The 144179-nt window shown below is 37.0% G+C and overlaps 2 protein-coding genes and 1 long non-coding RNA gene across 9 annotated transcripts; 2 read left to right on the top strand and 1 right to left on the bottom strand.

The window, feature by feature from the left end:
• Positions 1-43372: 43372 nt before the first annotated feature.
• ATP5MC3 (ATP synthase membrane subunit c locus 3) lies at positions 43373-46732 on the top strand. Of its 2 annotated transcripts, XM_002920239.3 has the most exons (5): positions 43373-43494; positions 43686-43797; positions 44958-45035; positions 45587-45780; positions 46472-46732. In XM_002920239.3, exons 2-5 carry the CDS (start codon positions 43759-43761, stop codon positions 46584-46586), a joined length of 426 nt encoding a protein of 141 aa, XP_002920285.1. In that variant the 5' UTR covers positions 43373-43494; positions 43686-43758; the 3' UTR covers positions 46587-46732. The 2 variants fall into 2 exon arrangements, with proteins under 2 accessions (XP_002920285.1, XP_034510658.1); XM_034654767.1 differs by lacking the exon at positions 43373-43494 and having other exon boundaries at positions 43669-43797.
• A 9465-nt stretch (positions 46733-56197) lies between these two features.
• On the bottom strand, positions 56198-57420 carry LOC117796449. The gene is made up of 2 exons (XR_004620977.1): positions 57221-57420; positions 56198-56473 (listed from the first exon to the last, which is right to left on the bottom strand). It is a non-coding gene; the product is annotated as an uncharacterized LOC117796449 (long non-coding RNA).
• A 149-nt stretch (positions 57421-57569) lies between these two features.
• Positions 57570-136548, top strand: ATF2 (activating transcription factor 2). 6 transcript variants are annotated; one of them, XM_011226217.3, is made up of 14 exons: positions 57570-57726; positions 70866-70965; positions 83057-83131; positions 85463-85532; positions 91862-91958; positions 95001-95119; positions 95260-95388; positions 99089-99267; positions 100158-100272; positions 102257-102343; positions 116445-116594; positions 119679-119885; positions 129134-129239; positions 133996-136548. In XM_011226217.3, exons 3-14 carry the CDS (start codon positions 83100-83102, stop codon positions 134220-134222), a joined length of 1518 nt encoding a protein of 505 aa, XP_011224519.1. In that variant the 5' UTR covers positions 57570-57726; positions 70866-70965; positions 83057-83099; the 3' UTR covers positions 134223-136548. The 6 variants fall into 6 exon arrangements, with proteins under 6 accessions (XP_011224519.1, XP_034510653.1, XP_034510655.1 ...); XM_034654762.1 differs by having other exon boundaries at positions 83057-83149; XM_034654764.1 differs by lacking the exon at positions 91862-91958.
• The last annotated feature ends 7631 nt before the right edge of the window (positions 136549-144179 follow it).

Here is a 144179-nt window from a genome sequence, read left to right as displayed (position 1 = left end):
AAGTAGATACTACTATCGTCATCATCCCCACTTTACAGAGGAGGAAATGAGACTTGGAGAGGCTGAGTAACTTGCCGAGTCCCCAGTGTCACAATGGACAGAGCCTGCACTTGTCATCATGATGCCACACTGTCTCAGGCCACTGACGCCCATGGAAGTCAGCGCATTGTCACAGGAGCATTGTAACATGCGGGCATGGCTAACACTGGGACGGGATAGGAAGAGTGCGGACTGAAATCTCGTACGAAGCTATTTATAAACAAGTGGTAAAGATCATACAGACTGCCGCCAAGTGAGAGATCCAGGGAGTGTCTTCGCGTGAGTCACTGAGCATCCACACACTGGCAAACATTTGTACGCGTGAATGTTGAGGTCCTGTTTGTGATGGTTTTTCTGTCGAAGAAAAGGAGTTAACAGTCTTCTGGTGGCAGAAATTTACATAGATGCTAATGATTTATGCTCGGACTTAAAAAAAAAAAGTGTTCTGCTGCTTCATGATGCCTAAAGTAAAGTAAAATATGACTTTTTTCACTTGTTAGTGATTTATAGACTACCTCACACCGTGCCCTCACAGGGCATGTACAAAGGGAAGACTGAAATCATTAGTAATGTAAATGACGCCCACATCTGGTTGATCCTCCCAGGTGAATGAAGCGAAAGCCTGATTTAACAGATGGACACTGCACTGTTTCCTGATGGTAAAATCACCAGATGTTTAGAGATTCCAGAAGTACAAAGGCAGAAGGAAGTGCGTTAATGATGAGGTTTCTGGCACACCTTTGAATTTTCTGACTTGTAACACTGCGTTTTCTTGCACATAGGGTATAGGTGCATGAGTTGTGCCATTATTTGAATTTTAATTAAAATGGAATTTTACTCTAGAATATTTTATTCTAAAAATAAGGAACAAAGGAAATGTTCTTATAAAGCGCCGCCAGACTATATCAAACGCTATTCAAAGCTTGAAAAAAACATTCGGGCATTTTATTTCTCATTGATTCTCTTTTGCAAAAGCCCTGGAAGGGGCCAAATATACCAGCCCGTGTGGCGATGATGTGCCCAGTCCTCCCTGGTTCGGTCTCCCTCGCTGTGCAGGCGAGCCTCTGGCTCCTGCTGCAGGGGGATCATAGCTGCTTTGCCCCAATACTTTACTAGGCTCTCTCCCTTATTTTTAAGCCTCTGACCCTAACAGGAAGTTGAGCCCAACATCATTCAAGAAAGGGAAAGTGTGGAGGTCATAATACTGAGGATTTGGGTGCCAGCAGAGGCACAGGAGGGAGATTTTTTTCATGGTGGGTAAGAGCATAAGAGCAAAAACTGTGCAGAGAGCAAGAGCTGGGTTTAAGTGCTGACACCAACGTTTCCTAACCACATGTCCTTACCTTTGGACCAGTTACTTAATCTCTCTCTGACCTGGTTCTCAGTTTTCTCCTCTGCACAACGGGATTATATGCATACCTCATAAAATTGTATTGGCAATCAATGAAGTAAAAGATGGAAACCCACTTTGCACACTACCTGGTACAGTCAAGACCTTAAATAAGAAGAAACCAGAGAGGGGAAAACTGCAGGGTGAATTTCCATATACATCCCTCCTCCCTTTAGCCTCAGGATATTTACATTGCAATGCCTGAGGCAAACTCCTTCAGCTCATTTGTTCCAAACCTGTGTTGATCACTCCAATAATCCAAGCTCTGGGCCCTCCAAACAGTAGAGTGAATGTGGACAACAATGTTCTATTATCCTCATCAAGCTTGCTAATTATTCCCACCATTAAAAAGAAATGATGGTTATGTAACTATCACTTCAATAGCAATCATATTACAATGTATAAATGTATCAGATCAACACCTTAAGTTTGTGTAATGTTATGTGTCAACTGTGTTTCAAGAAAGAAAGGGAAGGAAAGAAGAGAAAGAAGGAAAGAAAAAGACAAGAAAGAAAGTTAGCTAGTTAGTTCATTCGTTCAGGGCTCTGGACTTGCCCCACATGGAGCTTCCTCAGAATGGAGAACAGGCTGAGGGACTCACCCGGCATAGCTCGCCCATCTTGATGCCTCTTTCAGATGTTCAGAAGTTTGGCCTTCTGAGTCCATCTGAATACAGAGACAAAGTACAAAAGAAAACAAAACAAGTAGCTTTCTCTCTGAAGCTTTTATGTGCGCTCTCAATGGGGTGAACTGCCGTGGGGTTAAGTACTGATGAAAGACAGAAGTACGCCCTGAAAAAGGAAGGCCGAACCTCCCTTTTTCCTGTTCTCTCTCAAAGTACCTGCTGGGTGACTGTTTAATTAGTGGGAAAACAGTGATTCCGAGAAATTATGGAGTCTTTCGTGTTCACAAGGATATAGTTCCTTACATTTTTTCCCAGCGGTACATACAACCGTTTCCTACTGTTAAGTACTAGGTTAATCTGAATATTAACTATCTGCCAATTTCAACACACCTCTCCTATAAACATTTCCTTCCTGGGAAGGGAGGAAGCCCAAATGATGTGGTCCTGTGTCGTTCTTTAACTTTCTTTTTTTATGATTGGAGCAGAGCATCTGATTATTTCCAGGTGTTTCGGATTTTCTCATGGTCTCCTTGTTATTTCTCCCCTCTTTGAGCTCTTTTGGCAATGAATGTGACCATGAGGTCTAAAGCTATAAAGGATGTGTTCACCACTTCCCTCTTATGTCTGTCTCTTTATTTAACCACAAGTTCACTGTCTTCATCCATGTTAATTCCCTGAGGTATTCACACAGCATTTGTGTTGACTGCCTTAATTTTGATCTTCTCTAATCATTCCCTTCCAGATGGTAGTTAAAGTTTAATGGTCCCTATAAAAATAGTTCCCTTTCTTCTTTCATCAGTCATGTGTGTTTACTTAGCTAACTGCTGGATGTTCAGAGTGAACACAAAGTGACCACCAACAAAATGAATTCAACAAACACATTGGCTTAATACTTTTCATGGTAGCTAAAGATGTTGCCTGCCATTACCCACTCAGCCATTATCCTTACATTTTATTGTCTTTCCTTTTCTGTTTTTGTTAGTTTTCTTTCCTTTTTATCTCCCTTCTCAGGTTGTTTGATGGAAAGCCACAAGTCTGTGAGGCCTGGCAGTCATCAGTATGCAACAATTAAAGTGTGTGGACATGTCCAGCTCCCATAGCATGTAAGTGCTAGATAAATGACATCTGGCACATCTGGAGAGCTTCCCTTGCCACACCCGTAAGATGTGAGTGAGCATCATTCCTTATGATTCAGATAAAGAAACTGAGGTAACTCACAGAAGGCCATGCAAGAGGCTAGGATAGAAACTTAGCATTCTTTTTTTTTTTTTATGATTTTATTTTTAAGTAATCTCTACACCCAACTTGAGGCTTGAGCTCACAACCCCAAGACTAAGAGTCGTGCATTCCTCCACCTGAGCCAGCTGGGTGCCCTGCACTTGGCGTTCTTAAGGAACGAAACAAAAAACCATATAGATAAAACAAATTCATCTCTAAATAAGTAGTATGCCCTTTGTGTTTTTTGTGCATCCTACTAACATTCCTGAGCCGGCCGGCTCAGAAATAAGCAACTAAATAAGGATGGATGATATGCCATTTTTTAGACGAGGTAACTGAAATCAGGCATAGGACATGACTCTTGCCAGGCCACACACACATGTCTAGAAGGAGCCTGTCACTTAGAGTTACATTAGATCTATTAAAATATGGAGGAGCTATTTAAAAAATAAATAAAACTAACCAAACAAAAGATTAACAGCATTTTTAGAGCAAGCGTTCTGGGTGACTTTATATATACACTCCACTTAAAGCCTATAAAATTTAGGACTCCAGGGCAGGGGTCTGCAAACTCCAGCCTGAAGGCCAAATTCAGCACGCTGCCTGTTTTTGTAAATAATGTTTTATGGGAACATAGTCACGCTCACTTTTTTGCATATTGTTTATGACTGCTTTCACACTACAATGGCATTGTGAGTGGTTTTAACAGAGACTGTATGAACTGCAAAGCCTAAAATATTTACTATGTGGCCTTTACTGAAACACTTTGCCAACCCCTGCTCTAGTTCTTTGAATTATGGCATTGCCTGTTATTTCGACTTGAATAATTAGTTTCTTCTGATGATTCAGAAATGCTATGTGGTGTTATCTTCAAATGATGCTGATTTTAAACAGCATTTCAAATGCAAAAGGATTCTCAAATCATCTACCAAAATGTATGTTAACTGACTATCTTGAAGAGCTATAAAGTGACAAATGTTCAACAACTTCTTGGTGATCTGAGAAGCAGTTAATAGTCACTGTGCATTCTATCAGTGGTAGCAAACCAGCATATGAGCAAAACATATCCCAACTATGAATCAAGGAAAAAAAATAAGTGTTAGTATTTGTCCAGTTCTGTAATCTGGAGCAAGGACCATAATCTAGCTGGACTTTTTTTCTCTATCTATGAATCAATGCCATGTATTACGTAATCTCTAGCATCCCTGTTAGCACTAATGTTCTCTTGCCCATATTCTACCCAAAGGTGTAATGTATGCTACAAAGTGTGAGTGACCCTCTCCTCCCACTCCTGCCCCCTCCAAAAGGAAAAAAAAAAGTTTCCAGACTCTCATAGGAGTATAGTTAGTCCCAATGTGTTTTTTTTTTTTATTTTAATTCCAAGATAGTTAACATATAGTGTTATATTTGTTTCAGGTGTACAATATAGTGGTTCAACAACTCAATACATTACTCAGGGCTCATCATGATAAGTGCACTCCTTAATCCCCATCACCTGTTTCACCCGTCACTCCCCACCTCCCTGCTGGGAACCATCTGTTTGTTCTCTATAGTTAAGAGTCTATTTCTTGGTTTGTCTCTTTTTTCCTTTTTTCATTTGTTTCTTAAATTCCACATATGAGTAAAATCATGCAGTATTTGTCTTTCTCTGACTGACTTTTTTTTGCTTAGCATTATACTCTCTTAGGTCCGCCTGTGTTGTTACAAATGGCAAGATTTCATTCTTTTTTATGGCTGAGTAATACTTCGTTGTATATATGACTATTGTAAATAATGCTGTGATAAATATAGGGGTGCATATAACTTTTTGAATTCGTGCTTTCTAATTCTTTGGGTAAATACCCAGTTGTAAAATTACAGGGTCATATAGTGATTCTATTCTTAGTTTTTGAGGAACCTCCATACTGTTTTCCAGAGTGGCTACACCCGTTTGCATTCCCACTAACAGTGCATGAGGGTTCCTTTTTCTCCATATCTTTGTCAACACTTACTTCTTGTGTTTTTGATTTTAGCTTTTCTGATAGGTGTGAGGTGGTAGTGTGCTTTTGATGTGCATTTCCCTGATGATGAATGATGTTGAACATCTTTTCATGTGTCTGTTGGCCATCTGTATGTCTTCTTTGGAGAAATGTCTGTCATGTCTTCTGACCATTTTTTAATTGGATTGTTATTTTGGTGATGAGTTATATAAGTTCTTTATGTATTTTGGATACTAAGCCTGTATTGGATGTGTCATTTGCAAATATCTTCTCCCATTCAGTATGATTGTTTTCTTTGCTGTGCAGAAGCTTTTTATTTTTATGTAGTCCCAATAATTTATTTTGCTTGTGTTTCCCTTACCTCAGGAGACGTATCTTGAAAGATGTTGCTACTGCCGATGTCAAAGATATTACTGCCTGTGCTCTCTTCTAGGACGTTTATGGTTTCAGATCTCACATTTAGGTCTTTTTCCATTTTGAGTTTATTCTTGTGTATGGTGTAAGAAAATTGTTCAGTTTCATTCCTTCGCAGGTAACTCTCCAGTTTTCCCAACACCATTTCTTTTTTTTTTTTTTTTTAAAGATTTTTATTTATTTATTTGACAGAGATAGAGACAGCCAGCGAGAGAGGGAACACAAGCAGGGGGAGTGGGAGAGGAAGCAGCAGGCTCATAGCAGAGGAGCCTGATGGGGCTCGATCCCATAACGCTGGGATCACGCCCTGAGCCGAAGGCAGACGCTTAACCGCTATGCCACCCAGGCGCCCCCCAACACCATTTCTTGAAGAGACTTTTTCCCATTTATATTCTTGTCTTTCTCAGAGATTAATTGACAATTTAATCTGGTTTTACTTCTGGGCTATCCAGTCTTTCCATTGATCTATATGTCTGTTTCTGTGCCAATACCATATTGTTTTGATTAGTACAGTTTTGTAGTATATCTTGCTATAGGGATTGTAATACCTCCAGTTTTGTTCTTCAAGATTGTTTTGGCTATTCAGGGTCTTTCATGGTTCCATACACATTTTAGGATAGTTTGTTCTAGCTCTGTGAAAAATGCTGTTGGTATTTTGATATATTCTGCATTGAATCTGTAGATTGCTTTGGGTAGTATGGACATTTTAACAATATTTGTTCTTCCAATCCATGAGCATGGAATATCTTTCCATTTGTCTGTGTCATCTGCAATTGCTTTCATCAGGGTTTTATAGTTTTCAAAGCATAGGTCTTTCATCACTTTGGTTAAGTTTATTCCTAGGTATTTCATTATTTTGGTGAAATTGTAAATGGGATTGTTTTCTCAATTTTTCTTCCTGCTGATTCATGACTAGTGTATAGAAATGCAATGGATTTCTGTATATTGATTTTATATACTGCAACCTTACTGAATTCATTCATCAGTTTTGTTGTTTTTTGGTGGAGCATTTAGGGTTTTCTATATATGGTATCATGTCATCTGCAAATAGTGAAAGTTTTACTTCTTCCTTACCAATTTGAATGCTTTCATTCTTTCTTCTTGGTTTGAATGTTGTGGCTAGGACTTCCAGTATAAAGTTGAATAAAAGTGGTGAGAGTAGACATCCATCTTGTTCCTGATCTTAGGAGAAAAACTCTGAGTGAGTGTCATTGAGTATAATATTTGCTCTGGGTGTTTCATATATGGCTTTATTATGTTGAGTATGTTACCTCTAAATCTACCTTGTTGAGGGTTTTTATCATGAATGGATGTTGTACTTTGCCAAATGCTTTTTCTGCATCTATTGAAATGTTCTAATGGTTTTTATCCTTTCCCTTGTTGATGTGATGTATCACATGATTAATTTACAAATACTAAACCACCCTTGTATCCCTGGAATAAATCTCACTTGATTGTAATTAATGATTTTTAAATGTATTGTTGGATTCAGTTTGCTAATATTTTATTGAGGATTTTTTCACATATGTTCATCAGAGATATTGGCCTGTAGTTCTCTTTTTTTGTAGTGTCTTCATCTGGTTTTGATACCAGGGTAACACTGGCCTCATAGAATGAATTTGGAAGCCTTCCTTCCTCTTCTATTTTTTAGAATAGTTCAAAAAGAATAGGTATTAACTCTTCTTTAAATGTTTGGTACAGTTCATCTGTGAAACCATCTGGTCCTATACTCTTGTTTCTTGAGAGTTTTTTTGGTTACTGATTCAATTTACTGCTGGTAACCTGTTTGTTCAAATTTTCTATTTCTTTCTGATTCAAGTTTTAGGAGGTAATATGTTTCTGGGAATTTATCCATTTCTTCTAGGTTGTCCAATTTGTTCACATATAATTTTTCATAATATACTTTTACAACCCTTTGTATTTCTGTGGTGTTGGTTATTATTTCTCCCTTTCATTTCTGGTTTTGTTTATTTGAGTCCTCTCTCTCTCTTTTTTATGAGTCTGGGTAAAGGTTTATAAATTTTGTTGATTTTTTCGAAGAACCAGCTTTGGTTCTTTTCAAAGAACCAGTTTTTGGTTTTATTTATCTATTCTATTGTGTTTTTTAGTTTCTATTTCCTTTATTTCTACTCTGATCTTATCATTTCCTTCCTTTTACTGATTTGGGGTTTTGTTTCTTCTTTTTCTGGCTCTTTCGGGTACAGGTAGGTTAAGTTGTTTATTTGAGAGTTGTCTTGCTTCTTGAGGTCGGTCTGTATTGCTATAAACCTCCCTCTTAGAACAGCTCTTGCTACATCCCAAAGATTTGGGGCCATTGTATTTTCATTTTCATGTGTCTCCATGTATTTTTTGATTTCCTCTTTGATTTGTGGGTTGACCCATTCATTGTTTAGTAGTATGTTATTTAAGCTCCATGTATTTGTGCCCTTTTCAGATTTTTTCTTGTGCTTGATTTCTGGTTTCATTATACTGTGGTCAGAAAAGATACATGGTATAACTTTGATCTTTTTTAATTTGTTGAGACTTATTTTGTGGCCTAATACGTGATCTATTCGAGAGCATGTTCCATGTTCCACTTGGAAAGAGTATGTGTTCTGTTTTAGGATGGAGTGTTCTGAATATATCTGCTAGGTCCATCTGATCCCGTGTGTCATTCAAAGCCACTGTTTTCTTGTTGATTTTCTGTTTGGATGATCTGTTCACTGAGGTAATTGGGTGTTAAAATCCCCTACTATTATTGTATTACTATGGATTACTTCCTTTATGTTTATTATTAACTGCTTTATGTATTTTGGTGCTCCCATGTTGGGTGCACAAATATTTATAATCGTTATATCTTCTTGTTGGATTGTCTCCTTTATGACTATATAGTGTCCTTCTTCGATCTTAATAAAGTCTTTGTTATAAAATCTATTTTGTCCAATATAAGTATTGCTGTTACAGCTTTCTTTTCACTTTCACATCCATTTGCATGATAAATGCTTCTCTATCCCTTCACTTTCAATCTGTATGTGTCTTTCTTTTTTTAAGATTTTATTTTTTTGAGACAGTGTACAAGAGAGAGCATGAGCGGGGGAAGGGGCAGAGGAAAAGGGAGAAACAGACTCCCCTCTGAGCCTGGAGACTGATGTGGGGCTTGACCCTAGGACCCTAAGACCATGACCTGAGCCGAAGTCAGCCACTTAACTGACTGATCCACCCAGGTGTCCCTCAATCTGCATGTGTCTTTGAGTCCAAAATGAATCTCTGTAGGCAACATGCAAATGGGTCTTGCTTTTTTATCTATTCTAGCATCATTTGTCTTTTGATTGGAGAGTTTAGTCCATTTACATTCAAAGAAATTATTGATAGGTATGTACTTATAACCATTTTGTTACTTGTTTTATGGTTGTTTTATAGTTCTTCTCTGTTCCTTTCTTCTCTTGCTCTTTTCTCTCACAAGGAATTGGCTTTCTTTAGTGATATATTTGGATTCTTTTTCTTTATTTTTTTACATATTTATTACTGTTTTTGGATTTGTGGCTACCATTCAGTTTGTATATAACATCATCTGCATACAGTAGTCGATATTAAGGTGATGGTCACTTAAGTTTGAACCCATTTGTTACTCCTCTCCCTCCCACATTTTAAGTGTATGGTGTCATACTGTACATCCTTTTCTTTTGTGAGTCCCTCGGCTGATTTTTAGTTAGTGCAATATTTAACATTAGGGTACATGTGCCCCTTCAGATCACTACCTTTGTGTCTTTGGGGTAAATACCCAGTAGTGCAATTGCTGGGTCATAGGGTGGCTCTATTTTCAACTTTTTGCGGACCCTCCATACTGTTTTCCAGAGTGGCTGCAGCAGCTTGCATTCCCGCCAACACTGTAGGAGGGCTCTACGTGGCATCTTCTTTTGCTAGAGTTGTGTTGTTTGATAATGCAACCACTAGCCACATCTGGTTACTTACATTTAAATTAATTTAAATTAATCAAATAAAATTAAATTTTTAACTTCTCAACACACTAGCCACGTTTCAAATGGTCAGTAGCCACATGTGGCCAGTGGCTAGCATATTGGATGGCATAGCTATCATCATAGAAATTTCTTTTTTTTTTTCTTCATTTTATCTTTTTTTTTTTTAAGATTTTATTTATTTATTCGACAGAGATAGAGACAGCCAGCGGGAGAGGGAACACAAGCAGGGGGAGTGGGAGAGGAAGAAGCAGGCTCACAGTGGAGGAGCCTGATGTGGGGCTCGATCCCACAACGCCGAGATCACGCCCTGAGCCGAAGGCAGTCACTTAACCGCTGTGCCACCCAGGCGCCCCCATCATAGAAATTTCTAATGGACAATGCTGCTCTACAGGATATATGCAGTAGAGGAATTGCTTAGTTGTAAGGTATGCGTATCCTCTGTTTTAATAGATTTTGCCAAAGTGCTTTCCAAGATTCTTAGTTGTAAGCAACAGAAAGCCATTATGGGTATTTAAACAAGGCAAGTATTTTTTAAAGGATGTTAGATAGCTTTCAGAATTTCATGAAGGGCTTAAAAACCAATGTGAAAATAAACTAATATCACACCGTGGAATTGACCTAATGAAGACAATGGTACTCTGCTTAAAGGCACAGGTACTGCCCCCTTTTATTTCCAAAATGACCCATGCCAGATGTTGATGCTGTTTCTTGATCTATAGTCATTGCTGCCTCCAAAAATCATACATAGGTACCATCACTGCTGCCACCTTAATTTCAGAGGTTCCACTCAGTCCCTACTTTCTAACACCATCTTCAAAGTGTGGGGTTGATGCATCTCTTTGGCAGACTAGCTCAAACACCTGCATCCCATCTTTACAGAATGCTAAGAAAGCCAGTGTCTTGAAATTTTCCACCTCTGGGAGACGTGCAAATTTTCAGACTTACTAGTACCCAATTGTTCTCCAAAGTGGATATAAAATGTTTAAGCCCTACCATAACAAAGGACAAGTTTCCATTTCTCCATGTAGTTTTCAACGTGTGGCATCGTCTAGCATTTTAATGTTTGCCAGTCTAATGGTTGTGCAAAGATATCTCAATGTGGCTTTAATTTGCACTCTCTTAATTAATAGTAAAGTTGCAAATTAAAAAGAAGATGAGGGAGGAAGAAGATGAAGAGGAAAGGAGATATACTCTAAGTATAGAGTTTGCCTATTGCCCCATTCTTAAATAATTTGTTTCTAATTCACAAATGAGAATCTTAACCAAAGGTTCCGAACCAAAAACACTTGAACCTGAGCGATGATAGACTCCGGTTCGCAAGTCAACCTGCAGATGCTAATTTTTTTTAAAAGATTTTTTTTTAATTTGTTAGAGAGAGAGAGAAAACAAGCAGGCGGAGTGGCAGGCCGAGGGGGAGGCAGGCTCCCTGCTGACCAAGTGGCCTGATGTGAGACTCCATCCCAGGACCCTGGAATCTTGACCAACTGAGCCACCCAGGTGTCTCAGATGCCCAGCTTTAAATGAGTCTGCCCAACTATCTCTTATGGAACCTATTATAACACTTGTGTTCAAATGGGGACTATTCCTGTTGGGTATTACAAGATACAAAAAGGTTACACAATTGCATGATTTTGTCTAACTTTATGATGACATTTATGTGATTGCTTCTTGGCAGTGACCAAGGCCAGCGTCCCTCTGATAAATTAATTTCACTTTATACCCCCCTTAATCATTCTCTTCAGAGGCTCATGTACTTTGGAATTTACTTGTATTAACTCACCTCAATAAAAAAAAATCTTTCCTTTTCTTTAGTTTCACATTTATTGTGCTTCTTAAAGTTAATTTTATCATCAGAACTTCTGAAATTACCAAAGTACAACGATGAATGTCAGCGTGTCAAGGGTTTTTAAATGAATTCTGACAAGATAGAAAAGGTCAAAGCAGATTTCTTCAACATGTTCAAATGTGGTCCTGATTATAAAGATTTTTACAAAGAGTATTTAGGTTATACCTTAAAATGACTGCAGTATTCTGCTATACTTGATGGATTAAATTTTGTCTGGAACACTCCTCTCTCTCTCAGGCCCCCAACTTCTGCCTTGTTCACTTGGTTTAGATGTCATCATTGGCAAGAAGTATTTCCAGGTCCCCCAACATATAGCCAGTTGCCCCTTCTAACATCCTGTCCATACTCAGTGGTTACCTCCATTATTGAATTTTTACACTGTATTGTAATTGGTTGTTAATTTGTACATCTCTACTCCTCTTCCCTAAAAGACCAGCTTCCTGGGGGCAAAGACTGAAGCTAAAGTGTTCCAGAGACTAGCACAGTACCTACCAAAAAGTATCTGCTATGCATTTATTAAATTAAGGGGCATTCTTCAAAACCATTGCCCAAAAAGCATCATGGTCATGAAAGACTGAGACACTGTCCCAGAGTAGAAGAGATTAAGAAGGCATGACTCTGATCCTATATTGGTTCCTAGAGCAGAAAAGTAACATTATTGGGACAAATGGTAAAATTTGAGTAAGGTTGGTAGGTTACGGGCGCCTGGGTGGCTCAGTCGGTTAAGTGTCCCACTCTTGATTTCAGTTCAGGTCATGACCGCAAGGTCATGGGATTGAGCCCCATGTCAAGCTGTGTGTCTGGCTCCATTCTCTTCTTCTCCCTCTCCCCCTGCCTTTCTACCCCACCCCTGCTCCCACATGTGCACGCGCGCTCTCTCTCAAAACTAAATAAATAAATCTTTAAAAAAAAAACAAAGAAGGTTGGTAGGTTAGTTAATAGTATCATATAAACATTAATTTCTTGGTTTTGACCATTGTATTGTGGCTTCGTAAGATGTTAATATTTGGGAAGCTGGGTGAAGGGCATACGAGAATTCTTTGAATGATTTTTGTGATCTTTTTTGTAAGCTGAAATTATCTCAAAGAGGAAAGTTGAATTTTTAATAGGAAAAACATGAATATGTTGACTCACAGATAAAAAGAGAGAGAGGGACTGGGGAGAGGAGGAGGAAAAGGGAATGAAAGCTAAAAGTTAGCTGGCTTTTGGACGTATAGCTAGGGTAATAAAAGAATATATTTGAGAGCTTTTATAACCATAGGTGCCTCGAATGCCATGTTATTCTACATTCTTAGCAGTCTAATTAGTAGATGTTGTTCATGACCACAACCTATGTGATCCTTTCTTTACTGTTTATTCTGAGCTTTGTTCCATATGCTTTCAAATTATTCAATCGGATTTAGCAAGCACTGAGTGTCTGCTATGTGCCAGGCACAATGACAAGCACTGAGGATAGATACACTGTGGTAAGATGCCCATGTTTCTCATCCTCAGAGAAAAACACAATCTACAGGGGAAATAGAAGCAAAAAGAAAACGAAGTGGCAACACAGTGAGAAATGTACAACTGTTCCCACAAGGACCAAATCAAGAGGCAACGCCATGAGGGCATTGTGCTAAGCAAAATAAGTCAGACAACTCCTGTATGATCTCACTTACATGTGGAATCTAAAACAAACAATCTCATACATACAGAGAACAGATTGGTGGTTGCCAGACGCAGAGCGTAGGGAGGTGGGCAAAATGGGGGAAGGCAGTCAAAAGGTACAAACTCCAGTTATAAAATAAATAACTCCTGGGGGTGTAATATACAGCATGGTTACTATAGTTAATAAAACCGTACTGTATATTTGAAAGTTACTAAGAGGGGCGCCTGGGTGGCTCAGTCAGTTGATTTTGTCTTGATTTTGGCTCCGGTCATGAAGTCAGGGTCATGGGATTGAGCCCCAAGTCGAGCTGCGTTTCTGGCTCCATGCTCAGCAGGGAGTCTGCTTGAGATTCTCTCTCTCCCTCTCCCCCTCCCTCTACTCATGTGTGCACACATGCGCTCTCTCTCCCTCTCTAAAATAAACAAACCTTTTTTAAAAAGTTACTAACAGAGTATAGAGTATATCTTCTTTATTCTTTATGTTTTTACTTAAATTACAATTAGTTAACATGCAGTGTAATGGTAGTTTTGGGTGTACAATATAGTGATTGATCATTTCCATCTAACACCCGGCGCTCATCACAAGAGTGTTCCTTAATCCCCATCACCTTTTTCATTCCCCTATCCCCTCCCCTCTGGTAACCATCCATTTGTTCTCTATAGTTAAGAATCTGTTTCTTGGATTACCTCTCTCTCTCTCTTTCTCTTTCCCTTTGCTCATTTGTTTCGTTTCTTAAATTCCACATATGAGTGAAATCATATGGTATTGGTCTTTCTCTGACTTATTTCACTTAGCAAGATATTAAGAGAGTAGATCTTAAAATTTGTCAGCATAAGAAAAAAAATATGTAACCATAGATGGTGATGGATGTTAACTAGACTTTGTGATCATTTCATAACATATACAAATACTGAATCATTATGTTGTACCCCTGAAGCTAATATAATGTGATATGCTGATCATATATTAATTAAAAACAAGAAGAGGCAATACAGAGAAGTGCTTGCTTTCCTGGGAGGACAGATGCTTCACAGAAGAGGGGATGCACAAGCTGGGTTTTGAAAAATATACAGGGATTTGCCAGTAGATAAAATTGGAAAGAACATTCCAGGCACAGCATGCAGACTCAGCAAAGTGAGTTCAGCACAGCTAAAATGAAAAGCACCCATAGAACAGATTCTTTTTTAGTAGCTTTATTAGGATATATTCACATATCATAAAATTCACCCATTAAAGGGTACACTTGAGTGGGTTTTAGTGTAGTCACAAAGTTGTACAATCATCATCACTATCTAATTTTAGAACATTTCATCAGCCTTTAATGAAACACCATATCCCTTAGCAGTCACTCCCCATTCCCCACCCCCAGACCTAAGCAACCATTAATCTACTTTCTGCCTCCACGGATTTGCCTCTTCTGGCCATTTCATATTAAAGGAATCATACGGTCTTTCATGATTCTTTCATCTGGCCTAATGTTTTCAGGGTTCACCTATTTTGTAGCATGGCTCAGTACTTCATTCCTTTTCATTGCCAAATAACATTCCAGTATATGGATACATCGTATTTTGTTAATCCAATCCACAGTTGATGGACATTTGGATTATTCCCACTTTTTGGCTATTATTAAGGATGCTGCTAATAGACATTCGTGTCCAAGTTTCTATGTGGACATAGGTTTTCATACATACTTAGAAGCGGAATCACTGTGTTAAATGGTAACTCTATATGGTTACTTTTTGAAGAACTGTAAACTGTCTGCTACAGTGTTTGCTCCATTTTACATTTCCACTAGCGATATCCCAGGGTTCCAATTTCTTCACAACTGCACAACACTTGTTACTGTCCATCTTTTTTATCGTAGCCATCCTAGTGGGAGCGAGGTAGTATGTTCACTTTCTAGGGCTGCTGCAACAAATTACCACAAACCGAGTGATCGAAAATAACATATACTCATTCTTTCACAGTTTTGGGAGGCAGAAGTCTGAAATCAAAATGTCAGCAAGGTCATGCTTTCTCTAAAAGCTTTAAGGGAAAGCTATTCCATACCTTTCTCTTGGTTTCTTGTGTTATCAGCCATCCTTAGCATTACTTGACTTATAGATGCATCACTTCAATCTCTGACTCTGTCATCACATGAAATTTTCCACTGTATCTCTGTGTTTCCCCTCCAGTCTTATTGGGACCTACCGTAATCCAGTATGACCTCATTCTGACTTGACTACATCTGCAAAGACTCTATTTCCAAATAAAGTCATATTTCCAGGTACCAGGGTTAAGACTTCAACACATCTTTTTGGGGGACACAATTCAACCCACAACAAGTGGTATCTCATTGTGGTATGGATTCACATTGCCCTAATGGCTAATGATGTTTTGTATCTTTCCATGTGCTTATTGGCCATTTGTATATCTTCTTTGGAGAAATGTCTGTTCAAATCCTTTGCCAGTTCTTAACTGAACTATTTGTCTTTTTATTCTTGAGTTGTGAAACTTCTATATATATTCTGGACCCTTATCAGATATATAATTTGCAAATATGTTCTTCCACTCTGTGGGCTCTTTTCACTTTTTGATAGTGCCCTTTGAAACACGAAAGTTTTTAACTTTGTTGAAGTCCAATTTATCTATTTTTTCTTTTGTTCCTTGGGCCCTGGTGTAATAGCTGAGAAACTGTTGACTAATTCAAAGTCATGAAGATTTACGACCATGTTTTCTTCTAAGAGTTTTATAATTTTATTGCTTACATTTAGGGTTTTTATCTAATTAGAGTTAAATTGTGTGTATGGCATGAGATATGCTTCCAAATTCGTTCTTTTGCATGTGAATATCCAGTTGTCCCAGCACCATGTGTTGAAAATAATATTCTTCTCCACTGAATTGTCAGGACACCCTTGCCAAAACCTGAATTGACCATAAATATACAAATTTGTTTCTGGATTCTCAGTTCTACTCCATTGATCTATGTATTTATCCTTATGTTGGCAATACACTGGCTTGATGGCTATAGCTTTGAAATCAGGAAGTGTGAATTGCCCAATTTTATTCCTGTTTTTAAAAATTACTTTGGTTATTCTGAGTCTCTTTCATTTTCATATATATCTTAGGATCAGATTGTCAGTTACTGCAAAAAGTTGGCTGGAATTTTATAGGGATTGTGTTGAAACTGGAGATTAATTTGGCAAGTATTGTCATCTTAACAATACTAAGTCTTCCAATCCATGTGCATGGATGTCTTCCTATCTATTGAAATATTTTTTCATTTCTTTCAACAATATTTTGTGGTTTTCAATGTGCAAATTTGACATTTATTTTGTTAAACTTATTTTAAGTATTTTATTTTTTGATGCCATTAAAAATGAAAATGTTTTCTTAATTTCATGTTTAGATTGTTCATTGCTAGTATATGAAATAAAATTGATTTGTATATTAATCTCGTGTCTTGCAACTTGCTGAATTCATTTGTTGGGTCTATTAGCCTTTTAGTGAACCCCATAGGATTTTCTATATACGAGATCATACCGCCTGCAAGATATTTTTACCTCTTCCTTTCCAGACTGGATGTCTTTTATTTCTTAATAAAATAATCTAATTGCCTTAGGTAGAGTTTCTATTGCAATGTTAAGTAGAAGTGGAGAGAGTAGATATCTTCGTCTTGTTTCTGCTCTTAGGGGGAGAGCACTCAGTCTTTCACCAAGTATGACATAATTGTGGATTTTTCGTAGATTCCATTTAACAGGTTGAGGAAGTTTTCTTCTAGTCTTAGTTGGTTGATTGTTTTTGTCATGAAAGGTTGTCAAATTTTGTCAACTGCTTTTTTATGACTATTGAGGTAGTCTTCTGGGTTTTGTCCTTTATTCTATTAAAGAAGTATATTATGTTCATTGATTTTTTTTAATATGTTAAGCCAACCTTGCATCCTTGGGGTGAAACCATCAAACACGGTGACCCCACCCCCTAATCAGATGGGCCTATCAGGGTCCTGCCTCCTGGAATTCAAAGCAGTGAGGGCTGACCTGCACTTATGCCATGTCCCAAAGAAACTGTCCTCTTACCCAAAACCCAGAGCTGCCCCAGTTTTTATCCAACCAGAACCAGCACAGGACTAGAGAGAAAGAAGTGAGGCACTCCCCTGGAGTATAAAATTTAAGACTAAATTTTAAGTCTAAAAGACTCAGTGATCTATTTTTAACTTTTTGAGGAACCTCTACACTGTTTTCCAGAGGGCTGCACCAGCTTGCATTCTCACCAACAGTGCATGAAGGTTCCCTTTTCTCAACATCCTCACCAACACCTGTTGTTTCTTATGTTGTTGATTTTAGACATTCTGACAGGTGTGAGGTGATATCTCATTGTGGTTTTGATTGCCATTGCCCTGATGATCAGTGATGCTGAGCATCTTTTCATGCATCTGTTGGCCATCTGTATGTCTTCTTTGGAAAAATGTTTATTTATGTCTTCTGACCATTTTTTAATTGGATTGTTTGTCTTTTGGGTGTTGAGTTGTATAAGTTCTTTATATATTTTGAATACTAACCATTTATCAGATATGTCATTTGTAAAATCTTCTCCCATTCAGTAGGTTGCCTTTTGGTTTTGTTGATTATTTCCTTCATTGTGCAGAAGCTTTTTATTTTGATGTAGTCCCAATAGTTTATTTTTGCTTTTGTTTCTGTTGCCTCAGGAGACATATCTGGAAAGATGTTGCTACAGCTAGTGTCAAAGAAATTACTGTGTTTTCTCCTCTAGGATTTCTATGGTTTCCTGTCTCATATTTAGGTCTTTAATCTTTTTGAATTTATTTTTGTGTGTGATATAAGAAAGTGGTCCAGTTTCGTTCTTTTGCACGTGGCTATCCAGTTTTCCAGCACCATTTGTTTAACAGACTGTCTTTTTCCCACTGGATATTCTTTCCTGCTTTGTCAAAGATTGGTTGACCATCTAGTTGTGGGTTCATTTCTGGGGTTTCTATTCTGTTCTCTATGTGTTTAGTTTTGTGCCAGTACCATACTGTTTTGATCACTATAGCTTTGTAATATAACATCAAGTCTGAAAATGTGATGCCTCCAGCTTTGCTTTGCTTTTTCAAGATTGCTTTGGCTATTCGAGGTCTTTTGTGGTTCCATACAAATTTTAGGATTGTTTGTTCTAGCTCTGAAAAATGCTGCTGGCATTTTTATAAGGATTGCATTAAATGTGTAGATTGCTTTGGGTAGTATAGACATTTTAACCATATCTGTTCTTCCAATCCATGGGCCTGGAATATCTTTCCATTTCTTGACATCATCTTCAATTTCTTTCATCAGTATTTTGCTGTTATTGTTGTTTGTGTGTTTATTTTTTAAGTAGGCTCCATGCCCAGCATTGGGCCCAAGGTGGGGCTTGAACTCACAACCCTGAAATCAAAGACCTGAACTGAGACCAAGAGTCAGACGCTTAACTGACTTAGCCGCCCAGGTGCTCCTCATCAGTGTTTTACAGTTTTCAGAGTACACGTTTTTCACCCCTTTAGTTAAGTTTATTCCTAGGTATCTTATTGGTTTTCATGCAATTATAAATGGGATTTATTCCTTAATTTTCCTTCTGCTGCTCCTTGTTAGTGTATAGAAATGCAACAGATTTCTATACGTTGATTTTGTATCGGGGGACTTCACTGAATTCGTTTATCAGTTCTAGCAGTGTTTTGACGGAATTTTTTGATCTTTCTACATAGAGTATCATGTGGTATTTACATACAATGGAGTATTATTCAGCCATAAAAAAGAATGAAATCTTGCCATTTGCAATGACATGGATGGAGCTAGAGAGTGTCATGCTAAGTGAAATAAGTCAGAGAAAGACATATGGAAAACCATAAACCATACCATATGAGCTCACCCATATGTGGAATTTACAAAACAAAGCAAATGAGCAAAGGGAGGGAGAGAGAAAGAGAGAGAGAGAGAGGCAATCCAAGAAACAGACTCTTAACTATGGACTTTTTGTATACAAGGTGGATTTATTCAGATAATTAGAGATTGTTCCAAGGGAATGTTTCTTCAAGGTTGTGGGGGATAGTAGTTTAGTCTATGAACTGCATACTACCCTAACTGAGAAGAGTATGAAAAGTATACCTAGCACGCTGATTTCCTACTCAAAACTCATGTGCAAATGATTCACAAGTTTTGAATAGATTGTCTTCCCAAGCTCTTTGCCCATTTCTGAGCTGTGTGCTCGACTCTTGGATCATATTTTCTCAAAGTAATGATGTTGTACATGTTAGATGAGTCCATAGGCTCATTCCCCAAATCCTATTTGAATATGGCCACAAATCCAACCTTGAAGATAAAAAGGAATAAAAAATGTCTTGAAAACTAATTATTACTAATAAAGTAACAATTATAAAAATTTTTCTTTAATTTAATTAAAAAAAAACTTGCCTCCAAGAGAAAGTACTTGTATACAGAAGTTGGAGAAATGGTCGATGTGAAATTTCTGTGGAAATTGTGAAGGAGACTTCTAGACACTTTCAAGGGCTTTGGAGGCTAATGAGGCATGTTAGCTGATTCTCTCTCATTTCTGAATTCACTTTTACCTGTGACTTTCCTCATCCAACTAAGTGGGGATAACTGATAAAAATGGTTTTCCACAGTCACAATTCATTATCTAGCTTTGCTTTATATCTTACAGCCAGACGTTCTTTTCCCTGGAATGTGGGGTACATAACGCTTCATACCCTGACTCCCCTTTCAAGCCCGCTTAACCCGATATAAAATCCAACCATAGTAAAGAGAGAGGGCTGTCTCTTCTCATGTTTCCTTGCCCATTCATTCTCCCAGCCGTAAGCTCCCATGTCCAATCCCAGCATAATCAGTATGCTTTCTTAAAAGAAAATAATGTTTTTGCAGGTCTTGTAAATCAATGAGTTTTTTTCTCATGAGTCAATGGATTTCTTTCTTAGTGTTTTACTTTTTATTTATTTATTTTAAAAAGCTCAAACAAGGCCTGTCTGGATGCCTCAGTTGGTTAAGCGTCTGCCTTCGGCTCAGGTCATGATCGCGGAGTCCCGGGATGAAGCCCCGCATCCGTCTCCCTGCTGAGAAGACAGCCTGCTTCTCCCTCTGCCCCTCGCTCCACTCATGCTCTCTCTCTCTCACTCTCTCTGTCTCAAATAAGAAAATAAAATCTTTAAAAAAAAAGCTCAAACAATTTTTAAACTAAAAACCAATGTTCTAATCTGAAAGTGCTCAAAGATCTCATAGCCCAGGTTTTATGATGGGACAAATAAAATAACATATACACTTAGATTTATAATCAATGAAATTGATTTACAATGTAATTAGAATTCTGTAGCAGAAACTTCCCCAGTACCAATCTAACTTTGTAATAGGGCTTGTCTATATTTTAAAAATCAAATCAGATACTTCAGAAAACTGGTGATAAAGCCGGGGGGGGGGGGGGGCCGGGGGGGGGGGTGGAGGGAACCAAGCTCAGAAATAGAGTGAAAACCTAAAGAAAAATAAAGAAAAAAAAAACCTAAAAATAAATAAATTTAAAAATCTAAATAAAGAAAAACTTAAAAAAATAAATATAAAGACAGCCAAAAAAAGATCATGACATCTACCAACAAGTAAATGCAGCTGATCCACGTCTTCCCGTTGTAAAGCACTGCACACGTAGAGTCCTTAGGAATGGCTTCCAGCTCACCGAAGAGAGAGTGCCTCGCTACAAGCCAAATTACAGCGCTAAGGCAGATTGAGGGAGAAATATAATCAACCATTTGTTGATTATTTATTTTTTAATCATGTCCTCAAGCATCTACAGATGTAGGGAAGCATGTGGCCTCAGGCTGGAGCTGTTTGCAAACAGCAGGATTGCCTGGCCCAAGAAATGGCACTTGCTGTGTGATGAAAGCTGCCCCCTCCACAACGGTGTTTGGTTAGCACCTATGCCCTGCGGAAACTGGCATAGCACACTCTCCGCGGGCATGCTGCCAGCCTAACAGATGGGCACGAATGTAACCCTGCCAAAGCCCCAGTGTGTGCAGTGAGCTCACAACTGTGGTTAGATTCCTTTCCAAGGATGTTGCATCTACTTAAGCTGCCCAGCCAAAAATTTACGACTTACAGGTCTTCAAATGGCATTAATGAATATGTAAATTAATTTTCCAAACTAGCAGTTCTCCAAGTGTGGTTCCCTGCACCAGCAGCACTGGCCCCCTTCTGGCCGACTCCTGGAAATTCAAGTTCTCAGGCCCCACCCCAGGCTTGTTGAATCAGAAACTCTGGGGCAGAGCCCAGCAATTTGGGGTTTAACAAGTGCTCCAGCGGATTCTAATGCCCAACTCAGGTTTGAGAACCACTGCTCTAAACCATGTTCTCAGCGTTTGAATTACATGAGATATTTTTAAAAATACTGATGCTTATGCCTTAGGCCCAGAGATGCTGATTTAATTAGGATAGGGTGCAGCCTGGGCCTCAAGAGTTTTTAAATCTCCCCCAGGTGATTCTAATGTGCAGCATAGTTTGAGAAGAGCTGTTCTAACTACTCAGAATACTTCACACAAGCTTTGAGGAGAAGTACTTAAGGCCTTCACAAACACAGGTAAGTCTTTATTGAAAGAACATTCATATAGATCTTTGCTGAAATAATTCTTTGATTGGTCCATCACTTTATTTGAAGCCCCTAGATAAGATGAAGTTTATGTAACCTGTGGTTTTAGGCAAAGCCCTATGTGCTGTGAATCACTTTCAAGATGCCCCGCTCTCACAGCGCCATATTTAAGTTTGCTCCGGATTTCAGATTTCAGTGCGCTCTTTCAATCTCGTTGACCTTGACATCTTCTAATGAATGTCATATCTCAAAACTCTCTTCTACTGGTACCTCACACCTCTGTGTCTCTCAAATACTGAAACCTCACCTTCTTCCCATCTGGGAAGAGATGTGATATCCAAAAATGTAAGCTGCAGTCTAACTTGAGCAAAAAAAAAAAAAAAAAAAAAAAAAAAAAAAAAAGCTCCTTTAAGCTTCAAACCTACCCAGCACATTTGTCGTAGTATAGGTATTTGACTTAGAAGGCAAGAGTAGAAAAACTTGAACTACCCACCAATTGTCGTGCTTTCACTCCCTGTTTCACATGAAGGCACACCCAGACGTGATCATATTTGCACATCTCAGCAGAGCGAATGGGAGAGGCTGCTGACCACCTGTCCACTCCGAGGGCGAGAGATCAGGATGTCACACACACCAAATTCACTGTTGGGGAGCTCTGAATTGATGACAATTCAGGGTCATGGACAAAATCTTAATATAATTTGTGGAAAATGAGACAAATATTTGGTTTCCCTTCAATTTTTCAGCAACTCATCTATTGTAAGATGATGATGATGGCCCTTTAGACTACTATTGACTTTGCTGAGGTCCAGCTTAACACTGAAAAGAAACAAAGGGAGGTGATTCGTTGAGAGCGCTCAGCTTCCTGTGGTGGCATCTCGGTTCTGCCCCCTACCAGCTGTGGGACCTGGGCCAGTTACTCAATCATGTACTTCAATTTCCCTACCCATCAAATGGAGAAATGATAGTTCCTATCTCCTAGGGTGGTTGTGAAAATTAAATGGGCTAATGTATGAAAGCCCAGTTTAAGCTGTGGTTAAATGGTCACTATTCTTATTAACAGTGGTTACATGTAATAATAATGTTGTGTGGACCTATTACTAGCCCTCAACCTCATCTTCCTTGCCTCAGTCTCTCCTGGCTCCAACAGATGAGATGAACCTAGTGAAGGAGTGGCCATTCAACCATTCTAGCAGATGAACACAACAGGGCACACAAATCTAAGGACATGGTGAGGCATGCTTTGCCCTCAGAGAACAAGGTTCCAGGCTGAGTTCAGCACAAAGCCCGTGGGTCCTGGGCTGGTATTCTGACTTGGTGTTTCTTAATTCGGGTGTCTCAATAAGCTACGAGATGTTTGGAAATGTTTGGAAACACTTCTGGCTATACACAGCTCAAGAATGCTACTAGCATTTAGCCAGTGTTGGTACATTTCCTCAAAAAATGGAAATCAAAACGGCAATAGCACCCACATTGAGAACAAAGTCAGAACAGGACCAGGTAGGCCCCAGTGTGATGACTGGGGCATAAGGCAGGTCACCAGAAGAGAGACATAAGAACAAGAACTAAGAATGAGCACCAAAGTAAAACTGAAGCCCATGGCAAGGTTGTTTATAAAGGAATACCCTTCAGATGAACATCTCTGGAGGGAAGGGGACTATCTCAGTCTGTTTGGGCTATTATGACAAAACACCACCAACTGGGTGGCTTATAAACAAAAGAAATTATTTCTCACAGTCCTGGGGTCTCGCAGTCCAAGATCAAGGCACCAGCATGGTCACCTTTTCTGGTGAGGAACATCTTCCTGTTTCATAGCTGGCACCTTGTTGCTATGTCCTTACATGCTGGAAGGGCCGAGGGAGCTCTGTGGGATCTCTTTTATAAGGCCACTGTTCCCATTCATGATGCCTTTACCCTCATGACCTAGTCACCTCCCAAATACCCCCTTACCAATACCATCGCCTTTGGGGGTTAGGATTTCAATATATGAATTTGGGGGAGACATAAACATTCAGAACATACCTGAGACAGAAGCAAAACTGGGCAGAAATGAAGATACCTCAGCTGACTCTTTGAAAGTGCTGGAGCTAGAATGGTCCTTCAGAGTTGACTCAAGTTGAGCTGAGATGTCAGTGTCTTTATATTCCCCATTAATCAATCACTGGACATGGCTGCCCTGAAAAGGGTATAACCTTGGGCAAGGCCATCTCCTTGTTATGTAATTGCTGAAGGGGCTGACAGTTGAAGGCTGTTTTCTGACAACACTTCTAATGGCTGGACTAATAAGTTCCATTAAAGGCTCTGAACGGTTCCATTAAAAGAGGATCTGAAGGGATACACAAAGTATGTAGAATAACATAGAATCCCAGTGGTAAGTGCCACAGCACTCTCTTCCGGGACACCTTTCAGCATGAGTTCCCTGACCAAACATACTAGGCTCACATTCAGAGTTCAGCTGATGGTCTCTGAAATAGGGAAGTTGCATTTTTTTTCAGGACAATGCCCACTTAGCCTTACTTGAAATGAACCGAAAGAGGGGATTGGTCAATAAAGCCATGGAACTTTTCCAGACTCTGCAGCAAAACACTGGTTATCACATTCTCTGTTGCATGCTCAAGCCCAGAGTTGGGAAGTTAATAAGTTAATATGTTCAACCTTCGGGCTTAGTTCCGCCCCGTTGGTACGCTAAAGAGAACCTAACATGGCTACATTTAGGTGCTGCCTCTCCTCTCATCAATCTTGCCTAAAAGGGACAAACAGCAGCCTCCACATAAATCTCTGTCATAGAAATTCAGTTGGAATGGGCTTTGGACACCAGCTCTGGTTTATTCAGTGGTCCAGACCTGCCTTGAATGCATTTGTTTGGCCTGGAATCTCTCAATCCACCCAGTCTTGGTCAATCTATTTTTTGCAGGGTCTGGATGATGTCCCTCATCCCCACATGCTCTCTGGGATCCTGTTTTCACCTGAACCAAAATGATATCACCCACTGAGTTTCACCAGCATAGCTACTGCTCAGAGACTCTTGCTGCAGGATCCCAGCTCACCCTATTGAATGCCTTAATTTGTGATTTGGACTTCTGGTCCAGCTTCCTTGGAAACTGGTCAGGTCAGTCCCCCAAACCCTTAAAAGCTTAAGCTTATTCTCATCTCCTCATAGACCCACTGTTAAGGGTCCAGGATGACCACTGGCAAGTTATATATTCTATGACACTTTGAAGCCTCTTAGAAGGATGTTTCTAAAGTTTAAGTTTCAAGAGTCCTATTGCTACAATAATTCTATTTTAGCCATATACAAATGACAGACCTTAACCCACAATTTCCTTGGCTTCCCTTCTTTCCAGATCTTAGTCTTTCCCCCCACAGATATGGTCATTTTACTTCATACATGAAGGACGTATTCCTTTAAACCCCTTTGCTAGAACATGGCAAAAGACCATAGCTCAACATCTCAGACTCCCTTGGGAGCCTTCCATTCAAGTTTGGTTTCCTGTCTGGTTTGTGTTCCTTCTGCAGTTGACTGACTACACACAATAAATAGTTTACACTTTCCAGGCTTTTTGGGGTAACTCCAGCTCTCCCAAAACTCTGGGCAGTGGTTTTGTCACTTACAGGTTTGTGGTGTAAATAGTATCCTAATCATCTGATACGAACACTGTTCATTCAAGAAAGACTCCGCACACATTCGTGGAGACAGAAGGTAGAATAGTGGCCACCAGGGGCTGCAAAGAGGGGATGGTGGGCAGTTATTTTTTAATGATATTGGAGCACCTGGCTGGCTCAGTCAGTAGAGCACGCGACTCTTGATCTTGGGGTCGTGAGTTCAAGCCCCATGTTGGCCATAGAGCTTACTTTTTAAAAAAATGTGTATAGAATTTGGAAAGATGATAAATGGAGATGGATAGTGCTGATAGTTGCACAACAATGCAAATGGTCTTAATGCCCCTTAGTCTACACTCAAAAATGCTTAAAGTTTTACTTAACAAATTTTATGTTATGTATATTTTACCACAATTTTTTTAGGACTCAAAACAGCACTATTATTCTCTCATAACTACTCACGTTCTAGTTAGTTTGGTTGCAGGGGGACAAATATTCACTCAAGTTTCCACAAGTAATGGCTGTTTATTTTAAGAGTCAGGATGGAGCCAGGATCACATGGCAATCAATGAACAGGAACCTGACAGGAACAGAAACCCAAGGGCCCTCAGGGGCAAGAGCTAGGACTCTTCTCTCAAGTGCTCCATCACAAACATGCCTCAGCCTCCCCCTTCCCTGCTTCTCCTCACATGTCTTGCTACTCCTCGCGCTAAAAACTGGATCCTTCTTCTCTTTTCTCCTTCTCATAACTTCTGCTTTATTATTGTCTCACTTTGTTCACAGTGTGGCTTCCTTATAACCCAGATTTGATCTTGGCCTCTATTCTACATTATACCCCTCAATACATCCTTTCTTATCAGTTCCTTTTGATACCCACCTCATATTTTGTTTCTCCAATCAGGTTCCCGTGAGTAAGCCTGTGATTAGTCTGGTTGTCCCTCATCGAATAGAGATTTTTGAGCCAGGCCACCCCACAAGTTGTCCCCAGTTTATATTGCGGCTCTCTCCTCATATATATGAGAAACAGACTTATATGGTACAAAACACAGCCACTTTTGGCCGAGGTGGTGGGCATAAAGGACTCTGTGACAGCGATGTCCAATACAACCTCATTTTCTATACCTTCTTTCCTTCTGCTCTAGAATAATAGCCACTTCCAGACAGAGTCTCAGCAACTGCATCTGGGTCAGTGACATCTCTGGCATATATTTCAGGGGCATCTCTGCTATGTGACGCAGCTAAAGGCCACAAGACTGACCTAGAGGTTATATCAGAAGCTGCCTTGCCCTGGAGATCACCAGTCATCCACGTATCAGAGAGCACGCCCTAGGTGAGTACGCAGGCAAGATCGATTTAAAATACTCAGCTTTATTTTAGCTTTATTTTATGGCACATGTTTACCCCTGCTAGTTAATTATTATGTTCCTAATTTTGTCATAGCAATAATCCAAATCTGTCCAAAAACTTCTTTGGACAAATGTATCATTTTTAATCAGCAAATTATTTTTAGTTCTTGGTTCTTAAATCTTACTAACATATCTAGCACATTTGGCCTATAGTAAGTACACTAATTATTAATGTTTTAAATAGCACAAAATAGTTTATTGTGCGGGCAACATGGTAAGTAAGATATTCTCCAAACTTGGAGATAAAGAAGGCTATTTCTTGAGACATCAGATCTGGCTGGCTGAGTCCTGGAGAGCAGACTAAATTCATCAGCTGGCTCAACTCCAACTCTGCATGGCTTGAAGCTTCTGGGCAGGAAAACAGGCAGAAAAGCTGCATTGTGGGTGCCCCCAAGTGGGTACATTTTGATGTGCACGCTGAGGATTTTCTGGTCAGCTCCTCTCCCGTTAGGCTGTGTCTGTGAAGTATTTTTAAAGGTGAAGAAAGCTATTAAAGTATGTATGTTTTTCACCATACATCTCTTATTACATATTATCAACTGAAGCAATACTTAATGATTCAGATTATCACAAATCATTTATTTTCGAGCAAATATCTTACAGAAAAGTTTTCAAGTTATGCTGCCATTTAAAAGTGGGGAATAGAAAAAGAATGGACTTTAGTGTCAGACAATGAACTGTGTATCCTTGGGCAATCCACTTAACCTCCGTAACCCACAAAATTGTCTCATTATTAAAATGTGAGTTAAGAGTATTTGAAAGAGTACTTACCTAATAGAGCTGTTTTAGATAAGACAATACATGTACTGTGTTAAGGACAGTGTCCAGGACATTATAAGTACTTAATAAAGTATCATTTTTCATTTTTTCTTATAAACAGTATTGTTTGACTTATATATGCAAAGTAAAATACTTTTATTGAGATTATTTGAAATTCTAGGAGCTCCCCAACACTTTTTTGATTAAATTCATCTCTTGTTTAAATCAGCAATTTATAACTTATGACTGAGAACTGAAAAACGTGTATGATTATGGCAGTGAAAAAGAGTGAGGTGGACCTGTATTCCTCAAAACTGTTAATGTCATGAGAGACAAAGAAGAGCTAAGGAAATGTTCTAGGTTATAACAGACTATGAGACACAACAGCTAAATGCAATATGTAATTTTGGACTGGATCCTGTCTTAGAGGGAGAGAAAATTCTATAAAGGACCTTACTGGGACAACTGATGAAATTGGAATGTGGACTGTAGATTGAATAAAAATATTTTGTCAGAGTTAAATTTCCTGAAATTGATAAGTAAACTGTGATTATATAAGAGAATTTATTTTGTGGTTGTATAATTGACACATAACATTATATTAGTTTCGGGTGTATAACATAAAAATGATTCAATATTTGTATATAGAGCATCTTCTTGTTCTTAAGAAATATACATAGAAATATTAAGGGGCATGATGCATGCAACCTACACTCAAATGGCATAGAAAAAATGTGTAATATGTCTGTGTGTATGTGTGTATAGATGATAGATGTCTATGAATATAGATATCTGTATACATATGCTCTGTGTGTGTGTGTGTGTGTATCCACGACAATAAGAAAGAGAATATGATATACATGGAATATTACTCAGCTATCAGAAAGAACGAATTCTCAACATTTGCTGCAACATGGACGGCACTGGAGGAGATTAATGCTAAGTGAAATAAGTCAAGCAGAGAAAGACAATTATCATATGATTTCTCTCATCTATGGAACATACGAACTAGGAAGATCGGTAGGGGAAGAAAGGGATAAAGAAAGGGGGGGTAATCAGAAGGGGGAATGAAACATGAGAGACTATGGACTATGAGAAACAAACTGGGGGCCTCAGAGGGGAGGGGATGGGGGATTGGGACAGACCGGTGATGGGTAGTAAGGAGGGCACGTATTGCATGGTGCACTGGGTGTTATACGCAACTAATGAATCATCGAACTTTACATCGGAAACCAGGGATGTACTGTATGGTGACTAACATAATATAATAAAAAAAATTTTTTAAAAAGAAAGAGAATATGAAAAAGTATAGAAAATGGTAAAAATCGGTGAATCAGGACAAAGAGTAAACAGTAGTTCTCTGCATTCTAAATTTAGCTTTAAAAATGTTTACATAAAAATTTGAGAAGATAGTGAAGTAGTCCTCTCAAAAAGTATCTGGTGGGGCACCTGGGTGTTTCAGTCGGTTAAGCATCCACTGGGCATGGAGCCTGCTTAAGATTCTCTCTCTCTCCTTCTGCCCTTCCCCTCCATTCTCTCTCCCCCCCTCTTAAAAAAAAAAAGCTGGTAACTATCTAGTACTTTGAGACAAACCCACAAGATTATTGCAAATTATTTGGCAAATTATGCTATATGTAAAAGGAATGTCTACTCTCTAAAGACCACTGGACTATATTATCTAATCCTTTTTGAAATTGAGAACTAAAGCATAACTGTTTTTCATGAGGAAGAAAAATTATAAGCTATAAGAGCTCAAACGGACCTTAGAAATCACCTCGTCCATTTCCTGATGGTTTAAATTATATATAACTCATTATTCTGAAACCTGTAAATAAAGAGAAAGAATCAACTATTTATTCTGTCTTTTCTGTCCTAACTGTAATATAAGGTGACAAAAATAGATGATATGGGAAAGTTCTTCTTTGTAGAATAATTTCAGCTAATAAATGACTAAGAAATGACAGAAAAAGAAAATCGCCATACTTCAATCCTAAAGAATAATAGATCTCAGAAAAACTCATCAATGACTGCTAAAATCATCAAGTAAAAAGCTGATGGGGAACTTTATAATAGATAAATCAGGCTGACCTCACTGGTCAATTTTAATATCAGAAAAAAGATAGCCAGGGGCGCCTGGGTGGCTCAGTTGTTAAGCATCTGCCTTTGGCCCTAGGTGTGATCCCAGGGTCCTGGGATCGAGCCCCGCATCAGGCTCCCTGCTCTGCTGGGAGACTGCTTCTTCCTCTCCCACTCCCCCTGCTTGTGTTCCCTCTCTTGCTGGTTGTCCCTCTCTCCGTCAAATAAATAAATAAAATCTCTTTTAAAAAATAGACTTTAAAAAAAAAGAAAAAGAAAAAAAGACAGCCAGACATTATGTATCTCCTAAGTAGTGCATATAGGAAGTACCCAATACCATCCGTAAAGGATATTTTAAGAAGAAAAAAAGCTGATCAAGCCTCTAGATCTATCTACCAATTTATAGGAAATATAGAATTCAGATGAACATGTTAAATGACACCATGAGGATAAAATTAGCAAAATCCAGAATGTAGAAAGTTCTGTGTGATAAACAACCAAGTTTATTCAACGAATATATTTTAAAAAAGAGTGAAGGAGAATCTATAGGTTAGAAAAATACTCAAAAGACATTCTATAACTAATTACAATGCATAGAACTTGTATAGATTCTTCATTTCAACCAAACAAATGTTAATATTATGAGACAATCAGGAACATCTGAACACTGGCTGCATATTTGGTGATATTAAGAAATCATTGTTCAGGGGCACCTGGGTGGCTCAGTCGTTATGCATCTGCCTTTGGCTCAGGGCATGATCCCAGGGTCCTGGGATTGAGCCCCACATCAGGCGCCTCTGCTGGGAGCCTGCTTTCTCTCCCACTCCCCCTGCTTGTGTTCCCTCTCTCACTGGCAGTCTCTCTCTCTGCCAAATAAATAAATAAAATCTTAAAAAAAAATTATTGTTCTATACTTTAGATATGATAATGGTATTGTGCCTATTTTTTCAGGAAAGAGGCCTTATAGAAACTCAAACATTCGTAATTTAAATGTTATGACTTCTGAAATTTGTTTCAAAATAACATGGAGTAGACAGGGAAAAAAGTGGTTGAGAGGAAAAATAGAAGAAATGAGATTGACCATGTGCTGATAACTGTTGAAGCTGGGTAATGGGTAGGAGGAATCAATATACCATTCTCTTTCCTTATGAAAGTGTTTGAAATTTCCATTATAAAATTTTAAACATTATTTTTAAAAGATTGAAGTAGCTATGTGTTTACTGAAATTGAAATACTACCGATACATACATTCATTGAAAAATCAAAGTACAATTTGTTTTTTATTATGGAAAAATATATATGTAATTTACCATTTGAATAATTTTATAAAGATTTTATTTATTTATTTGAGAGAGAGAAAGCACGAGTAGGGAAGGAGGGATAGAAAGAGAGGGAGGAGCAGACTCCCTGCTGAGCAGGGAGCCCTGATGTGGGGCTCTATCCCAGAATCCCAGGATCATGACCTGAGCCGAAGGCAGACATTTAACCGACTGAGCCATCCAGGTGCCCCCCATTTTAATCATTTTTAAGTGTATCATTTTTAAGTAGCAGTAAGTACATTCACATGTGCAGCCATCATCATCATCACTATCCATTTCCAGAACCTTCTCAGCATCCCAAACAGAAACTCTGTACCCATTAAACAATTACTCCCCGTTTCCCCTCTGCTCAGCTCCTGGTAGCCTCTATTCTATTTTCTGTCTCTATAAATTTGCCTATTCTTAATACAGCATATGGGCGCCTGGGTGGTTCAGTCTGTTAAGCATCCGTCTTCAGCACGGGTCACGATCTCAGGGTCCTGGGATTGAGCCCCGAGTCAGGCTCTCGCTCATCGGGGAGTGTGCTCCTCCCTCTCCATGATCTCTATCACTCTTGCTCTCTCTCAAATAAATAGATAAAATCTTAAGTAGGTAAGTAAATAAATAAATAAAGCATATAAGTCGAATCATACAATATTTATCCTTTTGCATTATTTCACTTAGCATGTTTCCAACATTCATCCATGTTATAGCATGTATCAGAATTCCATTCTGCCTTAAGGCTGAATAATATTCCATTGTGTGTATATACTGCATTTTGCTTATCCATTCACTTACTGGTGGACATTTGTGTTGTTCCCTCCTTTGGCTATTATGAATAATGCTGCTGTGAACACTAGTGTACAAGTGTCTGCCTAAGTACCTGCGTTCAATTCTTTTGAGCGTAGACCTAGAAGTGGAATTGCTGATCATGCGGTAACTCTGTGTTTAACTTTCTGAGGCTCCAGTAGCAGCTGCGCCGGGTCACGTTCCCACCAGCCACGCACCAAGAGTCCGGTGTTTCTACCGCTTCACCAAAGCTTGTTATTTTTCTTTTTTTAAATAATGAGGTAGTATCTCATTTGATTTGCGTTTCCCTCATGACTGGTGATGTTGTACATCTTTTCATGTGCTTATTGACCATTTGTATATCTTGTTTGGAGAAATGTCGATTCCTTTGTCCATTCTTTAACTGGGTTGTTTGGGGTTTTCATTGTATAGTTGTAAGAGTTCTTTACATAGTCTAGATGTTAATCCCTTATCAAATATGTGATTTGTAAATATTTTCTCCCATTTTGTGGGGTATCTTTTCACTCTCTTGACATTGTCCTTTGAGGCACAAAATTTTTAATTTTGATGAAGTCCAATTTATCTATTTTTTCTTTTGTTGCCTGTCATATTCCAGCAATCATTGCCAAATCCAGTGTTATAAAGATTTCCCCTTATGTTTTCTCCTAAAAGTTTTATAGCTTTAGATCTTACATTTAGGTCTTTAGTCCATTTTGAGTTAATTTTTGTATATGATATAAGGTTAAGGGTCCAACTATTTTGCATGTAATTATCCAGTTTTCCCAGCAGTATTTGCTAAAAAAAAGAAGATATGTTTTTGTTAAAGAAAATTTTAAACTATATTCATACACTTCCATGTAAAAACATAGTGAAAGATCTGGCAAGATATATACTATACTATCTTTTTTTTTTTTAAGGAGACTCCACACCCAATGTGGGGCTCAAACTCATGACCCTGAGGTCAAGAATCACGTGTTCTACAACTGAGCCAGCCAGGCACCCCTATCCTATATTGTTAGTAATGATTCCTTCTGGGAAGGAGAATACTTTGGGGAGGACAATATACAAGAGCTACAGGTTTTGCTCTATATAATTTGACATTCTTTAGATTATTTATAAGCCTGTGTTCATATATTACTTATATAATTTTTAAAAGGTAGTTCTAGTGCAGTTTTTTTCCTGTTTGATTTTAAGAGGTAGTTGATTGGATGTGGAAGCATGGGACACGTAGGCCAAGGGTTGATATTCTGGCAAGCTAGAGGTCCAAATTAAATGAACTCTGAGGCAGAACTGCAGCGTGGGAAGGAATTAGCAGATCTCAAGGGTAATGCTGTTTGTCTAGATAATCTGGCAGTAGCAATAGCAAACAGAGACAGTTAAGAAGACTTGGTCCTAATTCTTAACCTTCCACCTACCCCACAACCTCTCACCCTGATTTAGTTTGTTTTCAAGCTTTAGCTGTATTTGAAATAGCAGATATTTTGCTGACATATGTAGGATGTAACTGAAGACTTAAGCGGTCTCTGTGAACTTTGCCAGAGCAAAGCAGCCAGAGGTACAAAGAGGTTTTTATGTGATGATTTTTGGAAGCTGGGAAGTGGACCGTTTGGGCCCTACCAGAGGGTTTTAGTAGCACACTGACAAGGGGAGAGGGGAAAAAATGTTTTTAATTTTACATTAATTAGTATGTATTTTATTCTAGAGTTTTCACCAAAGAAATATCTTTGGAAGACAGTCTCACAATTGTGTATAATGAATGAATAAAATGTTTGTTGAATGAATGACACATGAATCTGAAGAAGAGATGAAGTCAAGTAGACTAGTAAGAGTAGACTCATCCTAGTAAGACATTGACCTAAATAGAATGGTTTTCGTGGGGAAAGAAAAGAAAAGAATACATGGAAACTTGCTGCCCAGTAAGTCCCTGGACAAGACCCCTGAATAGTCAAGAAGTGTGAATACAGAAGCCTATGACTGTTATCCTCTAGTAAGCTATCAATGAAACAAAATTAACATTGGACTGCCACTGCCTCACATTTCCTGGCCCTACCTCTATTCCCATTCTGGCCAACACCCTATCATTGATGACTCTCTTCTAGCTGGCCTCTTTCAGCTACATGGAGGCCAACCTAGAGAGAGATTCCTAGCTCTTCTTCTAGAAGTCAGTGTGGTTCCAAAAGTGTTCTGTTGCTTTATGCTCAACGGCATTTCAGCAACATTATATATCAGCTTCCTGTATCTGCCTGCCTAGAGATATCAGTCTTCCGTCTGATACACTTCTGTCCATTTCTTGGGTACCTGGCTCTTTTCCTATCCTCCCAAATTTTGGGTGCTCAGGATGGGCCTGGTCCTATGACCTAGCCAGCCAGCTGGTATACCTTCTGTGCTCTCAGAGATCGTGCCATCGTTTGTCAGAGCACACCCCTGCTGCTCATCTCCCTGGCCTTGTACTGTACTAAGATCTATAATGAATGACCATTCCCATACAATGCCAGGCAGTTCAGCTGCCTGAATTCCAAAATTAAGTCCCCACCTCATCTTTGATTTTTCTCTCCAGATTAATAACCTGTGCCTGGAATCAGACAAGAATTTGACTATATTAGTTTCCTGTGGTTGCTGTAACAAACTACCACAAACACAAATTAATTATTTTCTGTTTTGGAGGACAGAACTCTGCAGTGGGTCTTACCGGGCTCCACAGAGTCATGATAATCCAAAACTAAAAAGAAGATAAAGTATTACTTAGCATGGTACACTTGTACCATATGAAAACCCTATAATTCCCCAAATTGGTATAAGACCCTATATATATCACATGGCTCTAGGGCTAGGAATATGGCCCTTAAAGACCTCACCAGAGCTAGAATAGCAGAAAGATTTGATAAGCAAGAGTCCTCTCAAAGATTTTGTTAGTGTTGTGAAACTTTTTATCTCTTAACCCCAAACTGAATATCTGGGTCCATTGAATATAGATGGATTTAACTTCTTGAAGGAGAATAGAACATATAATTGTAATTGATTGTCTTAAAAATAGCTGAAATTGACATAATGCCTTACAATCACATATAAAAAACTCCAGCCAGGATATAGATAAGGTATATACATATGCACACACACACAGTGCTTTAAAACAGGGATAGCCTGGGTCACCTGGGCGATTCAGTCGGTTAAGCGCCCAACTGGTGATTTTGGCTCAGGTCATGGTCTCATGGGTTGGGAGATCAAGCCTGGGCTCAGCAGAAGATCTGCTTGAGAATCTCTCCCTCTGACCTTCCCCCCAATCATGCACAAACTCTTTCCCTCTCTCTCTCTAAAATAAATAAACAAACAAATCTTTTGAAAAAAAAAGAATAAAGTAAAACAGGGATAGCCTTCCACAGACAGATTAAAATTCAAGTATAATTTAACAAGCATTGTGTAAGGCTACAACCAATCCCATCACCAAGAAATGAAATTCTTGGGGCACCTGGCTGGCTCAGTCAGTAGGGCATGTGACTCTCAATCTCGGGGTTGTAAGTTCGAGTCCCATGTTGGGTGTGGAGATTACTTAAAAATAAAATCTTTTAAAAATAATAATAATGCTTTCCTTTCGTTTAATTAATGCAAGTACCACAGAGGGGATAAAATAATAAATTTTATCAATGATTGTGAATTATTAAAACTTTCCTAATATACTGGTTTTAAAATGTTAAAATGTAATTCATGCTTATGGTAACCTATCAAATAATACAGTGGTGTGTGAAGAAAAAGTTAACAGTCTGTCCCTTCCTTCTCCAACACCATTGCTCAAAATTTACTGAGTGCATAGTAATGGGCCAAGCATGTTCTAGACTCTGTGGGTACACCAATGAACAAAACAATGTCCTTGCCACCACTTACAGTCTAACGTGAGAGCCAAACAAATAATGGCAGGTGGCAGTGTTATGAAAATATATAAAGATATGTAAGGGATTCAGGAAGGCCTCTCTTAAGAGGAGACTTGAGCAAAGACTTGAACAAAGTGGAATCGTAAACGAAGTGAACTTCCAGCAGAAAGGTGGTCCAAACTAAAGGAACAAATGTGCAGCTCTATGACGTGGAATATGGTTGGCATGTTGGAGGAATACCCAAGAGACCAGTGCACAGGAAGCAGAGTGATCAAGGAGTTATCTTTTTATCCATCTATAGAAACTCTTTGTATTTACCCTGTGTAGTTATGATACGAACTAGTTGCAGTCAAATTCATTTGTTTCATTTACTTTCAATTTTTAGGGATTTTTTAAAAATTTACTTTCATAAATGGTTTGCATGTTTCCAAAATCAAATCTACAAAGCAAAGTATATTCAAAGAAGTCTAGCTTCTATTCTTATTCCCTCCAACCTGTTTCTTTTCCCATGGGTACCCATCTATGAACCTTCTAATTTTTAAATACAGGAAATACGTTTGTAATTCCTTCCCCTTCTTAGATGTATTAACATCCACCACCCCGCCCTGACCCTGCCCTGCCTTCTGAGATAAATGGTAGCATAGTATAAAAATACGGAATATATGAGGGGGCGCCTGGGTGGTTCAGTCGTTAAGCGTCTGCCTTTGGCTCAGGGCGTGATCCTGGCATTCTGGGATCGAGCCCCACATCAGGCTCCTCCGCTATGAGCCTGCTTCTTCCTTTCCCACTCCCCCTGCTTGTGTTCCCTCTCTGGCTGTCTCTGTTAAATAAATAAAAATCTTTAAAAAAAAAAAAACAGAATATATGAGTTTGTGTGTGGTCCTTGCACAGGGACCAGGTTAATCTCTATCATTACAAGGCTGGTATATGTGTTGCTGAAGCAAGCACTAAGAGATGAATATTTTACATGGGTAAGAGTTCGGAAGCTGGATACTGCCGAGAGAGTGATGGCTTCCGTTAGGTGCTACCATGGAAATCTTGCGTCGTCAGTAGTCACCGTGAAGAGACCAGGTGCCTGCAGATAGAGCCAAGTTGCTCTAAATGGACCAAAGGCATTGAGAAAAGAAGTGAAAGGGGAACTGCAGACAGACATTGCCTACTTCACAACTCAGACTTGGGGCTGCTTCAGCTTATGAGCCATTCCTGCCAATATTATCTTGTCTCAGAGGATGGATCAATAAAGGGCTCTAAGGTTTTAGTTTTTCAATGAATTCATTAAGCACATGAGAGTAGAAACCCAGAGTCCTTCATAAGCACACAAAAATATGTGACAAACTCATGTCACAAATCAAAAAATGTTCCTCAGTTTCTCTTAGTTTGAATTTTGCAATACTAGAAAGAAAGGCATTCTAGAGGTCATTCTAACGTGTCCAAAGAGACTAATATCTTAGTCAAAAGAGAAGAACAAAAAAATTATTTCAAATTACATTTTATATACTAAGCCCCTTATATATTATTGAGCAAAAATTTACTGAGTGACTATTATTTTAACACTCTGTTAGGTGCTATAGAAGACATAAATATGAATTAGACCTAATTCTTGCCCTTGAGAATCTTACTGTCTGTGCCAGTTATTAACTTATGACTTCTCAGCTAGAAGTCCATCCTTCTTTGCCTTGCTTCATTATTCTAGAGCTGAGCCCTGCAGGGATTTCTGCTTTGACAACTGGCAAAATGTTAGGCTTTGCCAGGAGAGGGGTGATAGAAAGACCCTGTGAGGCCAGAGCTGGAGAAAACGACTTTTCTTCTGGTGTGGAGCCCATGGGTTGGTTTGCAAGAGAGGGCTGGTTATATGCACTTCAGCAGTCTTCCTGGTTCACTTGTGGCTGGTGCCTCCAGCAAGCTCCTTCACCACAAGTGGACTATACGTTCCTGTGACAGCCATGCTCTCGCCTCTAAATTTCTAAGTTCTTCCTTTCTTTTCACTCTTCCTCAGCCAAGGGTAGTAACGGTTGCTACTTCTGCACCCCTTAGAATCCACTCTATCCTTCTTAGCAGATACCTTTTATTGGTTAACAATCTTTACATTAAATTTTCTTTGTTCAAGTTACTAAAATGGTTCTGTCTCCTGGTTGGTCCCTATCAGATATACCAGATATAGCATGGAATATGGAAAAAAGACAGATCTAAATTAATGTAAATTTGTGGAAGGAGGGCTATTTCTGCTGTAATCACAGACCAAAGTCCAAAAAGTGTCAGAGATGTAGACCCATCAGTCTGAGCTGTGTTCAGCTGCATATAACAGAAGACTGACCTCAGTGGCTTAAGCAAATAGAGGTTTTTTTCTCATATAACATGAAGTCCATAAATAGACAGTTAATAGCAGCTCCAGCTACTTTTTTAAATTTTTTTTTAAAGATTTTATTTATTTATTCGACAGAGATAGAGACAGCCAGCGAGAGAGGGAACACAAGCAGGGGGAGTGGGAGAGGAAGAAGCAGGCTCCCAGCGGAGGAGCCTGATGTGGGGCTCGATCCCATAACGCCAGGATCACGCCCTGAGCCGAAGGCAGACGCTCAACCGCTGTGCCACCCAGGCGCCCCTCCAGCTACTTTTTTAAAAAAAAGTTAAAAATTCAATCTCCTTTTCATTTCCAACTTCTCCATCCTTAATGTTCAGTTTCTGTATTGATGGATGCAAGATTGTGGCTTCACCTCCAGACATTGGATCTATATTCCGAGCAGGAAAAGAAAAAAGGTAAAGAACAAAATGAAATGAGCCAGTTGAATCTATACCCGTTGTATGCATTCTTAGAGGCAATACCAAGTAATTTTAACTCACATATCACTGACCATTCTTAACTGTAAGGAAACCTGGGAAGTTCAGTATTTTTTAACTGTGAACAGGGTTCTATAACCAAGAAAGAAAGGGAGAAATATGTTGGATAGGCAACTAGCTGTATACAAATTAAGTGAACAAATGGGTAACTGACTTACTTTTTTATCTATTACTGAAGTACAATTGACATACAATGTTGTGTTAGTTTCAGGTGTACAACATAGTGATTCGACAAGTCTATATACTCCTCAGGGCTCACCACAATAGTGTAGTCACCACCACAGTAAGTGTATGTCACCATACGTTATTAAGATATTACTGACTATTCCCTATGCTGTGCCTGATGGACAAGAGGCAAAAGAGGGACTTGATCTCATATCCACATACTTATTCATTTTCTTCTAACGTAAATAGTCTTTCTATATTAATTATGAACTGTGACATAAAATTGTTTTTTCCTCAATAACTAGTATATCTTACCAGAAAAAAAAAGGATAGAATAATATTTATTATATTAGTACACTGTTTTCATGTAACTCTTTATTATAAATTTTAGCCTGGACCTTCTGGACCTCTGAAAGGCCATAAAAAGACATATTTACTTTTAATTCCTTACTAAATCTTTGGAGTCATTTAGTAAATATTCTATTCCACTATACTAGATGGCATGAAAGTAGCTAAATAATTTGTAAAGGAGTCAAAAATGAAGATTAAGGACAAAAATTTCTGCACTAGCAAGTGATCAGTAGCCTAGATAGTGTTAGGTTTTATATAAGGGATACCAAGAAATGCTTTTTTTTAATTAAAAGATTTTATTTGTTTGAGAGGGAGAGAGAGCAATAGAGAGAGCACGAACACAGTGGAGGGTGGGGGGAGCTGCAGAGGGAGAGGGGGAAGAAGCAAGCTCCTCAATGCAGGGCTCAATCCTAGGACCCTGGGATCATGACCTGAGCTGAAGGCAGACGCTCAACCAACTGAGCGACCCAGGCGTCCCCTAAGAAATGTTTTCTAATCAAATCAGCCCATCTCTCTCATCTGAACTCCCAAGTCTGTTCCAATGAAGCACTTTCTAAACAGAACAATCTCTTTTCTGAAGGTATTTCCCTTATCATACACCACACGACATAGTCCTAAAACAGTTACTAATTTGTGTTTTTCTCCAATGTTTATTTATATACCATAGTTCAATTTTTCATATACCCTAATTACAAAGTAAACTCTTGCATTTTCCCATATACTCATATGTTCAAAAGGGGACACAGTATTTTTTTGGAGCTCACCTTGATTGAATGATCCTATAGAATTAGCAGAGGTTTAGAGGTTCATTTTTCTAAAAAAGGTAAATTGATAGCAAATGAAGGCCAATAATATGAAACAATAATTTTAAGAAGAAAAGTGAAAGTTTTATAACAAAGCCCAGAATATTTTTAACTTACATTTCTGATTTTCATTTCCACAAATAATATATATATATTTTTAAATCATACTAACGTGAGAAGGCTGGTGAAAACTTTACAGGCTATTAAAATGAAAACTTTCAAAAGCAGATAATTTAAGCATCTTTCCATGTGTCCAGGTTAGAACTACCTTACAATAGTTTTAACAATCACAACCCTACTCCACCCCAGAATTTCAAGGAAAGGGGAGTCAGTGCACAAGACATGTGCTTCTATCTGCTTTGCTCTGAGTTACGCCTGGAATTCTGAACTGAAAGTGCTCCCATTAAGATGCTGCTGCCTCCTGATTACTTTTAAAATAATTTTTTTTAATGTAAAAGGGGGCACCTGGGTGGTTCAGTGGGTGGAGTATGCAGCTCTTGATCTCAGGGTAGTGGGCTCAAGACCCACGTTGGGTGTAGAGATTACTTAAAAAAAAAAAAGCTATTGCTGTTTCCACATGGATCTCAAAGGAGTGGATATTTTGAAGGCAACATCTTCTGTTTCATTTATCTCTTGCTGTGTAACAAACCACCCTAAGCTTCGTAGCTTCAAACAATAACCTTTTCATTGCTCTTGATTCTGTGGGTCAGGAATTTAGGTAAGGCTCATTTCTCTTCCATGTGGTGTTGTCTGAGAAGGCTTAATCAAAGCTAGAGAACCCAACATGGCCTCACTCACATGTCCAGGGCACCTCAGTTCTCTTTCATGAGGCTTTTTTTTTTTCTGTCCAGAAGGTTTCTTAAAACTCAGTAGTCTAACCCATGTTTCTTGATGTGATGGTTGGCTTCCGAGGAGAAAATGAAAGCTATGAGACCTCTTACTAGTCCATAAGTCACAAGGTGTCACTTCTCCGAGTCAAAGCAAGTCATAAGATTAGCCCAGATTTAAGGAGAGGGAAACAGACTCCATTGCTTGATGAGTGGCAAAGTCACATTGCAAAGGGGCATACAGGATAGGAGGGATTATCGCACTTAAATTGGGAAAGGATTGTCTATACTTCTCTTAACTGCCCCATCCCTTTCTTCTCCATGCCATCTTCACTCAGGCTTGTCACATACTACCAAACTATGATGTCATTACTTAAGATGATCGTCTTTAGCGTGCCTGGGTGGCTCAGTCCAATTGAGCACTCAACTCTTAATTTTGGCTCAGGTTGTGATCTCAGGATCATGAAAGCCAGTCCCCCAGTGGGCTCCCAGGTTAGTGTGGAGTCTGCTTGTCCCTCACCTTCTGTCCCCCACCCCCCGCACTCCTGCTGGCACATACGCACATCCACTCTTTCTCTCTCTCTCAAATAAATGAATAAATAAAATCTTTTTTAAAAAGACAATTATCTCCACTATTTAAGAAAAAAAAATACAGACAGAATTGAATACTTCAAAAGAAGTCCTCTGTGCATCTTTATGGTCTCACCTCACTCCTCTCAGAAGGTGCCATTTTTCTTCAAACCTCCTCATTGCAAATACCCTCTATCAGTATGGGTTGGTGTCACTCAAGATCCACTTTGTTACACACACACACAAACACACACACACACAAGCCATTCTCACAAGTAGCACCATCTGTTCTTTGAACACCTAATATTCTTCATAAATATTTAAACTCTAACTGATCAAACCCACCGAAGACCTACTGTCTCTTCTTCTAGGCCAGTTTACCTGCTTATTGACATACTGACAGAGCCTGGACTTAAACTGAATCTCTTCCTGTCATAGACACCTAGCCCATATGCACCCTAGAAGTGATCCTCTTAGGGATCCCAGCTTCTCTCCTGCCTCCTCTTCCTCTTCAACAGTGACCGTTACTGATTTATGGCTGAAGAGACAGGACCTTCCCTTAAACCATCTTTGTACACAAATCCATTCAGGATAGTTTTTCCCTTATGAGGATTTATTATTAAAGTATAGGATAGGTGATGGTTAATTTTGGGTCAACTTGACTGGCCATGGGGTCCCTAAATTAAATATTATCTCTGGGTGTGTCTGTGAAGGTGTTTCTGGATGAGATCAGCCTTTGAATCAGTGGGCTCGGTAAAGTAGACTGTCCTCCCCAATGTGGGTGGGCATCATCCAATCCATTGAGGGTCTGACTAGAACAAAAGGCAGAAGAAGAAAGAATTTGCCCTTTTCCCCCCATCTCACTACTGAGCTGGGACATCTCATCTCATCTCATTCAGACTGGGAATTACACTATTGGCCTCCCTGGTTCTCAGGCCTTTGGATTCTAACTGAATTATACCACTGGCTTTCCTGGGTCTCCAGCTTGGGGATAGCAGATCATGGGACTTCTCAGCTTCCATAACCACATGCACTAATTCTTCATAATAAATAAATAGATAACTCAATAATTAATTAATTGGTTAATCTACTGGTTCTGGTTCTCTGGAGAACTCTGATGAATGCAGAGCATTGTTTATTCTACTTTAGACATCACAGGATACTACATACTTCAGGTAAGAACTGAGTACTTGAGAAAATAATCTCTCTTCCAACTGCACATGTGAATTCAAATGAATTATCTCTATTTTATGGGCTAAAGATCCAGCCTAAAATGATTAGCTTTCACATGACTTGAACCATTTGTATTTGAAGCTGGATCAGTGACAAATTCTTATTCATTTTTCATGTTTTAATTCTGAGGGCTTCTCCTTGGGATTGCCCCTAGATGATACCACACCCTTGTGCTAACTAGAAAAAGGATGATCCTCTGGGTGGATGCTGTCCCACACCAAGGCTCTAGGCCAAGTGGGTGGGATTTCAGCACCACCCCCCCAATCTCTTCAACTGGGCTTTACGTTGACTTGTATCACTTCCAGTAGAACCACTAAGAACTACTAAGTAAAATTTACAGTTCGAGGATCTACCAGAAGTTCAGTTAGAGCCATTTTTTCTGAGACATTTCTGTATTCATCAAAGATGAATAAATTTACTAAAAGCAGGTGTTAAAGTTGGGTCGGTTTTGAAAATACTCACTTTCTTTAGTCCAATGAAATACATTACATCCCTTAATTCTTTCAAGCATAGAGCTGGAAGAAAAATTACCTCCCTCACTTTATTACCAAGATGCAACGTTGTGCCCAAAATCACAAAACTCTTTGATCTACACACGTGCTTATTCCTTTTCCCGGTACTTCTAGGTCAGGTCCTCTGTCACTCAAAGGATTAGCCATACTTCTGGAATACTTTTCCAGATTCCTTTAAAGAAATGTGTTCGCTTTGCTGGGGACCCTAATTTCTCCTGTGAAGCAGTGCATGAACTTCTCCCCCAAGCACCCAGAGTCCTATTTCATAGAGGAGAGTGACCAGGAAAGGAGTCCCTCTAGAAAAGAGAAGTAACAACTGATTAAAAAGGCAAATCTCACAAGGTGTCAACTGAAAGAAAACGTCGCACTATCCTCTGGACAGCTCAGATCAAAAGGGAAACAACCTGTTCAGTTCTCTCTGCCAGGGCCAGTTTTCAATTTCTTCTTTTCGCCTCTCCCTTACTAGCCACTGCCCGCCAGCCCGCCTCCGTGTTGCTGTCGTCGTCCTTCCCAACTAGTTGCCAATAAAGTTGTTACAAAGTGACCTTGAGCGTCTTCCCTACTGCCCCCCGTTTCCCCGCCTTCTCCATCCGGGTGCCGCGGCGCGGATAAGAAGCGGACCGCGCCTGCGCGTCTAGCGCCACTCCTTCGACCTCTGCCGCCGCTGCTGCCGCCGCCACCTCTCGGGAAGGTAAGCGGAGGGCGCGAGAGCCGGGCCGGGCCGGGGCGGAGCAGCGTTGAGGCAGGACCCATTCATTCTGCTGGCGCCTCGCTGGATGAGGGCCCAGCCCAAGCCGACAGCCTGCACGGGAGGCCGCGGGACCTGGGTGGGGAGGACAGGCCCGGGAGGGCACTTGACCTTAAGCCCCTTTACCTCCGCAGAAGGGAAGCGGGAGAGGAGCCCACGTCGGCCGTCACCCAGGTCCTCCAGCCGCGCCGCCCCGAAGAGTGTAAGATGTTCGCCTGCGCCAAGCTCGCCTGCACCCCCGCTCTGGTGCGTAGCCCAGGCCGGGCCGGGGCTCTGAGGGAGGACCTCTCGGCCTGGAGCGTCCACGTTGTTGAATGGGGCACACCAACCCGTGGGGACCGCTCAGCCCTCACCCTCTGTGGTCTCTTCTTTTTTTCCTACTAAACCTGGGGCACCTCACTCCGCTCCTCCCCTCCACCAGTGCGGTGGGGAGCAGCCGAGGCCTAGTTGTCAGGCCCTACTCGCTGTAGGTCAAACCCTCCTTGCCCCTAGTGACGGAGCGCCCCGCCCCATATCCTCGCGTGCTCAGTGGGGTTGGGGTTGGCGCGAAGGTTGGGGTGCTCCTAAGGTTGTAGGGGTCCTCTGAGGCCTAGTTCACCGCAGCAACATTCTCTGTAGGTCAAACTCGCTGCTGCAGAGGGAGGGACTTTGCCTCACCCTGTGTGGGCGGAGGAAGGTGGTGGAGGAGTCGAAAGTCTTTCTTCCTGCCTCTGACTGTTATTTCCATAACCATTTTGGAAGCTTTAGGTGAAGTAAGGATGTGGGTGGGGGATTTGTCTTAGAGAATTAGGTCTTGGTTCTGAAGGGATTTTCTGTGACCTTAGTGTAGTGGACACTCAAGGGCAGAGACGCTGGACTGCAATATGTCCTTATGGTCAGATATTTCACCGATTATTCTTACACTGATAGAGAATTGTTCAGACTGCTTTTTTATTTTATAATTAATGGACATACAGGAATATTTTGGAAGTTGTAGGCCTCATAGTAACCAATGGGCTAATTTAAATGACAAGCGTTTATAGCAACACTCTTGATAAACTTGCTGGTCCACTTAAACTTACCAAAGAATATGGGATGTTTATTGCTGCTTTTCTGATCTGAATCGTGGCACTACCATAATTGAAATTTTAAAAATAATGCTTTCTTTTTAAGCATTTAGAAGTTTTATTCAGATTATTACAAATAGGTTATGTAGCACACTTTAAATTTTAATTAGCAACTTTAAAATAAAATTCCTTCATGGACTGAAAATAACCAAACAGCAAGATAAGAGACAATACAGAAAAGTCATGAGTTTTCTGATAAATTTTTGCTGATGGCTTTTTTTAGAACTCATGGTACAAGAAGGATCATTGAAGTCGTATCTACTCTCAACTTAATACTGGAATTTTTTTTTTCCTTAATAGATCCGAGCTGGATCCAGAGTTGCATACAGACCAATTTCTGCATCAGTGTTATCTCGACCAGAGGCTAGGACTGGAGAGGTAATAGCAGTAATAATAGAAATTAAGTAACCCCACCAAGTAAGTCTTATGGTTTTAATTAAAGGGGGGGTAAAAAAAAAAAAAAAAAAAAAACCTCATCAGTGAATGGTTTGAGAGCAGTCTTTTTCCACCCTTTATCCAAAAAATAGTGCAGAGGATAAGCCAACGAAAGAAACTTGGCTGAGTTGGCTAAGAAATAAAGTCAGTATATATATGTGTGTGTGTGTGTATATATATATTTAAGTATATAGTCTTGAGTTGCCTATATTTAAGATTATACTAGCTACAGTTATTGAAAAGGTTACCCTATTTGAAAAGCATATTCAAATACACTTTCATAATTTTCAAAAACCTTATGAGGTTATAGATACTGTTATCCCTGTTCTACAACATTGGAATTATTCTAAGCTCTTTGATTTTTGCACTGTGCCACACAGTCTCCTATTCAAAATTACAAAATAAAGAAGTTAGTTACCATCTGACAGTGCAGTAATTAAAATAGCTAATTGTGATTACTGATTTAACCTTTGCCTTTTTTTTCTTTTCTCTAGGGTTCTACGGTATTTAATGGAGCCCAGAATGGTGTGTCTCAGCTAATCCAAAGGGAGTTTCAGACCAGTGCAATCAGCAGAGACATTGATACTGCTGCCAAATTTATTGGTGCAGGTGCTGCAACAGTGGGAGTGGCTGGTTCTGGTGCTGGTATTGGAACAGTCTTTGGCAGCCTTATCATTGGTTATGCCAGGTAATTTCTATCACCAAATAACCTACTTTAAGAGCATGCTTGACATAGTTGGAAACTTAGAAAATTAGTGAAATAATAACAGCTATTCTGTATTAAGTGCCAACTCTGTGTCTTGCATTGTATTTTGAGGGCTTTGCATGCATGATCTCACTTAACCCTCACAATACCCCTTGGAGATAGACTCCAGTTTACTTATGAAGGATGAGCATCGCAGAAATTACACTGATGGCTCAAGTAGCTAGTAAGTGTCAGAAATAAGTTTTAATTCTGACTTCAGAGTCTGCACTCTTGATTGGTAAGCTGTATTGGGGCTACAATTAACAGCATAGTCTTGAAAAGTATCAATTTCCATTTTATTTAAGACCTTATTTCTAAACTGTCAGATCTTAGGAGGTATAGAATGTACTTTCACGGGAATAGCAAGTATGTCTGAATCCCTCAAAATGGATGAAGACTAACTATATCGACACACAGAGATCACTTCTTATCTTTTCCCCATATGGTAGGATTGAGAAGAAAGGAATATCGAACAAAGGCAGAAGCAAAAGAGATCTAGGCAAATACTTTTCCAGGACTTGCCAATTTACAAAGATCCCATACTTAGTAATCTCATTCTTTAATGTTTATCAAAGATATTAGAATTCAGAAAAATATTTCAAAGTAACAGTTATATGTATTGTGTCTCTTTTAGAAACCCTTCGCTGAAGCAGCAGCTGTTCTCATATGCTATCCTGGGATTTGCCTTGTCTGAAGCTATGGGCCTCTTTTGTTTGATGGTTGCTTTCTTGATTTTGTTTGCCATGTAACAGAAATTACTGCTTCACATGTTGGCGTTCATATTAATTACGGATGTAATTCTGTGTATCTTACTGTGACTCCGAAAACTGTAGCATTGGTGTCATGGAAATGTACGTTATTTCCAAGGTCATTTCATTAAAGATGAAAACTTTAATTTTTGCCGTGATTTGTACTTAACCTAAATTTAGATCATCACAAAGAAGAATATGCATTCAGTCAGATACATACAAGTCTAAGCAGTTGCACCGTGATGAAAACAAGTCAATTTTTATGAGAATTCTTTTACATAGTTTTGTGCACATTGTAATTTGTAGGGTTCTTGGTTACTCATATAAATGGGAAATACGTGTTTTCGCCTTCTATGAGATAACGATTAATTAAACTAAGGTAGTTAAGATGGTTTTGTGTTTTTAAGGCCTAACAGGAATTATGATACCTGGGAGCAGAATTAACCTTCCAAAACTAACTTCGCTGGTCCTCCACAGGTGGTTCTAAAAATAAATCATGTTAGCTTTTTAGGAATTGAAGCCTTGTTAGACTAGGGTTGGGGGTGGTTTGTGCTTTTCAGTAAGTCTCACGTTAAGCAATTAAGTGTCTGTAACAAAGTAGAGTTTCTAAGAAGAAAATCTCATTAGAAACCAAATATCAAATACAAAAATTTAAAAAGTTGGAGCACCTGGGTGGCTCAGTTGGTTGAGTGTCTGCGTTCTGCTTAGGTCGTGATCCCAAGGTCCTGGGATCGAGCCCTGCGTCAGGCTCCCTGCTCATCAGGGAGCCCATTTCTCCCTCTCCCTCTACCATTTCCCCTGCTTCTGCTCTCTGGCTCACTCTCTCTGACAAATAAATAAAAATCTTCTTAAAAAATTTAAAAAGGTAATAAAAACCAAATATCAAAAAGTAAGCTTAGTTGGCTATATTCTTAAAGCCAAAAGTTGCTAAAGCATTCCTTATCACTAGCATCTTGGGATGCTAGTTGGTTCAACAGCAGTTTGTTTCTAATACTACATTGAATATGTTTAAAAAAATGCAAAAATTGTATCCGTAGGATTTGATATCTAGATCTTCGGAACAAGTCAGGGAAGGACGGGGTATGTGCATCACACAAGTGTCACTCCCTTTCCTAGGAATTTTATGTACTCTATATAAATTTAGTCCTCATAACAACCCTGCGTAACTGGGGAGAAAAGATGAACAGAAAACTAGGCTTAAAAAGGATTAATTCCCAAAATCAGATAACCATTAAGTGGCAAAGACATGATCCAGATTCAGACCTTCATTGATTCCAAAGACCATGCTTTGATTTTTTTATGTTAGGGATGACAAAGGAAAAGCTGATTTGAGAGAAGCTTTGTTACAGAATTTAAAGCACAAAACTGAAGCATAATCTTAGCCTTGTGGGCTTGAAAAGAGGAAAGGTATGGTGTGTGGTATGGAGCAGATGTGAATGAAAGAAGTGCAGAGCAGCAGAAGAACCCAACTCCGGGTAGTACTTGTAGTAAATCTCAATCTAGTTTTATGACTCCCCAGCAATGTCGGGAAGTTAACTGATACAGAGCAGTGAGGGTTATCAAGGCTGGTTACTGATGAAATGACAGGTCAGAGGAGCTCTAAGCAGACAGCAAGCAAGGACATTGTTTAACAGGCTAACCTATGAGCTTCAAACTTGGTAAGGAATGAGTAAAGCCACAAGGAGTAATAAATTGGAATAAAAGAGGGAGGTCAAGGGTATTCTGGAAGGTGGAGTAGGAAGTACCAGGAATTGCTTCCCACCTAGACAACAATTACACTGTCCAAATCTAATTTGACTATATTGGAACTCTTGTCTAGTAAAGACTTGCAACTTCCAGGGGAAGGCTTGACATGTAAATTGGGGTTAATTTCAATTTCAGGTCTTCATAGAGTAGCAGCTGCCAGCCCTCAGCCCCAGCCCCAGGGCAGGCTGCTATGCACATCTTCCTGGAGCAGCTTCCACACAGCTTGCAGGAGCCAGGGTAAGCAAAAAGAACCCTGTCTCCAAATACTGGTTTTCAATGCTTTGATCACTGATTGCTACTTCTGATTACAGAGGTACAGATAAAGAGGAGGGTGGCCATTGTTGCTGCACATCCCCTTATTGTTGGAATCCCCTTACCCTCCAGCTGAAGTGACTTCCAGGGGAAGGTATCCTTTTCCCCCTTCTTTTTTCCCTTTTTCTCCTTTTGGGAGCCAGATGCTAAAGACTGGGACATTCAAAAACAACTGCATATACAGGGAAAATTAGAAAGTAACCACTCATGCCCAAGAAAAGGCACAGGCTCAGAAAAGACCTGACAAAACATTAAGTTTACACATCAAGCTAATCCTTGGCACAAAGACAGTATACAACAATCAAAAGTAATAATAAAATAGCAAACAATAAACCAACCCTAGGGAAGGAGGATAATCTGATTGCCAGAGATACCACATTATTCAGATGTCTAGTTTGTAACCAAAAAAAAAATACAAGGCATTCAAAAAACGAAAGTATGGCCTATTCAAAGGGAAAATAATCTGTTGTAGAAAAAGACCTGATGGCAGATCTCTTAGACAAAGACTTAAACAACCGTACTAAAGATGATCAAAGAACTAAAGAGGTGGAGAAAGTTTAAAAAATGATGTATGCATGAACTCCCGTATTTCAAAACTAACTACAAAGCTGCAATAATCAAAACAGTGTTAGTGGTGTAAAGACAGAATGGACCAATGGAATAGAGAGCCCAGAAATAAATCCTTGCATATATAGTCCAATAATTTTTGACAGGAATATCAAGACCATTCAATGGGAAAATGATAGCCTTTTCAACAAATGGTGCCTGGAAAACTGGATATTCACACGCAAAAGAATGAAGTTGAACCCTTACCTAACAATATATACAAAAATAAACTCAAAATGGATCAAAGACTTAAACGTAAAACCTAAAATTACAAAGGTCTTAGAAGAAAACGGGGCAAAAGCTTCAGGACACTGAATTTGGCAATGATTTCTTAGATACGACTCCAAAGCCACAGGCAACGAAAGAAAAAATTGGATAAACTGAATATCATGAAAGTTTTAAAATTTTGTGCAATAAAAGACATGGTCAGCAGAGTAAAAACATACAAAATGGGAGAAAATATTTGCAAATCCTGTATCTGATAAAGGATTAATATCCATAATATGGAGAGAAGTCCTAAAACTCAATAACAAAAGCACAACACAATTTAAAAATGGTCAAGGACTTAAATAGACATTTCTCTGAAGATATTCAAATGGCTGACCAATACATGAAAAGATGCTCACCATTAATGATCATTAGGGAAATGCAAATCAGAGCTACAGTGAAATACCACCTCACACCTGGAGTATGGCAACTATAAAACAACAAAACAAAACCAAGACACAAGTGTTGGCAAGGATATGGGGGAATTGGAGCCTTTGTGCACCGCTGGTAGGAATGTAAAATGGTACAGCTGCTATGAAAAACAGTTATGGTGGTTCCTCAAGAAGTTAAAACTAGAATTGCCATATGATCCAACAATTCCACTTACGGGTATATACCCCAAAGAACTGAAAGCAAGGTTTTGAAGAGATATTTGCACACTCATGTTCATAGCAGCATTATTCACTATTATAACTAAACTATGGAAGCAACCCAAGTGTCCATCAATGGATGAATGGTAATAAGCAAAATACGGTATATACATGCAATGGAATATTGTTTAGCCTTAAAAAGAAATTCTGATAGATGCTACAATGTGAATGAACCCTGAAGACATTATGCTAAGTGAAATAAACCTCTTGCAAAAAGACAAAATACTGTATGATTCACTTAGGTAGTTAGAGTAGTCAAAATCATAGAGACAAAAAGTAAAATTGTGGTTGCTAGGGGCTGAGGTGGGAACAATGACAGGGGGTCTAGTTTAACAGGCATGGCGTTTTACAAAATGAAAAGAGTTATAGACATGGATGGTAATAATGGATGCATGACATTATGAATGTATATTTTTTTAAGTTTTTGTTTTTAAGTAATCTCTGTACCCAACGTGGGGCTCAAACTCACAACCCTGCGATCAGGAATCACATGCTCTTCCAACTGAGCCAGTGAGGCGCCCCTCATTATGAATGTATTTTATGTCACTGAAATATATACTTAAAATGGTTAAGTTGGTTAATTTTGTTCTGTGTAATTTATGAAAAAAAATAGAGATAGAATGGTCAAGGGCCAGGGAGTACAATACGGTTGAAGATCCATTTCAGTAAGAGCCAATAAATAGACAGGAAATGTAAAGAACTTCAGAGTTCAAGGTCTTAGAGGTTAAGGTAGACCCAAGGAATGATAAAAATTTGCTGAGCAGCTAAAGTTAGTAGAAATGAATGTCACTAAAGTTAAATTTAAAGAAGGAGTACAGATAAATGGGAAATATCATTTGAGAAGCAAAAAATATATACTCATGCTTCTGCTGTTAGTTTTAAATTCTGTTTGGTAAATTTTAGCCAATGTGGTTTGGTTTTGGTGTTAAGTGCTTGGAAGAAGAAAATATCAGTACTACCCTCTGCAAAGCCTTCTAAATATGTGATTTCTACACCTGAAAGTACGAGTTGTTGAAGTCTCTACATGCTGAGCATAGATTAATTTAGTAATTTCATGGTATTACTCTATGGAAAATATTATGGACTTATAACCTAATTACATAGTCCATCAATTACTTGCCAAGTTCTTTACATTATTAGGACCAAAAATTATTTTTTCCAGATTTAATACCATCCCCTCTGCCTCAACAAACATGGCAGTTGGACCCTGTCTCTTCCAATAGCAACATTATGCCTTAGTTTGCTTTGATGTACAGATAGTTAATAAGCAGTAGTCAAAACTTGTGACAGTATATGATTTATAAGTCATATCATCATTTTTACAGATTTTTTGAAGGTAGGTAGCATGAGTTTATTTTTTCTTTTCCCTCCACCCACGCTTATCCTACCGTCTTTTCCTACCACACGTACATACAAGCTCACCTGTGCATTCTTTCATAGGCTTTCTGGTGATGTGTGTATTACAATATACTATATGCTGCTATATGCTTACAATATGCTGCTCAAAGTGAGGTCCAGGGATCAGCAATGTTGGCATCACTCAGGACCTTGTCAGAGACAGAGGTTCTAGAGCTTCACATCAGATCTTCTGAATCAGAATCTGAATTTTAATAAGCATCCCAGGTGATTTGTATATACATCAAGTTTTCAGAGCACTGTACTAGAACACTGCAATTCCCCACGTGCCTTGACTTAGACTCCTTATCTTTCAAAAATCTGTCAACTCATTAATCGGGCAGTTTTTTTTTCCCCTTCCTTTTGGAATGTACCGCTAATCCAGTGATTTTCAAAGTGTGGTCTGAAAACTTCTGAGCGCCCTTAGAACCTTTCAGGGGGTTCACAAGGTCTTCCCTTCTCCACTTACACAACTGCATGAGGCTAGATTGTCATCAGAACTTCAACCAAAACAACATATTGCAACAGTTCAAAAACAGAAATAGATTTAAAAAAATGCAGCTACTATTAAGTGTGAGGTAGTTATTTACAAAAGTGAATACCATGCTATTCTATTTTTATTTTGGAAAATATAGTTATTTTTCAAAAAATGTTATTTATGTTAAGGTGTTGTGATGGAGTGCAGGGTCCCAAAATCAAAAATTAGGGGGCGCCTGGGTGGCACAGCGGTTGGGCGTCTGCCTTCGGCTCAGGGCGTGATCCCGGCGTTACGGGATCGAGCCCCACATCAGGCTCTTCTGCTGTGAGCCTGTTTCTTCCTCTTCCACTCCCCCTGCTTGTGTTCTCTCTCTCACTGGCTGTCTCTATCTCTGTCAAATAAATAAATAAAAAATGTTAAAAAAAAAAAAATTAGAACCATTGATCTCATCTGTCAGTGAGGAAACGGGCTCCAATATGGCATTACACTTACAACTTAATAGAAACGGTCAGTTTTTGTAAATTGAGGGTAACCCTATATCCATTGGTCACCTCCTTTCAGCTATCAATCTGTTCATAGTCTCTAAAAATTGGCCCACATCCCTAGTAAGAATCTGCACTTCCTTCTCCTGAATGATGCAAGTATCTATCTCCTCTTAGATGTTCGGTAACTTGGAGCTTCTTTTTCAAGGGAGCTTAAATATTGAAGAGAAGAATTGACTTAGGATTAGTAGGGACTCCTAAATCCAAGGGCTTTCGATTGTTCTCCCTATTAGCATGAGCTAGCATCCTACAAATGATCTTGGCAGAGACTCCTAAGAAGACCCATGGCTGTTGGCAGTGGCTACTTTTCAACAAAAAACATTTAGTTAGCATTTCCCAGCCAGGGAAATTCCAGGATCTGCTCGTCTTACAGAACAGTCCCAGGGTTTGCTTTCTCAAATAGGTAGTTTGGCTGAGTCTCTCAGATGCTGGACAGCTCAGTATTATTCCCTCAAGACTCTATCTAAAGGACAGCTCAAAGTATTTATCTGCCTCTCTAGAGAGATCCAAAACATCTTTAGCTCTCAAGACCCCTAAAGTTGTACAAAAGGAGTAAGCTTATAATACTGCATGTTATCACATTCCTGCTTTATTTTCTCCACAGCACTAACTACTGTTTAAATTATTGTTTATTTATTCATTCATTCATTTATTATTTATTTATTTATTATATTGTTTATAAATGTGTTGTGACTCCCCTCCTCTCCCATGAAAGTCTCCTTAAGGGACTGTGTCTTGTTTATAGTTGTAGCTGCAGGGCCAGGAAGAGTGCCTGGCATGTTCGTGCTCAATAAATATTGATACTTTATGAGTAGTAAACTATAGAAACAGAGCATTAGGTTGACAGTTAAGAGGCTGTCTCCAAGGTGAGAATGTAACTGGAAAGAGCAAGGCCTATGGCCCAGGAGGGTCCGTATGATCAGGCCTTTCTTGGTTTCTGGCATAAGGAATTCATGGCTTTGCTATTATGTGGGCCTTGGGTTGACAGACTAGTTATGGGGAGTCATCAAGGGCAGACACTGGAATGCCAGACAAAATTCTTCACCCTAGAAGTGGTTCTATCTACCTGTATTGGTAACTTAATAGTGTGTGGAAAGCTAAGTATAATGATGTTAAGCCCTCTTTCAAGTGAGTGGGATGAGAGAGAGGTAGGAGAAGGCACTGATATGAAAGATGAAAAGAAAGTAGGCCCTTAAATTCCATTCTCTCTCTTGGACTGGTCTTACTGAGACTGGCATAAACTAAAGTATGATTTGAAGATAAATACAGCCCTCTAAGTTTTCCCCCACAATGCCACACACAATTAATTACAAACTCTTTTGAGACCCAAAGACTGGGGGTGGAAAGTGGACAAGGACCCTCCTTGCACTTGAAATGTTCTGAATGGAAATTCCCATTGTGAGAACAGATGCTGAAAGTTTAACTATAACATAGGCCATTTCAGGGATGTGCAGGAAAACCCTGGGTTGTCAGAGGAAGGGAAAGTAGATCTGCCATGAGGTAGAAGCTACCAAAAAAAAAAAAAAAACAACTTAAATGTCTAGGGCCATGCTGTCCTCATCTTATCAATCTGTACTGGGCTGCATCTTTTTTTTTTTTTTTTTTAAAGATTTTATTGATTTATTTGACAGAGATAGAGACAGTCAGTGAGAGAGGGAACACAAGCAGGGGGAGTGGGAGAGGAAGAAGCAGGCTCTCAGCAGAGGAGCCTGACGTGGGGCTCGATCCCGGAACGCCGGGATCACGCCCTGAGCCGAAGGCAGACGCTTAACCGCTGTGCCACCCAGGCGCCCCTACTGGGCTGCATCTTGAGGATACCTGTGAAAATGCAGAGGCTTTCTGTGAGTCCAAGGCAGACATAAGGGATGCTGTGTTTTGTTTAGCTACAAACAGAAACTTACAAATTAAATCTTCCTTTTTACTCTATTTGTCATATATACATATCTTTATATTTATATTTTAGTATATTTAAATACTATAAATATATATACTTGAGCAGGGTTTTAGTTGAATTCTTAAGAACCATAGCAGATTAATGGATTAACAACCACATAACTCTTCTGAACAAGGTGGAAATACCACATTCTGTGGCACTTGGAAGGTTTTGAGAGCAATTAGAGGCCTCTTATTGTTTTTTGTAGTATGTAATAAGGGGCATTTCTGTGATAGAAATAGAAATTTTCTTCAAATAGCCTCTTGTATCTAAGGGATACCAATTTTATTCAGAAGTCATGCTGGGTTCTTAGAGGAGATTTACCAGATCCTCACTAATTTTCTTAGGAGTAAGTTGGGTAGATATATGTATGGAGTGATAAGATAGGCAAAAAGGGAGTCCAGAACAAATTTCCTGCATTTGCAAAAGAGAAGACTGTAGAGAATTTTAGGGCTGTTATATTGAGGCATGACAATGAGAAAAAAATTTTCTCTATTTTCTCTAAGAAGATATGGATAGTGAGAAAAGTTCACAAGATCAGAACTGAAAATAATAACTACATTCATTTTGTCTAAGCTGAATGTTTTCTCCATTTGTAGAAAAGTTATAGTAAAGGAACTGTTGTGGAACTACAAATATGTAAAGTAAGACACTTTCTAACTACCAGGTTGCCAACATGGAATGGAACAGATTTGCATCCTTTCCACCTGTTTTTTTCCCTGTGATCTTTTTTTATTTTTTCTCACTTTGTTTACTTTTTTAAAAAGAAAAATAGCTAAAACTGCATTCTCACAACAGAGTATTATTTATATTACTAAATATATATTATTTATATTACTAAATAATTCTCTCTTCTATGAGGACTCCTGAAAGATTTCCTTTAAAATAACATGTTCCCCTAGTGCATTACATAGATTTTTAACTACTTGACAATAGACTGGAGAAGCAGGGATGAGGAGAAGAAACTTAAAACTAAATGTGCTGCCAACTGAAAATGAATCAAAACTGGAGAAATTGATTTTTTGATGTAAGTGAATGGAAAATAATTGTTTTACGAAAATCTAACTGATGCAAATTTCTTTTGCAATGCCATAACATTTATAGTTCTTTTTCTCACATTAGACATTTTGAGAGTTGGAGAGAAGCAGCACCGTTTTAGTGAATACATACTTGACCTAAGAACTTTTGTCAAGTTGCACATCTTGTCCATCGTCATAGTCAGTGTCAGTAATCCGAGCTGCTGAGGTTTAACTGATAAAATTAGTGCTACATGACACAAACACTACTACAGTGTCACTGATATTAGATAGGGATAGTACTTTCATTTTAACTTGAGAAGTAAACAGTGTTAATATTCTGGCTTCTTTCTGGTCTCTTGAATAATGAAATTAGTTTTAAGAGAGTGAGTTAGCTCACATATATGTACACAGGCCAGAAACCTGCTAAAAGGTTCAGTGCCATCAGAATTTCACTTTTATGCCAGATACCATTATTGAACTGCACATTCATGAACTTTCAAATACAATACCCCAGAATCGTGCAATAATTTCAGTTTCACTTTGATTTGGATGTTTGAGAGTGCATTTTATATTAATACACAAACTTTATTCATAATTTGTAGTGATGTAATGAAAAACCTGGCTTTTTAAGTTAAAACAAATTTACGCAGGAGCCCCTGATCATACTTTTCATTGTGCATATTTATTGGACAATCAATATCCCCACACTTAACGTTGGAATATTTAAATTATATAGAGAATCACAGAGCAACATTAAAAAGAAATATTTTCAGCACTATTCTTCTGTGTTTTCAGGAGTATGTCTGTGTCAATTGCAGAACAGTATATATGGTCTCTTTTGTCCTTCTTGTTAAATTAATCATATGGTCTTCCTTCGCCATCCTTTTTATAACAGCTACTTTCAAAGCTTGACGGATATTTCTTTGTCATTGTAGCAACCTAGTGAGCAGTAGAATAGTATTAGGGGAAGAGAGCCATTTCTATTCCATATTCTAATTTGGTGTCCTTTGGTCCTTTGTAAATGTTAATAAGGAATTGCTGATATTTTAAAAGTTTGAAAATCTCTATTGAATTTGATATATTTAAAATCTGTAACTACTAAGTAAAAGAAAATTGATAAAATAGAATACACCTTATTATAGAAGATTTTCTCTTATAAACAACTCCTTGCATGGTTTTAACTTACGGTTATCTAGTGGAGGGCACTCTATTTCTTTTGGTAAATTGCTTAGAACATAATTATATGCTAATATCCTACACTGTACCAGGCGTTTAGGAGCCGGAAGAATCAGTTTCAGTTATAGCTTAATAAAATTTGAACAAACGCCATCCAAAGTAAACGCTTTTCCTTTTCAAAACTGACTTATCTTGCTTTCCCGCTTTAGGCGCGTAGAGGCCTTGGGGGTACATTGCTGCAAATTCCACCTCTTCCAAACTTCAGCTTAACGAAAACTCCCCGTCTCAGGCTTCAGAGTAGCAGTAGAGTGGGTTTAGGCGCGCACCTATCTAACATTTTACCCTCCTTCCTACCCAGGGCCAGGAAGTGACAGCAACAAAAATACCGGGCTCCTGTAGGAGAGCTCGGAGGACTCATCGCGTTTTCTCTACCGCCACCCCCAGCCTTTTCCAGAGTTCACCTTATTTCTCCGCACCCGGTCAAACCCTTCCCGCGACCCCAACATCCACCTGTTACAGCGTCCCACACCCACGCCAGTCTCCAGCCCCTGCCAATCACAGGTTTCAGCCCGGGTTACGAAGACTCCTCTCTTCTGGCTCACCAGCCCCGTCCCCTTCCAGAACTGCTTCCCGCCCTCCAGCTTCTTTGTCCAATCGTCAGGTACTGAGTGTTCTTTGGTTCCCGCCTCCTCCTTCCCGGCCCTCATGAGGTACCGCCCCCTCCTCCTTAAGGCTGACGGAATCACCTGACCCGGAGGCGCTCGGTCGGAACGAAGGCAAGAAGGGGCGTGTGTGTGGAGGGGAGGGGCGCGAGAAGAAAAGGGGGATGCCGGGAGTGGGGCGGGGAGAAAGGGGGGGGGGTGTCAGTCTGATCTCGCGAGAGAGGACGGAAGCCTGTGGGAGCCTGTGGCCTTTAAAGTGCGGTTCAGCCCTTTCCTCCAGGGGTAGTTTGTAAACACGGCTGAGCTCGGGCCTCCCTGCCGACCGAGAGAAGCATGAACTAGTGTCCTGGAAAGGTGAGTAGTGATGGGGAGAAGGCCGGAGGGCTGGAGACTGTAGGGATATGGAGAAAGAAGGCACTAACATGGCGACGTCGCTCACGGTAGTCCCCACCCCCAGCTTCCCATCACCTCGGGCGCTCCTGCCTCAGTGCCTAGCCCTCGGGGCGACTGAAGCAGTAGTGCCACCTCAGCGGCTCGCGCGGCGTCGGCTTCGGGAGGCCGACCGGCCGGGCGGGACCGTTAGGTAACTGGCATTCGTTGTTCCGGCCCCTCCCCGCTCGCGCGCTTTCCTAACGAAGAGGAAAAAGGAATAACGGCTCCTCTTAGACCCCTCCCCCCGATTTATCTTCCCCTTCTCTGGTTAGTTCGGAGGTCTCTGGGCCCCACGTCGGATCCGCGGAGGGCGCAGGGAGACCCTCTTCAGTCTTCGGATTAGCGGGAAGAGGGCCGGCTTTGGTCTCCCCACCCAGGACTCAGTGGTTGGGACTGTGTATAGGTGACGGTGGCCGGGAGGAGGATCGGGAGGCACAGCAGAAAATAGGGTCAGGGTCTGTGCCTGTGGTGGAACATGATGGAACAAATGGTATGGAGAACCTGTGCGCTGAAAGTCTCGGCCTTTTCTGTCCTTTCTGCCCCCTCACACTCCCGCCACCCCCCCCCCCACTTTTTCCCCGTGGGGCGGGGTTGAGGTGTGGGTGCAGATTGATTCTGGTATTTTCCCTCATTTTTTACCTCCCTGCTTGGACTGCAGATCCTCTGTAAGGAAATAACCAGTGCTTTTTGTTGATGCCCTAGGGACAGGGCCGAGAGATTGTGTCTGTGTGTATTTTCTGTGTTAGCTCGCTAGGGGAGGGAGAAGGCGGAGGAGCTGGGGACTATTTTTGTGTCTTTAGGTAGTATAAAATTGCCTTTGCTTAATGGGGAGTTTAAAATTGGTTGAGGTCAAGAGCAAAACTGTGAATGTGATGGAATAAAAGGGATGACACCTCAGGGACCTTCACTCTATTGACTAATACCTATATTATGTAAAAGTTATAATTTCTTAGGAATTTTAAATTATGGAGGCTAACAATGCGTAAGTTTAATATACATACTTGAAATCAAAACAAAAACTATTCCTCTGAGTGCGCTTTTGGTCCTTTTTGAAGAACCACAGGCACTGTCAGTAATAGCCTTTCTAGGTGTAATTTTTAAACAGCCATGTAACGTTGGTCTGTTGTACCAAAACTATAAAGGTGATAAGTTTGTGTAAAAGTCAATCCTACAGGGTTAAGTGACCTGAAAGATAAATACGGTAGCAATTACGTCTTGTAATTAAATTTGTTACACTGACTTGAGGAATCCACTGTAAACACTTTTCAAAACTGCAGGAACATCTTTGTAAAGTGTGTTAAAAAAAAAAAAGAGATGCCTTTCTGCAGTTAAAGAATTAGAGTTAAGGATGTTCTTGAAAATTTGGTCATCAATAATTGAATAACAAAAATCCTAGTCTTTGTAAAGTAATTTATAAGAATCTTACAAATATATGGTGGTTCGTATGCTGCTTTCCTAAGACCTGTTTTATCTTGTTTTGGGAGGATTACTGCCATTAACTTTTTAATTATTTGAAATATATTGTAATTTAGAACATAGGTGTTTGTCAGTAAGGAAGGAGCTTTCGGGAACTGTGTGTTTAAGGTACACATGCCTTCTGTAGATCTGATTGCACTTCCTGAAAATTCTTTTTAAAATAACCTTATTAGAATGTTTATTTCATCTTTGGGGCACTTTACCATAATCTTAAATATGTAATGCAGAAATTCCTGTATTTACTTGGAGTATTTGTTTCATGTATTTAAACTAAAATAACAGTACATATTAAGGTTATTATGTCAGTTCTTTAACAAATAATTTGGAGGAATGCTTTTTCTTTGTATTCATGATTTGAAAGCTATCAGTATCATTTTTTAAAATGTTATGCTATACATCAAATGTCTACTAATAACTAGCATTAAGTCTCAAGAAATAATCTACATTTTTCCTACCTAAATTTTTGTGTTTTGAAAAAGTTAGGTTTTAATGATTAGATGTTCTCTGCTGGTAAATTGTTAGATCATGTTAGATCAAATGTGTAGATCTTATCTGTGTCCTCTTGAGTAGATAATACAATCTCTCTTTTCAAAAACCCATTGAATAACAATTGTATAGTCAACAGATCCTTATAAAAATCAATACATTTAGTACTTGTTACACTATTCACTTAATTAAAATGTACGATAGGAAAACAGCAAATTTGCATTGTTATAGTCAGTAGTTTAACTTAGTATTTCCGTGTTTATCCTTTAATTCACACCAATTCCTTGAGACTAAGGACTTGCCTACAATACTCCATGTTTTCTTAATGTAATTCTTAATGAAGATGTATTAATGATAGTATTCACTATTTACATCCGGGGAAGACACACAAAACATTTTATTTCTTTGCTCTGTTTCTTGAGCTCAAGATTAAAAAGTTAGAGTAAAATATAATTTCATAAAAATTTAAGGAAGTTTGTGGACTTGTATGGCCAAAAATAATTGGAATTATTTTACATATATTACTGTAAATGTGTCATGTATTATATAATTGTAGATACACGTATATTATATATACTATTTTCATTTATTTTTAACAATCTTGAAACATATTCATTTACATTTTGTATATTTAAGTGATGCTTTTTTTTTTCTTCTTTCTTGGCATTTTGGCAGTGGTAGTAGAATCATTAAAAACATTTTTTTTTGTAACAGGAAGGGATGTAAGTAGAATGTTTTTGGGGTGAGGCTTTTTCACCCATGTCTGCATTCTCTATCTTAACAAAGATGGCGATTCTCAATTTTTTTCTGTCTTAATACCCAAGGAATAGAAACACTCCCAACAGTAGTAGTAGCTGATAGCGCACAGATTCTCAACAAGATTAGTAGGGAAAACAGGGTGGGAATGATTAAAATTGGCAAAAAGCCAGTTGGCAAAATACCAAGTGTGTTTTGGGTCTTTGGCTAGTAGTGTATATCTTTATCTGTAATACTACCTTAATTTACAAATTCCCTAAATGTTTTTTAGTTTGCTTATTTGAACCTAAACTTTTGTCATAACAACTTTGTAGCTTTGTTCTTCCAATTTTATAGCTTTGTTTTTTCTAATTCTTATGTGTGGGCTAGTGTGTTTCTATTTATTGAACACTTAAAATAGTGTTACTAGAAATCAACTACAAGTTTGCCCTACTGACAAATAACTTTTCATTATTTTTGTTGCCTTCTAATTTCTCCATATAAATTATAGCTTTGACAGAATTTTATCATTAGATACAGTTAAGTTTTATTTTTACAACTTCAGCGTTTCCCCTTATTGTCTAACGTTGTGATATATAATAGTTACATGATAGTTTACCAGTTGACCATTAAAATTTCCTCAATTTTAAATGCTCAACAGGAGGGGCGCCTGGGTGGCGCAGTCGTTAAGCCTCTGCCTTCAGCTCAGGGCGTGATGCCAGCGTTCTGGGATCGAGCCCCACATCAGGCTCCTCCGCTATGAGCCTGCTTCTTCCTCTCCCACTCCCCCTGCTTGTGTTCCCTCTCGCTGGCTGTCTCTATCTCTGTCGAATAAATAAATAAAATCTTTAAAAAAATAAATGCTCAACAGGAAAATTATTGTTTCAGTTTCTAGTTTAATGTTGAATTGAGCATCTCTATGCATATATTTTTTTATTTATTTTGAATTTTTTCTGTAGGATAGTAATCTCATATGAAATTACTAGGTCAAAGGATATAACTGTTTTTATATTGCCAGATTTTTGCCTCTTCAAAGAGCTGAGCAAGTCTACACTGTCAGGAGAATCTGCACCAACTTTATCATAATTTTACCAAATTTGGAGTTGTGCTGATTAATAAAGCATGATTGCTTAATTAGGAATTATTAATGGGAATAAGTTGCATTATTTAGCAGTTTTATTTATTAGACCATATCAGTCTGCAGTTATTTGCCTACCAGTGATCTGTGTGCTGGGACAGATAATGTATATTTTCTATTTTCTTCATTTCACTGACTATTTCTCATAAAGATTACTAAAACTTGACAGTGTAGTAACAGTAATCCTTAAATTTGATGTAGTTTTACATGGTTTACATATTGGGTGTTTTATGCTACCTTACTTTGATATAAGAGCTACTTTTTGACCTATACATTTATGAGTTATTAAAATTCGTAATGACATTCATTTCCATATAGTTAGTCCTTGAAATAAAGAATGTGTATGTTATAGCCAAATTGACCGAGTTGTTTCCTTAGTGTTGTCTTCTGGTACATAGTATGTATATAGTCAGTGTTTTAGGGTAGTTATTAGGAGCCAGACTGTCGTGGGTCTGCCACTTATCTGTATCACCTCCGGCAAATAACTTCTCTGTGCTTCAGTTTCCTTATTTTTAAAGATATTACGTAATTCATGGCATTGTTCAAATGCTTAAAACATTGTTGGAAACTAATGAATACTTAGTATATGGTGTGGTAATTATTGTTAAGTACATTCAGAAACAATAATAATCTACCACAGCCCCTCCAGGTGTGTGTGATGTAGCTTGAAGGCAGGACATCAGTCATCTCGTTGGTAGCTTTGGCAATAGAGTTGAGTTTCCCATAGGAGCTTACAATTTGTGGGGCAACTTACTATGTTAGAATTTTCATAAATCCATGTGAGAGAGGATCTCCTATTTTTTTTTTTGTTCCCTTTCTCTCCAAGTCGGACTTTTTCTATAAGAAACTCATGTAGTATATAGCATACTCATATTTTGAGATGATAAAATTGTGACTGTTATTTCCATAAAATCTGATTATCTTTTGCTTCTATTTCACCAATTCCACTAGAAACATTTCAGTGAAACCTTTCATTCCTTCCTCTTCGTAGTGGAAGAGATGATTAAATAGAATACCACATTTCTAATGCTTGTTCTTTTTTTAATTTTTTTATTTTAATTCTAGTTAGTTAACATATAGTATTAGTTTCAGGTGTACAATATAGTGATTCAGAACTTCCATACATAACCCTGTGCTCATCACTACAAGTGCACTTCTTAATCCCCATCACCTGTTTAATCCATCCCCCTCCACCTGCCACCTCTGGTAACCATCCATTCTCTGTAATTAACAGCCTGCTTCTTCGTTGGTCTCATATTTTTTTCCCTTGTTTGTTTTGTTTCTTTAAATTCCACATGTGAGTGAAATCATACAGTTTTTGTCTTTCTCTGACTGACTTATTTCACTTAGCATAATACTCTGTAGTTCCGTCCGTTTCCTTGCAAATGACAGGATTTCATTCTTTTTTATGGCTGAGTAATATTCCAGTGTGTGTGTGTGTGTGTGAGAGAGAGAGAGAGAGAGAGAGAGAGAGAGAGGCAGACATCATCTTTATCCATTCATTTATCAATGGACATTTGGGCTGCTTCCGTTGTAAATAATGCCACTATAAACATAAGAGTGCATGTATTTCTTTTAATTAGTGTTCTTGTATTCTTCAGGTTAAATACCCACTAGTGCAACTGCTGGATCATAAGGTATTTCTGTTAGCTTTTTGAGGAACTTCCATACTGGTTTCCACAGTGGCTGTACCAGTATACATTGCCATGAACAGTGCACAGGTGTTTGGTTTTCTCCACATCCTCGCCAACACCTGTTTTTCTTGTGTTGTTGATTTTAGCCCTTCTGATGGGTGTGAGGTGGTACCTTATTGTAGTTTTGATTTGCATTTGCCTGATAAGTGATGATGAGCATCTTTCCATGTGTCTGTTGGCCATCTGTATGTATTCTATGTTCTTTTGAATTCTTTACTGATTATTCCGCTAATGTAACTGTACCATCAGTTTTCAGTCACAGTGTTGAGAGTCACTGTGTCTTTTATCATTTGCAAGGAAGGTTTTAATGATTATTGACATATGTTGGATTGAGGGTTATGCCTTTAGTAGTATCTCTTTCACTTAATTTTAATATACTTTGAGAGGAAGAGCGAGAGAGAAACTTTTTAGTGTTGCAGTAGGAATTAAACATAATCTATACCCTATGTGTGCTCTCTTCATAATGAAAAATTAGTATCAAAATACTCTTAATAGCAGTGATAACTAGGACTTACTGTAATTCTTGGTGAGCTGTGAATTTCTATTTTCTTTTTACTTTTACAAATTATTAGAATACAATTATAATAAAAACAATAATAGATAAGTACATTTTTTACATCTACCTTTAGAAAAATAATGCTGTGGGCATTATTTTATATAACAGATGTGATTACCAAATCTAAAATGATGTTATTAGTAAAAACTTGCATTAGTGCTGTTCATATTCATAACCATTAATCTGTAAGGTCTTTTTGTTTGTGTAGGTTTTTTTTAGATTTTTTTAAGATTTTATTTATTTATTTGTCAGAGAGCACAGGGGGAGGAGCAGGCAGAGGGAGAAGCAGGCTCCCCACTGAGCAAGGAGCCCGATGCAGGACTCGATCCCAGGACCCTGGGATCATGACCTGAGCTGAAGGCAGACGCTTAACCAACTGAGCCACTCAGGTGTCCCTAGATTTACTTATTTTATTTTAGAGAGCGTGTGGTTGAGTAGGGGAGGGCAGAGGGAGAGGGAGAGACAGAATCCTCAAGCAGACTCCCTGCTGAGCGCGGAGCCTGACACAGTGCTGGATCCCACTACCCATGAGATCATGACCAGAGCCAAAACCAAGAGTCAGACGCCTACCCATCTGAGCCACCCAGGTGCCCCTATATTTGTATGTTTCTAATGTTCTGTTGTAATTTTAGGCTATAAGACAAGAACTTGCTTACCTTGTATCACCTAGGGATTAGAAGTCTGGGAATAATTAAGACTCACTTAAATGAAGTTTAACTTAAAAACTGATTTTTATTAAAGGATATTTTGATATATTGTGTTGATCTCAATACTCACATACTCATACTTTTATGAATACGATATTGGGAAAAGTCTGAGGTGTTCTTTATGTGTGCTATCAACTTTGAGGAATTTCATCAAAAACGCTTATATACTCTTGGGAATATGTGTGAAGAACATCTGTCGTGTCTGCTGCGAGTGGGGCAAAATTAAAAGCAGCTTTCCTCATTAAAGCTGGGCTTCTATTTTTCTCACTTCTGAGGTGTTTGATTTCCTTACATAGAACTAAACATTATATACCAAATAACCTAATGAGATAACATCAAATTAAAAGATTAAAGATTAAAAACCTTTTGTTTAAAAGTTAAACTAAAATGTAGTCCTCAGTTTGGGGCTTTAAAGAACGTAGTAAGATTAGGATTGATTAAGCATTAGGAAAATGTACATTTACTGTCAAAGTAAAATACAGTAAAACTTGTAATAAACTTAGTAGGTATCAAGTAAGTGCCATGCACTACACTATGTATTTTACATGTATTATTATCCATTATCCTTTTTGACAACACTGAAAGTGGTGTATTGTTTCTTACTGATGAGGCTCATAATGAAATCATACCATTTAAAATTTTCCTAATATAGAAACTCAAAGGTACCTTAACCTTGAAAGGGAGTAAAGTCCTACTAGCTCATAGTTACAGGTTTTCAAACTCTTCGGTTCAAGTTTTGTTGTTATGACCATAGTGATGTTCCTAGGACCCCAGGATTGCTCTATGATCACTTTTTGCATTTTGTGGCTCTTGACCAAGTTGTAAGAAGGAAACTAAAGCACAGAGTTCTGTGTCTGTAAGGTATTGCTGCCCTTGAAGCCTTGTGACACAAGCCTACCCTTCTGGGTACCTTAACATTTTTGCTCACTCTGTTAATGTCCTATTCCTGAATCACAAATTACCACATATTTTGCATCTTAGAACAACAGAAATTTATCTCACAGTTTTTGTAGGTCAGAAGTCCAGGTGGGCTCAGCTGGGTCTTCTGCTTACGGTCTTACAAAGCCAAAATTAATTACATTGGCTGAGCTGTATTCCATGCTAGAGTGTCTGGAGGGAAAATCCACTTCAGGTTCATTCACATTCTTGGCTGAATGCAGATCCCTTGTGGACTGATAACCAGAATTGGTATTTGCTCTTAGAAGCTGAAAAGCTTTCAGTCCTGCCCCCTCCAGTAATCGCAAGTCAAGTCTCCCTCATGCTTCTAGTTTCTGTGACTTATGCTACTACTGAATCTCTCAGACTCCAGACAGAGAAAGTTTTCTGTTCTTAAGGGTTCCTGTAAATAGATTGGGCCACCTGGATAACCCAGAATAATCTTCCTGTTTTAGGATTTGTAATCTTTTTACATCTTCAGAGTCCATTTTGCCAAATAATATAACCTATTCATAGTTTCCAGGGTTTTGGGTATGGACTACTTTGGGGGACCATTCTACCTACTACATTCATATGCTCCTGAAAAGAAATTTGATAAACTCTGTACCCTTTCACATTTCTAAGTTGAATCCTAGAATTTTTCATCTTAAGTTTAAATAGTTGAAAAAAAGTACAGTTTCTGGCTTTTCTAGATGCTGACACTTTTTCCCCATAAGTACCTGATTTTAGTAGCGATTTGATGCTATCATTGGTTTTAAAAAACAAACTAGAATTAATTCATCTTTAACAGTTGGAAGTTTTCATTATTCCTCTTTCTTATTGAACTTCTATTTAACTTCCACTTCTCCAGCATAATTTTATTTGAATCCAGTGGATTTTAATGTTTTAAAGTATTGATCACCTTATCACACATCTCTGCAATAAATATAAATTGAACTTTTCTAAGTTTCTTATTGATTTCTTCTTTTCATGGAGCTCTCTTGGGACAGTGCATTTTTGGACAATATTTTCAGAATGGAAGAAGAAATCATTAAATGAAAAGTTTTTATTGTTCCTGTCATCACACTAAACAATATATATGAATTCAGAACATTCCTAAACCAGGGCAAAATGCCATTCATAAAAACAATGCTTTAGCAGAAATACTTATAAGACAGGCAAAGACACAAGCCTGAGGTTTAATGTTGCCTGTATTAAGGGAGGCTTTAAGACACTCTTTAAATAATCCCCTTGTTTTGTTCCATGGAGGTGTTACAACTTGGGGCAATGCATGGTAATGAGATTTGGTATGGGTGAGAAGTATGGGATTCTTTGGAATTGTGGAAGAATGAGGGTTTAGGGAAAGTAGATCATTTTTAGGAAAGTAAACATAGGGAAATTAAAGATACAGAAATTTTCTTTTTTTTTTTTTTTTTAAAGATTTTATTTATTTATTCGACAGAGATAGAGACAGCCAGTGAGAGAGGGAACACAGGCAGGGGGAGTGTGAGAGGAAGAAGCAGGCTCACAGCAGAGGAGCCTGACGTGGGGCTCGATCCCATAACGCCAGGATCACGCCCTGAGCCGAAGGCAGACGCTTAACTGCTGTGCCACCCAGGCGCCCCGATACAGAAATTTTCTTAAAACTTATCCTGCTCAGATGGCTCTTGGAATGTGTTGGTGTACCTTCAGTAATACATACACCTGTTTGAACACTGCCTTGAAAAGGCTCCTCTTCCTGCCCAGCTCCTATCCTTCCACAAGGCCAGAAGCCCATACTCAGGATTCTCTCTACTACCCAGTTGCCCCTGAGTATGTTAGACTCTTCTGAGTCCATGTCAAGAGAGACTTAGTTCTTTTCTCACCTGAATATCTACTTTCTGAGCCCTGTTTTTTGACGTAATATCTGCTTTCCAGAATACTTACCATTAACAGTATTTTCCTTCTTCAGCAGAGCCTGTACACCTTAACCACAAGTTAATTATATCCAAATACAAGCATACCTCAGAGATACGGCAGGTTAGGTTCCAGACGACCACAATAAAGCAAGTCAAATGAATTTTTTGGTTTCCTAGTGCATATAAAATTTTTTGGTTTCCTAGTGCATATGAAAGCCCTAGTTGGCATTTTCTTCCAATCTAAGGCTGTTTCATCTACATTGAAAATCTTTTGTTTAGTGTAGCCACCTTCATTAATGATCTTAGCTAGATATTCTAGATAACTTGTTGCAGTTTCTCTTTTAGCAGTTGCTGCTTTACCTTGTATTTTCATAAAACAGTTTTTAAGTAATCTTTACGCCCAGTGTGGGGCTCGAACTCAAGACCTCAGGATCAAGAGTTGCATGCTCTACTGACTGAGCTAGCCAGGTGCCCCCTCATCTTATACTTTAATGTTATAAAGGTGGCTTCTTTCCTTAAACCTCATGAACCAACTCTGCCAGCTTCTGGCTTTTCTTCTGCTGCTTCCTCACCTCTCTCAGCCTTCTTAGAATTAAGGAGAGTTAGAGCCTTAGTCTGGATTAGGTTTTAGTTTAAGGGAATGTTGTAGCTGGTTTGTTCTATTCAGACCACTAAAACTTTCAGTTGTAAGGCTGTTTCATTTGCATGTTCACTAAAATAGCACTTTTGATTTCCATCAAGTTTACCTTTTCATTCACAGCTTGGCTACCTGTTTGGTGCAAGAGGCCTAGCTTTTGGCAGGTCTCGGCTTTCAACATGCCTTCCTCACTAAACGTAATCATTTCTAGCTTTTGGTTTAATGTGGGAGATGTGCCCCTCTTCCTTTCCCTTAAACATTTAGAGACCGTTGGAGGGTCATTAATTGATCTAATTTCAATATTGTGTCTCAGGGCACAGGGAAGCAAAAAGAGAGGGAGAGATGGGGGAGGAGCTGGTGGGTGGAACAGTTAGAACTTACACAACACTTATCAATTAAGTGTGGGTGTGGTTCATGGTGCCCTAAAACAGTTGTAACGGTAACATCAAAGATCACTGATCACAAATCACCATAACAAATATAAGAATGAAGAAGTTTGAAATTTGCAAGAATTACCAAAATGTGACACAAAGACATGAAGTGAGCAAATGCTGTTGGAAAAATGGCCCCAGTAGAGTTGTTCCCTACAGTGAAGGTTGCCAGAAACCTTCAGTTTATAAAAAATGCACTATTTGTGAGGCACAGTAAAGTGAAGCTCAATAAAGTAAGGTATGCCTGTATAAGAAGTACGTATACAGTAGCTAGGGTAGGGTAGCAGTGGTAAAAGAAGTTGTGTACATCCGTGTGTTTCAAGTTATCCCCCCCCAAAAAAAAAGAAAACCAAAAAACAAAAAAACATTGTTTAATGTCTTTCAGAGTCTGGATGATAATCTTAACATTGCATGCATAAAACATAAGCTGTTATAGGCCAGGCCAGGTATAGCTTGCTAGCTTAATCTTGTTGCCTTTCTCTTGAAGTGAGGACCAGAAGTCCATCTTGCTATTTTCTAGGGTGTTAGTTCCTGGTCTTTTGTGAGCAACTGCTAAAATAAGAACACACACTCCATAGGAAGATCCAAAGCCCTACTTAAGATATACATTTCCCTGAGAGAAGCAATTTGCAGAAATTTATCTCTACCCAGAAAATATGAACCTATACACAGAGGCATTTGTCCTTTGAACTGCTGCTCCATTTATAGTCCTTATTTTACATTTGTGAAGCTCAATATCCTGTTCAGGTCCCTTTCCCTTTAAGGAACAGTCTGTGTAAAACAGAATTTTGATGCCAACTTTGAAACGAGTCTTATCCAGCTTCTAGTATTGTCATCAAAGTTTTAAACATGAAGACTGTTCAGTCAGCCTTATTCAAGGTAAAGTGCAGTCCTTCTTTTCAACAGTCTGTGCATTAGGGACATCTCCCAAGTTCATATACAGCCTAATAATGAGAGTTCAGTCCTTAAATAATGAGGAAAAGTCTACTTTCCTTTTTAACGTCCTGTTCCAGGATTACTGCCTTTTCCTGATGGAATTGGTAACTTGGTTTTCTGCCAGGTTCTTACCCAGACTCCGCTTGGGCACTCCATTATTTAAATAATGGCCCTGTTTAATCGTTTCTGAGTTTTGTGGACTGCATATGTGAGTTTATCCTCCCAAACTACAACTTACTTAGGTTGTTTCTTTGCTCTTGCATTGTTATTCTGGTCTTGAGATTTTTCTCTTCTTTCTCTGTCACCTACAGATTGGCCTTTTATATTTAGAGAAGTTCGTTATGAACACTGGTCTTGTTCCTTGGCCACTGGCAGGACTTTCTGCTTTTGAAAACTCTTTACAGTAGACTGCTAAGACATTTCTGCAAGGTATCTGCCAACCATTTTTTACATTTTAGGATGAGACAGTATGATGACAGAAATGTTGACCAGTATTCATTTTCCTCTTTTTCTTTATTATAGATGCTCCAATTTTTGACTGAGCATATGGTGAAATAAAGAATTTATTTCTCAGCTAGGTATAGCTGTTGTGACTTAAGTTCTGGTGTATGGAATGTAAATAGAAGTATTCTGTGAGTTGGAAAGTTTCCTTAATAGGAGGCTATTGCTCACCTCCTCATTCTCCTTCCTGCTGTCTGATCAGCAGATGTTAGTTAGACCTTTAGCAGTTATTTTAAACCATGAAGGGGATACCACATGTTGAGGATGGTAAAACAGCAAAGTAGAAGGAGCCTGGGTTCCTAATGATCATAATTTGGGATTGCCTGTGCTTTTATATGAGAGAAACTTCTGAATCATTTAAGCCATTGTTAACAAATTCTGAGTTTTCTGTCACTCGTAGCTGAACCCAATCCAGCTGAAATAGGTATAAAAAAATCAAGCTGTTTCCAAATGAAAAGCCTATGAACTGGGTCCCCTGGATGGTATGGTGCAGCACTGACACAAAAATTTTTCATCTATAAATAAAAACTTGGAAGAAAAGAAAAAAAAACATATTATCATCTCCACTCAGAATTTTGATGCTCAGATTCAGCACTGCCTATTCACCTATTACCTGTGATCACCCTCCCTTCTATTAGGTTCATTTTTCTCCTTTCACCAAGATTCCATTGCTGTACTTCCGTCCTTGAAACTGTTCACACCTCTAGGTGGCATTTTGCTAGGAGTTACAGGTGACCGCAGGATAAACATCTTCCTGGAGCATTGAAACTTTTGGAGGGAACCTTATTTTTATATCAGAAAATAATGGAATGGAAGGCAAACTTCACATACATTTTTAGATATAAAGTAAAGGCTTAAAAGTTTTTGTGTCAGAGTTCAACTGCATGAGCCTATTTCTTCATCTTACAGAGTAAGGTGTTCACTCTCTTTTCTGCCTCTCCTTTGCCCTAGGGATATTCAGATGGAAACTTGAGAAGCACTGCTTACTTGATTAGAGCTTAAGGATTGGTGGCAGCAGTGAATAAAAGCTCATGGCCCACCAGTTAGAAAGGTAAGAGATTTTAAGCTTTTAATGCAAAAGTGATTTTTTATTTTCCAATTGTCTCTCAAATATTACTGAATTCAGGAGATGCTGCCAGATAGTATCCTCAGGGTGCTGGTGTCCTACCATATTGATAGTCTTTAGTTTAAAAAAAAAAAAAATTTAGTAAATTCGGAAATATCCTTTTGGGGCTACAGTGCATATCCACATATAAAAGCACACTGAAGATTTAACGTTACCTTGTTTAATTTTTTTTTTTGAAAGATTTTATTTTTTTGTTTGTCAGAGAGAGAAAGCAGAAGCAGGGAGAATGGCAGGCAGAGGGAGAAGCAGGCTCCCCGTTGAGCAAGGAGCGTGATGAGGGATTCCATCCCAGGACCTGAGATGACCTGAGATGAAGGCAGATGCTTAACCAACTGAGCTACCCAAGCGTCCCAAATTGTTTAATTTTAACTCATAGCCTCTTAAACTTATCTGACTAGGGAATTCTCTATAGCAAAGGGTCCCCCTGTGAAAGTCTCAATTCTTCTAGGATTTAATAAAGGATAGTAACAAGAGTTACTCCTTGAAGTATTTTGTCTTTTTTTTTTTTTGAGTAAGCTCTGTGCCCAAAATGGGGCTTTGAACTTATGACCCCAAGATCAAGAGTCACATGCTCTACCTGCTGAGCCAGCCAAATGCCCCGAAGTATTTTCTATAGTCCAAAAATATTTTGGATAAAAAGTATTGCCCATTTGAAGGCTGTACATGCCAATAACTAAAATGTCAACATTTATTTGCTTTTGTATTGAATTAAATCAGCTAAATTTAGTTCCATGATTATTCACACTGATCAGGAACATTAGTAGGAAGTTATATAGCCCTCAAATATACCTTTTTTGAAAATCTTCTGTGTGTCAGCCACAGTGTGGTGATGTTAAAGATATAAAATACAGTGGTTTCTCGTTCCAGGCCATTTATAGTTTGGGGATGTAGCTTCTAAAAATGGAAGGAAAATTTTGATAAATTAAATGATCTGGCATACAAAATCTTTCAAAACATGGTCGCCTAGTGATAGGCTTTGTCAAATACATCAAGACATACAAGCAGATTGGCCTATGCTGTGGTTCCTGAATCTGATGGTTCAGATCAAAAGAGAAACCATGTGTAAATGTACAGTTATTCTAATTTGGACAAAATTTAGAAAATAAATGTATATGTATAATATATTTGAAAAAGTAAAAAATTTTAAGCAGGAAATGTTTTAAGGAGGAAGGGATGGCAAACTTTTTCTTGCACGCTGATATACATATGTTAAATAATTTTTGAACTACTTCACCAACTTAAGTGTTCAAATCCTGATTTGCTTAGAAGTATTTTCCATAAAATGTAATTCCAGGAGCACCTGGGTGGCTCAGTCAGTTAAGTGTCCAGCTTTCGATTTCGGCTCAGGTCATGCTTTCAGGGTTATGAGATTGAGCCTTATGTCAGGCTCCACACTCAGTTGGGAGTCTGCTTCCTCTCTCTCCCTTTCTCTCTCTTCCTCCCTCCCTCTCTCCTTCCCTTCCTCTGCTCCTCCCCCCACATGCGTTTGTGGCCCCTCCAAAATAAATAAATCTTTTTTGAAAAATGTAAATTCCATAAGGGCAGGGACTGTGTCTGTATCATTGCACCCTGGAGCCTAGCATAATTTCTACCCTCTTGCATGTACTCAATAAATATTTATTGACTAAATGACTAAGTAAATGAGTGATCTGAATTTTGAGGTAGAGAGATAGTGGATGGAGGGTGAGCAGTGTTTACTAAGAAAGATGGGTAAGTGGGAGGTGAGCGCATTCTAGGCTGAGAGATGGAGTGGATTAAAAGCCTGCATGAAACCAGAGCCAAGGGATTAAGGAGTAGCATGACTGGGTTAGAAGGCAGGGGTCAGTCTATATGCAATGGTCTGGAGGCAATGTTATGGATTTGAGGCCTTATCCTAAACATTTCTTTAATAACTGGTCCTTTCCTCTCATTTTGACGGGTACTGTGGTGTGCAAATCATCATTCTCTTTTCTGAATTTAGCAGTAGTTTGTACTGGCTTTCTTATGCATAGTGGTGTCCTTTAATCCATCCTCCATACTTCTGTTAGATCGTGCAAAAATTCCCCTTTGATTATCTAGTTCATCATCATAAAATCTTTCCATTTTTTACAGCAGGATTAAGCACACTTATTCTTTAAAGGGCCAGATAGTGTTTATTTTAGACTTTGTAGGGGCCACATATAGTCTCTGTTGCTTATTCTCCTCCCACCCGCGCCCATTTAAAACTGTGAAAAACTTGCTTAGCTCAACGTTTTGGCACAGGCTTACATTTATAACCTCAAGAGTTGCAGTGGGATGGGGGTGGTGACAGTGGATTCCAAACTCCTTGCCAGGGTAATAAAGGTCCTTCAAAATTTGCTTCTCTTTCTGGCCTTATCTCTCTTCCCTTCAATCTTATATCCCCATGCTTCAGCCATCAGAAGTTCTTAAAGATCCCTCAGTGTCCTCTGCTTCATTGTGATTCTACATGCTTGCTGTCTTCTCTGCTGAAAACATCCTCCCTCACTGCCTGATGCCTCTACCTTTGAGACTACACTCAGGCATTACTTCCTTCGGTAGTAGCCTTCCCAGACCCTCTCTCCACATTTGGCTATCTATTTGTCTTAGTTAGGAGTTAGAAACTTAATCAGATAAATTACTCAGAATACTGAAGACTTGCATGATTCAGTCACAGAAAGCATAGTCAGGCATTACAGAAACTACTTTTCTTCTTGGCTGCATGGTTTCTCATCTCTGTTTTTCTATGCCTACTCTCTTCTGGGTTTCATTAATTTCTTATCAGTATGAATATGATAGTAAATGTCTACCAGTCCGGATTATGATTTGGAATCTCTGCTGCCCACCTCCGTTTTTTCTTTTTACAAATTTCCTGAAGAGGTAATCTGATTGGCTTAACTTAGTTAGGTGTCTCCCCTGGTTCACCTGAGGCAGGTATGTCAGGGTCATGGATATTATAGGATTGCCCTTCACTGGTAATCAGGCTCTCTTAAGAGGGGAGTGTGGGTGCTGAGGAGAGATGACTAGCTTCATGATCTTAATCCCCTATGTTCCCATAGTGCCTGTGTATATCTTTATCGTTATATGTATATCACTGAATTATTCTTGTTTGTCCTTACTAACCTGATTTTGAGGGCAAGGACCATATCTCTTATTCTTAATGTGGCATAAGGTACAAAATATGCAGTCAGATATTTTCCAAGTACATTTTTTAAAGTAGTTGAATTAGAAATGTTTGGGAATCCTATACATTGTATGTAATATTTAATATTATCCATATTTTAGAAATCTGCTTTGAAACTTGAGTACATGCTTTAAAAGTAAGAAATTATAACATATATAGTTCTATGGCTAACTGGAGGAACAGTAAAATTAACATTTTAGAATCCAGAGATTTTTGGGGTGCCTGAATGGCTCAGTCGGAAGAGCATTTGACTTTTGGTCTTGGAGTTGTGAGTTTGAGCCCACATAGGGTGTAGAGTTCACTTAAATAAAAAAACTTAAAATATTTTTTTAATTAAAAAAAGAATCTAGAAACTTTTGAAGTTAAATACCAGAAATTGATTTGCTCCTTCCCCTTTTTTTTAAGATTTTATTTTTAAGTACTGTCTGTTCCTGATGTGGGGCTCGAACTCACAACCTGGAGACCAAGAGTCGCATGCTCCACTGACCGAGCCAGCCACCACCCCTCTTCCTCCCATTTTTAAAGCTCAATTTACCTACCCTATTTTCTATGAAGTAAATTGGTTTTTTTCTTACTTGTTTTTGATAGATATTGAAGAAAAGCCAAGTATTTTTATCAGCGGAATCATTTGAATGATAGTATTTCCATGCCATTTTGAATTCTGATATTATGACCTAAAGGATCATCTTGCTTAACACTAATTCTATATATTTAAAAAAAGGAACTAATAGGACAAGTAATTGATATCATCTCTTGAGTTTTTATTCAGATATGGTAATTGTTCTATTATGATTCTGTTTGCTCTTAACTGACAGTATAGAAGTGATTTTTCTTCTCTTTGACATCCCATAACATAAAAGCTATAAACCAGAAACAAGCAGAGAATCATTAGAGAATCCATGTTTTGTAGTATTTTTCTCATAACTATTCCTAAACACTGTATGACACTAATTATATATGGTTATATAGTATATTTATGTGCAAATAGCTATAATTTAAACTCCTTCTATAAGTTTTTTCATTTTTAATTTTTTAGTTCAGAACCTTTTAAGAGTGAGTTGCCAGTAAGATGTCCCATTACCCCAAATACTTTATTTTCTACAATAAGACATTTTCCTACAAAACCACAATGCAGCCCTGAAAATTGAGAAATTGACGTTGATATTTTGCTACCATCTAATCTGCAAATCACATTTAAGTTTTGCCAGTTGTTCCAATAATGTCTTTTTATAGCAAAGGTTTCTGTCTAGAATTCACATTGCAGTTAGTTGTCATGTCCTACTCATCTTTTTTAATCTGAAATAGTTCTTCAGTCTTTCCTTCAGTTTGATGACTTAGGCACCTTAGAAAATTAAAGTCCAGTTATTTTGAAGAATTTACCTCAATTTGGGGTTGTGTAGTATTTTTCATGATTAGATTCATGTTTACGTATCTTTGACATGACTGTCATAGAAGTTATGCTCTGTCCTTATTGCTTCCTATTAGAGTACATGATACTGGTTTTCCTTCTCATTTTGTTAACTTGGATCATTTGAGTAAGGTGATATTTGTCAGACTTTTGTAATTAAAATATATTTTATCAGGAGATATTTTGGAGGATATAAATGTCCTGTCTTATCGAAAGTTGAATTTATTCTTTTATCTGTGTGGATTAGTGGAATCCTATTTTATTCACAATATGATCCATTACTGTCATTATTTATTTTGATTCTGAAATTGTTTCAGATTTGGCCACTTTATGGCCAAATTCACAACCAAGTCCTTCTTTGTTTTCTTGCAAAAGATATTCAAAGCCCATCCTGTACTTGCCCTACCCTAGCCCTGGAACCAGACAATTCTTGAAGGAACCCAGGTTTCTTTTGGTAAAGAATGGTATTCAGACATCAAGATCTGGGTGCCTAGTGGGTATATTGCTTTGGAGGGTATCAGTGTTCTCAGGCCCTCCTCAGTAGACACAGCTAGGGAAATATGTGAACATGTATGCAGACATATATACACATATTATCATCTATAACTTCATATCTCTATTTCTGTAACACCATTATCTCCAAATTTCATCTGATTACCAAGCTTCATTCTGTATAATTACCTTCACCTATAGTGTGAATTTACCTTTACCCACTACATCCTTGATATATCCATGTATTCTGTCAATCCCTATGTGTGTATATAATGAATCACCTGTTGCCACCAGGCTCACTCCTTCTCATCACATAGATGTTCTCCAGCTTGGGCCCTGGTATCCTGTGCTGGACTGGTACCATCTCTATCCCTCACCTCATATGGTTGCCTCCTCATACTTTCCTCCAGCTACTCTCTATTCCCATGGACAGTTTTCTCACTCTGCCCCAGCTGTGACACTCTGGACTGTCTGCTCCCCAATAGCCTGTCTAAGCTGCTTTTCATAAGGCATCCTTATATATGTTTTTTATGGAGACGTGGCTTTTGTATTTTAAGTTTTAAGAAATGGTTTGCTAGTTAATTTCTCCCATTTTCTTCTATTGTTCCTTGAAGTGTTCTTTACTATTTTTTATTGGCATCTCATATGATGTGTGATTTTATTTGATAATAGGTCTGTTCAATAATTCTAGAAGTCCTAAAGGGTCTTTCTACACTACTTTTTTTAAGAGGTGTTTTGCATAAAACTTCTGTATTGTTGTAGGCATAGAATAGCAAGGCGTAACAGTTGATATATATAGTGTATAGCAAGGCATACCAGCTGGCAGGCACAGTATAGCATTAAAAATGTTCTTGTCCCATTTTTACCTTGAACAAGTTACCCTTTGGGACCTCATTTGTAGGTTAGGTAGTTGGGACTAGATCAAGAATACAATAAAATTACACGATCAGAAATCCATGTGCTAAGAAAGCCTACTATGATCTATATTCAAGAGAGAATTTTGGACTAAGATTTTGTTTTTTAAGAATAGGCAAAGGAAGCATTCACAGAACTACAAATAACCATTATATATATATGAAAAAGTTTAACCTTATTAGTGTATCAAGATATGCAACTTTATTTTATTTTTTTATTTTTTTAAAAATATTTTATTTATTTATTTGACAGAGAGACAGCCAGCGAGAGAGGGAACACAGGCAGGGGGAGCGGGAGAGGAAGAGGCAGGCTCCCAGCAGAGGAGCCTGATGTGGGGCTCGATCCCAGAACTCCGGGATCACGCCCTGAGCCGAAGGCAGGCGCTTAACGACTGAACCACGCAGGCACCCCCAAGATATGCAACTTTGAAATTAAGGTCTTTTTTCACTAATCTGACAAAAATGTTAAATATTCTTTGTTGGTATGGGTGTTGAGAAATGAGGTCTTTTTGTACACTACTGGTAAAGTAGAAGTCATATCAGAGGGCAGTTAACAATGTAAATCAAAAGTCTTACAAATATGCCTTCGCTTTCACATAGTAATTTTGTGGCTATTGTTTTTTGTTGTTTTTTTAATTAAGCAAAAATTTTATTTCCAAGTTCGTCAAAGATTATTACAAACAAAAAATATCCTTTTTAAAGTGTCCCAAATTAAATCAAAGCCACATCATCAAAGTAAAACACTTGTGACATTAAGAATTCATTTAGGTTGGGGCACCTGGGTGGTGTAGTCGGTTAAGCATCCAGCTGTTGATTTCAGTTCAGGTCATTAGCTCAGGGCGGTGAAATCCGTGGTCAGCATGGAGTCTGCTTGAGATTCTCCCTCCCTCCCTCTGCCCCTCCCACTTGTGCGTTCTCTTTGTCTCTCTTTCAAATACTTTTTTTAAAAAAGAGTTCATTTAGGTTGTAGTATTTTCACATTATTTTATTTTTAATCATTTGCAGTGTTCTGAAAATCATATTTAAACATTTTTTTAAAGATATGAAATAATGTATTATATTTATTTTTTAAAGTACAACCACAACTATAAAGTAGAGGAACTTAAAGAAGACAAAGATCAAATCTGTTTCATATGCAGGATGGGGCATTTTAATACACAATACGACATGAATCTTTCCAAACAAGTTTGCTAAGAAACACCTCCCATGTTTAGTGTTAAAACAGTCTTCTCATTTAGAAAAATCAACACATCATTTGATTAATAAAGCCTGTTCTTCCCCCAGTTTTAAAAATGCTTGTTTTCATTTAGAAACTGTAAACTCATGAGAAAAAAAGTTTTTCTATGGTATAGAAATCTCTGGAACAATAAATTACAAATATTCCATTTTTTTAACAAAAATGTTTTCTTTCCCAAAATGGAAACATGTAATAAATAAAACAAACATGTTCCAAATATAGTAATTTGTTTATGGAAGAGCTGTATTTGGCAGTAACATTTTTGTTTGTCTTAAATATAAAAGCACTTTACCAAAAGAATCAGGCCATTGTTATTTAAAGTCTATTCCTTCACCCAGTTTCCTTATCTGAATAGAAAGTCATCAGTTTCTGTAGAATTTTGGCTATAGGACCAGACCTCAGGAAAAGTCTGAAATACTTAAAAGTCATTTCGGCTGGAGAAAAGTGTTTTCTTGAGATTTGGAAGCAGTCATTCATCACTTTGTACTTAAATGCATTCCTCAGCAAACTTCTTCCCTACAATCTTTTAGAATAAAGCACGGGATCTGGGCTTCTGGAAGAGGTTGCTTGCAGCTGGAACACCTCCCAGCAGGGTATCATTGCAGGCATGCTGCATGCAGTACTGCTGAAACTCTGCAGCCACCTAGGAGACTTTGGTCCTCTCCATGCGTGCCTCCAGCTTGACCTGCTCCACCAGGCCGCCGCCAGCAGGGCAATCACACTGGCCCTAGAATACATGGCAGAGGTGCTGGGCTCCTTGACATAATAATTTCATTTCTTTTCTAGAAATTCCTCCTGTCAAAATTATTATAGATATTGCTCAAAGCTTTGTAATCAAGGATATTTGTAGATGATAAAAATCCCACTAATAATAGTGGTTTAAGCAAAAAAAAAAAAAAAACCCAGATCCACTAATAGAGAATTAGTTAAAAATATGTCATGACTCTATGATGGAATACTGTATAGCCATTAGAAATGACATCTAGGGGCGCCTGGGTGGCACAGCGGTTAGGCATCTGCCTTCGGCTCAGGACGTGATCCCGACGTTATGGGATCGAGCCCCACATCGGGCTCCTCTGCTGTGAGCCTGCTTCTTCCTCTCCCACTCCCCCTGCTTGTGTTCCCTCTCTCACTGTCTGTCTCTATCTCTGTCAAATAAATAAATAAAATCTTAAAAAAAAAAAAGAAAGAAATGACATCTAATATTTAATGATATTACTATTTAACAATGTGGCAGAATTTAGGTAATTGTATTTTGAAGAAAGTTGTAACCCTGCTTTTACAATTTGTAAAGCTGCATATTTCCATACATTGATAAGACTGGAATATGTACTCTGTGGAATATTGAACAGTAAATGGTGATATTTTAGGTGACTTTTATTTTTTTTCTTTTTGCTCTTCTGTATTTTTATGGGAGCAAATTTTAAAGTTCCGTACTATGTCTTAGTTCAGTACGTATAATTTAGTTCATATCACGAGGAGATAATAGTGACCTCCTTCTGAACCCCAAGCTTCTACCCTCAAGGTTTTTTAGAATTATGTAAGACTGATCATTTACGTGGGATACCTAGTAGTGGAAATTGCTCTGGCTATGTTGTAACAAAATTCAAAGTATACCAACATTCAAAGTATACCTTAAAGTTTGGGGTTCTAAAATAAAATGCCTTAGAACAATGAAATAGAGAAACATTTTGGGGAAACGTGTATGTGTTTACACTTGGCATTCTTAGAAACCTGGAAAGAAGTCTGCCCTGCATGCTTGATTAGCTGATATCAACTCCCTCACTATTCGGGAAGCTTCTTGAGGTCAGGTACCTATCTTAGTCCACCACTACATCTCTCCACTACATCAGGCAGATGCAGTGGACACTCAAATATTTGTTGAATGAAAGAAGAAAAGGGGAAACTCTGATGGCACTAGATCATGAGGGCAAGGAAGATAAAGGACTATTAGAAGAAGAGTTAAGACTGAGGTTAGAGAAACCAAAGGACTTTTAAATTTTGTGTAGAACCCTCATGTATTTTTCATGACAGTGATTCTCCTGTCAGTATAGGTTTGGATGCTTGTCCGAGAGTGGTGTGGTATATTAACAATTCTCTATAGTCATCAAATTCTCTGACAACTTAGAGTTGAACAAAGCTTCCTTTTCCTGTGAGCATAATTCCAACCTTGCTGTAAAAGGGAGATGGGGCACCTGGGTGGCTCAGTTAGGTAAGCATCTGCCTTCGTTTAGGTCATGATCCCAGGCTCCTGGGAGCGAGCCCTGCATCAGGCTCCCCGCTCAGCAGGAGTCTGCTTCTCCCTCTGCTCCCCCCCCCCCAACTTGTGCTCTCTCTCAAATAGATAAAATCTTTATTAAAAAAAAAAAGGGAGATAAGCCTAGATTAGAGGCTTGAGATTCATTTTAAGGAAGAGATAGCATTTAAGCCTTCTAAAGCGAACACCATCATTTATGTCTCAGGGTGCTTCAACTGTTGTATTTACAACTACCTCAGATAGGTTTTAGAAAACAGTAATAAGGGGGGCGCCTGGGTGGCATAGCGGTTAAGCGTCTGCCTTCAGCTCAGGGCGTGATCCCGGCGTTATGGGATCGAGCCCCACATCAGGCTCCTCTGCTAGGAGCCTGCTTCTTCCTCTCCCACTCCCCCTGCTTGTGTTCCCTCTCTCGCCGGCTGTCTCTATCTCTGTCAAATAAATAAATAAAATCTTTAAAAAAAAAAAAAGAAAAGAAAACAGTAATAAGGAATGGGAATTTTTATTGGTTGGCTAGGAAGTAGGCTGATGTGTAGGTAAGGAACTTGTTTTGTAGAGAAAGAGGGCAGTTGAAGTGGGGGGACAGTGGAAAAGATGAGAGAGAAAAGGGTACCATGGGCTAATTCCCCCAGAAAGCATTTCTGGAACTTATCAGTTTGGTCCCTGCACTACCTGTGTATTCTCATAGTGTGTTAACTTTTATTCTTACCAAAGGAGTTGAAATTATATTTCTGTATTCCTCTTTCTTCTGCTAGACTAAAAGTCTGTCAAGCGCAGGGACTGTTTTTTCATCTTTGTGTCTTGGCATATATTGGATGTTTAAATGTTTCTTGAACTTAACTGAATTTAAATTTTGCTTTGATTTTTCATAGCCAATATGAACTGCATTTTCTTATTAGTTTTAGAAGAGTTTTTTGAGGTAGCCTAAACTTATTTGACTTGTTCATATCATATGACTATTTATTCATTCCTTAATATTTAATGAGTAAATGCTACTGTGAGGTAGGCACTGTTTTAGGTAGCTAACCCAAAGATAAGTTCCTTGCCTTCAGTAAGCTCACATTCTATGGGTAATGACAGAAGCTTAACATTTATAGATTTCCTTTGAATCATTCTAGTGTTCTTTTCTGTCTTCTCACAGACAGCATGGTAAAGTTGGGTGTGAATGGAGGAATAGAACCCTACCAGATACAAGTTTTGCCTGGAAACCAGGAGAAAAAAACCTTTCTTCTTCCTACCTCCTATACCAAATCACCATAACTCCATGACTCAGAATTGTGGCTATTTATACATTTCCCCACAGGAATTGTCCAGTTCTTTTGAGCAAGACATTCTTGATACCACATTTATAAGCAAAATTATGAAAAAATAATTTTTTCTTTATGCATCACTGTCTTACTTGAATAAGCACATAGTTACTCTTCATCACTAGATGGAGTTTCAGTCAATGTTAGATGAAGTATTTGCAGAATTATTTATTATTATTATTTTTTTAGTAATCTCCACACCCAGCGTAGGGCTAGAAGTTATAACCCCGAGATCAAGAGTTGCATGCTCTTGCGACTGAGCCAGCCAGGTGCCCCTAGCAGAGTTTTTTAAATGGGCCACTGACCTGGATAGTTTCAGCATGTCGTACTTGTTCTTAAACTAACATAAGGGACGCATGGGTGGCTCAGTCAATTAAGCATCTGAGCCTGTTTTGGCTCAGCTCCCGATCTCATGGGTCGTGAGATCAAGCCCCATGTCCAACTCTGCACTCAGAGGGAGTTTGCTTGGATATTGTCTCCCTCTGCCCCTTCCCCCTGCCCTGTCTAAAATAAATAAATAAATCTTTAAAAAAAAACTAATATCAAATAAATAAGTTATAAGGCTGTGGAAGAGGGAGATGCTTATATAGATCAACTATATTACGGGACAAATAGAATTTTGATGAATTAGGCTGAAAACTTGATGACCTCTGACTACATTTTAAGAAGTTAAAAACTTTCCAAATAGGGGTGCCTGGGTGGCTCAGTCGTTAAGCATCTGCCTTCGGCTCAGGGCGTGATCCCGGCGTTATGGGATCGAGCCCCGCATGAGGCTCCTCTGCTGGGAGCCTGCTTCTTCCTCTCCTACTCCCCCTGCTTGTGTTCCCTCTCTCTCTGGCTGTCTCTCTCTGTCAAATAAATAAATAAAATCTTAAAGAAAAATTTCCAAATAGATATTCTAAAATGCTACATCTCTTCTTTCTTATCAGACTTCCGAAGTCAGGAGTTTTACTCTTTTAATAGCTGCCTTTCAACCAGGGCTAAGGGCTGAATTAAATGTTTTTTCTTCTTTTACCCTCTGTGATGGAGTTGGATATATACATACCTATGTTTAAGGCATTTATATGGGTGCTCATATTGTAGGAGCAGTATTCTCACCTCTTATGAAGATTCTCAAGAGTGACAGGGTTTGAGGTTGACAGTAGTGTTACAAAGAGTAAAATTATTCAGGTGTTTTTATGTCCTGTGTTTCAGGTAGTGTTTCAAAACTATTTTTAACAGTGTGAAACCACTTTGTTTTTCAGTATCTTTGCCATGAAAAAGAGGACGTGATAAGTTGTTCAACTTATGAAATTCAAGTTACATGTGAATTCTGCCAGGTGTGTATGCAGTATTTGGTATGTTTACCATTTTTCATATTTTAGATCATAAAAATTTTCAGTTATTTCTTGATAAATATTTCAGTATTTTTTTGATAATTAAAAACAAAAACAAAACATTTATCCAGTACATTAGTTTAGCTGCTAGTCCTATTATGTCTTTTTTTTTTTTAAGATTTTATTTATTTATTTGAGAGAGAGAGTATGAACAGGGGAAGGGTCAGAATGAGACGGAGAAGCAGACTCCTTGCTGAGCAGGGGGCCTGGCTCGGGGCCTGATCCCAAGACCCCAAGTTCATGACCTGAGCCAAAGGTAGACGCTCAACTGACTGAGCTACCCAGGCACCCCGGTTATGTCTTTAAGTTTTTGAATAGAACACCAAAATGCACTTAACTATGACAAAACATAAACATATTTTAGAGTTTGATTTCTAGAGTTCCAAATAATACTAGTCCCATGAGATGTTCTGTGAAAAAGCGTTTTGAATAGCAAATGGATGTGGCAAAAATGCCATATTCTAGGTGCTCCTCTAGTCATTTCACTTGAACATATTAAAGGCTCTGAACAGTCCTAGAAAAGAAAAAGTACTCCATCATTTACCAAATCTGTTTGATTACATACCTTTTTTCTGTAATAGCTCTTGTCATCCCTGTTGAAAATGCTTTGGAAAACATTGCTTTGAATGGTTAAACAAGCTAATGTTGAAAAAGGAACAATGTTTCCAGACTTTTAATTGAGTCAAATACAGTTGTTATATATAATTTTATAGAAAGAAAGCCAAGGCAAAATTTAAGACCTGCAAGTTTTTGGAAAGAATGAATGGGTTCTAAAACAAATATAGGAAAATAATCTTAACTCAAAAGTTTCTTTTTATAGTTATTTTGTTCAAATCAGGATCCAAAAAGGATTTACATTTGGTTAGTATGTTTATTTTTTTTTTTAAAGATTTTATTTATTTATTTGAGAGAGAGAGCGAGGGAGCGCATGAGCGGCAGGGAGGGAGGGGGAGAGGGAGAGCAGACATCACTGCTGAGCAGGGAGCCTGACATGGGCTCAATCCCAGGATCCTGGATTCATGACCTGAGTCAAAGGCAGCCGCATAACCAACTGAGCCACCCAGGCGCCCCTGATTAGTATATTTATTAAATCTCCTTTAATCTGTAACAGTTTCCACCTACCTCCTCTCCCTTTTGCTCTCCATCACATTTATTTGCTGAAGTGACCAGGTCTTTGTCCTATAGCATTTGGCTGGCTGCATCCAGGTAGTGTTGACAGGTTTCTCCTGTATTTCCTATATTTCCTATAGCTGAATCTAGTGATTAAATTCAGGTTTGACTCCCCATACTCCACACACACACACACACACACACACACACACACACACTCTACCCTCCCACACCCCTGCCCAAGAGTACTTCTCATGCTTTCTATTGTATATCAGGTGGCACATAATGTCTAATTGTCCCACTCTTAGTGATGTTAATTTAAGATTGACCTGTGAGTTCATTATAAAGTTCCCATCACCTTTTTTCCTAATGGTTTTATCATGTGGCTTAGATCCATTATTTCATTGGGCATTAAAATGGTGATTTTCTAATTATTTCATTTTTTATTCACTTAAACTATTGAACAGGAAAGATTTAGCCTGATAGACCACGGTTCCTAACCTTTTTTTTTTTCTATAGTGTAAAATCTGCGTGTTACATGTATTTGTCTACTCATTATAAAAAGATTGGGGTGGTAGCACCTGGGTGGCTCAGTCATTAAGTGTCTGCCTTCGGCTCAGGGCGTGATCCCCGCGTTCTCTGATCGAGCCTGCTTCAGGCTCCTCCGTTGGGAGCCTGCTTCTTCCTCTCCCACTCCCCCTGCTTGTGTTCCCTCTCTCGCTGCCTATCTCTCTCTGTCAAATAAATAAATAAAATCTTAAAAAAAAAAAAAAAGATTGAAGGGAAATAGGGCTAAAATGTCAGTAAAAGTATTTAATTTCACGCTGAAAGAGAAGGGTAGTAAGTTTAGTGAAAATCATATAATATTACATTTAAAATTATTCTTTATTTAAATATCTGTACTGTAGGGGTGTCTGAGTTGCTCAGTCAGTTAAGCGTCTGCCTTCATCTCAGGTCATGATACCAGGGTCCTGGGATCGAGTCCCCGCATCAGGCTCCCTGGTCATCTGGAAGTCTGCTTCTCCTTCTGCCCTCCCCCTGCTCATGCACATACTCCCTCTCTCTCTCTCTTTCTCTCTCTCAAAAATGAATAAATAAATCTTTAAAAATAAATAAAAATCTGTACTGTAAAACACTAAGCCATTGCTTAATGTTTTATTATAGGCAATACAAGGACCTGTGGAATATGAGTGATGACAAACCCTTTCTATGCACTGCCCCTGGATGTGGCCAGGTAATATATAAATTACTTTAGATCATTTGTATATTCATATTTATTAAAACACTGGTGAAAGTTTATGTTGTCATTAAAAGGATTCACCTACAATTTTTTGTAAAATTTTGGAGTTAGAATGTAAATAACCCAGAAAAATTTTGGGAAGAAATTCTTTTTCCTCAGTAGTATATTTGAATTTTTAAAAACACTATCTAGTATGGAAAAAAAGTTAGAAGTCTTGTAATGGAAAGGTGGATACCTAGACAAAATCCAGGGCATACTGGTATCTTCATTTGACCATTATTGGTTGAAAATCATTGTAAATTGCTTAATTAGAAATCAGCTATTCATTATCTTGTTTGAAAATTATTTTACTTGCTGAACTCTTATGAAATTAACTAATATTTACCTCTTAACAGTGTCATAATGCATTAATGTTCTTAATGTACCTAAGTCTAACATCTTCAGAGCATGTATGAAAGCATTTTCAGAAAATAATCTTCCCACATTGTATCAAAAAATAATATTTCAGTGTTTTTAACAGACCATTAAATTATTAATATATTGCTGTTATAATAATTCTAACTTTAAAATAACTATAGACACCAAGAAATGAAAGAATAAATTTAATGTGTAGACAAATTACAGACTACTTAAGTATATACAAACTATAAATCATAAATATTAGTAGTTCATTGGTTCCTACTTGTTTTCTCTAGTTGATGTTTTAAGTTGAGGTATAATTGATATACAGTAAACTGCACATACTTATAATGTACAATTTCATGTTTTAATGTATATATGCTCATAAAACCATCACCATAATTAAGATAGAGAACATACTCATCACCCTAAAAGTTTTGTCATGCCCAGTTGTTATCGCTCCTGCCTTTGTAAAACACTACTCTGCCATATGTCCCTATAGATTAGCTTGCATTTTCTAGAATTTTATATAAATGGAGTCATACAGTATGTACTTTGGCCTGGCATCTTTTTTTCCTTATAATTATTTTGCGAGTTCCCCATGTTTTATGACCAGTTGTTAACTCCTTTTCATTGAGGAATAATATTTCATTATTATACAATTGTGTACATTTGGCTTATTTCCAGTTTTTATTTATTACAAATAAAGCCAGTATGATTTTTTGTACAAGTCTTTGGTATGGATGCATGCTTTTTTTCTCTTGGGTAAATGCATAGGAATGAAGCGGTGGGATCATATGTTAGATACATATTTACTTTTGAAGAAATCACCAAACTGTTTTCCAAAATGGATGCGTCGCTTTACATTTTCACCATGAGTGTATGAGTCTTGTTGTGCCATATCTTTGTCTACGTTTGGTGTTGTCAGTCGTCTAATTTTAGCCATTTTCATTGCTTGTATACTGATATATCATATGGTTTTGATTTGCATTTTTTGATGAATAGATGAGCACTCGTTCATGTGCTTATTGATCATTTACATTATTTTTTGTGACGTATCTTTTCAAATATTTTGCTGTTTTTAAAAGTCAGATTGTCTTTCTTTTAATTATTAACTTGTAGGAGTTCTTTATATATCCTGGATACTAGTCCATTGTCAAATAGTTTCTCCAGGTCTATGGCTTGCATCTTAATTTTCATGATAAAAGCTTTTGATGTGGGGTGCCTGGGTGGCTCAGTTGTTAAGAAGCGTCTGCCTTTGGTTCAGGGCGTGATCCCTGCATTCTGGGATCGAGCCCCACATCGGGCTTTCCCACTGGAAGCCTGCTTCTTCCTCTCCCACTCCCCCTGCCTGTGTTCCCTCTCTCGCTGGCTGTCTCTCTCTCTGTCAAATAAATAAATAAAATCTTAAAAAAAAAAAAAAAAGCTTTTGATCAACAGATCTTTCTAATTTTAATGAAGTCTAATGTATTAATTTTTTCACCTTTATGGTTGTTGCTTTCTGTGACTTGTCTAAGAAATCTTTGCCTACCTTTAAGTCACAAAGGCATTCTCCTTTGTTTTCTCTGAAAGCTTGTTTTTCCATTTAGGCCTCTGTTTCATCTTGACTTACTTTTTGTGTATGTATATACTGGTGCGAGGTAGGACTTGAAGCTCACTTTTTTACATGTGGTTTTTCAGATATTCCAGCATCAATTGTTGAAAAGATTTTTCTTTCTCCATTAATTTGCTTCAGCTCCTTTATTGGAAATCAAATTATTGTGTAAGTGTAGGTCTATTTCTGAGCTCTCTACTCTTTCCTTTCATCAGCCTTGTCAACTTTTATGCTAGTACCACAATGTCTTGATTACTCTAGCTTTACAGTAATGCTTCCAGTCACATAAGGTGAGTTCACCAATTTAGTTCTCCTTTTTGAGATTGTTCTGGATAGTCTTTTTAGTCATTATGGTGAGGATGTCAGTGGTATCTCATCATGATCTTAATTTTCAATGATATATCTAAAGATGTTGAACCAGGGTAAAGATAGGAAGTTACCAGGGGTGGTGCTGCTTAGATAGCTTTGTCAGGGAATGCCTCTCTGATAAGGTGACATTTGAATTAAGACATGAAAATGTAGGAGCAGACCTCTGGAGGAAGTTTTTCAAACCGAAGGAACGACGAATGAAAAGTTTCGGAGGAAGAAATGGGTTTGGGTGTGTTTAAAAACAGAAGGATGACTATTGTGGCTGGAGCATATAGTGACCAACAAGGATAAGAGTAAGAGATTCTATCAGGTAGAATAAAAGAGTCTATACCTTATAGGGCTTTGTAGACTGTGATAAGGTGTTTGGGCTTTATTCACAGAGCAATGAAAAGCCATTACTGAGCTAAGAGTGGAAACAGGCAGTAGAGACTGACAGCTGTCAGGTGAGAGATAATGGTGGCTTTGTCTAGGTGCTAATAGTAGACAATATAGAGAAATAGACTGATTTGACATATATTTTGGAGATATATTAGATATTCATTTTTATATAAATTCAAGAAAGCTAAAAAAACTACATTTCCCAGAATTTTTTGTGAATAGTATTTCCTAGGAAATAAAAAATTCAAATAAGAATTGATTTTAGAAGCACCAATTTGGTGGTGGTGGTACAAGTTATTTTTTGTCATAAATATTGATATTATTCCAAATTTGAATTTTAGCTTTAATGCACTTAAATTTTCAAATTAAAAATTTTTAAAAATATATTTTGTTGATAATGTTATTTTGGAGAGAGACCTGTAGAAATCAATGCAAAGAATTTTAACTGTTTTCTCTTACTATTAAAAATGTTTTTATGTGCCTCAGTCACTATTAGGTATTTCACAGAAAGAGTTCTGTTAATCGCATTTGTCTTAAAGTGATGTTCCATTGAATTTGGTGAAAGAGACAAAGTGAGATAATTTAGTGAAAGTTTAACATAAGAGCTCTTCTATTTTATTTGTTAATATCTTTGCTTTTGGTGATGCTTTCATTGAAAATTATTTCTTGCGTAGAATGTTTATACATTATAAGCTGTTTTACAAAGGAGATAAAGATTCATTTTATTTAGTCTAAAGTTCCACTGGAGGTGTGTAAATGTGTGTGTGTGTAACTTTCTGATGTTGAATAGATTCCTTCAAATTAGTAAAAGAAGCAGTAAAATGAGCTATTGGCCTTATGGCTTTATAACTTAGTTGTACCTATTCTGTTAAATAGGGAAAAAAATCTATATCATGGATGTGAATGCATATATTAAATGCAGAATGACTGACTTCTTAGGAAGTTAGTTGTGTGAGTGTTCAAGCTTTAGAAACATAGATCTCAGATATCAGAGCTTAAATTCATTTTTTTAAAAGATTTTATTTATTTATTTGACAGAGATAGAGACAGCCAGTAAGAGAGGGAACACAAGCAGGGGGAGTGGGAGAGGAAGAAGCAGGCTCATAGCAGAGGAGCCTGATGTGGGGCTCGATCACGCCCTGAGCGGAAGGCAGACACTTAACCGCTGTGCCACCCAGGCACCCCAGAGCTTAAATTCATTATAAAAGCAATTGGTTTACCTCCCTTCCATTTGTCAGGTTACCCTTCCTTTTTAACTTTATAAGAGGTGGTCATCCATCCTACCTTTCTTGACTGCCTTTCCCATTGTTTATTCAGCTGTATGCTCAAAGTCTTGTTGTTTAACAAAATAGTGTATATTTTGCATTGGAGGTGTGCTATAAATTGCCTGGAAGAAAAAAATTATGAATTTAATTTATTTAATATATTGTTATTACTACTAGTATCATCATAAGTCTACAAAACTTATTTTTATTTTTTTATTTTTTTTTTTACAAAACTTATTTTTAAAATAAACTTTTTAATTTGGCTCAAAGCAATTCAGATAGATTCTGCAAAAATTTTATCTTAGCATGTGGTAGTAGCTATTTTATAAGCATTTGTGGAAAAAATTTTATTCATTCATTATATATATGTAAATATATATAACACATATATATATATGTATGTATATCTTTTCCTGGTGACTGCCTTTTGACAAGATGACCTTTGAGATTTTTTTTTTTAAGTTTCTTGTTAGAGGGAAATAAATTATTTCAGGTGTTAGCTAGGGTTAAATGCATCTATTATTGTGTTCCAGTTTCAGTGTATTTTATCCATGTACATCAATAATATATGATCAAAAATCTCTTAATAAGTAGCATTTTGATAAGTTTGATCTATAGAGCATATATGAAACTTTGTAAATTCATATTTCTTGCATTCCCCCTTTTAGTATTCACATAATCCTGAACGTTTTTTTAGGGTCCTTTTAGCTGTTCCTTTTCAATCAGGGTCAATATTGTTACCATTTTCACGTTTTGTACAGTTTGTACAGTTCTATATGTGGTTGCTCTTTGGCTTGGATATTTGTGGTCAAACCAGTCCAGGCAGAGAATAATTGTAGAATAAATTCCTAGGTGATAACTTTCCAGATTCTTATCTCTCAATTATGACCTCTACCAAAATGCATTTATTCACAAGTATTTAATTAATACCTTCATGGAGAAACTACATTGTTAGGTTCTTTGTTCATAAAGTGAATCAGGCTTTTAGATACTTTTAGTGTGGAATATAATACACATATATTTAAAACTCTAATGGAAAATAAGTAATGCCTACATTAGTCCATAAATTCTGCACATATGTTCATTCTCTAAGAGCTGTTATTCGGCAGTCTGTTAAAAGACAACTACTTCCTCCAAATTTGGGAAGGATTCTTATAATGATAAAGCAATAGGAAGATAGTACTTGGGTGGGAAAGAACTGGATTATTTTATAATGAACTGCTTTTTTTTATCATATTGATTGTTCTTTCTTTGCTGGATTACAAGAAGCATTTTTTTAAATATGGTAACATAAAGAACCTGATTTACTTAATTTGTCCAGGAGTAATATTTCTATAAGAGAAGGAATGTGGTGTTTTTAAAAAAATGTATTTATTTTAAAGCTAACGCATGAGCTGGGGGAGGAGTGGGGGGAAAGAGAATCTCAAGTGGACTTCCCGCTGAACATGAGCCCCCATGACAGGGGCTCAGTCTCATGACCCTAAGATCATGATGTGAGCTGAAATCAAGAGTTGGATGCTTAACCAACTGAGCCACCCAGGCACCCCATTTTGATAGTTTAGGGGAACTACGTTCAAATATATATAATTTTAATATCCCCATTTATAAGGAGGTAGGGTAGAGAGTTTATATGTCTTAATTTGGCATTTTATAATTTTTACTCTGAAATAACACTGTAAGTGCTCCTTATTTTCAGTTAAAATTGTTGCTTGATAAGGAGCATCTTCATTAAGGTCGATGTCAGACATTATTTTAAAATGAACTGCTTTGTTGTTGCATTGGTTGCTGTTTCTTTGTTGGATTTTTAAAAAAGCATTCCTTTTTAATATGGTAACATAAAGAACCTGATTTACTACTTAATTTGTCCAGGGGTAATATTTTTATGAGAATTCTCATTTTAAAAGTGGTAAGTAACCTGAAGTCTGTGTAAATACAGTACTTTCTTCAAAAGTCACTGAGCCATGGAATACATATTTCTACTATGATATGGCAAAAAAAAAAATCAATAGTGGTCTGTTTTTAGTGTCCAAATGAAATTTATATGAAGTTTCTTTGCCTCAGATTTTATTTTTAAATGCTCTCAAATGATTTATGTGACTTAATGATACATCAGTATTGCTTATTCTTGGGTAATGGGTTTTCTATGATTATATGAAGTCTTGTATGTTAATCTATACTAACAATAGATTCTTTTATAGTTAACAAACTATTTCATTGTTAATGGTGGTTTTACATGTTGTGGAAATGAATTTCCTTATCATTTTACTTATTTGATCAAATTGAAAATCTTAACTATATTTTAAAACTTTTTGCCACAGCGTTTTACCAACGAGGATCATTTGGCTGTCCATAAACATAAACATGAGATGACACTGAAATTTGGTCCAGCACGTAATGACAGTGTCATTGTGGCTGGTTAGTATATGCTTTTATTAATAGCTTATATACATATTTCACCTGGAATGTGCACAATTTTTGTGTATTCTCTGTAAATAATATAGTCTGGTGATATTCCAATTACTTCATTTACAGTAAATGTTGGCAACATGTATTTTACCCATTACATTTCCATGTTTCCTTCTGACCATTCATTTCACTTTTCTGTGTGGTTTTCAAATGTAGATTTCAGTGTTTTGTGAAAGTTAATTAGAACCCTGGGAGCATTTATAGCATCTCCAAAGTTTACATTTAATTGATAATTGAACTAATGTGATGTTTACTCAATGTTTCTTTTTGCTTTTTACACCTGGTTTGCAATGCTGTGGGAAGACAGGAAATGATCAAGGCTCCTCCTGTTGGAGAAAGATCAATTAGCAGACTTGTTCACTAGAGTTTTGTTTATATTTCTTTCGGGACTAAAACATCTGTGTTAGGAAAAATACTCTCAAGAATGGGGCCTAAATTCAGTCAATGCTTTTTTCGTGTGTTTTGGTCCTATGAACATACAGTTTCACATAAGCAGATGATTATCTTTCACAGTATGTGAAAAGAGAAAATTCATGCATTGTTTTATTGTCCTTTCATACTGTATTAGCTGCCCCTTTTTTGGTATTTAAATATATATGTACACATCTGTGTATAGGGACACACATAATATGCATAGTTTTACAGCATTTTGTATATTTTATAAGTATTGTTATAAGAAAACAAAGTTTTATATAAAGCTTAATATATTTATATAAATTTCAGGCCCTTTTGTGTCATAACCACAGAGTCCCATAAGTATTCAAAACCAACCCTAAATTATTCTTTTCTCTTTTGAAGTTTGAGTTATACTATTTGTCAGTCTGGGATTAATGCGGAAATCTGAATATTATTAGTATTTTGAAATTATTACCCAACATACAGATTAAATTTATCATATGCAAGGCCTTGGAGAGATAATGAGGCAGATGGTTTTTCCTGTTTTTTCAGTATCATAATTTTTGTAACGAAAAAATTTGAGTTAACAAAAAGTTGGTAATTTGTCAAAAACTATTTAGGAAAAATGAAAGAACATGTTGAGCATTTCTTTAGTTCCATAAGTAAAAGGAGGCAGAGAAGAGTGAGGTATGCACTTCTTGAGAATATTGTACATCATATATTAAGACCTGGAACCCAAGAAAGTAGTCAAACAAAATAACAACAACCTGGACAGTTCGCTCTCTAAGGCATGAAAGGTCTTTGCTTGTCTGAAACTTACTGCCCTAGACCAATATCTAACTTTTCAGCTCAAAAATGTTTTGAGATTTGTTTCTAGAAATTTCCTAGTGGTTTACCTTTATAACAGTAGAAAAATAGAACACATTCAAACAGAGCACTTGACCATTTTTTTACTAACATGTTGAAATTAGTAGTTTAGCATTACTATATAAGTTTAATGCATGATGTGTGTAGTATATATTTGATTATCAGTAGCCGTAAGCCACTGCATGTTTAAACAATTGTGCCTATATTGACTTTTCTTTTCTCACACCTAATCATTCCAGTAATCACTGATACTAGTGTTTTATGCATATGTATTTTATTTTTAAGACTTTTCTCTCCCTTTACCACACATTAGGAGCCTTTTGTTGAGCTGAGATAAAGCCTTTGATTGTGAACAGAGGACACAAATTTATATTCAGTTTACTAATTCAGCTATAACGGACTTAAGCTGATATGTGTACTCTGAGCCCTTGCTGTAATACAATTTCAGAAGTCTTTTGAGGGTTAGTGGGTATGTATGTTTTAGACTAATAGGTAAATTGATGACACAAGAGAGTCCCTTTAGTAATTTAGATAATACTGGTAGTGTTTGAGATAGGCTTACATTATATTTAATGTGTATGACATGTAGGTCATTTTAGTATTAAATATATTTATATGTAGTAAGCATATTAGTACTCTAGATATATGCGGGACAAAGATGAAACAATAAGTAATGCCAATTCTGGGGACACAATATTTAACAAATATATGAATTTTAATTTTATAAAATCTTAAACCAGGAGTCATCCTTATACTTTTATTTAACTTAGACTAGATTCCTGATAAAACCTGTAACTTGATACCCCAAAATACATAAAATGTGAATGGAATTTCAACGTGCCACCAGCTCTGGTCAATATGAGTAAATAGCCTAGAAAATAATAAGACAGATAGGCAAAATCCATACAAATACTGTTTTTCATTCAACATGGTCCTTAACTAGTATTTATTCCATAACCAGTACATGTGTTAATGCACATAGCATGAGTACCTATTTGAGTATAGTTAAAATATTTCATGTTGTGAGAAAGTAGAGTTGACTATTCCTCTACTGCCTAGAAATTAAGGTAGAACATTCCATAAATATGTAGCTCTTAGATAGCCCCTTGTTCCAAGCTTGGGAAATGTATTAAAATAGAAAATTGGCTTCTGTGGATAGTGATAAAGGAGGGTTTTGTTTTGGGTTGTTTTTGTTTTAGGGGTCTTATTTTAACCTTTTTCTTCCTTATAGTATTTTGGTCTACCTACTAAAAATTCTGTTTTATCTTAAGCTTGCTTTCATAATAGATTATGAACACTAGTGGAAGGTCCAAGCTAGAAGAGTAAATGAATATACATGCTCTTCCCCTAATTTTCCCCAAACTGCATGTATCTTAAACAGTTATAATTTTTAATAATGTAAATTTTTAAAAACTCTTATTGCCTTAAATAATGATAATAGTTGATCTCTGAGTAGAAGATGCTTACGTCATTCTACTAAGAGAAGGTCTGGACTAAGGAACAAGAAGAACTTTTTTCATACTTTTGTGGTTCATGAAGTTGGAGGAAATATCTTGAACTGCAGCAAAACTTAACCAAATTTTGTTTGCTTTAAAGGAAGAGGTCTTTCCAAAGAGAGAATTAACAGCTGACTGAACCAGTCCTGCTAATTTGTTAACTTACTAGCTGTATTTTAGGGTCCTGCATGATATTTAAATCTATGTGATTGCTTCTTGACATTTATTTCAGATCAGACCCCAACACCAACAAGATTCTTGAAAAACTGTGAAGAAGTGGGTTTGTTTAATGAGTTGGCAAGTCCATTTGAGAATGAATTCAAGAAAGCCTCAGAAGACGACATTAAAAAAGTATGTTGTTAACCATGAAATTAAAAGAGTATTTCTAACAAAACAGTAGTCATAGCTTACACTTCTTGCTTTCTTATTTTAGATACACTGCTTGGCATTTTTTTAAACTTCTGACATTTTTTTTAACGTTTGTATTTTAGATGCCTCTAGATTTATCCCCTCTTGCAACACCCATCATAAGAAGCAAAATTGAGGAGCCCTCTGTTGTAGAAACAACTCACCAGGATAGTCCTTTACCTCACCCAGAGTCTACTACCAGTGATGAAAAGGTTAGAAATTTATATTTTTGGTAGAAACACAAACTTAGTGTAAAAAAACAGCACCCAAGTAAATAATATTTGATTTACCTAAAATGTTAATGCAATAAGTTGTACATAATTATCAGGTTGTAATAGTCTTATATGTGAAAGCCTGTGAATACTCATAGAAATTTCAGGGAAAGAAGATGTCGCCTTTATTAGATAATTGGCTTTTCATTACACACAGAAAAATTCTAGGGGAGAACAGCAATCATTTTAGATAAAACTTATTTTTTTTAAGGCTACATAAATTTATAAAGTGAATTTAATTTTTCTGGATTTTGCTGTTTTATTCTTTGCTGCTTTTATATAGTGACAGCTTTTTCTTCTAAAAATTGCTTGAACCAAGGTTAGTTAGGCTTTTTTCAAGGGCTAAAGGAATCGTTACTCATTCTCAGCAATGGAACTTTGATACTATCAACTGAGATGATGATGATGATAATACTTTCTTACTAAAGCCTTTTGTAGGTGGTTTAGGGCCTCATTCCTGGATCTTGAATACCTTGGTAACTTGGGACCCCCTGGGCTATAGTGTGTATTGAGTAACCATTATTGTGGGTATTTCTTTCTTTCTTTTTTCTTTTTTTTAAGAGAAGGGGGGGAGGGGTATAGGGGAGGGGCAGAGGAAGAGGGAGGAGCAGAATCTCTGCTGAGCAGGGAGCTCTATGCGGGGCTAGATCCTAGGACCCTGGGATCGTGACCTGAGCCAAAGGCAGACCCTTAACTGACTGAGCCACCCAGGCATCCCTGTTTTTAATTAAAACAAAAATTTTTTAATTTTTTTTTAAAGTAAGCTGTTCACCCAATATGGGGCTTGAACTCATGACCCCAGGATTAGGAGTCAAATACTCTACCAACTGAGCCAGCCAGGCACCCAATCCTAGTTTACTTTTATATTGTGCTTTAGACATTCAGCACTAATGAATGCTTTCCCATGTCATTAGAAAATTTGAAAAATACTAATTTTTAATGGTTGTACTTTATCATTATTTTAATGTATCTAATTATCCTGTTCTCTTCAGACATAAAGATTGTTTCCAAATGATCAGTTATAGGAAATGCTATTAACTCTGTGATATAAATGTCTTTTTTTCTAAAGATCTTTCTAGTTCCTTCACACTCGTTTTTCCCTCTTCATTTCTGCTTTAGCATCTTTCAAGGGTAATCCTCCTTCCTGCATTCCTGTCTTTAGCCTTCCCCTGGGCAGGGCATAGTCACGCCAAGTTGTAAAAGTCTGTTCTGGGCCTCCTTTACTTCTCTTTCCCACTTTTTCATCTTAGGTGATCTCATCTACACTCATAACTTAAAAACTGACAACATGCTGATGATTCTCAAACTTATATCAACCAAGATATCTCCTGAATTTCCATATTCATCTCCAACTCCCATCTTGACATTTCCCTTTCTATGTCTAATAAGCATCTTAATATATCTAAGTCAGAGCTCTTGATTCTTTCCCTAGCTCAGTAAATTTTCTTTCCATCCCATCTAGTTGCTCAAGGGAAGAATCCTTAATTCCTTCTTTTTCTTTCTTTTTTTTTTAAAAGATTTTATTTAGGGGCGCCTGGGTAGCGCAGTCGTTAAGCCTCTGCCTTCGGCTCAGGGCGTGATCCCGGCATTCGGGCTCGAGTCCCACAACGGGCTCCTCCGCTGGGAGCCTGCTTCTTCCTGTCCCACTCCCCTGCTGTGTTACCTCTCTCGCTGGCTGTCTCTCTGTCACATAAATAAATAAAATCTTAAAAAAATAAAAATAAAAAAATAAAAGATTTTATTTATTTTTTAGAGAGAGTGCACAAGTGGGGGGGAGCAGAGGGAGAGGAACAAGCAGACTCCCCACTGAGCAGGAAGCCTGAGGCAGGATTTGATCTCAGGACCCTGAAACCATGACCTAAGCCAAAGTCGGACGCTCAACTGACTGAGCCACCCAGGCACCCCCCTTCTTTTTCCTTACAGCAAAGCAACAGCGAATCTTATCAGACATACCTCCTGAAATATCCTTAATTTATCTTCTTCAGTCTTCAGTGGCATCACTTCAAGCCATCATCATCTTTTATGTGGATTATTAACAGTTATCTTCTAACTGGACTTTCTACTTCCATCTCCAATTTTCTATAGATGCCTTTGTTTTTAATACATTATAATCACTTTCCTGCTTAAAATCCTTCAGTGGTTTGCCATTACATTTAAGATAACTAATACTCCTCAGGGTGCCTGAGTGGCAGTCTCTTGGGTGTCTGACTCTTGGTTGTGGTTCAGGTCATGATCTCAGAGTTGTGGGATCGAGCCCCACGTTGGACTCCATGTTCAACACACACACTCTATCTTTCTCTCTCTCTCTTTCAAATACATAAATCTTAAAAAAAGATAACTAATACTCCTTTTATAAGGCCTCATAGATCTGAGCTTGTCTACCCATCCAGCCTTCACCTCATGCCACTCTGGTATGTTCATCAAATATTCTAAGTTTTTCCTTCCTTCAGTTAATCTTTCATGATTTATTATGTTGTACTATTACTCTATAACATATTACTATCTGAAATTTTCTTGTTTTTCTTATTTATTGTCTCTTCCCAGTAGCCCTTGAGGGCATACTATAAATTCTTAAACTTGTTGAGCAAGTGAAGTTCCAATAGTACTAGTTGATCTTTCTTCCTAAGTAGATTAATAAGATTTTGATAATAAGCAGCATAGAGACCAATTCAAAGAACACGGTAGACTGAGTTTTTACCGTAGCTAGTTAAGAAGTTCTAGGTAAAGCCCTTAATCTCTTCCTAATCTGTAAAACTGGGGAAAAGACCATCTTTAAGGTGCTGGCTAACTCACACAATCTGTGTTTTCCTTTAATTTGGAAAGATTTCACTCTAATAATTATTTATTTTACATTCAGGATATTAATCAGTATTACTTGGCCTTTTGACACTGAGAAATTATTTGTAGTGGGGGGTGGTAGCTACCTGAGATTAGTAAACATTTGTATTGTGTTAAAAATTTTTTTTTTTTTAAGATTTTATTTATTTGACAGAGAGACAGCCAGCGAGAGAGGGAACACAAGCAGGGGGAGTGGGAGAGGAAGAAGCAGGCTCATAGCAGAGGAGCCTGATATGGGGCTCGATCCCATAATGCCGGGATCACGCCCTGAGCCGAAGGCAGACACTTGAAGGCAGACGCTTAACCGCTGAGCCACCCAGGCGCCCCTAAATTTTTTTTTAACCATTTCTGTTACTGAATTTGTATCAACCATAAACCCAGTCTCTCTGGCCCTGTTTCCTCTTTTTACAGTATAATGATGGAGTAGGACTAGGCAATCTCTCCTAAATTTTAAGCTCTACAATTCCATGAGAATGGATTATGTTTTTACTTTTTACGGAAGTTCTCATGGAATCATAGGCAAGTTGCCCAGCCTATTTCTGGATTGATAGGAAAACAAGTTGTACTGAAAACAAAACAAAAAAACTCAGATGTTTTTTAATTAAAATATGAACATTGCATTTGAAACTTTATAGCTACTTCCAAAACTTTCTTTTAAATGACTTTAGACATGAATTTACTTTGGGGGAAGGTGTTATTCTGTAGATGCATTTAGAAGTTTGTTACATTCTGTTCACTCTGAGGTACATGGATTGACCTACATTTTTAAATCCTACCCTTTCTCTGTCTCATTATTAAATAGGAGGTACCATTGGCACAAACTGCACAGCCTACATCAGCTATCGTTCGTCCAGCATCATTACAGGTTCCCAATGTGCTGCTTACAAGTTCTGACTCAAGTGTAATTATTCAGCAAGCGGTACCTTCGCCAACCTCAAGTACTGTAATCACCCAGGCACCATCCTCTAACAGGCCAATTGTGTAAGTGATGATTTGGGCCTGTCATCGAGCTGTTTAAGAATTAAGTTTTTCTTGTCAAAATTTTTCTGCAGGCATTTAATTATTCACATGTGACCTTAATTGTGTGTGTGTCTTAATCATATTCTGCATGCTTTAAAAAAGTACTTGGGTTGTTTTTTTTTCTTAATATTATAGATTAGAAAATAAATACGTAAAATTTAATTGGGGAGGGAGAGGAAGAGAGAATCTTAAGTGGGCTCCATGTTCAGCATGGCGCCTAACATGAGGCTCAGTCTCTCAACCCTGAGATCATGACCTGAACCAAAATCTGAGAGTCACATGCTTAACCAACTGAGCCACCCAGGCACCCCAACTAAAACTTAATTTTAAAAACAAATGGACATTGAATGTGAATTTAAGGTGGTCTCTTATTTTCATGCTATGTCACACAAAATACATAAAATTACTCCATCAGATGATATTTCTTTCAGTTCTTACGCGTATCTCTCAAGCTTTTTTTTTTTTCTTAAGATTTTATTTTTTAAGTAATTTCTGTGCCCAGTGTGGGGCTCATACTCGTAACTCCATGATCAAGAGTCGCATGTTCCACCAACTGAGCCAGTCAGGTGCCCCTCAGGAGCTTCTGATAAGAACTTTTCTCATTTAACATTGGAGATTGTCCCAAATAAATCCATAACGTTTTGTATTTTTTCCTCTGTTGTTTTTCCACACTGCTTTTTATACATTATGCATTTAAGATGCAATTAAAAATAGTAAAATTTTGCAATTTGTTAGAGTGGTTAGGAAATGTATTTTAAAATGATATGATAATAGGAGTAAAAATACCCTCATATTTTTAGAGATGACTAATAAGGATTTCTTATCTTTAATTTTCCTTCTGTTTTTCTTAGTCCTGTACCAGGCCCATTTCCTCTTCTATTGCATCTCCCTAATGGACAGACCATGCCTGTTGCTATTCCTGCATCAATTACGAGTTCTAATGTGCATGTTCCAGCTGCAGTCCCAGTAAGTTTGAGATTCAGACTCTTTAAATCTTTTCTTCATAGCAAAACTGATCTTTGTAATCAGAAAATACACCTAAGGCTTCTTGATTGGTTTATGAAACTGATTCCAACAAAAAACTTATTAGTGGTTAGTAGTATTTACTCATCTCTTTATTAAAGGCAAACATAATTGGTTAGAAAATGTTTTTTCATCCTCCAAAAGTTTTTTCCTTGTATCATTAAAATTAAGAAATTTAATCCTATTTAATACATTTCAATTTGACTAGATTTGTAGATTTCAAATATTAACAGAGATTTCTGTTCGTTAGGAAGATATTTATACTAGAACACATGTCCAGTAACTCCATATTTTGATTATTGAAGAAATTGTTGATAAGAACAGTCTTGTGAACTTTTATGGTCAGGTTGGGTTTACAGAATTCCTTTGCTGGCCCAGGCATGTGAAAATCTAAACACTCTAAAACAGTAGATAGTTCTTCACTTTGCTCTGCAAATGTCTCTGAGAAATTGACCATTTTGAAAGATAAATCAGGATATAAGATCCGAAAGGGAAGTTTCTTGAGAAGCATGTTAAATATATAAATTTTGAAAATCACAGACAAGTTAAACATCTACTTGTAATACTTAATAATTCAGTGAATATTTAAAAGCACATTCTTTTGAATAAGTTAGAAATAATACTTTTTTACTTTTCTCATTTTTCATAAAACAGTTTTATTCAAACTCTCTATCTTCCATGTTCACGTTTTTATCATTAGGATCACTTTTTAAAACACCTAACACAATTTTTCCAAAATACATTATTTTTATTTTCACCTGAGTAATTTCAACATAACACTTTCGGGTCTGTATCTTCCTAGAAATCTCACCCAAGCCCTAATACTCTTTCGCATAATAAAAAGTTTCTTTTTTTCCCTTATAGATAGATATTTCTGATCCATGCAATATAATCATTTATTGTATAGCTTTTAAAAATTATTTTTAAAAGTCTGCTTACAGTAACTTCTAACACTGTGATGAGATTATATGCCCAGGAAAATTATTAAAATTAATGTGAAATATTTACTTTTTATTAACACATTCTTCCAAGTAACCTAAGTATTGAAAATTAGCATTGATTGGAATAAGTATAAGATAATGATGTATCATCTTCAGACAGAACTTTGTTGTTCACAGTGCATTGAGTGACTTTATAAGGATTCAGATATTAGGTGACTACTTCCTCTTTTCTAGGATATTTTTGAAGGGGGAAACATTCTTTTTTTTTTTTTAATTTTTTATTACGTTATGTTAGTCACCTTACAGTACATCATTAGTTTTTAATGTAGTGGTTCCATGTCAAGGGGGAAACATTCTTGCCCTTGTATTTGAGATTAGATGGTTATCTTGTTAAATGTAAATGTGATGGGAAAAGGGGAAATGAAAGAGGAGAGATACTGTAGCTATATAATAACCAATTATTCAATGTTAATGTTAGGTTTTTTAAAAAATGGAAAAATCTGGTCCAGATTATTATTTTTAGAGAAATTATTAGGGGTAACCAGGTTCTTTCTTTGTCATTATATAGGATATTAATATATCAATGGACCTTTATTTATATATTTTAGAAATTGCATATATATATATTTTAGAAGAGCAAAATTCATTGTGAAGTTATTTGTATGCCTAATTGTCACAAGTTTTGACATTTTTTCCTTTCACATCCAAAATGTCAGTGGGACAGATCTTGGGAAATTTTGCATCAATTACTTTGAATATTATGAGTCCTATAAAAAAAGAACATTAAAAAATTGTGAAAATTAAAGATTAGAGGAGCAAGTGTCTCAGAAATTGACAAGTTTTAAAGGATAAATCAGGACAGAAGATCATAGGGATTTACAGTTTTCTGGTTCTGAACTCTCAAATTTTTATAGCCATTGTGCAGATATAGCACAATCATTTTGAATATATTCTCTAGCAATTATTTTTCAATATATTTTACATAGCTTGTTCGACCAGTCACCATGGTGCCTAGTGTTCCAGGAATTCCAGGTCCTTCCTCCCCTCAACCAGTACAGTCAGAAGCAAAAATGGTAAGCAAGATTTTACTTGTTCTGCACATTTCTTGAGCCTGTTTTAAATTATTTTTTCCATTAAAGCCTGCTTCAGATGTACAATATAGATCACATTTTATAAAATTTTGGAATGTATCACACTATAGAAGAACCAGAAAATTTGGAGCAGTTTCCATTAGCATAATGACTAGTTAGTGGTACTTTAAAATAAATGGATGGATTTGGCAGTAAAGTTCTAGTTCTTGTCATTGGTTTGTCAGGTTTTTGGGTGTAGTTCTTTAAACAAATCTCCTCCTGGTGGTGGCTAGGAATATTACAGCTGAAACTAGATGTCATCATCTGAAGGCAGTATAGATGGTTTTATAAACAGTGACACAAATTAGTAGAACAGTGTTAACAAGAATTCTGAAATGGTATACAAGTTAGCAAATGTTACACATAATATATAAAAAAAAACTATATTTTTGAGTTGTATTTTGACACTAAGTAATTAGTGTTGTTTAAGGGGTGAACTGTAGATTAGGAGTCAGGAGACATGTGTTTCAATTTTAATCTTAACTCTACTATTCACTACCCTTAATCAAGCCACTTTAACTTTGAGGAGACTCAGTTTCCTTATCTGTAAAATAAAAGGATTAAACTTTGATTTCTAGAGTTTCTCTTAGCCCAGATTCCATAAACGTGCTAAATTCCTTGGTAAAAAACCTTAAAACTGCTACTGCCTTCCCCCCCCCCCCAATCCATGTAATTCTCCCTTCTATAGCCTCACACACTTCAGGGCTTCTTAACATCAGTTGGTGACTTCATCCTTAGAAAATCAGTACATAGTTATTAGACACCTGTTATTCAAGTTCCGTGCGAGGCACTATACGAACAATATAAATGTGTATGTATAAAAACCATTATATATTGCCAAACTTTAAATTTTTTACCTCTGTTCTCCATTATAGCAAATAATCAATCTGAAATTAGCATGTGATGACTTTAACAATAAAACTTAATACACCATCTGAACGAACAGTGGTTGAGGAGTGTAAAAATTAGCTGGTTATTGATTGTGGGGAGAGAACTTTTGAAAATCCAAGAGGGAATTTTTTTTGCATAACAACATGTTTAGCTCAAAGCTTTGGAAATATTAAGATAAATCCTCTTCACTTGATAGCAAAAAAGCTTTGTTGGGAATGTTTTTTACACTTTCTACTTTAAACATACTATAGTAGTAAAAATTTCAGTTAGTAGTACACTGCATCTAAAAATACTTTTACATACTCAGTGGACTTTTTTTCCTAACAAATTAAATCTGATTTGTTCCTTTTGAATTAAAGAAATACTTTTGGCTATAAGAAGAGTAGGCCATATTTGTAGAAACTATTGAATTTAATACTTCCTTGAATAACTTTTTCTTTTAGGTCACCAGGAAATTAACAAGAATAAAAGTGTTTTGTGTGCTTGTATATTAGAAAAAAATCAAAGCTATAACTTTAATAAATTTATATATGGAAAACAATCATTGGTTGAAGGCATGGGAGTCAATAGATTGCCCCACTTAAATTTAACAATCCAATTAAATTTATTATTAGAATTTTGCTAATGTAAAATAACCATATTTAGGTGATTGACTATTTTAATTGGGGTAGTAAATAAGATTGTCCTGTTTTAATTAAATAAAAAGACTCAGAAATTAGTCTATTTCCTTTTTTTTCTTTATAACTTTTCATTATGGAAAATATCAAACATATACAAAGTAAACAGTTATGGTGTAATGAACCCCCATGTACCCATCACCAGCTTCAATTATTAGCAACATAACTGCCATTCTTGCTTTATCTATCCCTCAGACCATTCCCTACCCAATTCAATTATTTTTTAATAGGCCTTTCTTAATGTAAAAATTTATATACATTGAAATGAACCAATCTTAACTTTGATATATAAGTGCATTAATAGGGGCGCCTGAGTGGCGCAGTCGTTAAGCATCTGCCTTCGGCTCAGGGCATGATCCTGGCATTCTGGGATCGAGCCCCACTTCGGGCTCTTCCTCTGGGAGCCTGTTTCTTCCTCTCCCACTCCCCCTGCTTGTGTTCCCTCTCTCGCTGGCTGTCTCTCTCTGTCAAATAAATAAATAAAATCTTTAAAAATAAATAAATAAGTGCATTAATGTAACTCACACCGCTTTCATGGTATGGAACGTTAACATCAGCCCAGAAAGTTTATTTCCCTTTCCACTCAGTACACCTTCCCAGCTGTTCTTATCTTTGTCACCAGCAATTAGTTGTAGAATTTCATACAGATGGAATCAATATATATTCTAGTGTCCAGCCAATCATATGTCTGTGAGATTTATCCAGGTTGTTGAATATATCATAATTTGCTGCCTTTTTTGCTAAGTAATATTCCATCGTGCAAATATACCACAGTTTCTTTATCCATTCTCTTACTGGTGGACACTTGAATGGTTTTCAGCATTGATCTTTGTGAACAAAGATGCTGTGCACATTTCTGTATGACTCTTTTTTGGATGTTTATTTTCATCTGGTCTATCTACTGAAGAGGAGAATTGCTGAGTAAGAGGGTAGTTATACATTTAACTTTGTAAGAAACTGCCAGACCCTTTGCCAAAGGTCTGCACTCTCACAAGCAGAGTATGTGCAGTTGTTCCCACATTTTTGCCAACATTTGGTTTTGTCTGTTATTTTCATTGTAGACATTTCTAGGAGTTTGTAGCAATATCTCATGGTTTTAATTTGCATTTCTGATTTTGCGAGACACTTTTTGTGATATCTTCTGTTGATTTTTAAAATTGGGTTGTGGGGCGCCTGGGTGGCGCAGTCGTTGAGCATCTGCCTTTGACTTAGGGCATGATCCCAGCGTTCTGGGATCGAGCCCCACATCAGGCTCCTCCACTAGGAGCCTGCTTCTTCCTCTCCCACTCCCCTGCTTGTGTTCCCTCTCTCGCTGTGTCTCTCTCTCTCAAATAAATAAAAAATCTTTTTTTTTGTTTTAAAGAATTTTCAGTGCTTGTATGTCATCATCAACTGTACTTATTATATATGTGTTATAAGTATAAAACCAATCTATCAACATTAGGAAATAACCTGAAAATAGTTTGGTTTTTGTAGTTTGATTCATGTTTTTTTGCCTCATTCTCATTTAACAGTTATTTCTTTCTATAGTTATTTATTTAACAAACATTTCTTAGGTAGTAAGAAATTCAGCAGATATGGTCTTAAATCTTGAGGTTTTTCTTGCAAATGGTTCTGGTGATCATCAAAAGTCTTCTTACCTTTCTAAGACCATTACTTACGTTTTTCAGCAGTTAAGATTATATCGTATCAGTGATGTTTAGTTTTTGTTTTCTGGTTTTTGGAGCCCTTGATGATATATTTGTGCACAAAAACTGTTATTCAGGGATTACTTTTTTAAAAATTATATTTATTAAAGTTACCAATTCAGAAACTTAGCTCTTCCTTGAATTCTCAAGGCCAATTTACAAATCCAATTATATAATGATTGTTTTTAAAGGTCTTCAAATATAATTAATCTTAAACGTGCTAAACTTAATTTTAAACTTAATATATCCTGTTTTCTGTAAAGTTCCCTCAATTATCTAACAAACTTCCCTGAGTACTTCAATAACTTTAAAGTTTGATTAAACTTATAGTGGGGCTTGGTTTTCTTAAATAATCTAGAATTAGAGGATTAGTTAGAATATCTTAGCTCTTTCAACTGAAATCACAGATTAAATTGATCTCTTAAACATTTTAAATTGAAATTGAAGGGTAAGCTGTTACTCCGTGGCAAGTTATTCTAATTACTTCTAGGACATAAAATACCAAATAGCTACAGATTTTTTCTAAACTGAGTTAAAATGTCAGTATCATTAATTTACCTTATTAAGTTCCAGGGGGCTAAAAAAGCCTTAGCAAATGAGGAAATCATTGTATCATCTCAAATAAAGATGAGACTGAGGCTCATATCCCAGTGTGTGTCGGTTTCTTAATGACAAGATAAATGATCACAGGACTTGACTCTTCTCGATCAGTGATAGGACTTCAAATCCATGCTTTCCAATTAAGCGATTCCCAGCTCATCTCCCTTAGATTCATTTTACACATTAAATAACTTTTCTGCCAGTCTGCTACCCCATAGTAAAACTTAAATTTCTTCTTTCATGCTTGAGTTGGATTCTGCTTTGTTGTTGTTTTCAACTCTTTGAAAATACTTAAACATCCTAGCCATTTGATTCTTCATCTCTCCTAAAGATTTATTTGAACTACATCATCATAATCTCTTAATGACATGCTAAATAGTGTAATAGTAATTCTGCTAAAATGACATGTGGTTCAGAAGATGTTATATACAAACCTAATGGTTACCACAAATCAAAAACCAGTAATATATATGCAAAAAAAGAGAAAAATCCAAGTATATCACTAAAGAAAGCCAACTTATGGTGAGAGAAGAGAGGAAGGGAAGAAAGAAACAGAGAAGATCTACAAAAACAAATGACAGAATGCCAGTAAATACATATCTATCAGTTAATACTCTGAATGTAAATGGACTAAATGCTCTAATCAAAAGAAATAGGGTGACAGAATGGATAAAAAAAAACAAGACCAATCTGTATGCTGCCTACAAGTGACTCACTTCAGACCTAAAGTCATATGCAGATTGAAAGAGGGGATGCAGAAATATTTATCATGCAAACAGATGTGAAAAGAAAGCTGGGGTAGCAATATTTATATCAGACAAAATAGACTTTAAAACAAAAACTATAACAAGAGACATGGACACTATATAATCATTAAAGGAGAAATTCAACAAGAATACATAACAATTATAAATACTTATACACCCAACATGGGAGCACCCAAATACATAAAATGGTTAATAACAAATATAAAGGAACTAATTGATAGTAATACAATGATAGCAGGGAACTTTAACACCCCACTTACATCGATGGACAGATCATCTAAACTAAAAATCAGTTAGAAAATGGTGGCTTTGAATGATACATTGGACCAGATGTTTTAATAGACGTATTCAAAATATTCCATCCTAAAATAGCAGAATACACATTCTTTTCAAGTGCACTGGAACAGAATAGATCATATATTAGGCCACAAAATAAGTCTCAACAAATTCAAAAAGATCAGGGTTATACCTTGCATCTTTTCCAACCATAATGCAGTGAAACTATGAGTCAACCACAAGAAAAAATCTTAAAAGAGCACAAATATAACATGTTTCTAAACAACAAATGGTCAGCCAACAAATCAAAGAGGAATTTAAAAAAAGTACGTGGAGACAAATGAAAATAAAACGTCATGGTCCAAAATCTTTGAGAAGCAGCAAAAGCAGTTCTAAGAGGAAAGTTTATAGCAATACTGGCCTATTAAGAAGCAAGAAAAATCTCAAATAACCTAACCATACAACCTAAAAGAGCTAGAAAAGAACAAAACCCAAACCTAACAGAAGAAAAGAAATTAAAAAGATTAGAACTGAAATAAATGGTTACAGAACCTATAAAAAAATAGATGAACGAAATCAGGAGCTGGTTCTTTGAGAAGATCAAAAAAATTGGTAAGTCTGTAGCCAGACTCATCAAAAAGGTGGGGGGGAGACTCAAACAAAATCAAGAACAAAAGAGGAGAAATAACAACTGACACCGTAGAAATACAAAGGATTGTAAGAATATTATGAAAAATTATGTGTCAACAAACTGGGCAACCTAGAAGAAATGGATAAATTCCTACAAACGTGTAACTTCCCAAAAATGAATCAGGAAGAAATAGAAAATTTGAACAGACTGATTACTAAAAATGAAATTGAATCAGTAATCAACTCCCAACAAACAAAAGTCGAGGACCAGACACTTCACAGATGAATTCTACCAAACAATTAAAAAAGAGTTAGAACCTGTTCTCAAATTTTCCAAAAAATAAAAGAGGAAAGAAAACTTCCAGATTCATTCTAGGAGGCCAGTATCACACTGCTACCAAAACCAGATAAAGACACCACACATACAAAAAAAAGAACTACAGGCCAATATCTCTGATAAACATAAACATAAAAATCTTCAACAAAATATTAGCAAACCAAATCCAACAATACATTAAAAAAATCAGTTACTATGATCAAGTGGGATTTATTCCAGGGGTGCAAGGGGTTGTTTAATATTTGTAAATCAATCAGCATGATATATCACATCAATAAGAGAAAGGATAAAATATCATTTCAACAGATGCAGAAAAAGTATATGACAAAGGGCCACATCAATTTGTGATAAAAACCCTCAACAAAGTAGGTTTAGAGGGAACATACCTTACATAATACAGCCCTTATATGAAAAATCCACAGCTGACATCATAATGGTGAACAAGACAAGCTTTTTTGGTTTTTTTGTTTTTGTTTTTTTAAATTTATTTATTTATTTGAGAGAGGGAGCGAGCACACATAAGCAGGAGGGGGGAGGGGCAGAGGGAGAAACAGACTCCCTGCTGAGCAGGGAGCCTGATGCGGGTCTCAATTGCAGGACCCTGGGATCATGACCCGACACTTAACCGACTGAGCACCCAGGCACCCCTAGACAAGTTTTATTCAACAGAGTACTGAAAGTCCTAGTCACAGCAGTCAGACAAGAGAAAGGAATAAAAGACATCCAAATTGGTAAGGAAGTAAATCTTTCACTATTCGTAGATGAAATAATGCTATATAAAGAAAACCTGAAAGACTCCACCAAAAACTATTAGAACTGGTGATGAATTCAGTAGGTTTGCAGGATACAAAATCAATGTACAGAAATCCATTGCATTTCTGTACACTAATAATGAAGCAGCAGAAAGAGAAATTAAGAAAACAGTCCCATTTATAATTACACCAAAAACAATAAAATACCAAGGAATAAATTTAGTCAAAATGGTGAAAGACCAGGCGCCTGAGTGGCACAGCGGTTAAGCGTCTGCCTTCGGCTCAGGGCGTGGTCCCGGCGTTCTGGGATCGAGCCCCGCATCGGGCGGCTCCTCTGTGAGCCTGCTTCTTCCTCTCCTACTTCCCTTGCTTGTGTTATCTCTCTCGCTGGCTGTCTCTATAAATAAATAAAATCTTTAAAAAATAAAAATAAATGGTGAAAGACCTGTACTCTGAAAACCATAAAGCATTGAAGAAATTGAAGATGATGCAAACAAATGGAAAGACATTCCGTGCTCATGGATTGGAAGAACCATTATAGTTAAGATGTGTATACTACCCAGAGCAATCTACAGATTTAATTCAATCCCTGTCAAAATACCAATAACATCTTTCATGGAACTACAACAAACAATCCTAAAATTTGTTTGGAACCACAAAAGACCCCAAGTAGCAAAGCAGTTTTTAAAAAGAAAAAAAACTGAGAGTGTCACAATTCCAGACTTGAAGTTATATTACAAAGCTGTAGTAATCAAAAAGTATGGTACTGGCACAAAAATAGATACACAGATCAATGGAATAGAGTGGAGAGCCCAAAAATAAACCCACAATTATATGGTCAATTAATCTTCAACAAAGAAGGCAAGAATGTGCATGGGGAAAGTCTTTTCAACAAATGATGTTGGCAAAACTGAACCAGTTTCTTTCATCATATATAAAAATAAACTCAAAATGGGTTAAGGACCTCAATTGTGAGACTTGAAACCATAAAAATCCAAGAAGAGAGCACAGGCAATAATATCTGTGACATTGGCTGTAAGGACATCTTTCTAGATTTGTCTCCTGAGGCAAGAGAAAACAAAAGCAAAAATAATCAATTGGAACTGCATCAAAATTAAAAGCTTCTGCACAGCAAAGGAAACAACAAAACAAAAAGACAGCCTACTGAATGGGAGGAAATATTTGCAAATGACAGATCTGATAAAGGCATAGTGTCCAAAATATATGAAGAACCTACACAACACCAAAAAACCACAAATAATCCAATTTAAAAATGGGCAGAAGACATGAACAGACATTTCTCCGAAGAAGACATACAGATGACCAACAGACACATGAGAAGATACTCAACATCACTTATCATCAGGGAAATACAAATCAAAACCACAATGAGATACCACCTCACACCTGTCAGAAGGGCTAAAATCCAAAACTCAAGAAACAAGTTGGCGAGGATGTGGGGGAAAGAGAAACCTTATGGGCTGTTGGCAGGAGTGCAAGCTGGTGCAGCCACTGTGGAAGACAGTATGGAGGTTCCTCAAAAAATTTAAAATAGAACTACCCCTTGAACCAGTAATCTCACTAGTGGATATTTACCCAAAAAATACAGAAACCCTAATTCAAAGGTAAATATGCATCCCTGTGTTTATTGCAGCATTATTGTTACAATAGCCAAATTATAGAAGCAGCCTAAGTGCCCATCAATAGCTGCATGGATAAAGAAGTGGTATGTATATACAATGGAATATTACTCAGCCATAAAAAAGAATGGAATCTTGCCTTTTCCAGCAGTAGGAAGGATCCAGAGGATATAGTGCTAAGCAAAATACGCCAGTCAGAGAAAGACAAATACGATATGATTTCACTCATGTGGAATTTAAGAAACAAATGAACAATGAAAAAAGATGAATCCAAAAACAGTTTCTTAACTACAAAGAACAACCTAATGGTTACCAGTGAGAAGGGGCGGGTGGTAAGGTGGTGAAATAGGTAAAGGGGATTAAGAGTACACTTACCTAGATGAATGCTGAGCAAAAATGGAATTGTTGAATCACTGTATTGTACATCTGAAATGAATATGCTACTGTCTATTAACTACACTGGAATTAAAATTAAATAGAGTGGAAAATACATTAAAAAATATTGTAGTAGAAATGGCATTAGAACACATAAGAATGGCTAGCATACTACAGCTGAAGAGAAACTTATTTGTATCCTAAGATAACCAAGGGTGCTTTTGTGGGGCCCTGATTTTCAGATGTCTAGTGCTTATAGGTAGACAAATATGCCTTGTTTGTGTCTACTATAGATGTTGAAATGGATCCTTTTATTGCTGGAGAAATTTCTTCAGAGCAAGCTTTTTTTGTTGTTAGAACTTTAAGCCTTTGGAAAACTGAGAATGTGGTAAGAAAAAGAAGTGTAGGTAGGGGTCCATAAATACAAGATTATCTGTTATTTTTAATATTACAGAAAAATTCCTAGGATCTACTGTCTTCCACAGAATTGCAGTGGACCTCACCAAATTTAGGTTTAGGAGTTTTGTCATTAAGCGTGTAAACAGTAGATATTTTCCATTTGTGTTACTCTTGTAATAAAACAACTTTCTTATGTAATATTTGTAATCAAAAAGTAACTTGTCTGAATAAGAAAATATTAATCATCTAGGAGTTTTGTTAGGATTTAGTAAAGTATTTAGGTAGCATTCTCCACAGTCGTTCCTTTAAGTCTTGTGTGACAAACTGAGAAATATCTTTGCACACAGTGGGTAGCCAGTAGGTTTTCTGCAGGGGGTTTCTACTGAGAGCTGACAGAGGGCATCTTGGCAAATGTTCAGAAACCTACATTAACTTAGTTGGGCCCTGCATGGAACCTCATGTTCAGCAGAATTCTTCTGACCTGCCTCTGCATGCCAAGCTAATCAGCAAACACCTAATGAGCCCACTCCAAAGAAACAGACTCTCTCCCAACCTACTTCATTTTCATGTGTTCTCTGGGGGTGGGGAGACAAGACTTCATGAGGACTGATGATGCTGCAAAGACCACAATAATGATAATTAACTTGCTGAATTTAGAAGATTATGCTGTTAATTAGTTGCAAAATAAAGATAAGTAATAGAGCAGCAGATGGTAGGATAACACCCAGGAGAAGGAGGGTTATTACTCTGATGAGCTTTTGTGGCACATATGAAATATGGATCTGACTTTTTCATAAATTGTTTGTAGAGAACATTATGTTTTTTCTTTGAACTATGATGGAGTAGTTTGTTCCTACTAAGTTCTGACAGATGTGATAAAATTTGTTTTCAGGAGAATGAAATATAACCTAGAATTTGAGTAGCAAATTATTTTTAGCAGATTACTTCTTAAAATGAGTAAGTAGTATCGGTCAGCACAACAAACTATTCATTCTTTGACTGACACAGTTTATATCTAAGAAGAAAAGTTTTCAATGTAGTAGTTGAATTTTACATTGCTAAAAGTTAATTCCAAACGTTAAAAAACTTGTCTACTTAGAAATATAGTAATGAGGATATTTTAGTTTTCTTTAAAATAATGCCTCTAGTTTAAAATTAAAATTATGCTTAAGCTTTATTGTACATGTTAGAGAATACAGATATTTTGGATCTCACTGAATTTCTCTGAGTACTCAGTCTTTTTATTTTATTAAATTTCTGTATTGAGAGAAATATCTGATATTCTTCTTATTGATTGCTGATATACTTAGAATACTTCATATAGGCAAAAGCTCTCACTTGGCCAAACTTTGAAGATTCAGTGAATTAGGAGTTAACAGACAATCTGGTCCTTGCTACGCCTCTAACTTCCTCTTTGATTCTGGGAACTAACTTCATTCACTCTTTGGACCTTAGTCTCTCTGTAAGCTGGTGATTGAACTAATTGATCATCAGTATATCTTCTGGTTCCAAAATTCTATTGTAAAAAATATATCCATGGTATTTATATATGTTTTCGTTAATATTTTTGAACCACACTATTTGTCGTTCTTTAAGATGTCTTTTTAACAAATATATATGGGTGGATTGTAGATATCCTTATATTATAAAATTTTCATGAATCCTATTCAGTGACATCTTTTTTCACCTAACGCATTCTAATTTTTTAGCATATGTGTATTTTTTTACTGCTCTTTAAAATATATATGTATATATCTGTATATATACATATATATCTATATATACATATATATGCAGTTAAGAGCAGTGTTAATTAACCCTTGAAAATCTTTTTCTTAAATTTTGCACCCAGTGGCACACTTTTTAAGTCAGACCTATTGTAATCAGTGTAACAGCATGGAGTAAACATTAGAGCTTCCTCACTGGGTGAGTACTGTATACACTAGGGCAGTCAAGAGAGGATAATGAATGAATACTGATGCTGCTTTTAAGTGCTCTGTAAGGTAGTAACGTGCCCTATTAAAGATTATTCAAGAGGGTGATGTTTATGTACTTCAGACTCCCCTATGTGCAGTTACTGTGTTTCATTAATTCTAAGAGTTAAGCTCTTCTCTATAAAACTTTAAATGCTCTTCAATTCTATGATGTTTTCTACCTAAGGACTTAAAAATGTTTTATCAACACATAATTTACCAAGCTTCACATCTCAGCTACAACTCATATTTATGCACATTTTACATCCAAAAATGAAAGCAAGCCCTGTAACCTAACACTATAGACTGGCTACTGTTTATTGTATTTTGATGTATAACACTCTGTTTTTAAAAGATACAGTTACTCAGATTGACCACCTCCCCTGATTTTCCTCCTTTGTTCTGTTTATATTGACCTACACTTTCAAAGTCTTATCTTTCTATTTTGAGTTCTTCAATCACTTCGCCTAAGTAGTCCTGCTGATAGCAGCCAAATACTCCTTTAACCCATTATCTAACTTTAGTTTAATCTATCCATGTCTATATTACCCCATCAGTTATGATTGTCTCAATTTCCTATGTCTTAGCTACTTATGTGACCTTGGGCAAACGATCTCTGGTTTCCTAATCTGTAAAGTAGGGACTCTGTCCTATTAGAAACTCATTGAAAAAATACTGGTAACACAGATGAATTACAAGTGCATTATGCTAAAAGAAAGAAGCCAGATTCAGAAGGCTGTTAACATTGTATAATTCCATTTATATGACATTCTAGAAAAGGCAAAACTTTGGGGATCAGAATACAGATTAGTGGTTTCTAGGGTGTGGGTGGGAAGAGAGTGTGACAGGAAAGAAGTGTGAGGGAATTTGGGGGGATAATAGCACTGTTCTGTATCTTGATTACGGGGGGTGGTTATACCATTGTATGTACTTGTTAAAACTCTTAGAGCTATGCACAAAAAAGACTTCATCTTACTGGGGCGCCTGGGTGGCGCATCATTGAGCGTCTGCCTTCAACTTAGGGCGTGATCCCAGCGTTCTGGGATCGAGCCCCACGTCAGGCTCCTCCGGCAGGAGCCTGCTTCTTCCTCTCCCACTCCCCCTGCTTGTGTTCCCTCTCTTGCTGGCTGTCTCTGTCAGATAAATAAATAAAATCTTAAAAAAAAAAAAAAGACTTCATCTTACTATATGTAACTTATACCTCAGTAAACTTTTTTTAAAGATTTTATTTATTTGAGAGAGAGAACGTGAGCGGGGAGTGGGGAGCAGAGGGAGAAGCAGACTCCCTGCTGAGCAGGGAAGCCCAATGCAGGGCTTCTATACCAGGATCCTGGGATCATGACCTGAGCTGAAAGCAGACACTTAACTGAGTGAGCCACCCAGGCACCCCAGTAAACTTGGTTTTTAAACTACTGACTTGTTTTTAAAATAATACCCAGAATCTGCAATGAGTAGCAGTAGAGAGAAAATGTCCAGTAACATTTGTTTAGGTATAATTACTGCCTCGGGAAATATTAGTGACCTTCTCATGTATGCTACAGTTTTTAAGGGGTCTGGATCACTTATAGATGGTAAGGAGATAAGCATAAATGGAAACAAAGAAATTACAAATTTGGGGATAGTTGTACAGTTTTCTAAGTTGTTCTTGGTTTGAGTATGTGAAAGCAGTTGTACTAAAATCATCTGGGGGCCTCTTTCAAAAGCTCTTGTCTCTTTCCCACTCCTCCCTGCCATGTGCAAGGAAGGGAGAGAGAAAGTTTGCTACGTATCTATTCGTAACACCCAGCCAATTACTACTTTTGAGAAGTTTGGGAAGCACTGGATAGACTGCAACACATTTCTCATATTAATTTTGTAGCCTCCTCCCCCTTCAAATATGCACCTGAGTGTGGATCTTAGGAAAATGTAATGTAATATAATCTGCATCAAATTTGGTGATGAAACTTTATTTTGGGCTTAAGGACTACATCTCAGTTACTGAGAACAATATCAACAATAATAGTCTCAGGTCTTTCCAGTCCCTTTCATTTCTAAGATACTATAGTATGATTATCTTGTGCTAATTATTTCATATTTATATATTTTTAACAATAAAACTACCCCAAATATCACTTGTGCCATTTTCGCCAAAGAATCCAATTTCTGTCAGTTAACAAATACATGTGTTGCTCAGTCATGTAGCAAATCAATGTACCAGTTGCCTAAAAGGGGTGCAAGGAAAGATAAGGCAGTCTCTGTTCTTGAAAGAGCTTACTCTCTGGTTGAGGAGATAAGATATTCATGTATGATACATCTTTGCTGGTAGAATAATAAGCTTTATGCAAAATTTTTTTTAAGAGGTAGCCATAAACGTTTAGGGCCTATCTCTTAACACTAGATCATTCATACTCTGACAGTGAGTCAGGTGCAATTCAGTTAACTAGCAAATGGAACATAGTAGAGGGGATAAACTTGGAACTAAATCTGCTTACTGGAGACAGGGAAGACATAAGGGAGGCAAACCTAGCTGTAGGCTCTAGGAAGAGGTTCAGTCTGACAGTTAATATAGAGGCCTAAAAAATGCAACGTCAGGTCGTTGTCCAAGTAGGCACTGACCTCAAACCATCAAGCAGAGATCAGTTGGGCCCAACTTTGGAAGAGGTTTAAGTTTAAGAATCTAGGCAGAGCCTGAGAAGATGGAGATACAGGAATGAGGTGGGGGAAAATAGGTGAAAGTGTACATAATTAACTTGGGTTGCTTATTTTAGTTGAACAGAGCTAGGTATTTTCAGTCAGCAGTGTTTTTATTTTTCACTCTTTTCTCAAAATTAATTAGGAACAGCAAAAGTGTAAAATCCTCTAGTAGTACTAGACAGAAAGACTCAGGAAAGCTTCTCAAAGTGTTTGTCTTACTATTTGTAATGATAAAACTAATTTTAAAGCCATATGTATTCATGCATTCCTTAAAAAATATTTTTTTGTTGTTGTTAACCAAAAAATATGTAGGGAGTTGGATTTGAGTGGAAAGCAGGAAACTTTTTTTTTTAATTGGTATTTCAGAGATTAAAAGCTGCTTTGACCCAGCAACATCCTCCAGTTACCAATGGTGATACTGTCAAAGGTCATGGTAGCGGGTTGGTTAGAACTCAATCAGAGGAATCTCGACCACAGTCATTACAACAGCCAGCTACATCCACTACAGAAACTCCGGTACGTGTGTTGTTTTTATCGTTCATACTTTATCATCCTTTAAAAAAACAAATACAGTGTAACTTAAATGAATATTTTATATACTTTGAAAAAAATTATTTTTGGTCATAATTCAAAAGTATACCAAAAACCTCAGGAAAAGGTAGTTCAGTATAAAAATATTGATACCCCAAAATAAATAAGTAAATAAATAAAATAGTCGAGCAGTTGTTACTTACCAGGATACCTTGTAAATGCTTCTGAAGATGTCTGTGTTTGTTGACCTAACATGACATAAATATCCATCGATACTTTTTAAAGCATTTTTTTCTGTTGATTGTATTCAGCAAGTAATGTGTGCATGTGTGTGTGTTTATTACATTACTAACATAAATGAAGTGATTCTTGAATTAAAATGGGAGAAACATCTTCAAAGGAGCAGGTATATATGCTTTATGGAAACTGTTTATACTAGAGGTCCTTTTCATTTATCTCTAGTCTGTGACTGCATATTAGATGACTGATATGTCTATTATGTCTGTAGTGCATTTCTACATGGAAGGGTTACTGTATTTCTGTTAAATGTTTTAGAACTCTGTTTAGAACTTTTAAGATAAAACATACTTAAAGATATTTAAAGAATACTAGCATTGGTGTTAAAAAGCAAAATTTTGCAATTAAAGAAACAGGTAAATGGCAAGTTTTAGATTGCCTCATAATCATAACTTTTTAGATATCTGTATTTTATCTTCACAGAACTTAGAATAAAGTGGAATGTAGTTGTAGTAGTCATCCACTAAACAACTTAGGGGCCAAGAGAGAAGGAAAATGAGTGTGTATGTTTTAATGTCATAATTCAGAGATTAGCAGACTGACGCAGGGGCCAAATGCAGCCCATGGCTGTTTTTTTTTTTTTTTTTTAATGTTCTGCAAGCTGTGTGTGGTTTTTACATCTTTAAAATTTATTTAAAAGAAATGAACATATAATTTATTTTCTTATAGCAACTATAGTTTACCTGGATCTAATTTTTATTTCTATCCTTGTATTGGATGGGCAGGACTTCCATGAAGGCAGGACTTTATCTGTTCATTTACTATTGTATCACTAGTTTCTAGGATAGTCCCTATGTTCTTTTTAATAATGTGGAATGAACGAATCGATGGAAGGAGGGAGAGGAGGAAGAATATATGGTTTTTAAGTAGCCGTAAATCCTTGTTAGGTATAAAAATGTACAAATACAAGTCTATATTAATTAGTTTCTGCTTATAATACTTGTGACTAGCCTTTGCTGTAATAACCGAGTTATCAATTAAAAAAAAAAAACTGTTCTTTCCTATTCAGCCAAATGAGTAAAAGAAAAAAACCAGCTATTATCAATAAGTTAAGAGGATGAAGAAAAGAAAATATTTCAAGGTTGCCATTCTTGAAGCAAGCCATAGAAATATTTTTCTAAAAGATTAACTCGCAATTATGTACGTAAAAGAAATGATCTAATTTAATACTTAATCTTTATTACAATTAAAATACAGTATAAATTAAATTACCCTCAGAATTTTTTATGCTAGTTATTTGGAAAAGGAATTAAATGATAACGTATGTTTTTTGGAGTTTGTAGAGTGAGAAGTAGTTTGGTGATTTCCTTGCGGAACTTACATTGAGCTTATAAGACTTTTGCATATTATGTAGATTAGGAGAAGATAGAAGTTTTATTTATTCACACCATTTTGGAATATAATTCTAGGTAAAAGATTGTTTTCAGGGTTCCTTGGGTCATGTGCTTGTGGTTACAAAGTGCCATTTCCTTTGCACTATTTCCAAGGGTTCATTTCCTATCTCCCAAGTTCAAGTGTTCTGTGGCACAATTTTGGGATTTGAGAGAGGCTTGGAAATACTGTTCTATAGTCCCAGATACTAGACAATATCACTAGTGACTGAAAACTGTCTTTGGCTGATCTGAAATAACTAGGCTGATCTGTTGAGGGTCAAGGGGAACCAGTTAAAATTAAAATCTGGAGTCCTGTGGGATTCTGCCCACCAGGAAAATGAGCATCAGTAATCACATGAACCTGACTCTAAATTTCAAAAACTGAAGAAAAGCTGAGTGTACCAAAATATGTACATGTGGTAGTTCCCTCTTACTGCAGTTTAGCTTTCCGAGGTTGCAGTTTTTCATGGTCAGTGTGGTCCAGAGGCAGATGATCCTCCTTCTGACAGATTGTTAGAAGGGTCATTAGTAGCCTAGCACTATGTCATAATGCCTTTATCATTCACCTCGCTTCACACCATGGCATAGGCATTTTATCTCGTATCATCACAAGAAGAAGGGTGTGAGTACAGTACAATGTTTTAAAAGTGAGAGAGACCACATTCACATAACTTTTATTACAGTATATTGTTAGAATTGTTCTATTTTAGTATTATTTTTCGTTGTTGATCTCTTACTATACCTAATTAACAAACTAAACTTTGTAATAGGTTATCTATGCATAGGAAAAAACAGTGTGTGTATTGGGTTCAGTGCTGTCAGTGGTTTCAGGCATCCACAGGAGTCTTAGAACATATCCCCTGCTGATAAGGGGACACTACTATACCTTTACTCCTCAATTTTAGAGAAACCAAGTTTTAAGAGAAAACTTTACTGTTTTTTATTTTTAATTATTTCAAAAATAGCAAGTAAATGGTTTTTCATAGTAGATTTAAGTAAATTATTAAATTTTTTACTTTAGTACCTGATAATTTTTCAAAGGACTATATTATAACGTTAAAAAGTACACCTGGAAAAATATAAGATCTATACATGTTCATTTGTATTGTATTTTCAACTTCTTCATATTATTTCTATATAAATGAAAAGCTATACAAACTTTAAATATATTCACTAGGATAGTGAATTAATGAGAATCTTATTTTAGCAGTGCTTATTTCTTTCAAGGAATTTGTTAGAGCACAGGGTGATTTTCATGTCATCCCAAAATGTTGATATATACAGTGAGACTTAGGAAACAAAGTTCGTAGCTCTTCTTTCCTCTTCTGCCACTCTTTACTGCCTGTGTTCTCACTCACTAGATACAAACATAAAAAGCTTCCATTTGTGTCTATTATAGGCTTCTCCAGCTCACACGACTCCACAGACCCAAAATACAAGTGGTCGTCGAAGAAGAGCAGCTAATGAAGATCCTGATGAAAAAAGGAGGAAGTTTCTAGAGCGAAATAGAGCAGCAGCTTCACGATGCCGACAAAAAAGGAAAGTCTGGGTTCAGTCTTTAGAGAAGAAAGCAGAAGACTTGAGTTCATTAAATGGTCAACTGCAGGTATGGTGCATTTATGTAAATTTTGTCTTATTTTTAATAATTGTGAACTTAACCTCTTCACTGTTTTCCAGTTAGCCATCCAGACATTTTAGCACACAATATAGGATGTGTATGGAATCTATAGTAAAGCAAGTTTTATAAACCTATTTGAATACTGAGGTGAAGTAAATAAAACTTGCAACACTGACACAAGGAGGAAATGTTTAAATATAAGTTTTTATTTGTGTACTACAAAAGTACCAAAACTGTCTGGCTTTAACTTGGTAAAGTTGTGGTATATAAAGTTCAAACAAAGAATCTTAAAATTTAAAATATCACTGGTATTTCGCTTTTCTAGTTTTTTTTTTTTTTGGTCTCTATCACAACTGTAAAGTTGCTTCAGTAGTATTTTTAAGTTCTTTGGTTCTTCAAATTATAAATTTTGTTTTGTTTATTTAGAGTGAATATAGTGCTCGGAAAAAATGTCAGATTGACAGCTTTGGAAACTGAAGGGCTCTAATTATCCACAAAACAGGTACAATATGGCCAGTGGTAGTAGAAATCATTTCATACTCCCTGCCAGTGTGCCCCAGATAGGTTTCTTAGGAACCTCATGGGATATAAAGGTTTTAAGACTCCTTCCTGTTCAGTCTTTGCTAAGATTTCCAGTGATGGTGTCAAAACAGCATTAAGATTACTTCCTTCATTCTGTTTTTTCTTTCTTCCTTTTATTTTTACTTTGTTTTGTTTAAAGATTTATTTTAGAGCAAGAGTGGGGAGAGAGAAAGAGAGAGCTAGGGGAGGGGCAGCAGGAGAGGGAGAAGGAGAGAAGCCGACTGACTCTCCACTAACTAAGCATGGTGACGTGGGGCTGGATCTCAGGACCCTGAGATCATGACCTGAGCTGAAATCAAGAGTGGGAGGCTTAACTGAATGAGCCACCCAGGCGCCCCCGCTTTGTTTTGTTTGAGTGTTGTGAATATTCTCCAGGAAAATCTTGTGACCTACTAGTTGATGAGCATCAACTAGAAAACTGATGTTGATTAATTGTAGTTGTTACTGTTCAGGCTTCTGAATTAGCCATTCCCAAGGAAAAACGAATCTTTCCATATAATGATAGGTGTTGAGACTTGCTCTTTTGTTAAATCTGTCTTTAAAGATGTCACCAATATAAATGTCTTTGTTTAAATGCTTAGGAAAAGGTTTTTAACATCAGACATAGCACTTACTAATGTAAATTTTATAAAAATTGTTTCATAGTGGGGCAGTCATCTTTTAAAATTCTATATTGTGCTTTAGATATTGATGCAAGAGCTCTAGAACAAGTAAATTGTCTTGCAAATTTATTTTTAGCCATTTTATTTTAACCATTTAGAAGAAATTTAAACATGATTTATCACATCATAGAGACTTTAAGTACATATATACTAGGGTATCTTTAAATCATCATCTGATAAATTCTTATTCAAGAACTATTTTCATAACTTTTTAGTAAAATTCTGATTTTTTTCCTTTTAAATAAAATGAAACAGATTATAGATACTTATTTATATACTCAAAAAATGGCTATTCTTTGCCAAGTCTCTCTTAGATTATGAATTATTAGTTTAAATTTTCAAATACTCATGTTACATTAACAAAATGATTTAAGTGCATCTATTTTTTTTTCTTTTCTGTTCTTAACAAAATTATTCTTCTGAATGACTTGGCTATTTTTTAGTTGTCATTCTTAGTTGGCCTCAATTGCCTGACCCATAGAATAGAGATAATAATACCTGTTGATCCTACTTCTCTGAGGATTTTTTTTGCATAAATCAGTTGAATTACAATGAATGCAAGTATTTTTAAATACATAAATTTTAAATCTTAAATTTATCAATATTTTCCTTTGTAATTTGGCTTAGTGCCCTTTTTAAGTAAAAATGTTTGAAAATTGTACAGTGGTATAGAAATATACAGTATCATTTACAGGGTATTCTTTGACTTTAGGTGGGCCGGTTTCCTACTTTGACCCTATATTAACAGCTTTCATGAGATACTGCTATTTTCTTAATTGTATTGCAGCCCTGGTCACCATTACTAATAGCAACAGTGCTTTTGTTATTTCAGAAAACCTTGGAAAATTCAGTATTCAAGATAAATGTAATCTTTGCTTCATTCGTCTCATGTTTTTTCCACCATACAAACTATGATTAAATGTTATTGTAAAATATATTACATTTTTGTATTTCCTAATGTGGGTAGAAATTTCTTGATTGGAGGAATAAAGGCAGGATTTATCATCTAGGTAAAAGTTAACAACACATCACTTTCAAAGCATGCAGCTTTTAAATAGAAGTCAAATTCAAGAAATTCCTAAATTAAGATCAACAGTTGAATATAACATTAGTTAATACCTCAAATTACAAACAGAAAAGTAAAATCTATTTTTAATCATTAAAAACTAAGTGATGATGGAATCGTAGTTAGATAAGAAAGTGTTCTTAGTTTTAGAAATGCATATCAGAATGTGAAGATAGGTGAAATGATGTGTTATCAAGGATGTTCTTTTTTTTGTTTTGTTTTTAAGATTTTAATTTTTTGACAGAGAGCACGGGGGAAGGTCCAGAGGGCAAGGGACAAGCAGACTCCACACTGAGCACAGAGTCCGATGTGGGGCTTGATCCCACAAGCCTGAGATCATGACCTGAGCGGAAATCAGGAGTTGGATACTTAAATGACTGATCCACCCAGGCAATCCCCTAAGAGATATTCTTTAAAATACTTCTGCAAGGGGGCGCCTGGGTGGCACAGCGGTTAAGCGTCTGCCTTCGGCTCAGGGCATGATCCCGGTGTTGCGGGATCGAGCCCCACATCAGGCTCCTCTGCTATGAGCCTGCTTCTTCCTCTCCCACTCCCCCTGCTTGTGTTCCCTCTCTCGCTGGCTGTCTCTGTCTCTGTCGAATAAATAAATAAAATCTTTAAAAATAAATAAATAAATAAAATACTTCTGCAAGAAAAGAAAAAGAATGATGTTCATATGTATGTATTAACCTGGGAAATCATCTATAATACATTGTTAGGGGTAAAAAGAAAGTTGTTGAAAACAGCCCAAATGTCCATCGGTAGATGAATGGATAAATTATGGTATAGACATAAAATAGAATATTATTAAGCCATAAAAAGGAGTGAATGTGAATGAACATGCTAGAATGTGGATGAACCTCAGAACATTTTGCTTAAGTGAAAGAAGCCAGAAACAAAGCCATCTATGACTCCATTTATATGAAATACCTAGAAGAGGTGTGCCTGGGTGGCTCAGTTAAGTGTCAGACTCTTGATTTTGGCTCAGATCATGATCTGAGGGTAGTGAGATTGAGGCCCACATTAGGTTCCACATGGGTGTAGTGCCTGCTTAAGATTCTCTCTCTCTCTAAGAAAAAAGCTTTAGAACAGAGAAATCCATAGAGATAAATGCAGATTGGTGGTTGCCAGGAAATGGGAGTGGGGGGTGGGGTGGTAGAAAATAGGGAGAAACTGGTTAATGGGTAAGTAGTTTTACTTTGGACTGACAGAAGTGCTTTATAACCAGATTGAGGGAGGTGGCTGCACAACATTGTAAATATACCGAACGCCACTGAATTGTTCACTTTAAAATGGTTAATTCTAGGGGCACCTGGGTGGCTTATTCGGTTGGGTGTCTGCCTTCTGCTTGGGTCATGGTCTCAGGGTCCTGGGATCGAACCCCACATCAGGCTCACAGCTCAGTGGGGTGTCTGTTTCTCCCTCTGCCTGCACTTCCCCGCTTGTTCTCTCTCATTTGCTCTCTCTCTCACACACAAATAAATAAAAAGTCTTTAAAAAAATAAATAAAATGGTTAACTCTGGCTCATGGGAATGTCACCTCAGTAAATTACTCAAAAAAATAGTTGTACACTAAAATAGTACAACTCTTTTTCATTAATAAAAGGTTTATAGTTAGATGGATTAATGTCTATATGTGGGAAATCGGGATAGGAATGAGTCCCTAAATTATAAGTAGAATTTTAGGAATGACATGTACCAGGAGTAAGTGGTGAAGAGGCCGTTGAGAGCATGAACAACCGGTTTGGGAAGAAAGGTGCTTCAATTATGACTTTCTCTATTGTTTCAAGTGGATAAATGACTCTTATTTTTTGTTGTTTTTTGGTTATCAAATATAGCAGAAACAGTTTTAAAAAGTGACAGATTCTGGTTTTCAGAGTGTAAAGAGTTAATAACATGCTTATAATAGATTCAGACTGAAAAAATTTCAGTCTGCCAACATGAAAACCGTTAACTGTGAAGAACAGAATGACTTGTAAAGAAAATTGAATGTCAGAGAAATAATTAAACTCTACTTTATGTGAAAACATTCATCAATTCTACATTTCCTTAATAATCCTTCACGTGACATACAGGCTTAGTGGGCTTAGTGATCAGTATAGTGGGCAGTAATGACCCATGGTTACTTATATGTTACAAATAAATTTTAATAAGTATTGAGGTGTGACTGCATATTTTTACCAAATACATATTAGGTTTTAAAGAACATTAATTATTCAACTCTTTTGCCCCACTCACTGAATTTAATTATATTTTAGCTTTCTAAAATTGTTGCTAAAAAGGCAATTTCATCAAATTGTATTAGAGACATGGCAATCTAGACCAAAACTTGGATACTGTTGGTTATCAGTTATTACATTTTTAAAGATAATATATGATTTTATTGTCTTTCACTTGAAAGAATTTTCACCTCTTTGTGACTTTTTCTGTTACACTCATTTTGGAATTTTGTTTTCAGCCTACAATTTCAGCATGTTTCCTTTGTGAACAAAGGCAGATTCTTTACTAATAGTAGCTCCTTAACAGTTACTCTTTGGAAAACTTGGGAGTTTCTGTTGTGGATTTTGCTTTTAAAACTTAGGTATTGCAAACTATGTGTGGAGTAGAAGCTCAATAAATTCTAAAAAAAAAACCATTCTTTGATAGCTGGATATGTGAGGAGTTTTCACTCATAAGTTAATGATACAGAAAAGGTTTTGTTATTGCTCTGTTGACTTGAAAGGGATCAAATCTTTTATTTCTGATACCCAAATGGTATTTTATCTCAGTATTTATTACTTGAAATATAAAGGAATGGTGACAATTGGAAGATGCTAAATCTGTTTAATTCCTTAAAAAAAGTAGTATTCAATGCTATCAAGGCCTTGCTTCTTTCCGCTGAGTTTTAACCAAGTTCTAGAGGGGGAAAGGGTAACAGTGATGTCACTACTACTTCATACATTTTATTATGAGTCTGAGACCTAGTACTTCTTTTTACTAGGCCTTACTAAAAATCTTTGAGCCTTTGCTTCCCCATTTGTCATACTCCTAGAATAAGTACTTGCTATGAAGATCAAATGAAAGAGAGGGTATAGAGAAGTCTGTTATAACTACACTGTTCAGGGGCACCTGGGTGGCTCAGTTGTTAAGTGTCTGCCTTTGGCTGAGGGCGTGATCCTGGCGTTCTGGGATCGAACCCCACGTCGGGCTCTTCCGCTGCGAGCCTGCTTCTTCCTCTCCCACTCCCCCTGCCTGTGTTCCCTCTCTCACTGGCTGTCTCTCTCTCTGTTGAATGAATAAATAAAATCTTTAAAAAAAAAAACAAACTACACTGTGCAAATGCTAGTTATTTATTATTCATTCTGTCATTAAGCATCTATTGTGCGTAGGGCGTGTTATTAGACACAGGAGATACAACAGTGAAAAAGACATTGTCCTTGGGGCGCGTGGGTGGCACAGTCGTTAGGCGTCTGCCTTCAGCTCAGGGCATGATCCCGGCCTTCTGGGATCGAGCCCCACATCAGGCTCCTCCGCTATGAGCCTGCTTCTTCCTCTCCCACTCCCCCTGCTTGTGTTCCCTATCTGGCTGGCTGTCTCTATCTCTGTCAAATAAATAAATAAAATCTTTAAAAAAAAAGACACCGTCCTTGCATTTACAGAATTTGTGGTCTAGCAGAGGAGACAGACAGGAAACAATTAATTGAAGTATGAGAATACTCTGAAGGAGAATAAGGGAAGGGTCGTTCCCATTCATTTTGCAAGGTATTTCCAAAGTATTAAGAAACCTGTCATCTTTTTTTCTGTTGTTACAGACAAATATTTTGTTCTCAAGTGTAAGGTTTTACATCCGTGACAATCCTTGGAACTGTGTGATGGGAATCTTGACAGTTAATCATTGATTTTTGTGTAGACTAAACATGAAGAAAATCATATCTTCAGCAATGAGAAACTCTCCAAAGAAGAAACTATCCAATATCGTTTCTTTAATTCTGGGGGTAGTGGCGGAACTAGAAAGTCAAAGATGATAAATTTATGGAATACTGGGTCCTAAATCTATGGCCAGGTATCAATGAAAAGATTTGATAGATTAATCAGTTGGCTAGTCTATCATGATTTTATCAGCCTAACGTGCTTCACATAAAAAAAACCTTTTTTTTTCTTAGTATATAATTAACCTTTGAGTAGCTACAGATGGAATGGAGCAATGGTACAGACAATACCAAAGTACTTTACATTTTATTTTAGACCACAATAACAATTTTTTTCAGCATCTGCTTTATCTTACCAAAAATGTTTACTTTGACAAAAAATATCATAATATGGTTTATGCTGAATGTCTATATAGAATATTTAGGAGAAAGGGCATTTGTGATTTTTAAAATTGTGTAATTGAGATGATACTGTAAAATATGCCAGTTTTCATTTTATGTCTGAGAAAATTAACAGTGCAGCTACATTGGTGAGGTTGTTGATATAAATAATGAAGTTAGGACCTCTGACCAATTTTATATTACTTAAGTAACTTTGTTTCACCTTCTTTGGAATTTTTCCCCTCCCCCTGGACTTAGAAATACTCAGTCTATGCTAGGCTGTGTGTTGTACTCTGGGGATACAAAGAGCAAAGATGACCCTGCCCTTGAGAAATTCCCAATCTGGCAGAGGTGGCAAACAAAAATTAACAATCCTGTGTAGTAAATACTGTGTAAAGGTACAAACGTCTGTGCATATGGGTCTGGGAGCACAGAAGTGGACTTCTTTTCCTATCCAAATTTATACTATACTGAGTTGACTCTTAAAGATGAATGAAAAAATTAGCAAGGCAAGAAAAAGGAGAGGAAAGCTTTTCTAGGTAGAGACAAAAGGGTGTATTTACAAAACTTCAATTTGTATAGGTCAAAACAATTAAATACTGATTTTTTCCCCATAGGTTCAAAGTAATGTGTAAGGGTGGCCACAGGCACCAGATTATAAGAGATTATATATTGTGGACTAAAAATACATATCCAGCTGTATTTCATGTTACAGAAATTAATGAGAGAAACCTGTTACACAGGAGTCTCAAAATCAAGCTGACATGGCAGAGGGGGAGAAATTTTGGATATTATAAGATTATTCATAACATGGTTTCTCATTTTTGGTGTCATTAATAAAGAGCTATATAATTAGTGGTATTGACACTAATGACTGCAGTGTTCCAAAGAAATGAGTTTCCTAAACAGCTTTTTTATTTTTTATTATTTTTTTTTTATTTTTTTTAAAGATTTTATTTATTTATTCGACAGAGATAGAGACAGCCAGCGAGAGAGGGAACACAAGTATGGGGAGTGGGAGAGGAAGAAGCAGGCTCACAGCGGAGGAGCCTGATGTGGGGCTCGATCCCACAACGCCGGGATCACGCCCCGAGCCGAAGGCAGCCGCTTAACCACTGTGCCACCCAGGCGCCCCTAAACAGCTTATTTTTTTAAAGCGAAACTCTAAAAATTCCCCTTCTGTATTTTTGATCACTACACACCATTCTTGTCTCAAATACACTATTGTAAACACAATTTAGCCTTTATTTAATGTTTTAATGTGAGCATCGGTTTTTGTTCTGTGCTTTATTGTTGCAGTTTGTTGTTATAGGGGTGTGAGGAACTATTTGAACCAACAGACTTGCTTAACTTTTATTCTTTGAATTTTTATGTTTCTGTCATTGATCACTTAAGGGCACCTAATGAGTCTAACCTGCTAAATTATTTTACATTCAGCTTTCTGGTTAGGAGACCAAGGGATGGAAAACAAGTGCCTGAGCTTTTACAAAAGTATACATGCTTGTTATATTTCTTTAATTTTGGGTTCTTAGATGAAAACTGAATACTTAAGGTTAATATTAAGTTGAGATAAGTTGTGTTTGTAAATTAAGAATTCTTTACCATTTTGTTAAATTCATATTTCTAACTCTTGAGTATTGGTAATTATCACTAATTTATGTATCTTTAATATTTGGGGGTAACCAAAAGGAATTAAATGGAATCTCTTAATTTGGAAATTTTATATAGAATCTACCAGATTAATGCATCCAAAACAAAGGCTGAAGTGCTCATTTTTTAATAAGGGCTAGGACAGGGTGCCTGGATGGCTCAGTCAGTTAGGAGTCCCAACGCTTGGGTCATGATCTCGGGGGTCATGGGATCGAGCCCCACGTTGGGCTCAGCGTGGAGTCTGCTTGGGATTCCTTCCCCCTCCCTCTTCCTCTGCTCCCCCCCTCACTTGTGCCCTCCCTCTAAAATAAGTGAATAAATAAAATCTTTTTAAAAAATAGGGACTAGGACAATTCACCATTAATTTATCAGATTTAAATTTAGATGTGTACAAATTACCTAGATCTAGGGAAACTGAGCTGTTTAGATATTACATCTACTTTCATTGGTTCTGTGTCCAACACAGTGCCTTGCTGCATTTTAGGTATCCATGATTCTTTAGTTATTGTAGTTTCCCCTGTGGAGCTCTTCATATTTTCTGGAAAACTTGAAACTTGCCTAATTGAATTTCCAGGATAAATTTTTCATTTTCCAGTTCACAGAGTCAGTGAAAATCCATTCTGATTCCCTTGATGTTTCTAATTTTTCAAATAATCAAAAGAACATGCAACACAAGTAAAAAAATACCTTCTACAGGTAACCTGTAATATATAAGCAGTCCCAAAGCAAATGGTAATGTAAAAACTTTGAAATATGTTATCCAGTCATGTCATTATCTCATTTAAATTTTTATACAAGTTGCTGTCTTTGTACAAATGCTAAAATATAGAACTGATACGTACTGATTAAACCTATTTAAACAGTATATTTTATTTATTCCTTGATATTCTATTAAAGATAACTGATATTCTTAATTTTCACTTATTATAAACAGTAACAAATGTTCAGTCTGATGCCGTTAAGGTACATAAGTTGTTTCTTCTCTAGAGTGAAGTCACCCTGCTGAGAAATGAAGTGGCACAGCTGAAACAGCTTCTTCTGGCTCATAAAGATTGCCCTGTAACCGCCATGCAGAAGAAATCTGGCTATCATAGTGAGTAATGTTTCATTACCTATAGCCTTAGGCTACATCAGTGAAATATTGCCAGAGCGAACCAAGTTACCATTAAAAAAAACCAGAGACTGCAGTTCTAATATTTAATATTAAATATCAGAACTTCTGCAAGGTTATTATGGAATGGGGAATATAGTTTTTAGAATTGAGTTTTTAAATTTTCCTATTTCTAGCTTTTTTCCTAGGGAAAAAAAAATAGGTTAATAATTTAAAATATACTGTAAGTACTGATGATATTTTATCTTTCCAGAGTAACATTTTGTCTTAGAATGACAGAGTGAAACACTATTTCTTTTTCAGCCCTCCATTCAGTAATTTTTTTTAAAATTAACTGTCTTCAGCTAACAATGTATAGTACCCATATACAGTATCAGATCCTTTTGTTCTTTATTAAACATCAGCATTGTGCAATTTTTATATTGTTGTGAATCTTTATATTTAGTCTTTTAGTCATAAAAATGCTAAAATAGAACACTAAATTATCTGCTTGTAAGTTTTCTCTTACATGTTTTCCCCAAAATGAGATTCTTCTCTTTTCAGCATTTTAGAGGTTAATTGTGCTTTTTCCTTCTTGTAATGTCCTTTTTTGATAAGATGCACAATATCGGAGCCAGCTGTTACTCTTGAATAAATGGCCAATTTTGTCCATCGTGCACAAATTCGTAACAAATAACAGAGCTGGGGATGCATTAGGCAACATTCATAATATATAACCCACAGCTTTCGTTTTTATGATTTAGTGATATTTCAGGATATTTGTAAATGTGAAGATTGTTTCAACCATATGTATCCACTTCATTTTAATTTGCCAGTGTCAGTAATTCAAAAGAAAGAAACATTTTGTATTGGATGCAAACAGTTCCTCAGGTGCTCACGATAAAACTTAATGGCCACCATCTTTACTTGTAGTCATTGTAAGCAGTTTCATCAGAATGGGCAATATTTTTTAATTTAAAAGATTCAGTAGATTTAGCAACTCTCTATTGTCATATATATTTAGAACATTGATTTTTGTCAGTTTTGAGCAAATAAATCTCAGTCCTTTGATATCTAGTCATTTTCACGGGATGGTGAAACACATTGTAGATTAAATTGGACCCATATAGAAATATGTTTGGGGTTTGTATTAACAATGATTGCTGCAGGGATGAGGCCATTATGGTTCCCATCTGACTTAACAACATAATTTCCTGTGGAAGCTACTGAGTTCAGCATTATGCATATATGATTTTCTTAACAAGAGAGCGCTCTTGAATTTTGATCGTTCAAAAAGAAATATACAAATGATTCTACAAAATTAGAAGGAAAATGAGTTTTTCAGTTATATCCAACTAAAAATTTATCTCATCTGCAATTTTTTAATCTTAGATAATCTCTTGGATAATCCCAACAGTTTTATCACTATAATCAAGGCAGCATGGGCTCAGCAAAGGCAAGCCAATTTTTCATTTTAAGCAATAATTTATTAAGATGTTTTTATAAAGATTATAGATATAAGGGTTTATATGCCGTATATACCCTTAAATAAACTGAAAGTCTAGATTAGTAAATTTTTGGGGAATACGTATTATGCCAGGTTGTATAGACTGTAAGAAATGAATAAGACATTTTTGATGTTTGGAGTTATTCCTGCCTTTTTTTCTGTCTCGGCATCTATATAGTCAAATAGACTGAAGTAAAAATTTAGTTTTAGCATAAAATTAGTTCTCTTCAACTCTTGGGAGATAATTGGGTTTTGTAGAAATTTTAAAGTAATTTCTCTTTTCAAACTTGAAGTCTTAGGAAAAAACGTGACTTCTCTGTTTAGTAGTCAAGGTAGATAGACTGACTAAGTGAATATTTAAATCTTAGAGAAAATGGGGGGAAATTCACAGATCTCTAACACTGTTCATGTTGTAGCACACAGCTATTGCTAATGGTGGCGAATTGGAATAGTTAACACTATTTGTTTCACAAACATTTGTGAAATTAAAGTTTAATAGAAATTAAGGAATATTACAGAATCTTTCAGGTAAAGGTGACAGTATAAAAGCACATACATAGGGTCTCAGTTCTAAGGCTCAAAGTCCCTACCTTGTAGGATGGGAACCCCTGACGTGGGAAAACCCTGACAATTGGGGTCACATTAACAATCAAATAGTATAAAACATGAATGAAAATATGAATACATTTTAAATGTTTGGATTCTATGAAGAGTAAAGCACAAGAGTGATCTTATTACCATTAATTCATATTTTTGCTGGATCTCTGGGCACAATTAAAATGATGTTTCACTTGTTTCTATAATCTTAATTGGGAAGGAAAGCTTCTGGGGCCCTACATGTGATTGAGAGCTTATATATGTATATTTTTTTAATGATTTTATTTATTTATTTATTTGACAGAGACAGCCAGCGAGAGAGGGAACACAAGCAGGGGGAGTGGGGGAGGAAGAAGCAGGCTCCTAGCGGAGGAGCCTGATGTGGGGCTCGATCCCAGAACACTGGGATCACGCCCTGAGCCAAAGGCAGACGCTTAACGACTGTGCCACCCAGGCGCCCCGAGAGCTTATATATTCATTCGTGAAAATATGTGTGAACATAGGTAGAAAACTTCATAGTGTGAATTGTCAAACAGCTGGGGGTTTTGTAGCTTTAGGGCTGCAAATGGCTCTTGGAGTAGAGTAAGATCTCGTATCTTTTTAGTGCTTATGATTATACTAATGATTTTTCTCTCCTCACCTTCTAGAAGTGGACATAGGTACAGGTATATTACATAAAGTTATTTTATATACATAAAATTTATAATTATGTCATTTATAAGTGAGTACCTGATGCTTTGTACAGCCTAAGGATTTGCTTTACCGAATTCTGAAAGTCTGGAGAGAGACACCTGTCCTTACAATTTACTGTTTCATTTTGAGTCCTTGCCTCCACTATATATTTACATTTCCTTATACCCCTCATCACAGATCAGCCTCTTTATTTTTGAAAGCTGGTGTATCCCTAGAACTTAACATTGAGAGAAAGGTCAATTTGTTTCCTGTTGAAGAAGAGTGGTGAAATAGAACTTTTTAGCGTTCTTTTTCAGTTAAAGTATCATTGCCAGGGTTTGGGTTTCTTTGAACCACATAACTGTTGTATTGGCTGTTCAACTGAATTATAAATATTTTGTAACATTTGTTATTGCTTCATCAGAAAAGTATCTTTTCTGCTTTATAAAATTTTAAAAGGATTATTGATTGTGATTTTTTCATTGTATCTTGAGGTGAGATTTTTATCTTGAGGTGTCATTTTTGCATTTATAGTGGATTTATAGAGAAAATGGATTCTAATTGATGGATTTTAAAAACTGCTTTACAAAAATGCATGGATTTGAGGCAAACTTGCCAAAATTCTGTAAGTACTATATTTCAGAAAACTCTCAAAATGAGGAATCTTACTTGAACTGAAATCAAGCTGACCAGGTTTCTCCCCCTCCGTCTTCTGCATCACAAGTTATGGGATAAGTCCTGTTTCATAGGGTCCATGGTCTTTTAATAACTGAGTTTCAGAATAGGCACCTGGCCATTAGTAAGCAGGTCATTATGCATTGTCAGATTTGATGGAAAGCCTGCTTGTTACTTTTAAGCACTAAATAAAAATTATTTTAATGCCAGGTGAAAAGTACAAAAGAATACATCCAGCATGATACTGTTTTCAGGATGTTCAAAGATAAACAAAGCTAAATAATATTATACAGGGATACATACCTATTTGGTAAAGCTTCAAACAGAAAACAAGGGAATGGTTAAAGAACCATCGGAGTGGTGATTACCTTTAATGAGAAGAAGAGGATCCTCCAGGAAGCATCGTTATTGGCAGTGTTCTCTTAAGTTTGGGACTGGGTTCACATTATGGGTTCATGTTATCATTGTATCTCATAAGTTACATACACTATGACTGCTTGTGTTTTGTGCATATAAAATTTTTCACTAAATGAAATTACTGGATTCTGTCCTTTTAAAATGAGAAAGGCATAGGAGATTCATTGTTCAAGCCTGAAAAAGTTGGTAGCTTTTCATAAATACTTAGAAAGCCCCTTTCTGAATATCTTTTCCATTGCAGTGTCTGGAGTTTTATATAATTTTTTATTTGAAGCCCAATTAATTCATGCAGCTATAACAGCTTGTGGCATTTAGATTCTAAATATTGCTTATTCTCATGTGGATGCCTCATCAGAATCAGGTGTTGTAATCACCCATTGCTGCAGTAGATGGAAAGTCAGCCAGAATAAATATAGTTCTGTAGAATGAGGAGGGAATAATTTGAAAATGTAATTTGTATGTAAGAATTCATTTTGTTTATGCATGTGGTTATACATTTTTTTTGATCTTTTAATGAGAATGGCATGTAGGCAAACAGACTGGTTTCGTTAAATGTGTTACTTGTACTTGATAAGTGTTTGATTATATCTGTAAAAGTCTATCTCCCAAATTCCTACCTGATTTTCTTAACGCTATTCAGTTCTGTTCTGTGAGGCACTGGCCACACAGATGCCTCTCCGTGCCTGGTTGTGTACCTTCATTTGATCTGTTGTGGTGAAACTGCCTACTTCTGACTTACAGCCACCTTTCACTTACCCAGGCCCGTCATACCAACTTAGCTCAATAACCAACTTGGTAAAAGCTGAACTTTTCACTCTGTATACTGACAAACGACTGACACATTCTTACAGATGTTTTTAAGAAACAGTAACTTTTCTTTTTTCCACTCAGCTGCCGACAAAGATGATAGTTCAGAAGACCTGTCAGTGCCAAGTAGTCCACATACGGAAGCTATACAGCATAGTTCTGTCAGCACATCCAATGGAGTCAGTTCGACCTCCAAGGCCGAGGCTGTGGCCACCTCGGTGCTCGCGCAGATGGCGGACCAGAGTACAGAGCCTGCGCTTTCGCAGATTGTTATGGCTCCTGCCTCCCAGTCACAGCCCTCAGGAAGTTGATTAAAAACCTGCAGTGCGGCAGTTTTAGATACTCATTAGTGACTTCAAAGGGAAATCAAGGAAAGACCAGTTTCCATTTATGCGAAATCTGTGGTTGTAAATTTTTTTTTTTTTTTTTTTACTTGAAATTAGATTTGGCTCTAAAGTTGGTGTAGCAGCAGTTGATGATCAGACTGAACAACAGTTTTTAGTCTCTGGAAAAAGACTGATTTTGCTTTTTTTTATAAATATTGTTAGATTTATTAATTTTCTGTGCTCAATGTGTAAATTGTATTATAATTCATTATGGTTTATTTCACTTTTAATTTGGTGGTGTTTTAATAAATGGGGGTGTTACTGAATCTCTTCCCACTTCCATTTCTTTTGACCACCTCTTAATCCTCAACTGTGATGGTAGTATTGTTTATCATTTATACCAAAGTTCTGCATAGTCCCTGTTGACTTTGTAATGTTAACAAGGTCATGAAGCACTAGCAAGAGAAAGATAGAGATTTGCTTTTAATCTTTTTTGCCTTTTATTTTGCACATTATGCAAAAGGAAAAACAGTGGAGAACACTTTTTAAGTGAGTGAAACATGATAAGAGACATACGATGCTTTTATGCACACTCTGAAACTAAATCAAGATCATTAATCGTGTGTTTTCTTTAAGATTTTGAGTAGACATGAATTTTGGAATCCTTTATCATTTCAAAATGACTATTTTTCAAGTCTTAAATGCAGTATTTTAAACCCTATGTTTTGAGGCTATTAAAATACAAAATTATATAATCTGCGATACAGGGTTATCCAGTATCTTAATTTTTTGAAATTAGGTTTTGGTTTTGGTTTTTTTGCAGATTTCAGGTTACAAACTGAGAAGTTTATGCATAATCAAGTATGGTATGGTTGCCAGAAAAAGCCTAAAAATTACTTAGAAAACTTAAGACTGTTTACCCCCATTGTCTTGTACTTGCAAGCTAACTTGTACTTATTCTTGTGAAAGCACTGTCATCTTTTAGTAGCAAATTTTGATAACGTTTCTCGTGGGAAAAAAATCAGTATCTATCTTTAGAACAATGTAATTATAACGTGGGAAGCAAGAATGGAGGAGAGAGAGAGAGAGAGAGTGTGTGTGTGTGTGTGTGTTTCTTTCAATAGTTTATGCCAGCAGTCTTTGCTTGAATGTTTAACGATGCCTTCAGTGTGATGCTGGCCAATAGATGATTGCAATTTAAAATGTCATTACTGTGCAGGCTTGGATAACTAACATTCCATGATGTAGTTTGTTTCTGATGAGATGATTGTAGGTACACTTTTCTCATTATCCAATCATCTGTGGGATACTGAGTTTTCTAATGTGCCATTATCTATTTTTATTCTGCAGTTATGTTCAAAATACAGTACAATATTTTAAAATAGAACTAAATTGTTAAAAATAAAGTAGTAGATGTGTGTAAGAAAACTTTGTAAGATAGTTATGAGTCCTACCCAGTAGCAACTTCTGGCTTTCAAGCAGGATTCCATTATGTAAATATCTGTAATGCATTTATAGTAAGTCGTGTAGTTTGTTCTGCATCTATACTGCACTATTTACGAACGTCTCAGTGCCATCTCCTAATGAGACTGACATTTAAAAAACCTATGTCGAATATCCTTGATAATTCAAGGAAATATCCCACCTGCCTAAGTTCCAAACTGGGAAACATTCAAATTATACAAATGACATTTCAGGACTTTTTAGGTATGAAGATAATAGGATTTTTATTGTTTGGCTTATTAAAAGTGAGCATTTTTAGTTGATAATTCTACTTCTAAATTTTTTTTTATTTTTAACGGATTTTATAATTTTAAAGTAATGAATTTCTAATCGTGACTTTGCCATAGTTATACTAAGGAGTTGATCTCAAAGGCACAAAACATGAATTCTGCAAGAAGGCTATTTTTTATTGTAGTTCAAATGGGTTAGGAAAAGCCTCAATTTTTTCACTCTCCTAAGTCCTTCAGTACATTTTTCTCTTATTATTTATGCAAGTTAAAGTTTTTTGGTAACAGGAATTCTTGCAACTGTAAAATAAAACTACATAGATGTAAGAAGTCATGTAAACGGTTAATGAACTTACCAAGGTTAGCAAAACTTTCATTGTAAATCAGTCTGTACTCAGCAAATAAAAATCATTATTAGTTGTATAAACACAAACTCCATTTTGACTTTGAGGATGTCACACTACTTCTGTACCTAGCATTTTGAGTCCTTATATTTGCAATGTTACACAAACTGTACTACTTTCTTTTATGTGCAGTTTGCATGAGTAAACCATCAGAGAATAAATTCTATCTTTAAATTATGTTCATAATTTGCTTGTCCTTACCTATCTTTCATAAAGTAACATCACCTGATAATGTCATGGGTTGTTTTTTTTTTTTTTTTTTCCTTCAGGATGTTTATTACCTGAGAAGAACCAGGTAGTCTTTCTGTTTATGTGATAAAATTCATTCCTTCTCAGAGACTTCAGCTGCAGGGTGCTCAGGCCTTATTCTTCCCTGCATTCATTAAACCCCATTCATATACAGTGTTCCCCAGCCTAGAACATTCCCTCAACTACAGCCACACACAGATCCACCAGCCTTTGGCATCTCTTGGCGACTGCCTAACAAAACGTCTTAAACATAATATGTCCAACATTGTGTGTCAACTATAGTTCAGTATGACATGTCCAGCACTGATTCTTCATCATCGCCCACCTTCTCTTCAAGTGTGCTTCTCCAGCAGTCTTTCAGAGGGCACTGATGACAGCCCCATTCTTCCAGTTGCGTAAGCCGGGACAACTCTGTTACCATCCTTGATTCCTCTTTTTTCACAGCCCACCTCCAAACTATCAGGAAGCACTATTGGCTTTTCCTTCAGAACAATCAAGAATTCAACCACTTCTCACCCTGTACAGTGCTGTCATCCTGATCCATGTCCTCATTTTTTCTCACCCAGGTTACTGTATTTGCCTTGTAACCGTCTCCTTGCTTCCACCCTGCCCACGGTAGCCCATCCTCAGTACAATGGCTAAGAGTAGTGCTTTCCAAATGTGAATCACCTTGTAGCACTTCTCTACTCCAAATCCTGGAGCCCACTCCTCATTGCACTCAGAGCTGGAGTCCATAAAGTGGCCTGCAAGATGATTTGCTCCCCCACTCCCATGCTGTTATATCTCTGAATGCATGTACAACTTTGTTTTATTCAGTGAATGAGTGCTTAACTAGGTGTGTCGGTCATTATTCTGGACACTTGGAATACACCAGTAGCCCAATCACAAAAGTCTCTGCCTTTGTGGAGCTACATTCTAAAGAGGGTGGGCAGGAAAGTATTGGGGAAAAACAACCTACTAAATACATTGTATATTATGTTAGAAGTGGTCAGGACTAACTGTTGAAGAAACAGAGGCTAGAGAGCATGTGAAGTGATGTTTCAGTCTTCTCTTTCAGATTGAGCCAATCTGAAGAGATGCAAAAGATCACATAGCCAAATTTTACATTATTAAGGTACGCGTTCTAACGAACGTACTTAATCTGGATTACATGATTATAGATAAAAGATTTCATGAATACAAGCTGATGTACTCCTCTAACAAAATTTGATGAAATATTAAAAAGTCAAACTCATGTTGCCATTGATTTGTTTCCGAGGACAGGAAAATCATCTTGTCTCTGGCGTGTACTTAATGTTAAATGTAGTTTTATTCTACATCTCAGGCTATGTAGCGATTAATGCTTGACACTAAGAATTTACTTGTGAGATTATAACTGTGGGAGAATCCTGTTTACTCTTAGGCCTTCATTTATGTAAATATACACATGCACAGTTACACAGAAAAAAATGCCTAGACACAGTTATCAAAGCAATTAGTTCTAAAAGACATTTAGAAGAAAAACATTTTAAATCTGACATTTCTAGATTATCTTGACCATAGGATAATGGTTACTTTTGAAGGAAAGTTATACCATTTTTGTCTGGTGGTGTTATGAAAAATCATTTCTTTAAACTATTAATAAAAATTTATTCCCTAATTGTCACATGATTTAAAAAAAAGTACAGGTCTTTCCAGACTACAATAGAGTTGCCATAGAAAAAGAACAATCAGTAAAAAATGTTTCAAAACTAGAGGATTTATTAATTCTGAAATAACAAAGGCCATGTGACATTGGAAGCTACAATAAAAGAGAAAATATGCATAGTTTGATTCTGTTGTAGCAGTGTTGTAAAATTATCAAATATGTCACGGCACTCTAAAAGGATTTTGTTGTTCAACAACGGTCCAGTGAGTTTCATCTTTTTTCTTCAGATATACATGAAAATTTTTCCAATGGCTTTCTGAGAAAAGGAAGTCTTCTTGATAAACCCTGGTCATGGTCACAATGTCTTCCCTTGCCTCTTTATTTTGCATTAAATTTTACATTTAAGACCATTCCTCGAGCTAGAATTTGTTTAACAAAATAGTTGCTGTGGCTTTATCATGCATTACCTCAATTATTTGAGATAGTATTTGAGTCTGAATCCCATTTTTAACTGTCAGTTATGTCAAAGGTTGGTTTACTTTATTCAGTTATATTAGATTTCGCTTTCTGTGAAAGTAGACTCCCCCCCACCACCACCAAAAAAAGAATGTTCTCCCAAAAGAGGACCTTTTAAAATTATTTTTGCTAATTGTTTAAAAGCATGTAAATTAGGAAGAGATGCAGTTTTCTATAGCCTGACACAAAAATTAAGCAATAATTATTTAATGGGGTTTACGTAGCAGAATTTGAGTTGTCTATTGTAAGTTTCTCAGAATTGGGAACAAATGCATTGTTTATGAGGAAATAAAATTTGTCAGTACATTTATCTTCAAAAGTAAACCCTTTTGCATTATCCATTATTACTGTATTGTTTTTTTTCTACCAATAAATTTTTAAAATTTAAACATGTAATTTAAACATGTAGCTAAAGTTCCTCTGTCCATTTTGGGAATTGTGCTGGTTAAAATTGTCAGAGGGTCTAATTAAATAACATCAGTGAAAAAGGTAATATAACTATCCTAGCATTAATTAATTTGGACATTTAAAAAATCAGATAGGGGCGCCTGGGTGGCACAGCGGTTAAGCGTCTGCCTTCGGCTCAGGGCGTGATCCCGGCGTTATGGGATCGAGCCCCACATCAGGCTCCTCTGCTGTGAGCCTGCTTCTTCCTCTCCCGCTCCTCCTGCTTGTGTTCCCTCTCTCGCTGGCTGTCTCTATCTCTGTCGAATAAATAAATAAAATCTTTAAAAAAAAAATAAAAAAAAATGAAAAATCAGATAATTATTGACTTTCCCCAACTGCTAAATTTTTAGGGAAGTACTTTTACATCTCAATTTATTCAGCTCAGCCAGTGGTTTCTGAGATGACTTCTAGCACCATGAGGCAATCCACTAAAGCGTAAATATCCTTATCAATAGCTTGTTAACATATTATAAGCAAAGCTCGATAAAGATCTTTTCCATGACATTAAAGGTAAATAAAACTGGCTGCAATTCTTTTTTATGGACTAGAGGGTATTGTGACAAAGCAACATTAGATAACAATTTTGAAGATATGTTTCCAGTATCATTTTCATTAATTGTCCTATTTATCCGTAGATGCTGTACGAGTGCCTCGAAAGTAGTGTGCTGTTGTTGAAAATAACATTGCTCTATATGAATTTGCGTAAAAGACATCTGTATACCTGTTACAACTAGTAGTCTAGATTATGAGGCCCTTAAAGTTGATTGGAACTACAAAACCTAGCAAACCGTTGACTTTTAGAAAAGGGACATTAGGAAAGTGGTTTAAGGAACAGACAATAATAGGAAGGCTGGCCCAAATGGAAACCAGCTACCAAGTTGCAGTAATTCAGGCATGAGTTGTAATAAGAACTAGGGAAGGAGGGCCAATAAGTAGCAAAAGGAATAGATGTAAGAATATATTTTGCAAGAAACACCTATAGAATGTATAGACTAAAAGGGAGATGATGAAAAGCAAAGAAAGAAGATTTCATTTTTCAGGCTTGAAAGACAGGAATGGTAGTATCACTTATAAGAATAAGTAAGTTGGGAAAGGGAGCTAATTTGGGAAGGACAGGTGTTTAGTATTTTGAAGATGAAATGTCCAGACTCCACCGAAAAACTACTAGAAGTGATGAATGAGTTCAGTAAGGTCACAGGATACAAAATCAACATACAGAAATCTGTTGCATTTCTATACACTAATAATGAAGTAGCCGAAATAGAAATTAAGAAGAACAATTCCATTTCTAATTGCACCAAAAAGAATAAAGTACCTAGGAATAAACTTAACCAAGGAGGTGAAAGACCTGTACTCTGGAAACTATAAAACATCAGTGAAAGTAATTGAAGATGACACAAACAAATGGAAAGATACTTCATGCTTATGGATTGGGAGAATAAATACTATTAGCATACTGCCCAAAACAATCTATAGCTCTAATGCAGTCCCTATCAAAATACGGATAGCATTGTTCACAGAGCTAGAACAAATAATACTAAAATTTATATAGGAACACAAAAGACCCCAAATAGCCAAAGCAATCTTGAAAAAGGACAAAACTGGAAGTATCACTCCCTCAGATTTCAAGAAATACTACAAGGCTATAGTAATCAAAACAATATGGTACTGGTACAAAAATAGACACATAGGTCAAACAGGACAGATTAGAGAGCCCAGAAATAAATTCACAATTATATGGTTAACAACAAAAGAGGCAAGAATATACAGTGGGGAAAAGATGGTCTCTTCGAATGGTATTTGGAAAATTGAATAGCTACCTACAAAAAAAAAAGAAACGACCACTTTCTTACATGAAACACAAAAACTCAAAATGGGTTAAAGCCCTAAATGAGAGACCTTAAACCATAAAAAATCCTAGAAGAGTGCATAGGCAGTAATTTCTCTGACATCAGCCATAGCAACATTTTTCTAGGTATGTCTTCTAAGGCAAGGAAAAATAAACTATTGGGACTACATCAAAATTAAAAAGCTGCACAGCAAAGGAAACTATCAACAAAACAAAAAGACAACCTACTGAATGGGAGAAGATATTTGCAACTGACATATCCAATAAGGGATTACTATCAAAAATATGTAAAGAACTTAACGCCCAAAAAGCAAATAATCCAGTTAAAAAAACAGGCAGAAGACGTGAACAGACATTTCACCAAAGAAGACAGACAGATGCCCAACAGACACATGAGAAGACGCTCAATATCACTCATCTTCAGGGAAATACACATCAAAACCACAATGAGATGTCACCTCACACCTGTCAGAATCAAAACCACAAGAATCGAAACAAGTGTTGGCAAGGATGTGGAGGAAAAGGAACCCAAATTTTGCACTGTTGTGGGAATGCAAACTGGTGCAGCTACTGTGGAAAACAGTGTGGAGTTTCCTCAAAGAGTTAAAAATAGAAATACCATATGATCTGGTAATTCCACTACTGGATACATACCCAGGGAATACTAAAACACTAATTCAAAAAGATATATGCATCCCAGTGTGTTTATTGCAGCATAATTTACAATAGTCAAGTCACGGAAGCAACCCAAATCCATTGATAAACAAATGGATAAAGAAGTGGTGTGTGTGTATTCAGTGGAATATTACTCAGCCATAAAAAAGAAGGAAATCTTGCCATTTGCAACAACATCATGGATGGATCTAGAGGACATAATGCCAACTGAAATAAAAGTCAGATAAAGACAATTACCATGTGATTTCACTTGTGGAATTTGAGAAAACAAATGAACAAAGAAAAAAAGATACAAAAAAACAAACTCAGATATAGAGAACTGGTGGTTACCAGAGAGGAGGTGAGGGTGATGGTTGAAATAGGTGAAGGAGATTAAGAGTACATTTACCAGGATGAGCACTGAGTAATGTATAGAACTGTTGAATCACTTTATTGTACAACTGAAACTAATATAACACTATATATTAATTATACTGGAATTTTAAAAAATATAAATATCCAGGAAGCACATAAAAATGTAATAATAGCCTCTATTGAGTATATTGTTTACTAGGGTACCTCCATTTATCTCATTCAAGCATCATCAAAACCCTATGATACTATTGTTTTAATAAGAAAAAAGAATTGACAACAGAGATTTAGAAGTTGATCATTAAAATCCTGAGACTGAATTAATTATCTTGAATTATTTGAAAGACAAGATGTAATGGGAAACAGGCAGAAGATCAAGTCTTGAATATTACCATGTGATTATAATAAGAGAGAAAAGGCAAGAGTGGTCAGAAGAGACCCAAGATAATATCATTTCTCTCGTGCTCTACAATATATTAAGTACTTTTACAGATACTAACTTATTAGAACCTCTGAATCATATGAAGAGGGCATTACCTCATTTTATTATTTTTTTGAAGATTATTTATTTTGGAGAGAGTGTGTGCAGGGGGGAGGGGCAGAGGGAGAGAATCCCAAGCAGACTCCCCACTGAGTGTGGAGCCCAATGTGGGGATCCGTCCCACAACCATGAGATCATGACCTGAGCCGAAGTCAAGAGTCGGATTCTCAACCAGCTGAGCCACCCAGGCACCCCATCCTCATTTTAAGTAAGAAATCAACCTCAAAAGTTGAGTTACTTAATTAGTGCCACACAACCAATAAGTGGCAGGATCAATATATAAACCCATCTCCTAATCCCAAACAAAAGTGTTCTTTCCACCACAGACAGGAAAAGCAAAATGTAAGACAAGTGGCTTACATGCAACAAAAATGTCAAGGGTTATGAAGATACAAATTGCCACTTAATTTAGCAATAAGAATATCTTTTGTGACCTATGGGAACTTATTCGGTACAATGGTTTGAACAAGTGACCATAACCTCATAGGCACTTGGATTTTATCTACCGTCAGGGGATGGCAAAGAAGTCTTGGGCTGTCAGATTTTTGAAACTATACCCTTACATTAAAGGAGTACCTTAGGATCACACCCACAAAGAAAGAAAAAGAAAGCTTGTTTGTTACTGCATATGTTCCAAGTTTTAAAAGTCTCCCCTGAGGCGCCTGGGTGGCACAGCGGTTGAGCGTCTGCCTTCGGCTCAGGGCGTGATCCCGGCGTTGTGGGATCGAGCCCCACATCAGGCTCCTTCACTGGGAGCCTGCTTCTTCCTCTCCCACTCCCCCTGCTTGTGTTCCCTCTCTCTCTGGCTGTCTCTATCTCTGTCGAATGGATAAATAAAATCTTAAAAAAAAAAACAAAAAAGAATTTAAAAGTCTCCCCTGAAAAATGGAACACCCTGCCCTGTGCAGTTGGGTGTCATCGTTTCAGTGTACACCATCCACATGGTCTAGGAAATCAAGCTGAAAAATTAACAGGATACATTTTGGGCAAAAGTAAAATCTCTACAAGTGAACACTCCTGCAATCCAGGCCATGCTCAGGTGTCATAGGGGGAAAAATTTTGCCTGACTAAAAATGAGTCTTACATTAGAGCAAACAAACAAAACTGCCACAAAATAGGATTAGCAAACAACAGGAGGATTAGAGCACCAAGAATTTGAGCTAACAAAACAATAATCTGAAAGAAAATACAAGTATGTTAAAATGACTAATGAATAAAAGAAGAAATCAAAACTAAGAAAATAAGACACTATGAAATATAAAGAGGAAGATTTGAAAAGTAAGCAATAGAACTTTTACAAGTGAAAAATACACACATTGAAATTAAAAGGTCAAGGCTCCTGGGTGGCTCAGTTGGTTAAGCATCTGCCTTCGGCTCAGGTCATGATCCCAGGGTTCTGAGATCCAATCCCATTTTGGGCTCCACACTCTGTGTGGAGTCTGCTTGTCCCCCTCCCCCCTTGCCCCGCTCCTCCCCCTGCACTCATGTTTGCTTTCTGTCTCTCTCTCTCATAAATAAAAATAAAATCTTAAAAAAAAAAAAAAAAGAATCCT

This window comes from Ailuropoda melanoleuca, chromosome 2 (assembly GCF_002007445.2).
Source record: "Ailuropoda melanoleuca isolate Jingjing chromosome 2, ASM200744v2, whole genome shotgun sequence".
In the NCBI taxonomy this organism is placed as follows: Eukaryota; Metazoa; Chordata; class Mammalia; order Carnivora; family Ursidae; genus Ailuropoda; species Ailuropoda melanoleuca.
This window is presented reverse-complemented; position numbering and strand designations above follow the sequence as displayed.

Excerpts from the sequence above, each read along its gene's own strand:
- ATP5MC3 (XM_002920239.3), top strand. The coding sequence starts at position 43,759 with ATGTTCGCCTGCGCCAAGCTCGCCTGCACCCCCGCTCTG. Across the intron at positions 43,798-44,957 it reads TCGCCTGCACCCCCGCTCTG|ATCCGAGCTGGATCCAGAGT; the intron begins GTGCGTAGCCCA and ends TTTCCTTAATAG. Across the intron at positions 45,036-45,586 it reads CAGAGGCTAGGACTGGAGAG|GGTTCTACGGTATTTAATGG; the intron begins GTAATAGCAGTA and ends TCTTTTCTCTAG.
- ATF2 (XM_034654762.1), top strand. The coding sequence starts at position 83,100 with ATGAAATTCAAGTTACATGTGAATTCTGCCAGGTGTGTATGCAGTATT. Across the intron at positions 116,595-119,678 it reads CATCCACTACAGAAACTCCG|GCTTCTCCAGCTCACACGAC; the intron begins GTACGTGTGTTG and ends TGTCTATTATAG. Across the intron at positions 129,240-133,995 it reads GAAGAAATCTGGCTATCATA|CTGCCGACAAAGATGATAGT; the intron begins GTGAGTAATGTT and ends TTTTCCACTCAG.